General features: G+C 35.7%; 1 protein-coding gene across 1 annotated transcript; it reads left to right on the top strand.

Moving 5' to 3' along the window:
• The first annotated feature begins 743 nt into the window (after nt 1-743).
• Nucleotides 744-63,691, top strand: LOC145673916 (guanine nucleotide-exchange factor SEC12). The gene is made up of 8 exons (XM_081743734.1): nt 744-1,106; nt 33,686-33,911; nt 34,223-34,379; nt 45,631-45,808; nt 52,606-52,724; nt 56,768-57,008; nt 59,177-59,336; nt 61,762-63,691. The coding sequence occupies exons 1-8, from the start codon at nt 966-968 to the stop codon at nt 61,845-61,847; spliced, it is 1,308 nt and encodes a 435-aa protein (XP_081599860.1). The 5' UTR covers nt 744-965; the 3' UTR covers nt 61,848-63,691.
• Nucleotides 63,692-121,896: the final 58,205 nt, after the last annotated feature.

The raw sequence follows: 121,896 nt of genomic DNA, 5'->3' as shown, positions 1-121,896 counted from the left end.
TTGGTGCATGGGGTACTCGGTTCGATCCCACCTCGTGCCAAGTGTGCTTTGTGGTAGACTAGTTTCACTCCGTAGTTTTTCCGACGAATGGAAATTAACACGGTCCTTGATATATTTTTCTTTTTTGTCGAGCATTTAAGGAACCCACCTTGATGTATTTTTAGTCTAAAATGTTGCTTGTCAAAGCATGCATGTGAAGACATAAACAAAAATGTAAGTGTTACATTTGTAAGTGAAATAATTATAATTCCAATAAGTAGAGAATTGGAAAATGTCGAAAAATAAAATTTCAAACATTACAAAGAAGTATGCTACATACCAGGGGCGGATCCAGGGGGCGATCCCCCCCAGAAAAGGAAACTTATTATATATATATATATATATATATATATATATATATATATATATATATATATATATGTATGTATAACCCATCCCAAAGTTTGGAGACCTTAAAAGTAGCAGTATGACGACCCACCGCCCCCCCAGAAGTCGGTCCTGGATTCAGCCCTGCTACATACACATGACTTTCTTCTCTTTTTACTACCCGGAAGGTAAAAAAAAAAAAAAAAAAGCATGGATTTAATTCAAGTTTCGTATAAAGTAGATTCAACCTTTAAACTGCCCATAGAAAAAGAAATATTGGGCCCGTGGCTTTACCATCTGCAAGCCTTCTCTTTCATCCCAGTATATTTCAAAGTGGTTTTCTCAGTTACTGAATTAGAATTTGGTTTGTTGTGGGAAATTTTATGTGAGAAGGGAATTTACAGAACTTTCATCTCCGTTCGTTTGTTGTCAGCAGAAAAAGAACACGAGATACAACGTTGCAAAATATGATGACTGTGCTTGTGCGGAGCTAATGGATGCAGTGGTTAAATTAATTTGTATACTTTTAATTTGAGTTGCGTGTTTATGATAAGTTCGTCAATGTGAAACAGTAAAAAGTTGCATAAAATCAGATTGTAATGGCTCCCACTCGCAGAAAAAAGCACGGGCTTTTGGCCCGAGTGAACTTTCCATTATATACTTTGCAGATGTTGACAAGCAGACATGTTTTAGTTGCCGGTGGTGGTGGTTCTTCTAAAACTGGTGTTGCCAATGGTTTTGTAAGTTCTGTGCTAATTAATTATGATGCTATTTTTTTTACATAGTTATGAACGTAGTATTTATTCCGCTATTGGCAATAAAGTGAAAAGAATATACTCTCATGTAAGAGCCTTGTACTTTACAGAAAAGCCAAGGGTGGCATTTAGTGTCTTCCTCAAATGCATCGATGGCTCCAGAGCCCGTACTGTGATTTATAATGAGCCGTTATAAACAATCTCATTTATGCTTATACTCACCATTATTGACGCGCCTGTTCCCTACAAATGCATTCCCTCGCTAATGCTCCCCCTCCCCCAGCGGCACTTCTGCCCTGAGTGTATTAGATAACATTCGTGATTTTTTAGTGGCCACCTAGTACACGTTGGAGTAAGAGTTTACTTGGGCCGAACAGTGACTGGAACCGCTACCCCATGGTGTAAGTTGTAGTAGGAGTAGCAGTAGTAATGGGTTAGAAGCTCCGCAGGGGTTCGTTGGGTTCTGTTCTCGACATAAAATGGGCAAATTAAATACTGTTTGGAACAAAGTAAACTCTTGCCCAAGTTAGTTCGTTTTATGCACTGTAGTTTTTATGCCATACGTTCACATTGTATTTAACTATATTCATGACTGCATGTCACAAATAACAAACCGTAATCATTACCAAGTAAGCCAGAGTCACTACCAAGTGATTTCGGGGAGAAACTTAATTATCTAAAGACAATATTGTCAAGGTGATAATCATCATTAACACTCGCATTAAACATGCAGATTAACGAGCTGTTGTAACAAGAAAATGAAATAAGTAGAAATGTAGGTGGCGATTCACTGTTCGAATCTAAATTTTCGTAGAATTTACAGAACAGATTTGTAATAATATTTTAATAGACCTGTAATAAGTAATCGAAAGATGTGTTGTTACCTGTGAGATGTGTATCTACGTGGAACTACATTAATCAAAGTAACCTCTTACTCAGGGTTCGTTCATGAGCTAGCCATTAACCACAGTAAGTTATGTAAAATAAAGTGTCAGAAGGCAGTGTGCTAACTCATATGCGCAACCATAAAAATGTCCGAAAGTTAAGGGATCTATATATTTGTAGAATTTACGTACCGGTAAGTAATGTGGCATGTTATTATAGAACACCAATGTGCACACAATTAAAACATATCGGGATAGTACCTGTAACACCTATAATAATGTACAAATACATAATGCAACACGAAAATATTTTTATGTCACATACAGTATTTTGCTCTATTCTTGTTGGTGTGTATACCCACCGTCACTGACATGCCACCCGGACGCACCGCCCCCATTCTGCCGTACGGGGCCCCCTGCTGCGCTCCGGCTCTGACTTGTTAGATAGCATTCGGTCTTTTTATTGACAGTCTATCAGAAGTCAGTTAGTGCTTTCTGCACAATAATTTTTATGGTGCGTACACTGAAGCCCTTTCATGTGAATCTACACCGAAGAATGCAAGTCCATATCCTAACAAATTTGTATGGATCCGTGCAATAAATCTCCAAAATATACTTTTAGAATAGTGGTTGCTTTATTGGCGTCTTTAATCATGTTCAGAATTACAATGAGTGCTGACTGATAATGGTTAGGTTCCGATAAGCCTCGCCGGGCCAAATCTGTCTACTTCTAAGTGAATGAAAGCAAGTCTAACGTAACGTGACCTATTCATAATTAATTATTGTCGTATTGAAAAGCTGGCGATGATTAACGAAATAAATGGTGGTGATAATTGCAACAAAATTGTTGGGTTAAGTTCCACAGGTACTGCCCATAATTACAAAGTTTACGGGGAAATTGAGAGAACTATACGGAATTAAATATCAGACAAATAAAAAAAAAAAAATAATGATTGCCGCCAATGTACGGTGACTAATTACGGAGAAAATTGAAGTGTAATCACATGAAAATGCGTAGTGAGGTCATGAGGGCATTGAGGTATAAGCAAATTGACAATATAACGTAATGCGTCAGTTTTAAACCCATTTTCGAAATAACTAACCAAGAAAGTGTACGATACAATAAGGGAGAGAAAAGGTGCCGGTTGATTCTAGCAACACTCCATAGTGCCCCAAAACCTATCCCACTTTGGACTCCATCGCAGCTAGTTGGTTGTTACTCCAGACGTTGGTTACAATGTGCGGCAAAATCTGCTTCGAACTAGATTTTCAGATGCTTAATAATATCACAAATAGTTATCTATTAAGGCTATTCTAAAAGTGTTCTTTATCCACAAATTAGCTTCTGTGTAGTTACGAAGTATACGTTTTAATATCTAAAAATTTTTACTCTTTTTGTGTGATACATTGTATTTATCCTTATCGTAATAGTAATCGTGTCAAACATGTCACCCTAATTATAATGTAAATTTTTAATCCCGATTTTTATCCTGTTTTGAAAGACATTAAAGTGATTGATGGTGAGCGCCCACTCTCATAGAAGAGAAAACATATATGATAATTTAAGAAAAGATTGTCTGGCAACCCTGATGCAACGCGTGAGGAGTCACGTCTTAGTTTATAGTGGTCTGCTGAAATTTGATATTTTGCAACCCACAGTTAGTCCGGGGCCACGGTGGCTCAGTGGTAGAGCGTTCACCTCTGGTGCTTGGGGTCCCGGGTTCGATCCCAGCCCCCGCCAAGTGAACTTTGTGGTGGACAAACACAGTGTGCGTGGGTTTTCTCGGGGTTCTCCCGTTTCCTCCCACTTCCTTCATTCCACCATTTCATTCATTACTCATCATCACCGTCTCCTTTAGCCTAACCGCCATAACCGTGGGACGTAAAACTCAAAGATTTCATTTTTTTTCCACAGTTAGTCTGTATTTGTCCAGAGTCCCTAACTCTGCCAATTTTTTGTCTGCTATTTTGTTTTTTGTAAGACCTACCCATACCCTTTTTCTTTAGAGGTCAAGTGTTCTTTTATTCTGTTACATGAAGATAGTTGTACGATGTAATATATACTCAACTGCACATCAGTTACTTTCAATTGATTGTCATTGATTAATGGCCAGCTGGAAATAACAATTGACAATTACTCATTTCAATTGTTAATTGTAACTAACAATTAAACTTACCGATTAATCAACTGAAATTTGCCCAACACTGCCATATAGATACGAGGGAGTTCCTTAATTTGAGGGAGGAGGGTAAATTCATCCTTTCATTTGTAGCAGATTTTAACCCCGAGCTGTAGGAATGATCAGAATGTCCTGAAGAAATTACCCAGTGTGTTTTTGTTATGATCGCATATGTTTTGCGTGGTATATATTGGAAAATCGCCTTGGATATGTATAACATGGAGTTATTCATGATTAGTTATAGGAGCCGCGATGATTAGTTATAGGAGCTAGAGCGTTCACTTCTGGTGCGTGGGATCCTTGGTTCGATCCCAGTTTGCGTGAAGTAGCTTTTATGGTACGTAAACACTGTGTGCTTGGGTTTTCTTGGGATTCTCCCATTTCCTCACACTTTCTTCATTCATTTTTCTCATCATCCTTTAGTGAACCCGACATAACCATGGGACGTAAAACTGTAATACTTCATTTGATATCACAACTTCAAGCAATAGTTATTTCGGCAAATTAATGGAAGACACATATCAAGTTTCATTAAAATCGGGTATATTTTATCATAATTATTGTAAAACAGATGGACAGACAGATAAACAAATGAGTTTTAAACTGTGTATCCAAGAGCACAGTTTAGTAATCAAATGATAGAACGTTCGCTACACTCACTTGAATAGCTAGTGATCAAAGCGAACGACCCTCCTCCTCACTAATTTTAGCCCCAAATTATAGGAATAAATGTCTAAATCTTCGACAAAAGACACACAATGATATATCAAAATCGGAGTGTTTTTAATCAGGAAAAATGTTATGTTAAATTGGGAAGTACACACACCCTCATTATTGGATCATTTCAATAGAAAGTAATTGAAACGATTGGAAATTTTCACAAAAATGAGACCGTATTCAACGAAATTATAGTTTTAACGAAAGTTATCATACAATTTGTATTTAAATCTTGGGGGTAGGGAGATAAGTGAGTCTGCATATTTGACTAACTTAAACTGCAAGAATGAAGAGTATGTGGAAACCTCAATAAATACATACATTATATTGTGTTAAAATTGAATAATAATTATGGAAATTATCATAGAAGATATATTTTTTAAAAACCGGAGGGTTGGAGAGTTTCACTGTCTCGTCCTCGATTTATTTTAAATCTAAGTAGAAGAAATGATTTCTATGAGAAATGTATACTAATGTCCAAAATTATTGTCGCATGTCTACAGAGGTTGTTCAGTCTACATTTGGCCAATTTCGACTTACCTAAAAATTTAGAAGAATCCATAGCGCCAGGTCCGTAAGTGCTCGATGTGTTTCCCTTGGTTCCTAACAATAGCCCAACAGCGTAATTTCCACTGTAATAGGCTTCTCTGAAGAACTGGGAGGGGAATCTTGTCCCATTCCGTTTGCACAGCTTTCCAAAGTCCTTCCACAGTTGTCACACGCCGTTTTCCCAAAACCCGCTTCAGCAATCCAAATCCACAACAGTCCATAGGACTTGCATCTGGAGATTTAACAGATACCTCATTGAAAGGTATCACCTGTATACCACTTGCCTCCTCCATCTCCCTGTAGAATGCGAGGGACAATCGTGAGGTATGTGATGAGGCCTTGTCCATGTAAATGCGTACCAGGTTGGCGTCATTTCCGTACATTGTTGGAATCTCATGCTCGTAGATCGGCCGCATGATCTGCTCCTGAAGTACTGCGAATTTATTTTGCAGTTCTTCGCCACCCCACGAATCTTCAGTTTACCTTGGTAACAGTCTGATGTTGCAACCATTCTCCTTGCACTGTTTTCTAATGACAGAATCACTAAAGAGGGTGTCATAAAGAGCCGCAACATAGCCTTCCCAAAACCGTCTTAGTTTGGGCAGCATTTTGGTCACAGAGCGGAAACCCACACACTTGGAAACAAATTTAACACAACACCCACAACAATGGTCCTGTTTTGTGCGTTATTGTCGTCCGCGCGAAAAAACAACTCCGTTCCCATAAAACCACTGCACAATACTGCAGGACGCCACGAGCCAGGTCGGGTGAGGCCATTCTGCCCTGGAGGGGAAAGGAACGAAATCGGCCAAACGTAGGCTGAACAACCTCTGTATAAATATGTTGTTGTAGGAATATAATTTGACAACGAATTCGCCCGGTATTTCTTATAATGTTAGTATGTGTATAATCGGCAAAGACATGTATGTGGCAAGTTTCATGCCAAAAGAGCAGTAAATAAGAACAGAAAACGAAAATAAAACTTTCTTTTCCATTTAGCAACATTTTGTTTTCCTCATTCTAATTTTCGTATTTATAATTCTTTTCTTATGAAATTTACCACAAATATACATTTTCCGACTATACACATAGTATCAGTATTAAAAGTACCTTGCAAAATCATTATCAAATTATATTCTTACAAGAAGAGAGTTATAGATATGCGACAATCATTTTGGACATGAGTGTACATAATACTGTATCAAAACCGGGTGAGTTTTATAAAAGCTTTCGTGAAACTCCAAAAAGAAAAATTGAGTCTTTACTGATTTCAGCTCCATTGAGAGTGGAAGGATTAGGAAAGGAAGCTTTAAGGAAAGTGTACGAAATATCACAGCAAAACCGTACGGATATAACGGAAATTTTCGTGAAATATACATATATTTTTAATCCGGGGCCGGAGTAATCCATCCCACATCCCACTGATTTCAATCTCAAGCACTGAAGATTGCGGAAGAGAGTCAAAACAAAGTGTACGTTATATCGTATTACAACCGAATGTATCGTGAAACTCTAAAAGAATTCGAGTGGTGGGTTTTAGGAGGTAAGTCCACTACTTTATTTTATAATGATTTTAATTCCTAGCAGATTAGTTAAAATTGGGAAGCTTCGAAGAAAATGTACGACATAAATTACGCTAAAATCGAACATTTTTTAAATTGAAAATTATCGTGGAGCATACATTTGAAATTAAGGGAAGGGAATGGATTAATCCAACCCTTTCATTCTTTGTATATTTTAACCTCAAGTTTATGGGGATATTGACAATGCCAAAATAAAATAAACACTAAGTTTTGTCATACTCGAATATTTTTTACGTAGTTTATATTTGAAAATTGCCCTTCATGTTCATGTACAAACTTTCAACATGAGATGGATTTTACCTCGTTTATAATTGGATGGCTTGCATCCCTAAACAAGAAGGTTATTCCGCTTATTGAAGGAAGGTACGTTCCAAATTTCATTAAAATCGGGTAGTTTTACGGGAGTTACTGTGGAACAGACAGACAAATGCCAATCGAGTTGAATGGTAGAAGTTTCACTAACGTTCGCTACAATTAAGGACTTAAACCGAACACCAATGAGGAAAGAAATGAAAGGAAATCGGCCAATCTGTATATTTAACGGAACCATCCCAGCATTCGCCTGACAAACCTGAGGAGAAACCTTAGTCAGGATGGGTAGTCACCAGGTTCAAACCCGATTACTCTTGATTGTGAAGCATGTTACCTTATGCTCAGCATAACGTAACATGGCCCGATGCTTTTGAGCACCTTGTATATTGGCAGGGAAAAGTTTAAAATTTATTTAGAATGTAAGAGAAAATTTTTATTTATAGTAGAGAAAACCGTAGGTCGAGAATTTTGCGTAATTTTAGTAAAACAGATCGTTTCAGTGGATATTATATGAAGATTACATGAGTATTAATTATAGTTTGTATATTTTACGTATTTATCCAAGAATATATCATTATTTTAGACAAATAAGTGTATATTCCAGCTTTTTCAATGATTTTCGGTTTATTTTCATTCATATTTCGGCATAGGGAATCTTCACAAGAAAGCTAAAAATTTTATTTCGTAAAATCTTCTTCAAAATTCCAAATTAAGAAAGTCAGCCATAATTTCTTCTTGGTGCATCTCTTTGTTTCGAAGTAAAATTATCTGATTGGATAATCCGCAATCACAGCTGCGGCTGAGATTTCGGCTTTCTTTGATCTTCGCACAGAAGCCTATCATCCGATAGTTACGTCATGATTATGAAACGTACCTCTCCCTCCTTACAAACAGGAGAAAGAAGAAGCACTATTTATTTAAAAAAAAAAAAAAAACTAATCATAATATCAGAAGGAATAAATCCAGGCTGAATTAAGCCAAGTTATTACGCTTACTTTCCTGCCATAAAATTAAAAAAATAAAAAAACAAAATCCATATCGATAGCTATTTAACCCAGAACGCAATTTCTTTATAAAATAATTATAGGTTCTTTCTAGAATTGTATACCAGCTGTAAGATCTGCAAAGAAATTATTTATCTTATTTTTATAGTTTTGTGTTTGCAGATATATATTAGTTACGTAAGAAAGGGAAAAAATGTATATATGCATTAATGCAAGAACACACTCATTCAATAAATATGTTAATTTGAACAAAATTACTTTTATTGTTCCAAGCCATATCAATGCTACAAATAAAAAAAAATTACAACGAGGACTGATAATAGCTTCAAGAGAACATAATTACGATCGTATTGCCGACCTTAGTCCATATATGTCCATACTTTAATAATAATTCTGAGAATGTTCAAATTTAGAATGTATCACTCAATTGTATTTCAAACTTAATAAATTTTAGAAACATTACAACATTTTGCTTTCATTTCTTTAGCTAGATCATTCATATTGGAGCTTTGTTAGTCATAATATGATAAGTAGCCATCTACGGAATATTACTAAGACTGACTAAACACATTACATATACATGTACGTCATAAAATTGATATGGGCTGATCCGATCCAATAACTTTACAATCATCATAATATGCGTCTCAAAACAATGAGTGAATTCCACCAAACCTAACCACTCGCCAGGTATGCAGGAAGTGTATTAGCGGTACGCATTGCTACAAACTGCTTGCCATATTTATCAACTCATTTCAAAGCAGGAGCAGGAGCATATACATATACTAATCCAGCCATACACTAAAATACACTACAACTACTTCGCGATGATGATTTATGAACTATCTACAAATGACATGCAACTACAAAAAAAAAAATCCAATAGATGAAATATCTGACATCGAGAGAACGCATTTTCAATATTTATCACAAATTGCATTTCACAGTAATAATTATTTATATTCAAATCAGCACCATTAATTGACCTCATCTAAATAATGAGTCAGTCTTAATACATGAAGAGCAGCAACCCAAAGCTGAACTCCCCTTTAAATAAACACATAAGGCCACTATTGATCGAGATTTTTACGTGATGAAAGCTGTTTCCGAGATGTAACGGTAATATTATTCGCAGTGATCATAGCTAATGATAATACGGACAACGAAACAAATTTTGATTGAAGTTGACAGACTACTATTATAATCAAGTATTATAAAATTTCATTCTAGTGGAGAGATGTATAGGAAATGCATAAGATGCGTGACGCAACACTGATTTAACTATACATCGTAATGCAAAACCTTTCCATATTTAATCGAACTGGTTTTATCATAACAGTTAATGTTCATACTAGTGTGTCGCTATGGCGATGTTATGATTGCAGCCCACGAGGCGCCATCTTAAGTTGGCAGCTTCAATCTTGGACGAATAAAGCTATTAAAGTATGTTACCTGAATGGCAGCAAATTCTCTTAAAAACAGTGACTAGGTTTCAGGTACCAAGGGCTTCCACCTCCAAAAGTTCACAAGCTCGGCTGTCGATTCCCTTTATAACTGGATTTCAGCCGCTATATTATTCCTGTTCCACAAAATGGCGGATTACACCAAATCTTTATCGGGTGGCATCCAAAAATGCATTTTACTAAATTTTTATTGATCCTCCTGTTCCACACTAAATCCTATAATATCAAGGTTTGATCTGAAAACTCTTTCGATAAGGTTAAAGTCCAAAAGTGAAAATTTTCTACGTTGACTTTCAAATTACAGGAGGATCCGCCACCGGTAATCTGTTGTTTATATCTTTTTACTTCTTCTTCTTCTACAAAGTACGTCACTAATCTCAAGGACGATAGTACCAACTCACTTCGTCTCGGAACGAATTCATTTTAATTTCAAAATATTGTTTTGAATGTATACTGTTCTTCCCGATTAATAATTTACGTTATTCTAATATTTACTGTAATATAATTGGCTAATGTTCCGTAGTTTCAAGGTAATAATGTTATATGGGAAGTTACAAAAGTGACAAAATTAGCTTGTTTAGCTTTACCCAAACAAAAATAATCTATCAGTTGCATATAAAACAAACATAGTTAAAGGGAAAATTAATGAAGAATCAACCTAACAAAATATCATTATTATAACATTAACTATATCAAAAGTGACAGATTAACTATATGGGTGCTAACAAAACAATAGCACCAACAACAAACTAATCCATGTACTATATCAACACTGCACAGATTAACTATACGAGTGCCACCAATGTTATAGGACAAACAAGAGTGAGTTTAACTATACGGGGGCCACCAGACAATAGAATAGGCAACAAAATAATCAATGTGTCGTTACCGGGAAACCGGTACGTTACATTTTTCCCCGATGGCCAAAAAAAAATAATAATAAGAATTATTATTTTTTTTATTTGAAATCTTTAAGCAATTCTTCTCGCTTCTCTAATGAACAATCAAAAAGTTTTATGTTACATAAATTTTGTGCTGGTACTTCTCTCCCCTTTAGATCCTTTAACCAAACAGAGTTATTGTGTAATTTTGTTACCACATAAGGCCCAGTGTAAACAGGCATATACTTATGTGTAATCTTCTTAAAAGCATCAGAAAGAAAATGTGTTCGGACCATTATCAAATTTCCTTCCTTAATCTCTACCAGACGATTCGAACTCTTTCGTAAATTTCTTTTCCTTTTTGAAAATAGTCGAGGTTCCACCTGGATATAACGCCTCGAATTCTCGACACTATGCAATTCTGGGGGCCAAGGAAATTGTTCGCGAAACCTATCAGCTGCTGAGAAAGAAATAAATAATTCCGCAGGCGTACAGTTAATAGTGCTATTGTACGAATAATCAAGTAAGTCCTGCGCAGGTTTTAACACGGGTTTCCATTTCGTATGGTTATTTTATTATTATTATTATTTACAGAGAAGAATTACCCATAAACGCGATTATTATTTGTTGACTCTACAGTGACTGAAGGATAGGGTGATTTCAATGTGGATGTAACTGAAGTTACAACTGGCATGTTAGGAGAGAAATGCGAACTAACTACTGGTACTGGAGGATATTGCCCAAATGGTTTCAGATTATACATCCCAGATACCAGGTAAGGGATTGGTCCATTCCCATACATCATAGGGAAGTGTTGAGCTTCTATCATAGGTCTGATTCTATTACCTTCATTCACCCCCCAATTAGATTTTTGATTCTTACTTCTTCTCCAATTTCTACGTTGTCTTCCGTTGAAACTTCTAAAATTTTGACTATTTAACATATTCTCCTTCCCAGAACTATCTTTGTTCATAGGGTCTGTTTGAACGGCATTATCAATCCGGGTTTGTTTAGATTGGTCTATAAAAGTTTTTCGTATTTGTGGTTTCCTACTCTGAAACTTCACGCCACTGAAATTTTCCTGATTACTATTAGGGTTGCATTCTAGCTCAGCTATTCTGAGTATTAGGTCCTGGACAGTGCTAACAGATCCTAATTTGAGGATTTTTTGATTCTTCGCTAGAAAGACAATCTAAAACTAAATCTTTCAACTCTTGGTCAGATGGCGATGTAGATATGGAATTGTATGTTTCAACAATATACCGAACAAAATCTAATAAAGAGGCATATTTGTTTTTGTCATATCGTAACGAAGAGAGCCGACGCTTTTGTGCCCTCTCCATGCGTTCCGATAGGTATTGCAGTTTGAACAAGTTCACAAAATCTTGGAAAGTTTTAATCCGACCTATCACACTTATGTACCAAATCTTCGCTGACTTCTCTAAACAACGAGCAATTATATACATACGATCTTGGTCAGTTAATACATACATGTTCATGGTATGTATTAAATCATCAAGGAAAATCTGGGCAACACCTTGAGTCATTTGTCCATCGAATCGCGGAAAATGGTGTAATTCACGCAAATAAGATCCGGCGCACATTTTATGTGATGGACTGTTTTGCCAATTCATATCTTCTTTACTTTGACCTGAGGTTTCTATCCTTACTCTACCATCTACCGTTCCAACCTTTCGACAATGATGGACACCTGTTTCTTGCACGAAGTTCTCTTTTTAACATTGTTACGCGTATGTTTAATCTGAGGGGTGTTCTTTCCTTCATCCGTATCTGACGAAGAAAGGTTCAATTGCACATATTCTCGTTCGCGGCTCGTTTGAGTTTCACCTAATTCAAATGCTTGATTCTCATTACTCTCGTTGAATATATTACATTCAATTCCGTTTGTTTCTACATCATTCCTACAGGATTTTGAATATCGTTACTTGCCTGATTATTTCGTCTATTTCCTACCTGTTCGAACGGTCGCGAGACAAATTTTCGTAGTCAACCTTCTCCTCATCCATTTGCTTTATCAATAGTTGTTTTAAGTTTTCTGTATTCTGTTTGCATTGTTCCCTTCCATGTCTATACGCGTCAATCACGTGTCTTTCCAACACTTTTATTCTGTTTACCGTTTTTTTCGTTCAACTCACGATATTTACTATTCTCTTCAGTTTGCTGCTCTTTTACACATTTTTTTTAATTTTAGATTAGATAAGGCTACCAGAAAAGAAATTTATAAATTAAGTTACATCCTACCCTCTTTCATCACATATAATCCTTTACATCCTACAATAACTATAGAACATCACAAAACGTAACTTAACAAACTATTAAAATTACAAGAGCAAAACAAGAAAAAAAAAAAAATCCGCGTCTACAATTTCACATTTGGGGGAGCTAATACAGGCGGTGAGATTCTAGCCTGTCTAATCCTATGAAGTGCTTCTAGCCACTTCCGGCAGTGTTTTCCAGTTATCATATGTCTTCGACCCTGGCTAGAGCAGTTTCCTATCAACCATATAAACACTTTCAATCTCTTTAAGTTGAAATCTCTAATCGTTATTCGGTTAGGTTTCTCTATCCCTTTTCTCTGGTTTCTAAATTCAATCATACTTCTTTTATCACAATTACAGGAGAAAATCTCAATGTCGTCATTTATTATACGAAATCTTACCGTATCTATTTTACTAAAATTCGCTGCCCTATCATATGGATCTTTTTCATAATAGGCATACATTAAAGAGCTATCGTTTATCATTTGGGGTTCTTTTAACAAATATTTATCAACACCTATTAACTTACATCTACTACTACAAACTAAATCTATCACTACTTCTACATCATTGTAATAATCAGTCTCATCAGTTAAATTATTATCAACAACATTGATATGAGACCTAACCTCAGGCGCTTCTAACGCAGCCATGTCATTTGTTTGCAAATTATCATTTGTTTCATCTAATACACCACAGAAATTTTTGACTGCTTGGGTATCTGTGTATATAATACTATCAGTTAACTGTGACCCCATAGCTCTTATTTCTGTTCCGTTAGTAGCGTGCTCAGTTACAACTTCATTCTTTAGACTGACTTTCATAGAGGAAAACGATTCTTTTAAAAACATAATGTCATTACTCATCCTAGACATATCAGATTTTAAATCACCTATACTTAAAGCCATGTTATTATTAATTTCAGCTCTTAACGAAGACATATCACTCCTAATCTGAGTGCTTAACGAAGACATTTTATTGTCTATTTTTGTTTCTAATCCTGTAATAAGAGATTTTATTGTTTCCAAAAGAGGTCCCCCATCTATCTCAATTCTCGGCACTGATTGTGCTGACCTTGGATTTTTATTACCAATAGCATTTTTATCCACACCGGAACTAACCACATCATCAGCACATTCATCATTACCTAAGTCCTTTTCTCGTGGGATCTGACAATCCGCACAATACCAATCCTTCTCAGTTTGTTTCATAATTTCTAACTCACTAGAGGTTAATCCAATACAATTTACATGAAAACATTTTTGACATTGTTCACAACTAATGAATAATCTGTCTTTTGAATTATCACATTCACCACAATACCCACATTTTTCTAGTTCGTGTTGACTGATTTCCACTTCACTCATCTTTACATATTATTTGAGTCACGCATCTCCAACATCTCCCATAGAAATCTCCACTAGTTCTAACTATAAGATCTTACACCAGTAATACATATTCTAGTTATAAAAGCTTATTAATCCTGAAGCTGAAAGGTCGCCAATTTTGAAACGTACCTCTCCCTCCTTACAAACAGGAGAAAGAAGAAGCACTATTTATTTAAAAAAAAAAAAAAACTAATCATAATATCAGAAGGAATAAATCCAGGCTGAATTAAGCCAAGTTATTACGCTTACTTTCCTGCCATAAAATTAAAAAAATAAAAAAACAAAATCCATATCGATAGCTATTTAACCCAGAACGCAATTTCTTTATAAAATAATTATAGGTTCTTTCTAGAATTGTATACCAGCTGTAAGATCTGCAAAGAAATTATTTATCTTATTTTTATAGTTTTGTGTTTGCAGATATATATTAGTTACGTAAGAAAGGGAAAAAATGTATATATGCATTAATGCAAGAACACACTCATTCAATAAATATGTTAATTTGAACAAAATTACTTTTATTGTTCCAAGCCATATCAATGCTACAAATAAAAAAAAAATTACAACGAGGACTGATAATAGCTTCAAGAGAACATAATTACGATCGTATTGCCGACCTTAGTCCATATATGTCCATACTTTAATAATAATTCTGAGAATGTTCAAATTTAGAATGTATCACTCAATTGTATTTCAAACTTAATAAATTTTAGAAACATTACAACATTTTGCTTTCATTTCTTTAGCTAGATCATTCATATTGGAGCTTTGTTAGTCATAATATGATAAGTAGCCATCTACGGAATATTACTAAGACTGACTAAACACATTACATATACATGTACGTCATAAAATTGATATGGGCTGATCCGATCCAATAACTTTACAATCATCATAATATGCGTCTCAAAACAATGAGTGAATTCCACCAAACCTAACCACTCGCCAGGTATGCAGGAAGTGTATTAGCGGTACGCATTGCTACAAACTGCTTGCCATATTTATCAACTCATTTCAAAGCAGGAGCAGGAGCATATACATATACTAATCCAGCCATACACTAAAATACACTACAACTACTTCGCGATGATGATTTATGAACTATCTACAAATGACATGCAACTACAAAAAAAAAATCCAATAGATGAAATATCTGACATCGAGAGAACGCATTTTCAATATTTATCACAAATTGCATTTCACAGTAATAATTATTTATATTCAAATCAGCACCATTAATTGACCTCATCTAAATAATGAGTCAGTCTTAATACATGAAGAGCAGCAACCCAAAGCTGAACTCCCCTTTAAATAAACACATAAGGCCACTATTGATCGAGATTTTTACGTGATGAAAGCTGTTTCCGAGATGTAACGGTAATATTATTCGCAGTGATCATAGCTAATGATAATACGGACAACGAAACAAATTTTGATTGAAGTTGACAGACTACTATTATAATCAAGTATTATAAAATTTCATTCTAGTGGAGAGATGTATAGGAAATGCATAAGATGCGTGACGCAACACTGATTTAACTATACATCGTAATGCAAAACCTTTCCATATTTAATCGAACTGGTTTTATCATAACAGTTAATGTTCATACTAGTGTGTCGCTATGGCGATGTTATGATTGCAGCCCACGAGGCGCCATCTTAAGTTGGCAGCTTCAATCTTGGACGAATAAAGCTATTAAAGTATGTTACCTGAATGGCAGCAAATTCTCTTAAAAACAGTGACTAGGTTTCAGGTACCAAGGGCTTCCACCTCCAAAAGTTCACAAGCTCGGCTGTCGATTCCCTTTATAACTGGATTTCAGCCGCTATATTATTCCTGTTCCACAAAATGGCGGATTACACCAAATCTTTATCGGGTGGCATCCAAAAATGCATTTTACTAAATTTTTATTGATCCTCCTGTTCCACACTAAATCCTATAATATCAAGGTTTGATCTGAAAACTCTTTCGATAAGGTTAAAGTCCAAAAGTGAAAATTTTCTACGTTGACTTTCAAATTACAGGAGGATCCGCCACCGGTAATCTGTTGTTTATATCTTTTTACTTCTTCTTCTTCTACAAAGTACGTCACTAATCTCAAGGACGATAGCTTCACCCAAACAAAAATAATCTATCAGTTGCATATAAAACAAACATAGTTAAAGGGAAAATTAATGAAGAATCAACCTAACAAAATATCATTATTATAACATTAACTATATCAAAAGTGACAGATTAACTATATGGGTGCTAACAAAACAATAGCACCAACAACAAACTAATCCATGTACTATATCAACACTGCACAGATTAACTATACGAGTGCCACCAATGTTATAGAACAAACAAGAGTGAGTTTAACTATACGGGGGCCACCAGACAATAGAATAGGCAACAAAATAATCAATGTGTCGTTACCGGGAAACCGGTACGTTACAAGACAGACGTGCAGTGTTTAGCGTCTGCAGAAATTGTGGAATAATTTGTGGTTACGTTAAAACTGTGATAAATTCTTCATTTTGGCGAGTAGCAGAAGTTGTCAGCAAAGATAAACGTGCTGTGTTTGGTGTTATAACAAAATTATTAAAACCTATAATATTCAAAATTGTGAAGTGATTTCGTATGGCATAAGGGATACTAGCATGGAAGTTGTCTATCGTTACGGATTGAGCCCATTGGCAAATTTTACGTTCTCGGTCAACGAGAGAACGTAAGAGAAGCTAGAGGAGACGGTGACGGAGAGTGAATATTGAGTCGTTGTGCAGGCATCGAAGAAGAGGAAGTTGAGTGATGTTCAATGGCTTTTAGATCGGTGCTGCAGTAGGTGGTATCAACAAATTATTTTGGGACCACAGTTGAAGAGTCTCCCAGAAGACTCGAGTGGATTTGTTCGTCAGTAAACTTTTTTTTTAATATATCCGTTTAGTCTCTGTTCAAGAGATGAAATCACGTAAGTAGGAACCAGTGCAAGTGAAAACTCACTCCAGGTATTTGGCTTCAAAATTTCCTTGTCTCGACAAACAAACATGTGTGATTATATTTTCTGGTGCATGTGTGAAATTCATATCATGAAGTGTTAAGTGCGTAAAGTTTCCCTCAACGTCGCACACATGCAGATTCGGTCAATGTGACATCGTGATTTCATTCAATGAGGGGGGGGGAAAGAAAGCTAGATTCTCAGCACAGAGCGATTGTCGTAATCACAAGAAAATGTGTGTCTCACACACGCATTTTCCCCCAGTGAGGAAAAGATGTTTAGATTCCCTGAAAATCTTAGAAATTATTCCTTTTCGGTAACACTGCTCGAAATTAAGTTTTGTTTATTTTGGCATGTTTTCTTTGGTTTTGAAACAAAATGATTCCAAACGTTGATTTTTTGTAAATGTCAGATTCACGGCTACAGTTTAAGTACAAGGGTACATGAATTTTGCGTACCGGTAACTGAAAACTTTCAGCAATAGGCTAAACCTTCGTAATATTTTAAAACTGATACCCATCAAGCTTAGAAATTTCAGTTTTTTTTTTAATAATAACCAGTAAATACCTTTTCTTCTTCTTCAAGAAACTTAAAAGATTCAGAGCGACACTAATACAAGTAACCACTGCGTCTTCGGTTTGAATGTGGTAGCGAAACAAATAGAAAATACAAAATAAGGATGGTGCTTCATGAAAAATATGTGTGATTTTTTTTTTATATATATATTCTTGTTTAGGTTAAGTTAGTGTAGTTAGGATAGGGATTTAGGTTTAAGTTATGTCAATATGTAAGTGAATATTTACCTGTGCTAGATTGTTCAGTGGGTCCGAGCTGTAAGAGAGGTAGCGAAGAGCGTAAATCCTCGATGCCGGCCACAATCTCCATGCACAGAGAAGTTTAAGCACCAAAGAAATAAAACAAAGTAAAAATAGCTAACCACAACAGTAGGCAGTGAAGTATCATTTTGTGTAATGTATTTATATTGTGTCTTTTCATTTGTTTTGCGTGTCGATTCAGTGTAAATGTCTTGAAAGCTAAGAATATTAAATGAAGAATATTAAATGAATATTTTGGGAATATATGTACAAAGTAAACAATGTTTTTGGCTCTGAAAGATATAGAAATCGATCGTATTAATTTTCGTAGATGGGTATGTCAGTTTAATGTAAAGATTTTCCTGTTTTCAAATATTTTGTCCAACACTATTTTCATGAATATTTTCGAATAAAAGTTACTAGCCGTGAAAACATCTTTCTTTTCGAATGCAGAATCTAATTATCTCGTAGTTTTAAGAAGTGATAGAAATACGTAGTTGATGTTTTCGGTATGCATGCGAAGCATGATCAAAACAGAGAGCAGTATGTATAGAATAAGTTTACTGGGGAAATGAAATAGCTGTGAAATTCAGGGAAGAGACTTTCCTTAGTGTGACCGAGTTGAAAACAACCGAATCTGTAGAAATTTCTCATTTATCAGTTTCAATCAAAATCTCAGTTTGGACTTTTTTTTTAAGTTACAAAATTCTGTTTCAAGATTTTTTTTTTTAAAAATTCAGATAGGGCTTTCACAGACAACATCAAGATCTTCTTAGTGCTCATTGCCAGCTCCACTCGTAGGTCGGTGTCCTGTGTCTGTAGTCGTGGTTCACAACCTATTTCCGGATGGGATGTGGATGATGAACTGCAGGCCTGGATATCGGACTGTGAGTCGAGATGGAAGAGAGTTTGGAAGCTTTATATTTCGGGCCAGATTTGAGTTCTATTTTCCGTAGATGATTGGCTTGGTGAGTGTATCAGTGACTGTTGATGACGAGCCCATACGGGCCCAGTAGGTTCGGTGTCACTAGTCAGTGATACATTCAACATAGCATGTAATCTCAAGGAAAGGGAACATCATACAAAACACAACAATCAATTTATTCAGTAAATTTATTTAATTATTTATATTATTTTTTTTTAAAGTAAAAATGGCGACCCATTAGCCAGGATTTCTGTTGTTTCAATCCTACGCGAGCGCTAAGGAAAACAAACAATCACAGCAGAGTATTTGTAATGGGGATCATTATGACAATCGCTGCATTGAATGAATCATGGTCACTTCTGGATCTGTATGTGCGTGATGTTGTGGGAAACAAACTTAATGAAAGTGAAAATGTCTGTGGGCAGCAGATCGAGTAACGAATCTCGTCATCCGAGCGAATATATATGCTGTAGTGACGAAATTGCAGGGTTCAGTGTTTATTTTGACAGTTGTTTTAGATGGGTACATGCCCAATGTTATGGTTTGTCAGAGGAACTAGTGCAGGAATTAGACAAGAGTAGTGAGCCGTGGCTATGTAAGCCTTGCCTGGCGAAACAGGTGACACTGTTGCCACTTCCGAAATCATCGGAAACCGAGAGTGAGGAAGGTGAACGTGTAACGCAGGGTAGCCCGAACGATTCTGACAAGGAGGAAGGAAGTCGAGGAAACGTAGCTTCCGGTTCAAGTGTGCAATTAACGGACTTTGCGGCCATGATGGAACGATTTAGTCAAACTTTAACTTTGACGTTAAATGAAAAATTTGAAAAGGTGGACAATAAATTTCAGGCGATGAGTAATCAGGTTGACAGTAAATTCCAGGATATTCATAGTAACTTTCAGGCGATGAGTAATCAGGTTGACCGTAAATTTCAGGATATGAATGAAAAATTCGATAATGTCAAAGTTGAATTGTTGCAAACGATTAATGAGAAAGTGGCTCGTGTAAACGAAGACGTAGAGGCTGTTAGGTCGGAAGTTCGCGATTTATATACCTCTGTTGGGAACTATCAGACTAAAATAGACGCGCGGGTAGATGCCGTTGAGGAAGGTCTCCGGTTATCGGTTGAGGCGCAGAATCGACGATGTGATGACTTGACTAAGGAGTTCTCACATCTCGAACTGAGTACCCAAAGGTCGTGTCAGGCACTTGAAGCCAGGATTCAGACGTTGGAAGAGAAACAAAACCAAAGAAAAGATAAACGGTGTGGACGTAAACGATCGCGAGACTTTGTTGTCGGCGATGGAATCGAGTCTGACGGGACCGAGTCAGACATCCAAGTGGATGTACCGGTCTCTTCAGTTGGGGAGACTCGTACTATTCCCACGGTGACTGTCTCTGTCTGTCAGCCGACCAACATTCACGGCACAAATGTCCTTCCCTTTGAATTATCCTCACATACGTTGAACTTAAACAAGTCACATACGTCCTGTGTTGAGACAAAAGGTTATCAGGCGTCGTCCAGGAGGTCGAATCCATTGTTAGTTCCACCTCAGGTGTCAGGATCTTCCGATACTAGTTGTCGTTTGAACCATGTGGTGTCCTCTAGTAATGCAGCAGACATGACTCCTTCGTGTGCTGGAATTCAGGAGGGAATGTGTGGTCACGCGGTGGTATCAATGCCAGATAACTTAACTTCTGGACAAAATTACCAACACTATTCTATTTTCGGTCAAAATCACTCGGGTGCACAGAGCCCCGTCGTTGGCCACAATTCTCCCGTGAACCCCAGTAAAAGCGAGGAAGGCTTTGGTAAACGAACTCTAAATTTAAGACTTTCTGAACTAAATCACTTACCTACATTTTCTGGTGAATACGGTTTGGCCAGATCATTTTTAGAAAATTTGGAACAAACTTTTAAGGTAATTTCGGCATCAGAACACGAACGTCTAACCTTGGTACCTTGTTGCTTAACAGCTGGGGCCAAGACGTGGTTTCAGACTGTGTGTCAAGACATCAATAGTTATGCAGACTTTGTGCGTCTGTTTCGGGAACACTATTTTTCGGCAAGGATGGAAAGGTTGCAAAAGAAGTTCATTCAGGGAATGAAGTATGATCGAGCGAAGTACAACCGATTGACGGACTTTGCATGGAAAATTGTTGCAGAATATTATGCGGTGGCACAGCACCCGGATGAAACCGAACTTATTGAGATAGTCTTGGATTGTTTACCAGCTGGTGATGCCAAGTTGTTGAGGGCTGTTGAGCCGAAAAACATTCAACACCTTATGGTGAAAATAGCTGAGATAGAGGGACATCCAGAGCCGAGTGAACCGGTCACTGACAAGAAGTTTAGACGCTTTCAGGTGCGTCAGGCGAAAGTCGTCAAAAAGGCCGAAAAGTCAGGGAAACAAACCACCAAAGATACTTCGTCTCAGACGGAGGAAGACGAAGGCAAGAGGAAGGAAGGAAATTCCAATGGCAAAGGAGATGACCGATTTTCCGGAAGCAGGGGTCGAAGAAGGAACTTTCAGTCTCGAAGACCTTGGCCCAATCAAGGAAGACCGAATTGGGTAAGAGATGGTAATGGAAATCGGAATGCTCCGTATGGGTACAACCAACGCTACTATCCAGCAGCGATGAGTTATGGGTATCCGCGGGGTACATCTCAGACATGCGCGCCAAACGCGATGACCTCAGCGGGAGCGCAAGCCTATCCGGGATACGCGCCGAATTTACTTCCTGGAGGGGGGGTGGCGGCTCCCACGTCCACTTCTTCCCCAGGAGTGAACATGGCGATGTCCACTGGATGGCCTCCGCAATATACGACATTCGTACCTACGATGGCTCAGCCACCGGAAACGAACGGGAATAATTTGGGAAATGCATACCGCAGCCCTCATTAGGGGAGAGTGTGGACTGCGATGTGGATTCCTCAACTCCCCAGAAAGAACAAGATCGGTTAGCGAATAGTCAAAATTCCAATTTGGTAACAACCTCGTTCGATTTTGATATCAACCCTCAAAATTCAAAATTCAATGTTTTGGCAGATTCCGAAAATCGGGAAACAAAATTGGGCACGCCTCTGTTCTCGATTCGTTTCGTGATCGACGAGAAGGAGTGTGACTCCAGTGCGGAGAAAGGTATTCTGTTAACTTATCCTTCACCCACGTTAAGTTGTTCAGTTGGGAGTTTAACTTTAGTTTGCATCCTTGATTCTGGAGCGGATACGAATTTGTTGTCTGGAGACGTTTGGAGGAGGATCAAGGAGATTTATCCGTCAGCTAAACTTCGTCCAAAATCCAACATTTCATTACGAGGTTTCGCAGGAGACGAATCTTTTCAAGTCAAGGGTTTTCAGATTCTAAATTTTACGATTCAAGGTTACGTTTTCGAGGTTCCAGTATATGTGATTCAGAAATTAAAAACAGATTGTATTCTAGGTTTCCCCTTTTTCGTTCGGTATCGTGCTCTTCTAAATTGCAAATCGAAAGAAGTCTCTCTTGAGACTGATTCTGGACAGACCATCTCCATCAACTTGGAACAGCAGCATTGTTGTCGAGTCACAGTTGCGGAAGTATCATCGGATAAAGAGGAAGACTCTTTATACCAACCAGCTATTTCGAAAGAAGACATTCAAAATTTTGTTTCTCAGAGAACTGATTTAGATTCAGATTCTAGGAATCGTTTATTTTCTTTGTTAATCAGGTTTCGTTGTCTTTTTACAGAGAATCCCAGAGTCGTGAAGGTTGAGCCGTATAGAATACAGCTTTCAGACGACGTTCCTGTGGTAGGAAAGTTGTATCCTGTACCTGTTCACCTCCAAAAGGAATTCGAGCAAGTGCTGGACAAGTGGTTGAAACTTGGAATCATCATAGAAGGTCCTTCACCTTACAGATGCCCTGTACATATTGTGCGTAAGGCGTCTGGAGAACTAAGGCCTGTAGTTGATTTGCGTGGTATCAATGAGCGTGTGATTGCACCAAAGATTCAAGTCGAACCGATCTCCGATCTAATCGCGCGAGTCAGTGGTGCAACCATTTTCACCTCGTTGGACTGTACGCAATCATATCACAGTGTCCCGATCCATCCAGACTCTTACAAATATGTCAGTTTCATTTACAAAGGTCGTCAATATCAAATGACACGTCTAACCATGGGTTTGAAGTCATCTCCAGCAGTTTTCCAATCAATCATGCATACTTTTTTCGGCTTAGAACCTTTCAAAAATTGTCTTATTGTGTATCTTGATGATGTCCTTTGTTTTTCATCATCTATTGACGAACATTTTCAACATTTGGAAGAGGTCTTTGAAACTCTTCGTTCGGCAAATCTTTCGCTCAATTTTCAAAAGTGCAATTTTCTTCAATCACAAATTCCTTTTCTTGGCCACATTATTTCGGGATCATCAGTCAAAATTAATCCAAAAAGTAACGAGGCCATCCGTCACTTTCCTCTGCCGCGGACTAAGAAAGCTTTACGAAGATTTCTTGGTCTCGTGGGATGGCGAAAGCGACATTTTCCTGACTTTGCGGGGTTAACAGCTCCATTTTATGATCTTCTGAAAAAGGATCGAAAGATTGAATACTCTCCGGAGTTACTGGAAAAATTTGATCAGTTGAGAGAACTTTTAAGTAGTCCTCCCGCACTTGCGCAACCGGACTTCAATCTTGACTTTCATTTGTACAGCGATGCGTCTGCGGAGTCGTTGGCCGGCTATGTGGCGCAATATCCCCCGGGACAGGATGATCCGGAGGTTATTGCGTATGCGAGTCGGCGAATAAAACCGCACGAGGCCTCGTTGTCAGTGTTCCAGTTGGAATTAGCTGCAGTTCTTTTCCTCTGCGAAAAATTTTCATACTTCATATTAGGTCGACGGACTACGGTCCATTGTGACAATGCAGCAGTCACATATGCTTTCAGTTTAAAGAACCTAGATGCTCGAACGACGCGTCTTCTGCTTAAACTGCAACGCTTTGATCTTCAGTTCATTCACATCAAAGGCACGGACAATGAAATCGCAGACCTATTGAGTCGCTATCCTCCAGAAATTCCTCAGGCAGAAGAGGATCATTTTGTAAATTTCTTGACCGCGGAGGACACTGACTTCTTGAATGTCACGGAACTGAAGCGAGAACAGCGGAAAGATCCGTATTGTAGAAAATTACATACCATTTGGAAGGGTTGTCAAAACAATACTAGGGTACGTGTGGAGAATAATTTAGTTTACGTCCGAAATTCTCAAAATTCTGTTTGGTTGCTGGTCATTCCTTCCAGCTCAGTGAAAAATATTGTTTCGGCAATCCACAATAAAGGCCATTTTGGAGTGAAGCGATGTTTGTCGTTCGCTAAGGCCATGTTCCATTGGAGAGGTATGCGTGAGACTTTTACAAAGTATATTCAAGAGTGCCTTCTTTGTGCACGAACCAAGTACTCCTACAGGGTGATTAGAAAGGAGCCCTGCCATGTTGAGGCGTCTTCTTCCTTTGAGAAGCAATGCCTCGACCTGGTCGGCCCTCTTCCTAAGAGCCAGGGATATAAATATATCTTGTCCATCTTGGACGTCTACAGTCGTTTTGTGTGTTTCTTCCCTCTTCGGACGGCACACACAAGAGAGATTGTGGCGGTCCTGGAAAAGAGATATTATTATCAGCTACCATACCCGAAGTATTTGGTGAGTGACCAAGGTCCGCAGTTCTTATCGGGCGTCTGGAAAGAGTTTTGTCAAAAACACCGGATAAAACATATACTTACCACGCCATACCATCCAGCTTCCCATGGCATTATCGAACGCAGACATCGTGACCTTCATCGCATTCTCCGCCTGTATTGCAGTGACAACCAGTCCAAATGGAGTAATTTTCTAAAAGCAGCCCAAGATTTGTGCAATCACTCTTGGTGTGATGCTCTCGGATGTACTCCAGCGGAGCGTTTCTTATCGTATTCAGCATCCAAGAGCTTCAAAGAAAACTTCGTTTGGCCCAAAGAGACGGTGCAAGTAAAGGAAGACAAGAAATTTGTAGTTTCTATTCCGGCAGCAGAACCGAAGAAAGAGAGAAAGCTGCGGAAACAGCAAGACATCGTCACAGAAGGTTCTTTGGTGATGGTGAAAACTCACCATGTGTCGTCGATACCAAAAAGGGTATTCGCTAAGTTTATGCATACCTACGTTGGACCTTACAAAGTGGTATCTCTAACTCGAAATTCAGCGAGATTGCAAACTCTGAAGGGAGAAAACATAGGAGTTCAGAGTTTTGACAATCTAAAATTGTTTCGTTGTTCCGAAGAGAAAAGAAAGGAATTATTAGAAGGATGAAAAAAAAAAAAAACTTAGTTTATAGGTTAAGGTTAGGTTAGAATATTATATAGGGTGTATGTATAGTTATGATTAGAATCGAGAATTTAGAAATGTTTTGTCTTGTATAATCTCCAGAAAATTTTGTAGTAACAAAAAAAAAAAAAAAAACTTAAGAAGAACTCATAAGTTCAGATTTTTTTTTCTCCGAAGCTCCCGGAGGATGTTACCTTATGCTCAGCATAACGTAACATGGCCCGATGCTTTTGAGCACCTTGTATATTGGCAGGGAAAAGTTTAAAATTTATTTAGAATGTAAGAGAAAATTTTTATTTATAGTAGAGAAAACCGTAGGTCGAGAATTTTGCGTAATTTTAGTAAAACAGATCGTTTCAGTGGATATTATATGAAGATTACATGAGTATTAATTATAGTTTGTATATTTTACGTATTTATCCAAGAATATATCATTATTTTAGACAAATAAGTGTATATTCCAGCTTTTTCAATGATTTTCGGTTTATTTTCATTCATATTTCGGCATAGGGAATCTTCACAAGAAAGCTAAAAATTTTATTTCGTAAAATCTTCTTCAAAATTCCAAATTAAGAAAGTCAGCCATAATTTCTTCTTGGTGCATCTCTTTGTTTCGAAGTAAAATTATCTGATTGGATAATCCGCAATCACAGCTGCGGCTGAGATTTCGGCTTTCTTTGATCTTCGCACAGAAGCCTATCATCCGATAGTTACGTCATGATTATCTTCCAATTAGGGATCATCTTCATGTAATTCTTCGTCTTACGGCGTCAGCCATTTCAGGAGACAGACGTGCAGTGTTTAGCGTCTGCAGAAATTGTGGAATAATTTGTGGTTACGTTAAAACTGTGATAAATTCTTCATTTTGGCGAGTAGCAGAAGTTGTCAGCAAAGATAAACGTGCTGTGTTTGGTGTTATAACAAAATTATTAAAACCTATAATATTCAAAATTGTGAAGTGATTTCGTATGGCATAAGGGATACTAGCATGGAAGTTGTCTATCGTTACGGATTGAGCCCATTGGCAAATTTTACGTTCTCGGTCAACGAGAGAACGTAAGAGAAGCTAGAGGAGACGGTGACGGAGAGTGAATATTGAGTCGTTGTGCAGGCATCGAAGAAGAGGAAGTTGAGTGATGTTCAATGGCTTTTAGATCGGTGCTGCAGTAGGTGGTATCAACAAATTATTTTGGGACCACAGTTGAAGAGTCTCCCAGAAGACTCGAGTGGATTTGTTCGTCAGTAAACTTTTTTTTTAATATATCCGTTTAGTCTCTGTTCAAGAGATGAAATCACGTAAGTAGGAACCAGTGCAAGTGAAAACTCACTCCAGGTATTTGGCTTCAAAATTTCCTTGTCTCGACAAACAAACATGTGTGATTATATTTTCTGGTGCATGTGTGAAATTCATATCATGAAGTGTTAAGTGCGTAAAGTTTCCCTCAACGTCGCACACATGCAGATTCGGTCAATGTGACATCGTGATTTCATTCAATGAGGGGGGGGGGGAAAGAAAGCTAGATTCTCAGCACAGAGCGATTGTCGTAATCACAAGAAAATGTGTGTCTCACACACGCATTTTCCCCCAGTGAGGAAAAGATGTTTAGATTCCCTGAAAATCTTAGAAATTATTCCTTTTCGGTAACACTGCTCGAAATTAAGTTTTGTTTATTTTGGCATGTTTTCTTTGGTTTTGAAACAAAATGATTCCAAACGTTGATTTTTTGTAAATGTCAGATTCACGGCTACAGTTTAAGTACAAGGGTACATGAATTTTGCGTACCGGTAACTGAAAACTTTCAGCAATAGGCTAAACCTTCGTAATATTTTAAAACTGATACCCATCAAGCTTAGAAATTTCAGTTTTTTTTTTAATAATAACCAGTAAATACCTTTTCTTCTTCTTCAAGAAACTTAAAAGATTCAGAGCGACACTAATACAAGTAACCACTGCGTCTTCGGTTTGAATGTGGTAGCGAAACAAATAGAAAATACAAAATAAGGATGGTGCTTCATGAAAAATATGTGTGATTTTTTTTTTATATATATATTCTTGTTTAGGTTAAGTTAGTGTAGTTAGGATAGGGATTTAGGTTTAAGTTATGTCAATATGTAAGTGAATATTTACCTGTGCTAGATTGTTCAGTGGGTCCGAGCTGTAAGAGAGGTAGCGAAGAGCGTAAATCCTCGATGCCGGCCACAATCTCCATGCACAGAGAAGTTTAAGCACCAAAGAAATAAAACAAAGTAAAAATAGCTAACCACAACAGTAGGCAGTGAAGTATCATTTTGTGTAATGTATTTATATTGTGTCTTTTCATTTGTTTTGCGTGTCGATTCAGTGTAAATGTCTTGAAAGCTAAGAATATTAAATGAAGAATATTAAATGAATATTTTGGGAATATATGTACAAAGTAAACAATGTTTTTGGCTCTGAAAGATATAGAAATCGATCGTATTAATTTTCGTAGATGGGTATGTCAGTTTAATGTAAAGATTTTCCTGTTTTCAAATATTTTGTCCAACACTATTTTCATGAATATTTTCGAATAAAAGTTACTAGCCGTGAAAACATCTTTCTTTTCGAATGCAGAATCTAATTATCTCGTAGTTTTAAGAAGTGATAGAAATACGTAGTTGATGTTTTCGGTATGCATGCGAAGCATGATCAAAACAGAGAGCAGTATGTATAGAATAAGTTTACTGGGGAAATGAAATAGCTGTGAAATTCAGGGAAGAGACTTTCCTTAGTGTGACCGAGTTGAAAACAACCGAATCTGTAGAAATTTCTCATTTATCAGTTTCAATCAAAATCTCAGTTTGGACTTTTTTTTTTAAGTTACAAAATTCTGTTTCAAGATTTTTTTTTAAAAAAAATTCAGATAGGGCTTTCACAGACAACATCAAGATCTTCTTAGTGCTCATTGCCAGCTCCACTCGTAGGTCGGTGTCCTGTGTCTGTAGTCGTGGTTCACAACCTATTTCCGGATGGGATGTGGATGATGAACTGCAGGCCTGGATATCGGACTGTGAGTCGAGATGGAAGAGAGTTTGGAAGCTTTATATTTCGGGCCAGATTTGAGTTCTATTTTCCGTAGATGATTGGCTTGGTGAGTGTATCAGTGACTGTTGATGACGAGCCCATACGGGCCCAGTAGGTTCGGTGTCACTAGTCAGTGATACATTCAACATAGCATGTAATCTCAAGGAAAGGGAACATCATACAAAACACAAATAGTCAATTAATTCATTTTATTTACTTTATTTATTTAATTACCTTATTTTTTTTTTTAAAGTAAAAAGCAAAAGCACTAACCATTAGCCTCCCCCCGCTCGATTTACACCGTTCGAAACGTGTCTCCCTGAACCTTCTGTATAGGTACCATTCTATCATTTGCTTGTTGGCAGTGAAGATAACCCATGGTTCTGTGTTATCCTGGGATTGAACCTAGGACTTCTCATTAACGAAGCTAGCATAATTAATAATCCAAGACGGAAGTGAACTATCTATCCAATACTGAGATGACGTTGTCTTTAAAAGTAAATAAAATTGAGACTTTGGAATAAAGTACTGCATTTTCAATAAATTATTGAAAATTAAATCTCGTTATCCAAAAGTACGAGTTTTTCAAAGCAAACAGGCAGGCTATATCTCTTAACGCTGACATGAATGTTATCTTATCTGTTATGTTAAGTAGAAACAGAAACTCATCCATCACGGAACGTAATTTTTCTGATATTTAATTAATAAATCTTTAAAATGTATTAAATAATATTGCATAACGACGTGCACTCATATACTGTAAAAAACAGAAGTATAGTTTAGTACAGGGATGCAAATAAGCAACAAAATTTTACTAGCCCAAGAAAAATGCTACTAGCCCACATCCCACAATAGAAATCATTTAGTTATCTTCGGTATTATATTAAATACTCGCCTGCACCGATGAACCACTCACCCCGGGTGAGTGGGCGAGTGGTTATTTGCATCCCTGGTTTAGTACATTGCACATTTAAGTTGCAATTTTGTAATAAATATGCATTAAGATGTGCTGAAAAGTTTCTATTAATCCATGAATTATTTCAAAATCTATATTACGTTTAGGTGTAAATCGAACTACACAAATTAAAATCTTGTAGTATGCAATGAAACAAACACAGCGAATGATAGTAATAAAAAAAAAATCAATTTAAACTTTTCATTTTAAAAAACTGGTTTAAATAAAAATGTTTTTAATACTTAAAATAAATTGCTGTACACTACCCTGTAATCAGCTTGATCGTAATCTTAAAAACTATCGTTAATATATCTACTTTCCATTCTCATTCAGTCATATTGTGCAGTGTGGCTACCACTCAAACTAACAACTGTCCCTCTCTTCTTCATCAGCTAGAGGACCATAAAATAAAATAGCAGCTCTTAGACCATTCACTTGGTCGTTGCTTCACCACTTCCGATAACATATCTTCCTTGAAAGAAGGAGTGTAGTCATCTGCGAAATTTTGCGTAATACCGGTAAATTGCTGGAATGTGTGTGGGGAAGTTCGTCAATGTTTAGAAACAATTACTAGAAGAAATATTTTACTGTAAATGTATAAAGATGGTTTCATAGTTGTTTGCAATAAAGATGACCTGTAAGTTGTAAGAGGCTCTAAAGTAAGAATTAGTCAAATTTTAATATTTTCGTACGTTTATTAGGTTTTTAAGGAGTTTGGTTTACCAAAAATTCTTTATATATTTACCCTGTCCATCTGGGAGACAAAAGATCGTAGAACTACTTGATGTGTCACCACAGGGTATCTATCGGTCACGAAAGTCATGAAAAAGTCACGAAATCAGAAAACCGTCATGAAAGTCAAGAAAAAGTCACGATATTTAGCTTTTGGGTCACGATTTTTTTTTTTTTTTTTTTTTTTTTTTTTTATCATCTGTACAAATATAAGTATAAACTGGAAAATGTTCTATGAAATGTCAAAATTCATCGCCAAAATGTATGTGTTCGGATTTAGTAGAGCAATTTAGCGCTACCAAATTGCAAGCAAAGCACGCTTCTATCGCATGCATGAAAATTCGGCCTAATTCGCTCTTGAAAATGTTACTAAATTTTATGGTTTGGGAAAGGAAAAGTCACGAAATTTCATTTTGGGATTTTAGTAGACACCCTGCACCACCAAATTTAATCAGAATGTGGAGGATCAAAAGTTAGGATCGAAGTGGTAGAAATTAACCATTTTCGGTTTTTACGTTGGTCACTATAGAGCAAAAAACGGTAATGGATAGCGAGAAGTGGTTTTCTTCAGTCGATTAAGTATCCCAAGAATACAATTCATCTTCATCTTTAATTCTATAGTAAAACCGGAAGTGGTAGAAATCAACCACTTCCGATTTCAACGTTAATCGTTATAGATTGAAAAAAAAGCAGTAACAGATAGCGAGAAGTGGTTTTCTGCATTTAATTAAGCGTTCGAAGACCAAATTTCGTCTCTACTCGAATATTTCTATTAAAACCGGTATTAACGGAAATCGTTATGGTGTAACAAGTTGGTTTTATGCCATGGTGCAAGAGCGCAACAAAGGAACCTGAGCGGTAGCGAGGCGTCAGCCTCAGCAATGTGATGCGTCAATGGCGGTGTGTATACACATATCGTTAACGACGGGTTACTATAAATCACAGTACTGGCTCCGGAGTCGTCGATGGATTTGGAGGAGGTACTAATGCCACTCCCAATGCAATATCACTATTAAAACCGGAGGTGACAGAAAATTAATCATTTACGGTATTAAGAATCGTTATGGAGTAAAAATGATAATAGATACAGAGAAGCTGTCTTCTGCAATCAATTAAGCGTCGCAAGAGTATATTCTATTTCGACTCTAATCATTGTTTACCACTCTTAAGATTCAGTATAGAGAAAATATCACTCTACACAAACCAAACTCCTTTACGTGGTACAAATTCGAGAGTACTGCGTATTATTGTTATTGCTTCCGCAATAATTGCTCGGGTTTATATCCGAAGAGTTCTGTTCCCATCAGGATTTTAAATTGCGCGAGAACTTTGCATGAGAAGTTTTAATGCCTTATAAATATGAGGCATTCCAGTAATAGCTTAACATTGGGACAGATAGGGAATATAGTTCATCAATATATAATTCTCGAAGGTACTGACAGTTCTCGATTGGAGAATAGCTATAGGGGACACGATGACTGTGGTAAACAACTCATCTCTGCTCAGTATGGTCTTCTTGATCTTTCATCTCTTTTAGTCTAAAGGTATAACCATGAGACTTAAGTTTAAAAGACACCATTTCATTTGTCATGTAGAGAGTAGCCAGTCATGTGGATCGCTCATAGTCCAACGCAGGTTTGGGTTTGATCTTCGTCGCGACAATGTACTTGCATTTTATGTAGGTACTCCCGTTTTCATATTATCTTATCATTGCCATCAGTTGAGTAGGCGAATAAAAAAACCGTTAAATCCACATTTTAAAATTGTGACAAATCGAGAAAATTTTTAAACACGTCATAATTGTAAAATAACATTATAAATTTTTTTTAGAAAAGAAAGAATAATGTGAATGTTGGTCTGTCGAAAGCTGTATAATCACGCTAGTCTCTGAATTGAGTTATTGAAGAAAATAGTTCGGATTTAACTGGTTTTGCGAATGTAAATGGAAAAACAGCTTTTGCATCTGGATGAGCGCCGTTTTTGTTGATGCTCAGGATACAAAGCCTGTTAAAAGTAAGGAAATCAAGAGTCAGAAATCAGTATTATGCCTACTAAAATATTGGAAAAAAATGTCAATTATTATACATTGGCACAAATGAATATTGATACATGAATGCTACATTAATTTTGTTCTGAATTGACAACAACTGATCTAAATGAACAAAAATTGAGTTATATAAGCTCCTCTTCATCATCTTTTACCAAATGGAAATTCATATTTTCGTCGTCCTCTGGTGCAGCACCATTCCCTCGATTTCGTATTTCTGCAGAAACCTCTTTGTAAAACGTAAACTTTGGGTTACTTTCCCAATTTTCACCAAAATGTAACAACAAAAGCCGCTTAATGTCAAGCAGTTTCTCTTCTTTGACACAATGTACCCTCGGAACTGTGTCGATTAGGACATATCTTATAGTCTTTCCTCGCTTGCTAATTGGTTTCAGAGTGTCTGTTTGGAAGTTTAAAAAGGGTTCTTCTTGGACCAGAACTGTTGTACAGCTTTTTTGTAGAATAATTTTGCGAAATTTTTAGAATTGATTTTTTTTTTTTTTTTTTTTTAATATTTCGTTGGTGGCATGTTTCCATTCCATGATCTTACAGTATTTTCCTTAATGTAGACCAATACTAAAATTTTAAATTATTTCTTCATATTTCGCATCTTTGAATCTTTAAACATGTTGTACCAAGACTCATAGGCTAATTAGTTGTACCAAGACTCATAGGCTAATTAAGGGCTAATTTCAAACCTTAATTGACAAGAACCTTTTTAAAAAAAGAGGTTCTGCTCAAACTAAAAAGTTACCCTGAAAAATAACACAAATGACTTCAAACCATAGGATAATCCACTTAACTTATATTTTTGGCTACATTTCGTGTCCAGTTTTCCAGATGCCGTGCACGTTTTCTAGACATTTTTGGTGTTGTCTGAACAACAAAATTATTATCATCACTGCCTACTGTATTGTTTTCTTTCGATTTTGCGTTCGTTTATCTAGTAATTATTAAAGAAAAGCCAATTAGCACAGAAGCACGTCACGAACAGTTAGGTCAAGACGTTTAGTGCCTCAATTCTCAGGCCAAAAACACAAAAATAATGAAAGTTCAGGCTGCAAGTGTTGAAATAGAAAATTTCGAATGATTTACAAAGAGTTGCAATAAATATTCAGACTACTAAACTAATCTTATACAGTACGAAGACTCAAATTGCTTGAAATATGGAATTAACCGGGTTTGATTCTGCTTTTCTCATGACGTTAATTGCAGAAATGGGATTTAACAGTTTATAAAACTGAATATGGAAGACAGATTTAACTGGTTTTGCATCTGTAGCCATGATGGATTTAACAAGATTTGGAAATTGGTGCATATTTCAATGTCAGTTTTCAACTAATTAAAATGGTCTTTGCTACTGAATACTATTTGGAAATAAAAGCTTTACTATTAAGGTTACCAGAGCGAGCGTACTATATCTAATCATATATTTTCTAATTTAGTTAGTATTACTAAAGCGACCAATCTGAATGTTTTTCTTTTCTTCTGTTTCTGCAGGAAATATTTGAATTGTCTCACGATGGTCGTCGATTTGTTGCCGAAGAGGTGATACGACATGAAACTGGGCCCACCGTTGTGATGAATTGTGCTGCTCACAGCTGTGGCAAATATACCTACTTCGTCGCAGGACAAGAGAGCCATTGCCAATTGTATAAAATCAATATGAAGGTTGTAGATAGTAGAGAAGATGGTGAAACCATTTCTAAAGATAAAAGTGCCGGAGGTAATCTTCTTTCCATGTTTTACTCTTTTCGCTATTCGCTTTCGAAATTTAACTTTAATAATAAGAAAAAATAGGACATTTAGTGCATGATGATATACACAATTTTACTACATCAGTTTTCTTATTATCTGGCATGAGTCCAAAATTTAACTCCTGAAAGTTATGTGTTCTTGTTATTTATTTATTCATACATGCATAATCATTTTAAAACCGCAAAACTCAACTGTTTACCTCTCTAGTCCGATAATGCGATGGTCAGTCTTAATAAGCGTATTCTCATTTAATGTTCCTCAAACATTTCGTATTTTCAGATGCAGACAGCATGAGACACAGGAAGTTATCAAAAGACAAGCAGGATGTTAAGAATGAGACTGAAGAAAATAGTACAAAGATTGATAGGAACAGAAATTCATACCAAAAACTCAAATTTGAAGTTAAACCATTGGACAGCATTCAAACAGATTTCAGGTATTTTTCTTTTTTCGTGCCTTTTTTTTTTTTTTTTTTCGTTGGAATTTATTGTTAGTTTTCCTCGATCTGTTAATGTCTAAGTTAGTAAGATAAACTGACCAACCAAAGTTCAGTAAAGAAATGGTCACGAAATTTCATTGTGGAATTTTAGTAGATATGCTGATATGGCTCCATTGGCTCACAATTATACCTGAAGCGAGGGAACGATTCAACATTAGAACATGTAACCTTGTAGGGAATATAAGACTACTGTATATATATTCAGGAATTTCCTGAACCATAAATGCTTCCTTCTGAATCAATTCAAAAAAATTCCAATTTACTCTCGTATATGACATTCAAATACTTTGATAACATTCAAAATCTACCTGCACTGTACTCCCTCTACTTGTTTCTTGGAAGCTATCATGACTCTAATTCACTCTTTGAAACATCGTATTACTTATAAAATAATATTTTACATTTTTAATGTTATTTTTTCCGTGACTATAATCTTAATTGTTGTTAATAATTTCTTATTTTGACGTATAACTAAAGATTCACTATATATAAAATGTTACAATACCTCTTGTATAAACTTTTAATACTAGTACATACTATTATTCTTCGATTACTGTCACCATTCTGTTCCCTATATCTACCAAAAGGGAGTGATTTCGCGATATCAGACTTACCCACAACAAAGCACTTCGTAGATAAGGTATAAACGCTTTAAAACACTACATCGAGAATCAGAAGATCTACCTACGAATAATACTACATAAGAACAAAAGAGCTTAAATTAAATCAGGATACCAGTACACTTGACAGACAATGAGATTATATTATTAAGCTTAAGATATATATATTTTTTTTTTAATCTAATTACGAAACTATCAATTTGAACTTACAATACTACTTAGTAAATTGTTCGTACTATTTAGAAACTAGACAGTTGTAGGGATTGACAATGATTGAACAGAACGGTGACCAGAATTGAATAATAATAGTGTGACCTGTATTAAATAACAATGGGAACAACATATAGGGGAGGCCGGGATAATAAGAGAGGAAAAAATATTCTTGCACTTGTATTGATTTGTTGAGGAACTAGAAAACAATATATGTGATTGTACTTTAAAAAATAAATAAAACCTGCTGATGTATTAAGACATTTTTTCAGTTGCTTTTTCACAAAAAAAAAAAATGTTAAAGTCAGTGGCTCTTATTACCCCTAAGGGGTAATAAGAGACATGACTCTCAGTACTCATACATATAGAATAGAAAATGAGTAGTTATTTAAGGAAAAATCTTCAGACAATTCTGAACAATTTACTTTTTTCAGATCTGAAATTTGTACATACGTTCTCGAAATATCAAGATTTAAAAAATGAAATTCAGTAGTTCGTTCGGAAAATTTATTTGCCTGAGTATTAAATATCAAAAACCATTGAAACAAAGTATAGTTGCTTTTTACGGAATCTAGATACATCATGGATAAAACTCACACTACCAAATAAAAAAGAATGCTGACAAGAAATTTTCTGGAGAATGTCAAAAATGAACTTAAAAAGTTCCTCAATGAAGAAAAAACACCGCATTTGAAAAATAGTTTTAGCTAACTTACATGGATTGTAAAAGCTATTAAATTGTAATCATACACGAAGAGAGCATTGAAAAATGTAAGCCTATTGTTGTCCAAGTTTTGTGTAAAATGTAACCTATGTAAAACTACATTTTCGAAAAATATGTAAGATGAATATTAAACCTTTTACGATGTGCAGTCGAATGATCATATGAAAAATGTACAAAAGAGTTTGGAAATGTCATGCTAGCCCATGTAAAATCCAAGTTAACATTTAAAAACCTCATAAATGTAATTTACACTTTAATGTAACATAATTATAGTAGATAGGCCTTATTAATTATCTTAGACTGGACCACTTAAACAAACATAGGAAAAATGTATAGGCCAAAAAGAACTGTTGCATATAGGCATGTGTTTAACAAATATTAAGAATAATCCTACAAACACTTAGGCCTACCAAAAGAAGAGGAGCCATATTTAATCTTTCTGTTTTGGTTTCTGAAGTCCTTTTTCACTTTGCTATAAACACAACGAATTTTTTGGAGCTATCCTCTGGAAATCTGGAATGGCCCATTTCCATTTCCATCCAGTTTGATAGATCCATAAAACAAAAATTTGGATGTCACTGTTTGAATGTCATCATAGGCAGGCCAATTGAAACCATTTAGTTCTTTTTCCAAAAATTTAACCTTGTACGGTCCTTCATCTGGGAAAGCAATCCCCAGACTCTTCCAATATACCAGTCAAGATCGTAGTACACGGCGTAATACATTTCTAAGCAAGATTCTGCTCTGGTTGGATCAGTTTCTCCTGGCAAAATTTCACCAGTTGATGATGAAATTAGTTGGTCTAAAGCATATTCTCCACTGTCACTATCTATGCACAGACTCAGACTGACTGAATTGCCAGAGTAGGAATTTTCCTATTTACTTCTTACATACAAAAATTAGCAGGTTACACTCGTCACATGCGCTAAATAAACTTAAAGTTGAACTGGGGTAATAAGAGACACCTGTCTCTTATTACTCCTTCAAAATTTCTCAAAAGAGTAATAAGAGACATGCTCTCAGTTGACCTGAAAAGCAATGCTTCAGCATTTTTCAAAATTTCATATCAATCTTCATAATCTTAGTCACAAAGTTACATAGCAGCAGGGTTGGCTGGTTTAAACCTTCGTTTAAACCAGCTGTTTTTTTGTTTTTTTTTTTTTCCCAAAAAAAAACGAACTGGTTTAAATCAAATAAAAAAAACGAAAAATGCTTTAAATCGTGTGAACTTCATGGTGACGTTTCCACATACCAAACCACCTGCATTAGTTTTATCTCCTTTTCACCTTTTAATCGAGGTGTCCCATGTTCAATTCTCGGTCGAACCATAACCCTTCTTTCATTTGTAAACCAAGTAGCGGTTTGGATGTCACTTTAAAGCGAAAATCTTCTTTATAACCTCGGTATTACATAAAGATGTTAAGCCTAAACATACGAAACGAAGCTAAATTGTATGTTTTTGCTTGCCTGAATGCTTGTTGCTTTATAAAGAAGCAAAGCTTGCCTAAATGTATTGATAGACATTGGCAAAATTTATCGACTGCGTCCGTAGCTTCCAACATTAGCTTGGATTGGACTTCGTTTTAAGTTTATTGAATGATATCTACATACTAAATTTGGAATTTAATACCTCAGTTTTAGCGTACTGATTATGATATGTTGACCTTAGATTTTACATGCAAAGCAATAACAGGATTTGCTTTGCATTTAAAGTAATACAGGATTTTCCCAATGGCTAACGCGGGAGTTTCCCGATTTATATGCAATTCTGTATAATGGTTTCACTTGTGCAACTATTTATGTTTTTGTCCTGAAATGACTCTTGACAATTATATTAACCGTATGTAAAGATCAGTACAACGTATTTTTATCAGGAGTCCTTCGTGAGTGAGTCGGCAGACATTGCATTTGTGGCCAATTAGTCCCGGTTTCGAGTTTAAATGGAGGACAATTTCTTTCGGATGTAAGCCGGGAAGCTGTTTGGATCCCGCTTTAAGCTTATAAGACCCCTTCCAACATAACTCTGTCGTTGCATAATAACAGCAAGGCGAAACAAACTTATTTCTGTCCATATGTAATATAAATACATAGAGCAAATTATTTAAACAAAAAAAAAAAAAAAAGGTTTAAACCATAAAAAAACATTTTTTTCTCAATAAAAACCATGGTTTTTGCCAACCGTGCATAGCAGTCATTTCCACATTTGTAACTCACTTTTCACAACAGTCATGAATTTCTATGGTAAGTTCAAAGTGAAGGTATTTTTTCATAGCGTGTCAACAATATAAGAACTCATATTAGCTCATAAGTGCAAGTGGAGTAGGAAAGTAAAGATATTAACGTTGCCATTACTTATTTTTTTTTAATAATTTTGATTTGATATTTAGGATATTTTTTGACCATGTCTCTTATTACCCCGGCCTCCCGTACAATAAGTATTGTGATTTTTCGTATATTAAACCTTTATTTTCGGGCTAAGAATCAGAAATTATTAGTGATTTAGCAATTTTGTATAGAAACTTCTAGATTACCGTGTCCAGAGGAAGAGATTACAATTGAACACGTTGAAATTATAGGCATAAGAACATAAAATAATACGCATACGATAAAGTAACTGTTTCATATTATTGTATATTTATTTATTTATTTATTTATTCACAAAGTTTCATACAGAACAAGGTCAATTGGCTGAAACCGATCAGCATAATAAAAGATAAAATCATAGAAAAAAAAGATAATAAACACAAAAGAATAAACACAAAAGAGAACAAAAAATTATGAACAAAATAAATACAAAAAAAAAAGAGAAAGAAAGAAAAGAAAAGAAAGAATCTTGTATAGAAACTTCTAGATTACCGTGTCCAGAGGAAGAGGTTACAAATTGAACACGTTCAAAGTATAGGCATAAGAACATAAAATAATACGCATACAATAAAGTAACTGTTTCATATTATTGTATATTTATTTATTTATTCACAAAGTTTCATACAGAACAAGGTCAATTGGCTGAAACCGATCAGCATAATAAAAGATAAAATCATAGAAAAAAAGATAGCAAACACAAAAGAGAACAAAAAATTATGAACAAAATAAATACAAAAAAAAGAGAAAGAAAGAAAGGAAAAGAAAAGAAAAGAAAGAAAGAAAAGGTTCATCTCTCAATATACAATATTCTCTTCAGTTGAGTTCTCAAGTTTTGTTCAGGAGTAAAAATGTTAAGATCTGTTGAAACAGTATCGTAATCGTGCGCAGTCTGTAAAACAAGGAGCACACTTGATAATTAATAACCTAGGTGACTCGTAAGTTAGCAAATTAAGAGAGCGAGTTCGTCGCGGAGGAACCCGAAAGTTAATCTGCGACAGTTAGAAGTCAGAATTAATTTTACCATTGATAATTTTGTATAGATAAAGCAAATGAGCAGCGCGGCGTCGTTTGTCAGGGATACATAGTTTCATTAAAGACATTAATTCCTGTCTCGAGTGATCACGTAAGTCAGGAATTCTAAATCTAACTATGGCAATAAAGAAGTTTAGGACCGAGTCATTGGAGATAGATTACTAGGTACTGCTATATTCCATAAAGGTGAACAATATTCAATGATCGGGGAGATAAAAGCCTTATAAAACATCGTAAGGACAAGGAGACATTGTATTTCAGGCAATCTAAAAAATAAGACCAAGTAGTTTCATACGTAGCTCTGGATGAGGCCGATATGAAATGATTCGCAAAGAAGAGTTTTTCATCAAAGATAACATCTAGATCTTTTTGAGACGAAACACATTTGATGTTTACGTTGTTGACATTATATATCTGCGAAGTATATTTTTTTTTAGAGAGATAGAAAGGATAGAACATATGTTGGGGTTTAAAGACAGATTTCAGGTAGAGCACCAGTTACTTAACATATCTATGTTAGCTTGCAGTGAAGATGCATCACCTATAGAAATATTTGTTTTAGAGGATGAAAAGATGCAGGTAAATCAGCCATGTACGTTAAAACAAGAATGGACCCAACACATTTCCGTGAGGCACCGTATATATATATATATATATATATATATATATATATATATATATATATATATATATATATATATATGCATCTTATATTCCCAGTGCAGAGATTTAAATTGTCTTATTTTTCAGTCAGAAATAAATATATCCAAGTAATATTTTAATGGAATTTTCACTACGTTTTTGTTGAAGCACTGGGGCTGAAGTTGATCCCAGCGGCTGAAAGGATTATAACCCATTGACCCACAATAAAATATATATACCTTCCCAGATAATTCCAAAAGTTAGGACAAAACGGTCGGTGTAAATTAATATCGCAGTATGTAAAAGATTTTTCTTTGAAAACTTAGCTGGTTGCATTTTCTAATATATGCATCGTTGTCATCCGAGAAGTTTTTTAAAGCTGTTTCAGAAAGAGGAGCCACTAATTTATGTACTTCACAGAGAAGTTTGCACCCTTGACAAGAATTCGTTAGATCAGTGAAATTAGTTGGAATTCTGTTGAAGATTAAAAAAAAAAGAAAGTAAGTAGGATCAAAAATAACGAAAGTACTAGAAATGAAATCTGAAATACAATCTGTGTTCATGCATGGAATTAGAAAGCCACAGAACACTTTTTCAAAACTACCGTGACCAATCGTATTCTGGAAAACAGTCACTGTTACTATAACTTGATGTAAAACATTGTCTTCTACATTTACACAATATCTTTAATTCCACCTTTGAATGGAGATTGGTTCCTGATGAGTGGAAGGTACTGCAAAATGAGAAAATCAAAGAACCTTCTTTCTTTCGTTTAGAAGGTCAAAAAATGGTGATGAATCTTCAAATAAAGATATAGCACATGAGTTTACTTACGTGGTTCCTGAAAGAAATGCAACAAGAATTGATAACCTTTGAGCAAACATATGTAGAAAGGATATATATTAGTGATCCTACTCATTCGTACTTTTTGACCAAAAACTTTCACTTTTGAAGAAATGTAATAGGTTATACAATAGTTCGATTATACAGATCTTTTTCTTCGACCGTTTGTTTGAACAAGCATTCTGTTCATGTAATTTCTGTATTATCCAAACTTTAAAAAGAACAAGTGTGAAACAAAACCTTAAAATTAATGGTCAAAATAATGGTAAGACGAAGGGTAACTATTAATTCTTCACGTGATAGGAAAAGACAGATCTACACACAATACATATTTGATTCAATTGTTAGCATGTTTGCTTTTAAAGAATTCGGAGCTTTTTTTAAATAATGCTTATTAACGATAAGAAACATTAATGGTAATCACATTGTTATTATATCTAAAGTCTTTCCAGCCTTAGAACAAAGTAGATGTAAACAAAGCGAAATGTATTACTCCGCGGCTCACACGTGCTTTGGCAGCGAGAGACGTGAACAGCAAGATTCATACGTATTTCCAACATAATTTCCAAAGTGTAAGGCTCTGTTGGTTCGTATATAACTAACGCACTGACACTGACAATTGTTATGTTGGAAATACATATTTTCTTAAATCGTTATATAAACGAGATTGCCTCTGTTCCTGTTCTCTTTTTTGTTTTATAACACGAGAGGAAGGTAAATTATTGTAACACTTTTTCACCATGGCACACTCTGCATTCTGCAATTTCAAATGAGTGGGGTCGGCGCGCGAACGCATACGCATGCGCAGTAAATACTATATGTCCAAGGACAGGTGAGGTTGAAATAAAGCTACATCTGTTGTTAAATATTATATATATTGCGTTTATTATCACAAAATACAGGATAAATTCGGATATTTTCATTTGAAATTATTATTTTAGTAGGGATTATATAGCGGTAGGATATTAGTGCAGTGAGACCAACAACCAATCACTGGTCATCGATCCACTGGTAGTCAGGTGGGTTTGTTTACATCCACTTTTTTCTAAGGCTGGAAAGAGATTAGACTGTGAATCTCGGTTAAAGTTTAGCACACGATACACTTTTTAATATTTGCTAACTTTTGTCTGTGTTGCAAGTGGTGAAACAAACTATCTAGTTCCTTTCTATATGATTTAGGCACTATGTCTCTAACATTCGTTGTTGGCTACAATCTGATCTGTTTGTTGTTTACTGCGGCACTGTCACTACTACATAAGGGCATAAAATATAACACTATAACGTATCTACGCATGTAATGGTTTGTAATAAGCTCGAATTAAATATTATACATTTTAGTCGTTCCATAGATGGTGTTATTAGGAAATGTATATAAATCAGTAAATATTTATTAAACAAATATTATTCAAATATGGAAAGAGACAACTGGATTTAATCACAGGGTTAAAAAGGAGCATGAAGCGTTTGAACCGACGCCACTCTAAATTTGAAATCACAGGTGCTACCAGTTTTTCCACTTCGGCTCGTGATACCATTGTTCACCTCTTGAGCTTATGGAATTGATGCTATGTCGCATCAAGTGGGTATTGTTGTGGAAAAACGCCGTGTGCGTGGGGTTTTTCGGAGTTCTCCACTTCCCTCCCACATTATTCATTCCACCATTTGATTAGTTCTAATCATCACAGTCTCTTGTAGCCTACAGGGCATAACCGTGGAATATAAAACTGAAATATTTCATTTTTATTTTAAGAAAGCTACGTTGACTACATGACTGATAGGAAAGTTTTTCATGTTTAGATAGTAAATATATTGAATTGGATGAAAACACAGAAAATGAGTAGGTTGGTATCCAAAACAAGCCCAAAAATAAGAGCAAAACCAGTGACATCAGCTACGTACAAGCTTACGTCCAGAAAATTTTGTCGGAACGGGGGGAACAGAAGGGAAGAATTCAAACTTTGAGATGGCTGCACTGAAACGCTAGTTCCTAAAAGACATCGTCCACACTAGAGTAAGATGTAATTTATCTTTGCTTCGGGTGGCCGTTGGCCGACTTCCATGGAGCAAAGCTTTCCGCAAATATGCCTGGAAGAAAGACTAGATACCTAGTATATACATTTGTCGAACGATATCTACGTGTCGTATGGTATGGCTGGCTGTAAAAACTTTTGTTTCATGGTACTTAATCTACTTCACTCATTTTCCATTCTCGAATCACATTAAATATCACTAGATAGACACCAGTATACGGTTGGATATTTAGAAAAGATAATTGCAAATGCTCACTAAACAATCTTACTGTTATTACTTCTTATAAGAATAAAAACGACACGTGGTATTGGATTTTAAGTTCTTCGACTTAAAACCAAATATCCTAACCACTGAACCAAACCATCTTTCTGAGCACATGTTTTTTCTATCATGTGAAGAATCAAAAGTAACACTTCATTCAATTACTTTTTGTTTTACCATTACATTTGTGATCATTAATTTTAAGGTTTATTTCATATTTGCTCATTTAATGTTTGGATAATACAGAAGTTACATGAATTCTTGTTGAAGGAAACAGTCGAAGAAAAAGATTTTTATTAATCGAACTATTGTATAACCGAATATATATTTCTTTTTTCTTTCTTCTGTTTTTGGCACTTCCCACTACTTACGTTAAGCTAAGGGAGATAGAAACATATTACATAAATTTTTATATTTTGTTAATGTTATTATGTTTTGTTTCCATTCATGGTATTGATACAAAAATATTTTCAAAATTTCGTGCAAAGGAGGAATTTTAACCAGCATTGTCAACTTCACACATACATTTCACATTTTCAGAACGATTTGACATATATCAAATTGGTATATAAGTGGTATTATGATCCTTATGCCTATGGAAAACTATCTGCGTGATCGGATGTGATACTTATTTAAGCAGTTTTATGAAATAAAATCTTTTGGAAAAAGTCAAATTTCAATTCTTTGTACTTTGTGCGTATTTATTCGATATACGTCATATCATGATCATAGTATTCGACACTGAGGCACTTTATATGTGCATTTCGTTATCGGTCTCATTTGCGTTATTACTGCTGTAGAGGCTTCCAAAGTTCGGATGTTTGAAATACTGTAGCGTTCGTAGTTTTAACACTGAATAAAGAATGTAGTATCGTAAGTACTTTTCGTTTAACATGTAGATTTGAAATGTGTTATAACCTTACGTAATGCCATTTAAAGAAATTCAACCTTACGTTGGGTTGGCAATACTATTACTCCGGTGATATTGCATAGTATGTCAAACGACTTCCTCGTATTAATATTTGCATAGTGCAAAATTGTAGCTTTTTATTAGATCAAAACCTACACGGAGGTTTCAAGATAAGTAGTTCATCCTGTATATAAACTCTTCCGATCATTACTAACATCTTAAAAAATGATTCAAGTACTAAGTCGTAGCTAGTTACCTTCTTTTAAAATAATTTTTAAAAATTGAAATCAATCAAATTACAAAAATTACCACAGGGAGAAGAATCCAAGTTCTGTGGTATTCGAGGCTGTGTGTCAATTCAGAGATAATTACATAGGAATGACGAAGAAGATTATACGATCTAGAATTATTAAAGTGCACGTCAGGGAATCAAACAGTAAGAAAACAGGTATTTCACGATTGGCAAAACATTAATTAGAGAACCAACATGTTGAAATAAGTACAGATCTTATATAATTCGAAAATAGGAATTTAAAGTATTGTTTTAGAAGCGTACTACACCCTAATAAAGAAATCTTATTTGACTCTCTTAGCGAAACAACAGGAACAAGAAGAGCAAGAGGAGGTACTTCTCTCTGAAAAATTATCCATTAAGATTATCGTATATCTAATTATCTATTCTAAAAGACTCCCAGTAAAGTATCATTTCTCCCTTATCTTTATACCCGACTGAAAAAGATAGTTGTGAGTGTTTGCATGTTTCAGGATCCTTTAATTCTTACGTAATTATATTACTATTACATTTAAGTAGCTATTGTTAATGAATATACTCACGAAATGCTTATTCTTAACAATCAAATATTCTTAATAATCAAACTATATTAGTATGTCTGTATATTTATCCAATGATACAGTATCAAGAATTCTACTGTTCCCTTCATCCGTCACGATGTTCAGCGAACTTAAAAAAAAAAGTTCCTTACTGAATTCTCTATGTTTGTATGTATGTATATGTCTGTCTGCTATTTGTGAATTTTTCAATTTTGAGCCGTGCACACGATGGAGCATTAAAAACTATGTGAAAGAAGTAATGGAATTTTTCGCGTCACTCTTACCGTTTCCGAGATATTGGCCAATAAAGTTTCGATTTCGGGAGATTTACGGAGCGGTATCTCGGGAACCGTAAATCAGAGAGATAATATTGGTGTTGATCAATACCAATACCAGTTATTGAGTCAATAATTATTGCATCGTTAGTTATTGACTCAATAATTATTGCGTCATTAGTTAATTTAATCAAATAAATTTAATATACAATTTCATATAAATTTCGAAAAAGAAATTCTTTTAAGTTCGTTCTGACAATGCTCCTCAAGCATTCTAAAACTGGTTTATTTTGTTATTGATAAGTTAATAATATGTCAAACATTTTACTTGTTAAGTCTTAGTTTGTATAGCTGCCATTTATTTTGATTGATGATAAATGCAACTAAGTGTTATCCTACATAAAGAAATTATTGTGGTCATTGAATGTAATTTTCCAATTAACAGTAAAGAAGAACCTCTGCAACGTGTTGTCCGTGTGAGTCGTAGTGGGAAATTGATGGTAACAGGTGGAATGGATGGTCATGTTCGTGTCTGGACGTTTCCTAAAATGGTTTCTGTATGTGATATTGAAGCTCACAGTAAAGAGGTGGATGACGTAGATATCAGCCCAGATGAAACGAAGGTAATCAAGCTCATTTCTTTCGCATAATTCTAATTCCTTAATAACAAATAAATAAATGATGATATGACACATGTTTGGCTGACATTTTCATTATTACAAAGCTTAAACTTATTGTCTTTTAAAAGCATATGATAAATGTAATAAAACGCCGATTGTCGGATGAGGGAGGTGTTTTTCTATCATAAAAAAAATAGACTTTTGCTGAACACCATGACAGAAGAAATACTACTTACGGTAGCGATGCTCAATATTCAGAGGCTTGGTGAACAGCATTCCATATGTCAATCAGCAGATAAGATTTGCAGCTCGAAAAGAACGAAGAATACAATTGCTTTTCAAATAACGTATGGTTTATTTAGTTAAATAATTTTGTTTAACTTCGTGCATGAACATATGCATTTTTTAAATACTTTCCCGTAACGCCCTCATTCATGCATTACATCATGTGCTGTATATTCTATTTATCTTTTTCCTTTAGTTTAACGTTCCACAATTAAGGCACCGAGGCTAAGGGAGACAGTGATGAGATGGATGATGGTGGAATGACGAAAGTGGGAGGAAACGGGAGAACGTATAACTAACTAACTAACTAACTAACTAACTCTATGGCCTATGGAACCCGGAGGTTCAATGCCGCGTTCACAAAAGCTCTCCACTGACTTCTATCCTTAGCTAACTGCATCCAGTTTCTACTTTGTATTCCAATCTCTGCGAGATCCATCTTAATATTGTCCTCCCATCTGCGCCTAGGTCTTCCTAATGGTCGTTGTCCGATTGGTCTTCCAGTCAAGACTTTGAAAGCGTTTCTACTTTCTTCCATTCTAGCTACATGACCCGCCCACCTAAGTCTCCTAGACTTCACGACCCTAACAATGTTGGGTAAACCATATAAGTTATGTAGCTCCTCATTATAAAGTTTCCGCCATTCCCCATTCCCGTTCCTCTTGGGTCCGAATATTCGTCTCAGGATCTTGTTCTCAAATACTTTCAGTCTATGTTCTTCTCTCAGAGTAAGTGACATGTTTCGCAACCATACAGAACAACAGGCATGATTACCATTTTGTATATTTTAAGCTTCAAATTCCTCGACAGAATTCGCGACAACAAGAGATTTTGAACCGAATAGTAACACTAATTCCCTGATTTTAATCGACATTTAATTTCTCCGTGAATATGATTTTCCTCTGTTAATACTGATCCTAGATATTTGAAACTATCCACTTTATCAAAAGTATTATTTAATATTTTAACGCATCCATAATTCGCCGTATTACGGTCCCGACGCACTTCCATGTATTTAGTTTTATCTGCATTTACTTCTAAACCCATGTCCCTGCAAGCGTTTAATAAGATCTCTGCATTTCTTTCTATTGTTCCCCTATCATCACCTATTAAATTTACATCATCAGCATATGCCATAACCTGGTGAATACCGTTCAACTCTAGGCCGTGGTTGCTATCTTCGATTTTCCTTATAGCGTATTCCAGAACGAAGTTAAATAATAAGGGCGACAACGCATCTCCTTGTTTCAGGCCATTTTCGACGTGAAAGCTCGTGGACAAAAATTTTCCTACCCGAACTTTACTTTGGGATTCATTTAAACATATCTTAATTAATCTAATTAGCTTTCTCGGTATTCCAAGTTCTGTAAGAACGTTGTATAATGTTTCTCTCCTAACCGAGTCGTACGCCTTTCTAAAATCAATAAATAGTTGATGTACCGGGCTACTGTATTTCCACTTTTTTCGAGTATTTGGCGAATGGTAAATATTTGGTCGATAGTTGATCGATTCCGTCTAAATCCGCATTGATAATCTCCAATAATTTCATCTGCGTATGGGGTCAGTCTTGCTAATAGAATATTTGAAAGGATTTTATAGGATGTTGACAGAAGAGAAATGCCTCGATAATTATTACAGTCAGTTTTGTCGCCTTTCTTGTAAATTGGAACAATGATTCTTTCCACTCTTGTGGCAATTCTTCCTTGTTCCAGATAGGGAGAATGTGTTTGTGTATCTTGTTCCACAATTTTTCGCCTCCAGCTAAAATTAACTCAGCCGGAATTTCATCTACACCCGGAGATTTGTGTTTCTTTAATTTCTTTATAGCAGTTTCTACTTCTATTCGGCTGGGTTCTGGAATATACGGTTCTGCGGTTTGTATCTGCTTTTCTCCACGCACACTAGTTTTCGGTTGCGTGTTAAGCAAATCGTCAGAGAAATCTTTCCATCTATTTAAGATGCTATCCGTGTCAGTGAGAACTGTACCGTCAGATTTCTTTAATATATAAGCACGAGGTTGGTAGCCTTTCTTAAATTCGTTGATTCCCTTATACATGTCCCGGATGTTTTTATTTTTACTATTATCTTCAAGTTCCTTAATTTTCGGGAGAACGTATAGTACTTTATTTCTTGGGAACTACTGGTTGGATCTGAAATTTGTTCAGCAAGTAGTCCATCGCCTAGAAGCTCCAGATCACTGTATTTGGTGGTTGGGCTCGGCTCGACAGCTGTGTTCCACAGCTTTACACGCCGAGAGCTTCTGGATTTGATTCACTTCGGTTTGTTTTTAAAAATGAATTTATGTACAAGTTTAATCTTCCTAACATGAGAGGCTCGTGACATACTATTTTCGACATAAATTTTAGATCACCTCTTCTTTCAACCTCCCCCTTAGGATATGTATCAAGGAGTTGTAAATAGCCTACGGTCTCTTCCAGAGTATATCTTCTGTACAGAAACTTAGAAGTATACCAAACCAACGATGTGGATTTCTGTACCGGACAAACTTACAAACAAGTAAACATACATACATACATGAAAAAATATTTTTTATATATAAAACTAGCCTTCGGCTAGCTGAATGCTTTGCCTCTCAAACTCTCGCACCTCATATTTCAGCCTTTACTTTGCTTGTTCTCTTGCATTTTATTTTTACAACTGACTTTGTTTCGTCATCTGTGGAAAACAGGATCGAAATAAAAGTTGTAGAAATCCTTACGAGGGCTAAGAAATGCTTTTTCATTTTTTCAGCGTCAATATTAAGGAAGTTGCAATGATCTTTTTAAAATACATGGGATCGAATTGTAAACATAATGATAGGAGCATAACCTTCCTAGATGTCAATATGGACTTTGCTGCAAACTATGAACCTTCTTCTCGCTTCAACACTTGGATGATCTTTTTCGTACATTGTTGTTGTACGTTATCAACTTTTCATCACTCTTGATCAACCACTTCAGAAATGGCTCGAGTTCATTATGTTCCAGTAGAGATTAGCAGATGGAAATTCGATAGAGTAAATCAGATCATATGTCACTTAATTGTCAGTCTTCTTCTTTTATAGTCAGCTTTCTCCAAATGGTTAAACACTGGTGATAGTTTTTTTTTTGTTTTTTTTTTTTTTTAATCCGTGGTGATGTCATGATTTCTTACATGCCGGTCTTGCTTTACATTTGCCAGAATATCATCCATTTTCTCTGTGGTCGGTCGCCCACTGCGAGAAACATATTGGACATCGAAATTTCCAGAACAAAAGCAGCTGAATCATCGTTTGGCTGCTCCTTTTGCCCATAAACAGCATAAATTTCTTCACGCACCTGTGCAGCATCTGCTCCTTTATCGAAATCTTCACGGCACAATACCTTATTTATTTATTTAACAATTACCAGGTACAACTCAGAGGCCATTTCATACTGGGTATCTAACAACAACAACAACAACAATGGAATGGATTTGGGAAGGTATCGGGCAGGGCCTGTTCAGTAGGTACCATCTTGGCATTTGTCTGGTAGGACTGTGGAAACCCTGGAAAACCCCAGTCAGGATGGACGGCAGCGGGAATCGAACCCACGACCCCCTAATGCGAAGCCAACGCTCTATCACTTGAGCTACTTACGTATAATTCTAAGAATTTCAACCCTTTTTGAACATGTACTAACTTCAACTGTCAGCTGTCGATTGACGTTAGACCGGACTCGGCGCGACTACCAAGATATTTGACACTAACGCCATCTCGTGCGCAAAAGTATCACCACTTTTTTGACTACCTGATATTAGAGATCAGCAGATTTTTGTCCGCTTCGTACGGGAAGAATAATATTTATGCATAATATTTGAAAATGAAGCACTGAGTAGAATAAAGAAGAATGATGAACACTTTCCGCATTGCCCTTGTAATTTCCCGTCCATTTGTCATGCACAACGCCTTCAGCGTCTCCCCTTCAGAAAATAAAGAACAGCAGCTTAAATAATGACAAGCGACACTAGTCTCGGGTCGTTTTGAATAGTTTATTTTTCACCCCTTCTCGCCTCTGTTCCATGCCGATAGGACTAAACTTGGATTTAACTCGGCGACCGCAAAAACTATGGCTACGACACTGATGTTGATCGTTTTCGTTTATTGTTACTTGTTACTCCTTGTCCTTATCACCCTCGTAACCTTTTTCCCAGATTGTACGTCATATGCGTATGTCAACTTGTTTTTAAAAATGAGTTTACATACCAAGTTGTATCTTCCTATATCCTGGCCGGCGAACGATGATTTCTGACAGCTCAGCTCGCGAGGACGACTGAGGAGTGCGGTGTTGCCATGTACTTCTCGCGCAAGGGGAGAATCGTCTTCTTCCTCGTTGAGGGTGGGAGGGTGTGTGTGAAAGTTTGGCAATGTGCGGTGGTTACCATGGAGACGCGACAGGTTCTGAGCCTAAGGTTGGTTGGCCTGCTGTCTTCTGCTCGCTCGCCGTGGCCTTGTGCAAAGCTGTCAGAAATCATCGTTCACCGGCCAGGGTATAACATAAGGTACTCACAGGACACTCTTATTTTTAGCATAATTTTAAAACCACGTCTTCTCCATTGAACTCCCTCCTCCCCTTAGATAATTCTAAATAGCCTGCTGTCTCTTCCACATTTCATTCTCTTTGATGCAGTTTCTTAGGAGTATGCCAAGCCAACGATGCACTTGTACAGATGGTGATCAGAAAAATGGAAACACCTGAACGAAATTGCAACTTACCAGATTAATATGGTATCGGGCCACCTTTTCCCTTCAGAACAGCCTTGATGCGACGTGGGATGGAGGCATAGAGTTCGTGAATAGTAGCAAGTGGAATTTTACACCATTCCTCGTGCAGGGCATCGGCCAGTTCTGTGAGAGAGGATGGAGGTGGAAATCGTCGCCGGAGTCGTGTTTCCAAGACGGACCACAGATGTTCAATTATGTTGAGATCTGGGGATTAGGCGGGCCAGGGGAGGTGTTGAACTTCATCCCGATGTTCCTCAAACCACGCTGCAACAACGCCAGCTGTGTGAATGGGTGCATTATCATCCTGGAAGATGGCGTCATTGTCCGGGAACAACATCCGGACCATAGGATGCAAGTGGTCCCCTAAAATTGCGCCATAATCGTTGGCAATGATTCGTCCGCTAAGTGTGACCACAGGACCCAATGAAAACCATGATATGGCGGCCCACAGCATCACCGAGCCGCCGCCAAGTTTCACAGTTGGGCGGAGACACTGCAGATCATAAGCTTTTTTGGGCGTTCTCCACACATAAACACGGCCCGTGGTTGGGAATAGGGTGAAGGATGACTCATCCGACCATATCATACGTTTCCAGTCCTCAACGGTCCAAGTTGCATGGTCGCGGCACCATTTGCGGCGTGGGAAAGCGTTATGGTCCCTGATGAGCGGTTTGGCCCGTGCAACACGACCCCGTAAGTTCATGTCATGTAATTCGCGGCGGACTGTAATTGTCGAAACAGGGTGGGGGAGGCGCTGATTGAGTTCCTCCGTCACTTGCCCCGCAGTGGCACGACGGTTCTGCGTGACAATGCGCTTTAATACCCGGCGTGACCTGTCACTCATGATTTTCTTCCGCCCACTGTTCCGCTTCCCCGATGTGGTTTTTTCGTGTGTTGTGTAGGCCGTCATCACCTTCGACACTGTCCCACGCGACACACCTAACATAGTAGCCACTGCCGTCACACTCACTCCACATAACCGCGCACCAACAATTTGCCCTATTTGAAAATCAGAGGTGTCTCCCATTTTGCACTACCTCCATCTGCTGCAGCCACTGGACACTGCTGTTCCACTGCGCCTGACGTAGTATGGAGAGCGACCTAACACACCACCACCAGCGGTCTGGCGCTGCGGGCGCCACGACACCACTGCCAACCCATACATCTGACGTGTTGCCAACAACAGGTGTTTCCATTTTTCTGATCACCATCTGTATACCAGACAAACAAAGATTGATTTGTATATATAAAATTCACATTTAGCGTAATTGTGAGAAACATAATTCTTTCCTTTAAAAGAAGATTTCCACGTATTGATTATTCAAAGTAACCTAGGTGACCGTTAGCTGTACATTTTGTAAAAATTCAATATTTTTATTTTATGTTCTAGTCCTTTTTACTGAAAGATGAACCCAGGCAATGATGTCATTGAAGAGAAAATATAATGTAGAGAAATAATCTCTTTATTTTTCAAACAAACAAACAAAAATTTGTTACGGTGTGTTATTATCTTTTTCATGTTCATTACACCATGTCTTTTCAGTCGTTATTGGTCTAGAGACTAAACTTACGATATCCATTATCCTAATAATAGAATCACAGGAAGAGAGTAGTAACGTAAATTAAAACTAAAGGAAATATAGAGGTAAACTCCAAATCCACAATGCTATTTTAACATATATATATCTATATGCAAATAACATTAAATTATATTAACATATTTCTTTCCGCTTCTAATTTAATATTATGCTTCTTATACCTTCGTTTATTCTAGGTAGTTAGTATATCAAAGGATGGACTAGGCTTATTATGGGAATCAAGGTCAGGAAAGAAAATAAATGGTTTAAAATGGGAAGCACCTGACGGCCTAAAATATGTGTTTAAGAGATGCAGGTAAGTTTTTTTCGTAGAAGATCTTATTCAAATTAACATATAAGTCATACACGTCATGAACAGCATAACTCAGCTTTATTGTGTCAGAGCATATTAAAATAAATTTTAATGTTAAGAAGTGAAACGTTTCTATGAAACTTCTGCAATTCAAGAGTTCATCCTAAATGTATTTACATTTATTACAGATTTAACCTCTTACTGTCAATGATTTGACCGCATTTAAGGATTAAATAACTTTTTTTTATGTCGTGTAAGAAAGTGGGAAGAAATAGGAGAAAGCCCATGTACACGGTATTTGCCCACCACAAACACTTGGTTTCAGCTAGGATCGAACCAAAAAAATCCACGCACCAGAGGTGATCGTTCTGCCCCTAAGACCCACACCCCACCGCGGCCCCCCAGTATGCCTATAGCTTAGGGTTGAAATCGTTCAAGAATAAGGACGTAAGAGCGAGTTAATTCAATATATATGAAAACATAACAAAACAATTTGGTACGGTAACTTCTGTATGAAATATAGTGCGTACTTTCTTAAGGCTTCGCAATTATCCCTATCATGTGCGGTTAAAATCGACCAAGAATAGCGGGCTGAATTCATCCCATCTTAAAATTCCATAAAGCATAGTGTGCTATCATTGTAACTTTCTAATGAAGCCTGTTGCTGGGCTCATTAGTAAAGAGGAAAATTAATGCCAGCTTTAAGAAAATGTTTGTTTTCGAATTTTCTTGTTTCTCTGAGACTTTAAGAAGTACACCTATTACTTGCAGTTGAAATTGATGAACGGTAAGACGACTCTCATTAGGGGATGAAAAAAGCTTCTATTATGCATAGTTCCGCCAATAGAATGAATTTTAAGAGTAAAATTGGAAATAGCAGCCTTTCTAGCAAATAGGAAAGTGTCCTTTTTCCCGCTGCGCTAATCTGACGGTCAATTACTTTTTCCAACTTTGTCTCATACACATTATGAGTATGTGAAGATACAAATGTACTTTTAAAAGCTATGTTTCTATCTTGAAAATTATTGAGTCTACTTAAGAAAACAATAATCTACTCCATGACGTAAGGAACCTGACGGTTCATCGCAGCGCAGAAAATAAAGGATGCCATTATATCCTACCTCTTGCCAAATCAAACCAGTCGGAATTCACACACTCAGTCTCTCCAAAATCCAATTATCTGGTTTGTATTATCTTCCCGTTTTCGAGATTTGCCCAAAAGCCTCGTACCTAAAACCTCTCCAACCAGAATTTCATACAGCTCACGCGAGTTTCCTATATTGAACGATCGTCTCGCCTACTTTAGGCGTTTGATCAAATAACTTACGTTGTTCAGTGATGCGATTTCCAGTTTCTCGCTTTTATAGACAACTACGGGCAAAACTGCATTCTTAAAGATTTTAAATTAAAAAGTCATTGATATTAGATGATAACTTTGTGGATCGAGTATTAAAATGCATTTTCCGCATCAGTCTGTTTTTATAGTTACTTTACTAAACATATTTTAGTTACAATTGCAACTAGCATTTGAAGTTGTTCACCTCTGCTTTGCTACCACTGATTGCAGTGCTTCCCTAATATCAACTAACATAGTTCTTTCTTATTATTGTGTTCCTTATTTTTTACGCTTACGCCAGGCCGATTTCTTGTTGTTAAGAGAATAGTAGTTTTCTTGTGTGATGTTATGTATCTCCTATCACTGTTCCATTGATCATAATTCTCGTGCTATTTTTATTTTCCCTAATCGCGTACTTTTCTGTAGGAAAAATTGAAGCGCAACGAAGATGAAGAATTCTTTAGTTCTCGACCGTTATTACACATCTACAGATAATATTAGAGCATTGTTAAAAGACAAGAGAGAGGCTACAAAATACCTGAACTTTGCAAAGATATGTTAAATCTTGTTTCATGATTAGAAAGCCATATACATAAGCTTTCTGAAATTTTCGAGGATCATCCACTCTGATATTTAATATATTGGTTCATTAACTTACACTCACTTATGATGTGCTCTGGAAATTTTAAAAGGGTTGTTATATTTCTTATATGTTCTCCGCAATCGACTCTTTTGCGTTCTACTATTAGATAGTAATACTAGTATGTAGCTTTCTCCTGCTTACACTTCACATTTTTTAAAAAAACATTATACGATGTTGGTTCATTATTTCACTACTCACCAGTTATTTCATTTCTCTACTTACATAACTTAGTTTTCGTCGTTTAGGTTTACGTCCTATACGTAAGCACAGAAGGCTAAATAAGACATGCTTGTACCAGAAATAAAACTTGAAACCACTCAAGTCATCCGTTTACTCAAGTCCTATTGGTTTTCCTAGCTTGACCGAATTATTGATACCAATACTGCTTGTCTAATTATTTCTCTTTTTCGGTTGAGATAATCAAAAGATTTTCCTTTATTCTGATTTTGTGATAAATAGCTGATTGTTCAGAACTAGCGTCTATCCTCCGTGTGTTACCGCGGATTATATTTTTGATCTCTTCTCCGTACCTTCCATTCCTCTTCATCGATGTTGAGTGCAAGTGACTAATACAAACAGGCCAAAAACAATTTTAAGGCCTCATCCTCCCTTTAAGGATATACAGTTCCCGAAATTTTGCCGCATTTGCAGCCTAGGATCCTAAAAGAACATTTATTCAAAAAGTATAAGGTTCTATGTAAAATGGTTTCAGATCTCCCCCCCTAAAAAGAATTTAAGTTCTCCCCCCACATTCTCCCTTAGGGTATGCCATTCCCAAAACCTCACCTTATTTTCAGCATAGGATGCAAGAAGAATGTTTATAGAAAATTTCATGTTTCTACTATTAATAATTTCGGAGATACGGCAAATAAAAAAAATAAAAAATCATTCATGCCTCCCCATCTCCCCACCTTTAGAATACGTATTTCGCAAAATCTCGTCTTATCTACAGCTTAGGATGCAAGAGGAGCATTTGTGTGTATATACTGTACATCTAATAGTTTCGGAGAATTAGCTAACGCTAATAGAAAATATTAAGCCCGCTTAGAATATGTATTTCCCGAGACTTCGTATTATTTGAACCTTAGGGTGCAAGGAAAATATGGAAAATTTCAAGGCTCTAAAGCTAGTAGTTTCGGAGATATGGCAAAAAATCATTCAAGCTCATCCCTCCTTAGAATATGTGTTTCGCAAAATCCTGTCTTATCTACAGCTTAGGGTGCAAGAGATCTGACGAACGCCAACAGAAGATATTTAAACTCCTATCTTTGTTTTTTTCTAATACGTCTAATAGTTCCGGAGATCTGGCAAACTCCAACAGAAAATATTTAAGCCACCATACCCACTTGGGATATGCAATTTCCGAAACCTCGCCTTATTTGAAGCCTAGGGTGCAAGGAGACTGAATATTTGTAGAATATTGCAAGACTTTATGTCCAATGCCGGTAGTTTCGCAGATCCAGCGAACAGCAAAGAAATTCATTCCTCCCCTGTCCCCCCTCAGAATATATATTTCGCAAAATCTTGTCTCATCTACTGTCTAGGGTACAAGAGAAACATTTTCACGAATTTTGAAGGTTGTAGGCCTTGAGATTTGTTGATTGAATCAGTGAGTCAGTCAGTATATATATATATATATATATATATATATATATATATATATATGGAGGCACGGTGGCTCAGTGGTAGAGCGTTCATCTCTGGCGCTTGGGGTCTTGATCCCAGTTCTCGCCAATCGGGCTTTGTGGTGGACGAACGCCGTTTTCATGGGTTTTCTATGGATTCTCCTGTTTCCTGCCACTATTCATTCCACCATTGCATTCATTTCTCATCATCACCGTCTCTAATCTAGCCGGCATAATCGTGGGATGTAAAACTGAAAGATTTCATTATTTATTATATATATATATATATATATATATATATATATATATATATATATATATATTCCTTTTATTACAAATAGGGAATTTAAAGGAGAACGAAGGCAAATTTAAAAAAGAACATATTCTTATAAAGAAAAGTGTTTTGTTTATAAATTATTGAAGTTTACATTCTTGGTTGTAGGTTTGGCATTATAGAAAATAACGTAAAGAACTACAATATATACACAATAGCAAATCCAGTGGTAAGGTCTAAGAATCCTTCTTACCTTCAAATGTGGAGCCCATCGGACGGTACAATGAAGAAAAGTGTATCCTTCCGTGAAAGCCTTTCCGCTTTAGCTGTAAGTGACGATGGCCGATTTGTGTCCATAGGAACCATGTTCAGCGGTAGTGTGGATATTTATATCAGCTTTAGTCTGCAGGTAATCATATTTATTGATCTTTCATTTTGTATAGGAAATATATATACGAGAGACGTTCAAGTTACAACCGAAATTACTTTTTTTCTGTTACATAAAGAAGCCAACATGCGAATCAGCTACTGTTTTATTTTTTGTTTTCCAAGGCATTCCCCATGTATACGCACACACTTGTCCCGTTGATGTAAGAATGTCCGTATCCCTGCGGCATAGCATTCTTTGGGACGGTCTGTCACCCATTTCAGCACATACGTTTTGACTTCGTCGTCGGTGTGGAATTTCTGTCCTCCCAAGTGCTCCTTGAAGGAATCAAAAACAGAGGTCGCAAGGCGATAGATCGGGGCTCATACGGAAGATGGTCTAGAATCTCCCAACTAAGTTTGGTGATAGCTATGGCCGTTGTCGTGGCCGCATGCCCGTTGCCATGCAGGATGATGATGCCATCCTTCACCGGCTGTGGCCATTTTCTTCTCAAAACTTCTTTGACTTTGGCTCGGAGGAGGTTACTGTGGTACTCAGCATCACTTTACCAACGGACGCTTGTGCTTTGAATGTTTTTTCGGCGGCAGAGAGTCTAGATGCCTCCACTCCATGCTGGACTGCTTCGACTCTGGAGTGTAATGATGCACCCCAGCTCTCATCGCAGATGATTATCTTTGCAAGGAAGCTCTCGCCTTCTCTCTGAAATCGCTGCAGATGCTCAGACGAGACGTTTCCCCTATACTGTTTCTGGTCGAACGTTAGCATTTTTGGGACATATGTGGCTGTGATCTTCCAGAAGTGCAGGTGTTCTAGGATGGTTTTTACCACATTTCTCACGATGATACTTGATTTTGCATTCAAATCTCTTATCCTGGTGCGTCGATCACTCAATATGATCTGCTTCATCCGACGAGTCTTGGTTTCTCTGAGAGCAGTAGCTCGGCGTGGAGTACAGACTATGTTGAGAACGGATCCTCTTTCTGCTTTGAATTTTGAACACCACTCGTACACTTGCGACTGAGAGAGACTTTCTTCGCCATATGGCGCACTTAATCTTCTGAAGATTTTAGCAGGTTTCACGCCTTCCTTCAGGAGGAACTTACGATGCAGCGCTGCTCCACTGACGCCGGCAGCTCCACATTGCCAGGCTTGTTGCTGTGGTTCATCACCGTTCTCTAAGAGATTATCTCTTCTACTGCCCGTTGTCTCAGAAAAGTGTCAGGACTACCTTATCACAGGATGAGACACGCATGCCAAGCTACGCACAGCAACATCTTACAAAAAGAAACATTCCGGTTGTAATTCGAACGACCCTTGTACATCAGTGTCATTATTATTATTATTATTATTATTATTATTATTATTATTATTATTATTATTATTATTATTATTATTATTATTATTATTATTATTCCTGTATCATTGTAAAATCCTCCCGTGCCTCTTATAAACTTTCTTAAAGGGAGAGATGGGAGAGGTGGTTGCAATATGATTAGTGCAGGATCCTGAAATTGTCATGCAGTATAATGTACTTCCAGCGTTAAACAAGAAAACACGTAATATCAGAAATTGGGATCTCAGGTTTCAATGGCAAAAAGTAGTGAAAGAAAGAAAGAGAAAAAGGAATGATTAAGTATTTTAGTACGTCACCAATTGCTGAAGCAACAGAAGAAAAAATGTAACTTATACATAATAGAGGTTTATAAATGTACTTATGCTTATGATGTTATCGTTACTGTAAATCAACTAGTCCTAGTTGCTATTATAACCATACAGAATTACTGCGAAATCTTTCATTAATTCTTCTTATTATTGTTATCGTATTAAACACATCTTGAAGATCCTTGGTAACATCATAAATCACAATCATTCGTGTTTTCATAATTAGCATGATGCTGTCCTGTTTCTTCAAATTATTCACGTTACATTAAACTAAAGGAAGCAAACCTCTCTGTGAAAGAGTGAGTACTAAAGAAATGTTTGAGAAGTGGTTAAGAAATAATATTATCAATCTCTTTTTACACTTTTACAATATCCCTTATTCTTGCTACGTGTTCCAACTTTGTGAAATTGTTTCCGAAAATTTCAAGAAGTTGGAACACTTATCAGAAAGAATTTAGTATAAACTGAGATTCAAAATTGTGTTTCTTCATCGTTGTTTCAGATAGTAACAATAATTTATATTTCAGAGAGTGCTGCATGTTGAAGGAGCACACAGTATGTTTGTGACAGGTTTAGAGTTCTTGCCAGTAATGACAGAGGATCCTCCCATCACGAGTAGCACAGATGCCGCTGTACTTAGCATATCTGTGGATAATCAAGTCTGCATACATAGTGTCGCAGCTAGGAGTAAGTACTTAACATACAATATTGTTAACATAAAATACATGATATACATATTTAAGAATGCACGTTTTTCCATAGTCCAGTATAATAGAGATCAATATAAATAGATATTTTGCTTTGAAGGAAGTAATGGGTTTCTGAAATAATTTCGAAAATAAATTATCCAGACACAGTACCAGTGAGTATACTATTTATTAAGTAGAAGGTGTGCTAGATACTCCTTGTTACAACGTTGAAAATATTTATAGCCGCCAGAGCGAATGTACATGTAATATTTTGTGTCTCGTTTTTAGTAATGATCTCTTGGTTTAAGAAGGATCGGATGTACTAGTCTTGAGAATAAAATTAGAAATAGCATTAAAAGTCCATCAAAAAAGAAAGAAAACAGAGCTTCTTTGTAGCTAAGCGGTTAGCGTACGCGCCTTTAGAGTGGAATTCCCGGTGGGAACTCTTGTGGTTCGAATCCCACGTTAAGCTGTAGGTCGACGTCTCATAACTTGCTGCTGGAAGGAACGCTAATCTCAAATTAAACCATCAAAAAAGAAAACAAAGAAACGTAATATTTTGAAAGCTAAAGTTACTGAACTTGAAAATAATAATAGAAACGAAAATATTCGGGTCACATATAAAGGCACCAACGAATTTAGGAAAGGCTATCAACCTTGCACTCATATATTAAAGAAAGCGGATGAAACAAAAAAATAAATAATAATAATAATAATAATCGTGGAAAAAGTTAAATGCATATAGCAGAACAGTATATTCCAGAGCCCAACCGAACAGAAATCGAAATTATAAAGCAATTAAGGAAACACAAACCTCCAGGTGTAGACGAAATTTCCTCTGTAGTTTTAGCTAGAGGGGTAAAAAAAAAAAATGTGGAAAAAGATACACAAACTCATCCTCCTCATCTGGAGCAAAGAGGAATTGCCAGGAGTGGAAAGAATCAATCAAGAAAGGCAACAGAACCGATTGTAGTATTAATTAAGGTATCCCTTTTTTTCAACATCCTGTTAAATCTCTCAACCATTCTGTTAGCGAGATTGACCCTATGGACAGATGAAATTATTGGAGATTATCAGTGTGGATTTAGGCAAAATTGATCATCTATCAACCAGATATTTATCATTTGCCAAATACTCGGAAAGAAATGGGAATATAACACACACGTACATCAGTTAAGGCCTACGACTCGGTTAAGAGGAAAACCTTGTACAACAGCCATATCAAATAGATTATAACAAAAAACCAGTAAGGTTAATAAAGATGTGTTTAAATAAAACACAAAGTAAAGTTTGAGTATCCACGAGCTTTCACGTCAAGAATGACCTGAGACAAGGAGATGCAAGTCGCCATTATGATTCAGTTTTGTTCTAGAATTCGCTATAAGGAAAATTAAAGGTAGTAATCATGGCTTAGAATTAAATGCCATCACCAGATTATGGCTTATGGAGTTGATGGCAATAGACGACATGAGAACAATATTTTTAAAAATCCAGTGGTTTTATTAAATACCTGTAGGGATGTGGGTTTAGCAGTAACTGCAGAGAAAACTAAATATGTGGAAATTCGTCGTGACCGTAACGCTGCAAATTATGGATACGTTAAAATATTTAGTAATATTTTCGAGAAAATAGACACTTTCAGATATCTAGAGTAAACATTATCAGATCAAAAACGAAGAAATTAAATTTCGACTGAAAGTAGGGAGTTCGTTTTGTTATTCAGTCTACTCTCTTGTGCCTTCGCGAATTCTGTGAAGAATTTGAAGCTTAAAATATATAAAACGATAATTACGCATTTTGTATCATATGGTTACGAAAGATCTGGAAATAAAATCTTACGGTGAATATTGGGATTCAAGAGAGACGGGAATTGGGGATAGTGGAAACTACAAGGAATTCATAATTTTTACCGTTTAACCAACATAGTTAGGGTCATTAAATGTAGGAGACTATGCAAGAAAGTAGGAATGCTGTCAAATTTTAATTGGAAACCCAACCGGAAAAAGAGCATTAGGACAACGTAGGCGCAGATGGGAGGATAATATTAAGATTGATCTCTCAGGAATAGGAATACGAAGTAGAAACGGAATCTTGTTCGTTAAAGACAGAAGTCAATGGAGAGCTATTGTGAATGCGGTATAGAATCTTCGGGTTCCATAGACGATAGAGTGACTGAGTTAGTTTTAATAAAGATTGTCCATCAAAATTTACAAACCGTATTTATTTAAATGCTTTTTCAAACTTTTGGATTATAAATGTTTATCGGTTGACCCTTGATTGGTTGTGTATTTAAAACATTGTGCTTTGTCCATATGTGTCGTTATGTTTCAGTCATAATTGTGTTTGCATGCTCAGTATTTCAGATGCTTGATAAGATCTATATGTAAATAATATCAATAATGTATCTCTTTTCCTTTTTCCAGGTACTTTACCCATGTGGATAGTAATTGTACTGATAGTGATATCATTGTTTTTCACATTTGTATTGTGTAGTTATTTGGGACTGTGATTTAGGTGAACAGGTATTTCAGAAGTGAAACTTCTTTGCGTTTGTAATATTTGAAGAACAAGAAGATTTAAAAAACAGTGAAAGATCGTGCAGTTCGTCTGCAGTGAGATGTTATTGCAGTCACTTTATGTATATTTTACAGACTTCATATATTTATCACCTGGAGTTTTGTTGAACTTAATACGAAGTTTTATCCTTATTTTTAAACATTACATAGTATATTATATATGCGGAATGTGAGTTTACTTTTTTGTGATAAAATTAGTATGTTAGACTTTTAAGTTACCACTTTCCTGAAAAACAGTGAAAGAATGCAATTCTTACGCTCTTTAAGTTAGTGTGCACTCTGCGAATTTTGCTGCTACCTCAAATTCCGTCATAATGCTGTCTGATATACATAAAATTAAATTTAAGCATCCTCAATTTTTGTGATTGAAAAGCACTTTTTGGAGAGAATATAATATTTTTTTCTTTATTTTTATAAATCTTTTTTTCGTACTATTTATTTAATTTTAATTTCTTAGTTGCACATAAATATATAGATTAAACAGCGGCAATATGAAGTATTCGCAATAAACAAGTATAGCAAACTGATATTCTGTATTATATTGCTATGTTATATCGGTAAAATAAGTTTAGTCTTTGACATTATTTCACTTCTCTTGAGGTGTTCTGTTCCTTTTTTGTAAGTAGTGCGAAACCAAAACAATAGACGAGAAGAAGCAAGTACTTACATTCCAATATTAACCAACATTTGATTGTCCTAATTAATGAATAGGAATATAAATGTGAATTGCAATTTCTTTCAACGTTTCTTCTTCCTTTCTTTTAACATTTAAATATCTTAATAATAGAATCATTTAGAATAAAATTAAGATATAAAACAATTGGTTATTTATTGACATAGCTCTTAAATTGTGTCAGCTTTAAAGAAATGAATTTTCGGCTTGTAGGTTTTGCCAACATTGGTGAATATCGGCACTTTCAGAAAATAAATGGAAAGTTCCACTATAAATCCGTAGTATCTCTTCGGTCACATTAGATGAAACAAGAGCTTTAATTATAATTATAGTTTATTCCTTACTCACGGAGTAAGGATAATCTCAGAAATGAATAAACAAATTAAAAATATCTTCTTAGAGTATTTTGTAGTTACCTCATGACTTCGGTTTTTATTATCAGATATGTTCTCTTAGTTCACGTGAGATGAATGAGTGTAGCTAATGGTTGTTACAAGAAAACGTGAAATATATATATATATATCTAAGTATTCTGTGCCTTAACAATTACGTGCGTTTATTTATGTCTATAACATTAATTTAAATATCTGCACATAGACTTATATTTTGTTCTAAGGAAGGGAAAAAAACAAGATTTGTGAAGGGCAGTGGTTCACTCTGTATTAGGATTAAAGGTTTGTGTAGTGTGGTAAATATCTTGCTTTCATTTTAATTGCTTCAGTGGTATGGAACTTACTTAGGAATAGCTATTGTCGGAAGAGGTTAAAAAAAAAGAAAGAAAAAATAAACAGATAGTTTTAAATGGTATCGACTTCATGATCTATTTATTTTTAATAGTCGACAAGTTTTGGCCAGTTTTAATTTCAGTAGCGTACCCTGTTGTAATTGACTTTATGGGGAAGTTCTCGTAATTGTTTTTGTTGTTGATAAACATTTCGCTTAATATATTTGTTAATTGATGTCAAAAAATGTTCTGACACTATATACGGGAAATTTGTTTTGAGAATATTTGAAATTTATGAATTTATTTTTATTACCTTGCACTTTTTATATATATATGATGCAATTTGTGCTCATGTGTATTAAAAGCTTTATCAATTTTAATTGCCTTTTTCTTTTGTCGTTATTATTTGTTATTTTCTAAGAAGTGAAGAATAATTTTAAAATGACTCGTAATTAAATATATAATTATAACTATTTAAATTTAGAATTAATTAAAAATAATTTTTATTTGTTTCATGGTGAAACCGCAATTCTATTTTTTATATATATAATTTTGTATTCACAAGATGTGAAATAGTTTGTTAATGAGAAAAAAATGTAAATAAATACACATTTCTTTGTAGTTGACAAATGGATTTTCAGAGAATGTTTATCAGGAAGTTAGGATAATATGGTACAGTTTACGTTATATATTGTTAAGTAGGCTACTTTTCATGTCTAATTAGACGTTTAGAGATACTAATAGGAAAAATATAAATTATGATAGGAATAAGTTGAAGTTATTGTGACCATACCCAAAGAATACGTCTTGTTAATTAGGTCTGATAATAGTAGGTATGTCAATCAGTTCGGTGGGTGCACGAAAAAATTAAAAATATGGTACTGAGCCGGAAAAGATTACTTCATTGTCCTTAGAAGTATTCCTTTCAGATGCAGTACAGTTTTGGCGTGTTCATAACTTTATAAGTAGTTTCTCTCCTAAAGTATTGTAGCAAAATGTCTAAAATGGGAGAAACCTTACCCCGTTAGCAATTACTTTAATTTGAGAAATAAGTAATCCTCTCAAGTGAAATCGAATGTGTAGGATGGATAGTTCTAGCAGTGCAATGTGTCCCTGGGCGGCAGTATAACATACTCATTGTTATGCTATAAAAGCGTGCTATACGACTATCATCTACTTTGCTTTATGTATTCTGAAGTGCACAATATATATATGTTTACCTATAATCCGAAAGCATGAACTATTAAGTCATCAAAAGTTACAGTGCAATACTTTTTTGATAACCCGTCAATTAAGAGAATGCATTACCCTTAATAACTGCCGTTAAAAAAATTCGGAATGGATGGATCAATTTGAAACTAATTTTCTGTAATTTAAAGATTATCAGGGAAGCAAGAAAGTTCGTGCGCTTTTATACTATTAAAGAAAACTGTCAATTACAGGATTTTAACGGTTTATTTATTCGGCAAAATAGCCTCCATTTGCTTCTACAACCTTCTCCCAGAGCTCAACAAGCTTGTAAATGTCAGTTTTGTAGAATATTTGTTCCCGAGACTCGAAAAACTCAGCAACTGCATTTTTGACGTCTTGTTCAGTCTTGAACTGCCTGCCACGCATAAAGTTGTCCATGGCCAAGAATAAATGGCAATCCGAAGGGGCAACATCTGGGAAGTAGGGAGGATGAGGTAGAAGCTCCCAACCAAGTTCTGAGATTACCTCCAGCGCCTGTTTTGCGGTCTGAGGGCGCGCGTTGTCCTGGTGACAGAGCACACCTCTTCTGTTCACTAGTGCTGGCTGTTTCTGGGTCAGTTTAGTGGCTACCGTTCTCAGTTGTGATGAATACACATATTTGGTAATTGTCTTACCACGTTCCAAGAATACGTAGTGCACGATACCGTTTATAGTCCACCAAACACACAGCAAAACCTTGCGTTGATGGATGTTCGGTTTTGCAGTCAAAGGCTTCGGATCATTCGATGATAGCCAATGGTATGATCGTTTTTTATTGTCATACATGACCCACTTCTCGTCATAAGTTAATATACGGTCTAAAATTGGACAGATTTTGTGTCTCGCCAACAAAGATGAACGAATATTCAGTCTTAGAACTTGGCTCGTAGCGATCAGCTGGTGAGAGACCCACTGATCCACTTTCCAGGTCTTCTTCAACTGATGCAGACTTACCTGAATGGTTTCCCTGCTTATCTCGAATAGGTAAGCAGGTTCGTCACATGTTTGACTGGAATCATCTTCAATAGCGGCCTTCAGGTGGTCCATATCCACTGATTTAGGCCTCCGAAAGCGAGGCTTATCTTGCAAGGTCTCGTCACCAGTTGAAAAGGTCTGGAACCATTTTTGTGCTGTACGTTTACTTATTACACCCTCTCCGAACGCAACACATATTTTTCTAGCTGCTTCTGCACCATTTGTCCCCAATTTAAACTCGTAAAGCAAACAGGCTCTAAGAACTTCATTTGACACTGACATGATCACGAGCGATTTTTACACACCACTCTGACAAATGCGTTGTTATATTCACCGTGGCTGATGCGTCAATGAATAAGCTTTCCCAAACAGTCAAAACTTTCATGCTACGGTGACAGATGTCGCCGCAGCAGCCAAATGGAAGGGGGAGTGGTTCAAAAGCGCACGAACTTTCTTGCTTCCCTGGTATAATAATTATCTTTCCGAAAGAATACTGTATTCTTATTGATCAACGCATTCAAAAAATGTTAAATTATCGTGTTGCAAAAGGTTTTCATTTCTTTTTAGTTAAATGTATGAGAAAAGATAAGCAACATAATGATGAAAGATTTAAGAGAATATAAGTGATAAATGCCAATACCAACTTTACTTAAGATATTTGTTGGAGGTAAAATTAGTATCTTTATATGGTCTGTAAGATAGAAAATAAATATATATTTATAATGATGAAATTGCACAAGAAAACTTTTTGTCTATATACTAAAAAACAGTTTTATATTTCAATCAAGATCCTGAAAAAAAAAAGTTCTCCCTCACACTATCCTGAAAGCAGCCACCATGCCATTACACGTGTAAATTTACAAACTTAAGAGTTTGTGATGGTGAAACTAACGTTCCATTTGATTTATTTATTTTTCAAAATAACTGTAAAATATCATTTAAAGATAGTAGCTCCATAGAACTTAATAAAAAGAACTAAATGTATTGCCCAGGCCCGTGCTGGGCCACCGGGACACCGGGATGTGTCCCGGTGGGCCCTCCGAAACATCACAGTATAAATAAAGGTACAACTTTTTAGTAATAAATTCTTATATTTTTATTGGCAAAGAACCCGTGAAAGGTGCAGTGTGCCCTTTACATTAGCTTCCCTTGCGAAACCACATCAAAGATGAACGATTGTATTTGTTCTTCTGTATATCACAACTATGTACAATAAATACTTAAAATTACTATTGGTAAAGAACCCGTGAAAGGTACAGTGCGCCCTTTACATAAGGCGCCCTACGAAACATCACATCAAGATAAGTGGTTTTAGTTATCCTGTATACCAGCTTTGAATAGCAAATTCAACTAGTGACTGTTAATAAAGAATCTGTGAAGGATACAAGGCGCCCTTTACATAAGATGCCTTGAGAAATAACACATTATATATATTTTTAAATTTTATTCTTCTGTATTTCAGTTTTGTATTATAAATTCATACAGTTGCTATTGGCAGAGAACAAGTAAAGAGTATAATCACTTACAAAACTATAAAGTTATGTAACTATAAAACGAAATAATGTGGTACATCAATAATAGCTCGGATAGTCAAACGTACGGTGCATTCATGAAATATACATTGACACTAGTCTTTAACTTACGATTTTTACGGCGTCGAAGCTTTCATAGTCTTAATATGCATTAATATTTCCGAGCATATTGATTGGTCCTGTGTGTTTTAAAGCAGTGTTCGGGTAATCAGTACCCATTGTATTTCTAAAATATAGCTATATTAATTTCCGTGAAATGTGATCTTCCTGTCACCACGGCATGGCGCGTCTTCAGGTTGTGGATCGAGGAGAAAGCCTCTAGATATTGAGGTAAGCTGCGAATATACTGAATAAGCAGTCGCGGACAGACGACAAGGGGTGATCCTCCACCTTGGGGATTTGGTGTAAGGCTAATAACCTCATACTGTAAAAACATGGCTTGTTCAGATATATTCGCAGAATCCTTGGATCAGAACTGATTACTTGGCACGAACTCAGCAAAATAAAATCGACATGAGATTTGGAACATGGAATATAAGAAGTCTGTATAGGGCAGGCGCGTTAAAATTTGTAACGAATTAGTTTAGAAATAGAGGATGGACCTAGTGAGATAGTAAGTTAGATGAGAAGGAAATGGAGGAATCAAGTCAAGAAATTTTAAGTTCTTTTACGGAGAACGAATTAAAAATTACCAACTAGGAAAAGGACTTTTCGTTCACAAACGAATATCAGCAATTACATGAGTTAAATTTGTTAATGATAGATTTTCTTTTACTTCTCTTAAGGGTCGGTGGTGTAATATTATTCTTTTAAATGCCCATACCCCAACGGAAAATAAGGATGACAATAAAAAAGACAGTTTTTACGAAAGAATAGAACGAGTATTTGATCACCTCCCGGAATACTATATGAAAATTCTGTTAGGCAATTTCAATGCGAAGGTAGGACGAGAGAGTGTTTTCAAACCGAGTACAGGGAATAAATGTCTGCGTAAGGAAGGTTGTGACAATGGCGTTAGACTCGTGAACTTTGCAACATCCAGAAATCTTACCGTGAAGATTACAAAATTCCCACATCGCGACATAATCATAAATATACTTCGACTTCATCAGATGGAAAAACACATCAAACAAATCACGTTTTAGTAGACAGAAGAAAACAGTCTAGCACAACTGATGTTAGGTCGTTCAGAGGAGGTGATTGTGATATTGATTACCACATGGTAGCAGCGATTGTCGTTGAATAAAGGAAATATTCAATATCTGAAAACGGAGCGGTTTAATTTAAAGATATTACAAGAGAGTCATATGAGAGGGGAACCAGTTTGAAATATGGAATAGATTCTCGGTTTTAGAAGGTTCTGAGTGCACTAGTGTTCAGTATACTTGGTTGAAATTAGAGATAACATTAAAATTTCAGCAAAAGAAATATTGGACCACTCAGAAATACGTAGGAAGAAACCATGGTTCAACCAGGAATGCACTAAAATAGCAGAGAAGAGAAAACAGGAGAAACAGCGTTGGCTACAAAATCCGAACGAAATAACTACATATGTAATATTTCATTGTCATCTGGCGGAAAACTTCCAAAACTTTTAGAACAAAGAAACCCGGTTTTTGAGAACTAAAATTAATTAACTTGAAGATAAGAGTAAAAATAAAAACATTCGGGACATGTATAAATGCATCAACGAACTTAAGAAAGGCTAATCAACCTCGTGCTTACATATTAAAGAAAGTCAACGGAACAGTTCTCACTGATCAGGATAGCATTTTAATTAGACGAAAAGATTTCTTTGACGATTTGCTTAACACAGCCAGAAACTAATGTTTGTGGAGAAAGTGAAATGCATATAGCATAACCGTATATTCCAGAACCTAACCAGACAGAAACAGAAATCACTATTAAAAAGTTAAAGAAACACCCATCTCCGGGTGTAGACGAAATTCTGGCTGATTTAATTTTAGCTGGTAGGGAAAAATTGTAGAGCAAGATGCACAAACTCATTCTCCTTATCTGGAACAAGGAGGAATTACCACAAGAGTGAAAAGAATCAATCATTGTTCCAGTTCAGAAGAAAAGCAACAAAACTGATTGTAATAATTATAGAGGCATTTCTCTTCTGTCGATTTCGAATAAATCCTCTTAAACGTTCTACTAGCAAGATTGACTCCATACGCAGATGAAATTATTAGAGATTATCAGAACGGATTAGGTAAAGTCGATCAACTATCGACCAGATATTTACCATTCTTCTAATATTTGAAAAGAAATGGGAATAAAATATCCTGGCACATCAATTATATACTTTAGACTCGAGTAGGAGGGAAACATTGTACAAAATGCTTACAGAATTTGGAATACCGAAAAAGGTAGATTAAGCTATGTTTAAATGAATCCCAAAGTAAGGTTCGAGTAGAGAAATTCTTGTTCACGAGCTTTCACGTTGAGAATGGCCTGAAACAAGTAGGTGCGTTGTCGCCATTGTTATTTAACTTTGTTCTGGAGAACACTATAAAGAAAATCAAAGACAGCAATCAGGTCCTAGAGCTGATGGCGTATGCTGATGGTATAAATCTGGGGAGATGATAGAACAATAGAAAGGAATGCAGAAACCTTAATTAACACTTGCAGGAATATGAACTTAGAAGTAAATGCAGAGAAAGCTAAATACATGGAAGTTTGTTGGGATTGTAATACTGCATTTTATGGATGCATTAAAATATCAAATAATATTTTCTTTCGACAAAGTGGATACTTTCAAATATCTAGGTTCATTATTAACAGACCAAAACCATAATCACTAAGAAATTTGATGTCAACTGAAAGCAGGGATTTCGTGTTATTATTCAGTAAGAAATCTTTTGTTGTCGCGAATTATGTTGAGGAATTTGTAGCTTAAAATATAAAACGATAACCATGTCTGTTCTGCTGTATGGTTGCGAAACATGGTCACTGACTGGGGGAAAATCGCAGACTGAAAATATTTGAAAACAAGATTCTTGACCAATATTCGGACTCCAAGAGGAACGGGAATGGCGGAAACTTCATAACGAGGAAGTGCATAATTTGTACGTTCACCAAACATTGTTAGGGTCATCAAGTCTAGGAGGCTCAAATAGGCAGGTCATGTAGCCAGAATGGAAGAAATTAGAAATGCTTTCAAAGTTCTAACTGGAAATCCAAACAGGAAAACGACCATTAGGAAGACCGAGGCGTAGATGGGAAGACAATATTAAGATGGTTCTCGCAGAAATTGGAATATAAAGTAGAAACTGGGTCCAGTTGGCTAAGGACAGAAATCAATGAAGAGCTTTTGTATAGTATATATATATATTCCCATTTGTATGGGCGCCCTTTTAGTAGACCTGTCCACCGCCCTCATTAGTATCCCAGCACGGGCCTGGTAATGCCTGTCATAAAATGTTCTGAAATAATGTTTACAAGCTAACATATATGCCACGTATCGTGTTTGTGGGTTTTCTGTATATTCTCCCGTTTCCTTCATTCATTACTATTATCACGTCTTTCTTAGCTTCAGAGCAGAAGCGTTGGATGTTAAACTTTAAAAAAAATTTACACACATACAACGTACGCCATATGCAAAATATGATTCACAACTAGAGATGGGGAAATGTGATTTTAAAAAAATAAAAAGTTGCTTAAGAAAATAGCGGAAATATTAGCTTTTTCATTTTTTTATGTTCTCATATTCAGTTACCACATTTATTTCCCTATTCTACAATTAAGAATGTGCTTTTACACATGCAGTACTTGTGAATCGTATGTTCAAAACCAGGGTTGGCTATCTTGATTGGTTGCCTGTAAAGTAAATTATGCAAAGTAAGGTTGTGGTTGTTACCCTTATCAGTATCGAGAAGTTAATCGTCTTGGTTATTATTATTTTTTTTTTTTTTTTTCAAATTCGAATTGGCAGACAAGGAGATAATAGCATAAACAAACAAAACATATATAAAACTGTGTGTGTTGTTTTATAAAATTACGGTTAAATCACTTTCTCCATTCAAGAAGCATTTTAGTGTGGAAATCAGATGTTTTAATAAAAGAACCTAATATGAGTTTGCAAAATTAAAGCCGTGAACGTCCATTTTGAGTATGGTAAGAGTTTAACGCAGTAGTAAAAGTTCATTATTCACGAAATTTCTTCCTTCTTTACTGTTATATTGTGGTACATACAATGTGATAATTCTACGACGTTGACATAGCTGCAACTGGTTAAATGAAAAGTGAAAACCAGGAAAAATGTAAGTATTGAATATTCAAATGAGAGAAATCGCGATAATTCTACATTTTGTGTTACGCTAATGAAGAGAAAAAAAAGTATAGAGAAAAATCACAGCAATATTTTGTCCGAAAATGTCTGAAACTAGTTTCCAAATTTGATATTTGAGATTGAAGTTAATATCACCAAACTTATGAGTGCAGTCTCTGCTAATTTCAGATCTAAAAATACTAGAAATTTATTTTAATCTAAATTTGTTTTAACCATCTTTGTTCTACATGTGTAGTGAAATTGTTTGATATTTTACACAATGTAATGAACTTTCAGAAATAATATATAATATATAGCTCAGGAATTCAGGAAAAATCGGAAAGTTTTATTAAATGTGAGAGAAAACAGAAAGAGACTGGAATTTCTCTGAAATTTCCGAAGTTGGAAAATCTGTAAGTGTTTTATTACGATGGATAAATACTCCTAATTCAGTATTATCATAACGTGCATATTCAAAATCTCCACTACGGGACTTCTTTTTTGAAACTGTAAAATGTAAAAATTTAGGAAGTCACCGTAGTTGGCCCTCGTCCTTTTTGCAATATTTTTGTACATAAATTTCGATTATGGCACTAGTGGTACTGGCAGGTGCATACAGTTCTCTAGTACTTCAATAAAATCCAGTAAATTGTAGTAGGTACGTCACTTGCGTAATTGGAGAGGAATGACTCCACTTCCCTTAGGTTATAACCATATTTGTAGTAGACTTTTTGTAGTCTATTCTACTCTTGCGTAAAGAACATGAATCCATTCTTTTCCTGATACACATTTCCTTCAACTAACTTCCACTGTATTCTACTTGTTAGTTGCTTTTAACATCGAGTATAACATTTGGTAATTTGATAGTGGAATGTCCTCTTCCACTATCATTATTATTATTATTATTATTATTATTAGTTTGTTTGCTTCTTGTTATAGGCAAGTTTTGATTGCAGTGCATATATTTAATACAGTTTCCGTGTATGAAATTCTTTTAAGGCAAGTTAAACTTTGAAAACCACTTTTCTAGCTTACGTTATTTTTATTACTTACGCCTATTGAGAAACTGAATGTTAAACTAACGAAAGTAATTCAGCAAAGAAGATAGTCTAATAATAATATTTGGGACATGATTATCTCATTATAGGCAACGAAGGCGGTGGCAACTATTAGCAGTGATAGAAGCTTTTCCTTCCTTTTCTTCCATAGAACCGGAAATGAAGGCGTGGACAATGTATGGTTCGTTATTTATGTAGTATATAGATCGCTTTCGAGGAGTCTTATTTTCACTTGATCTTCGAGCCTTTATTGCTACCACTGTCAACTTTTTTAATCCTCCCTTCGAAGGGAAAGAACTATTTCGAATGGCGACGGCGAATATAGGAAGCAATATGCATCTTTAACGAGAACGGGGTACGTTTTCAACATTTTGCAGTGCCGCATGAAGCATTAATAGTGCTTTTGAGAACTTTACCTGCTGTGATTCGATTTGTTTTTTTGTGCTACTTTCACATTACGAGTTTCAGGTAGTAAGTGGGTGGTGTTTTTAATATCAGTATTTAAGATATAGGCTAATCTTCCCTGGTAATGTTATTCTGTCAATCCTTAGTATTAACCTCTCCGGTCAGCTTTCCTCTGCCCTGTGGTAAAGAGAAAGACTAAAACATTACATGAAACACAGATAACATACACATTTTATTTTTCTCCTCTGTGTAAGAGATGTTAATAGTCTGCATTCATATCTTTCATTTTACAGCTCCTATTGGAGTGAAGTACCAGTATTCGATTCCCGGTGGGAGCTCTTGTGATTCGGACATCGCTTTAAGCTGTAGGTCCAGGTCTTGTATAGGCGTGCTGCTGATCGAGACTCTAAATTCCAATTTAACTAAATTTATAGCATCTACATTTTCCCTGCTTATATTACAGAAAATTCCAGATAATATATACATAATAGACATTGGACATTAATACGCAGAATTTATCAGATGTGTACGCACTAAAAACATGGCAAATATGTACTTATTTAAAGAGATAGGGATTAAAATTTAAGTCGATTAATAAAGATAAATATTGAGTGGCATACAAAAACTGAAACTAAATTTTTAAAAAAATGGTGTTAAATAACTTAGGAAGATGCTTGATTGTTGTTTGCAGAGTACATACAGTATTTTGAAGAAATAAGCATAGAATTTTTTACATATATATATAATGGTTAAATTATTTTCATCTCTTTTTCACATCAGTACAAAGGTTTTCAACACTTTATATGAAGTTCGAAGAAAAAAATATTGGTCACTTTCAAGTGAGTAAATATATTTAATTATAAACATGTTGGAAGTCCTTCACAGGGAATTATTAATTGCAATTGCACAGTAACAAGGTATTTTACAAGTTGTCAATTCATATATTATGAGTATAAAATTCGATTTTATCATAATTCAAAACTTGCCCAACTGTCTTTTAATTTGTACAAGTTCGTATTAGCCACAATAACTCTTTTCTCTCAGTGACTTTTTCTTTGTGTATTGTGTGAAACCTGACTTGAACATAAGTTAGGTTTTGTTATTTTTAAATTGCTTTAAACAGATAAAAAAAAATTCTTAAAACAAAAGATCCAAGTAGTTTCTCCAATGAAGTCTTTATTTTGAAGAAAATGCAAAGAATAGATGATATTTGACACTTAAGCAACAGTCCAGACAATATAAAGTGAAATAGGCAAAATAAATCCTGCTTACATTGAAGCTTAGATCCCTTAGATGATTTGTATCATATCTCTAACATTAAGGAATAGACAATTTGCCCAACATCCCGTTTCTAATAGGCTTAAAAGTAATGATAAATCGGTTATTTTGGGAATAAGCATGAAAATGTTTTTTCTTCTTTTTTTTTTTAATTAGATCAATTCAACTTCTCTCAGTTTTAATTTATTATTTTGATTTCTTTTAGTATCAAATTAGATTTTTGAATCCAAAAAACTTCAAATATATCAAAAGACAGTGAAGAAATAAACGGATTAAGAACTTCCGTTCTAAATTCGCTTAACAAAATTTCTTAGCCCGAAATTTGCGAGACTCCAGATTCCTCATAATGATTTTGAAAACGAAACTGAAATTTTTGTATAGTCTTTTATATAAGCTCAAAAGTGGTTGACTTCAGTCATCATTCTGCAGTTGTTACGCTAGTGTCATCTGTGTGGCAGTTCTATCAAATACTTGAATTTTGTGATATATTGTCCTAACACGTATTATTTTTTGGGATTATATATGCTTCTACTGTCTCGATACTTACACTACTTGTTTTATCACTTGGAGTTCCCCACAAGTTAAAATTAACTATACTTATTTATTTCACTAATGTATAGAGAAGGATTTTTCGGTGGTCTTGTGCATAGGCACCGACTACATAGGTGCTCCGGGACTCAAGCATCCACTGGACATTTTTAACCCTTAATACCGCAAGATGTGTCCAGTTCATACATAACATTGGGTTTTTGTACAGTTCTATCTTTATTTTCTAACAATTCTTTTTTGTCTTGTAGGTATGCTTCTAAATATTTACCAGCTTTATAATGACATGTTTCGTCATCGCTGTTTGAAACATGATAGCTATATTTAATATAAGAAATATAACGTTTACTTTCACAATAACGCAACTTTTGTCCAGTGGATACGTATTAAGAGTTCTCGAAAATTTTCTCCATTTCGATCCATCAGTCGATTGATAGTTCATTAATTCATTCCTGCACTGACGCACGCATGCACCCATCCCTCAATTAATTCATTTAATCACTCACATTTATTCTATTTTCTTTTATATGTTGCTAATTTGCAGTTACAAGCATTCATCGTCCCTCAATTCATTCAATCTATTAGTCACAACATTTATTAATTTTTGAAGGGGTATTAATAATTAAGAAGTAGTGAGGGAAGACAAGTACTTAAAGTAATAGAAATACGCAAAGCAAAGCTAACTGGACACTTACTCAGATATAATGCTTTCTCCAAAGTATTTTTGAAGGTAAGATCTTGGAAAAAAAAACGAGATAGCTACCGAGAACATCTTATTTAAAAATGTATGATCAATAAGATGAATTTTCCATACACGGAAATGAAAAGGAGTGCTGAGGATAGGAAGCTGTGGCTGCAAAGACAAGCTTAGCCTTCTGAAGGGTAGAGATAATTCATTGCATGTTAGCACCGCATGCTGTTTTGTTTGTACTTGTTTTTTTTACCTGGGCGGCATAAATCTGCTTCGATGTTAACATTGCAGCGAGTCTTGCAGATCTTTGCTTCGACGACTTTTGCAAAGTCACTTCCGGAAGAGGGAAAATTTGTTCAGCACCATTGAAAATAGAGCTACCGTCTTGATTAGTAGACACCGGGATATCATTTTTATCAACGAAGTCATTTCGTCAAATACATTGCGGTTAGGAGGACATATTCCAATTACTTGAAATATTTTGGCCGCGATAACACCGGCTTGTGCTTTAAATATACATTTCGAAATAGTTTTGTAGTATCGTACTGAGGAACAGACTTTCCTGTACTTCTCATGTGCAACCTTACTTCCTCACTGTAGTAAGTTTTCAATGAATTCATAAATTTTCTGTTTAATGACTGCAATCTATGAGTCAAGTGGGGTGGTAAGCTCAAAATGTTAACATTGTTTTCTAAGTTGATAACATCAATATTTCTGATGTAGGGATAATGTCCATCTAAAACTAATATGTGGGTGAATCCGGTATGAGCTTAGTTTTTCCAAGAGGAATCTAAATCAGTCTGTGAAAATGTTTGTTTGGACCCATCCTGAAGTATGATATGCGACCGTGAACTTTGGTGGTGAATCCCTTATCATTCACATCATGATTTTCCTTGGAAATATCACCATTGCGGGAATAAATGTACCTGCAGTTATTATACACGTAATGACAGTAACCAATGCAGCCCGTTCAACAGACGATATTGACCGAATTTGGCGTTTACCCTTTAGTGCAATTATTAATGAAACTCGTGATTGAGGGATGCTGAGAACAGTCTCGTTCGCATTAAATACTCGATCTGCAGAAAGTTGTGTTTGCAGAATTCTTCGTGTAATACGTTAAAGGAAAGATCGACAACTTCTTTATTAAATCCTGACACTCATGCAAAGTAAGTTTTCGTGGGTTTCCGAACACTTATCATATTTTTATGACGTTTCATAAATAAATTTGGCTAGTTTCGACCTGTTTCTTTCTTTTCCTTTGAAAATGGATTTGGTAGATTGTATGCGGATGCCAACTGATACCGACAGGATTTCATATCCTTTCTTGTTAAACAGTAAAACTATTTTTCCATTACTAGTAGGTAATCCAACAACCGCTTCTCCAGTTCTGTAGGAAACACTGGGACACCTAACCATCTTCAATACAGCAGGTACAGATGGTTGTATGTTCTTCGACGCCAACCGGCAAAAGTGTTGTCTGTGTTAGAATATAAGAGTACGTAGGTACAAAGTGTTTTAAAATGTGACAATAGCCGTTTCTAAGGAAGATAGTTATGAGTATGTACAAATATAGATATTATTGAGATTATAGACATTAGATTTCTTTAAATTGTAATGTTACTTCTGAATACATCGAGAAAATTTCCAAACAATTTTACATTATATTTACTTCCGTAAATGATATCCACCAATAGAGAGGAAAAAAAAATAACTTTTTTTTCTTTCTTTCTTATTAACGATTTGTTGATGATAAGAAGTATAGTTTAAGGATATTGCAATGGAATTGTCAAAGTTGTTATACAAAAAAGTATGCCATATTACATTTAATGAACATTTTTTCACCAGATGTGATCGTACTACAGGAAACATGGGGGAAAATAAGATTTCCACTAAAATTAAATAACTATAATATCATAGAACACCTAAGAGAAGATGGTTACGGAGGATTAGCCACTTGTATTAAAAAGAATATAAATTTTAAACCACTAAATCTCAATATTAATCATAATTACACAGACATACAACTATATGGTTTTGAAATAAATGGCACCAAATTTGTAAATATTTTTATTCCGCCACCTACTGTACCTGATCGCCGGATTTGGTCTCAATTAATCTTGGAAAATGATATAGATTACATTATGGGCGATTGTAATACTCAATCTTCGGCTTGGGGGGCTACATATAATAATAAGGCTGGAAACATACTAAACAATATTTTATTAGGATCATCATATCAAACATTGAATAATGGAACGACCACTAGAATTACCTCAGAAGGCAATAGTGTACCTGTTATTACTCTATGTAAAATTCAATGTCTTATTCAAGCAGACTGGACAGTTTATTTTGACCCATTTGGTAGTGATTACAAACCTATTTTAACACGTTAGCTGCCATGTGGGTCCGATCGGACCTACTGGAGTGGTCTAAGAAAATGTCCTCGTAGGTCCAATCGCACCCACAATTTTTAGTTTGTTGAGTTGTCCTTACAGTACTTGTATTTTAAAGTGCTGCCTCTAGTGTTGATGATCTGTAGTGTTTCTATCACACACAATATAGGAAATATTTATGCTGTAATTTTGTTAGATGTTGCTGATTAACGCCGCTAGAGGCGCTGAATATCAATTAACAAGTATTTGCTGTTTCTGTAGGGCCGATCGGTCCTAAATGTTGCTTTCTGAATGACTTACTCTAATGGGGCGTTTACACTTAGTCGATTTGCGTTCGATTCAGTTGAATTGACGTCACTTTCAACTTAATCGACCGTGTAAACGGGACTTCAACTTAATCGCTTGTTGATCGAAGGCGACTAATCGACTGGCAACTGAATTGAAAGACGTTCTATTTTCTGTGGTTGAAATAATTGAACACATCAATCGATCTAATTCGGCCTAGTTGCTTCGATTTAGTGGCAAATGCAGCGAGTCGATTTAGTCGTGCGACTAAATCGACCAAGTGTAAACGCCCCATAATTTATTTTAACAAGATGCCAGTATTGTGAAGTCCCCGTGAATTTGTTAAATTTTCAGAAAGGTCTAGATCACTATATTGTTATTTCAAATGACAATAAGTTCTGTACATATTTCTTCGTTTTTCATTGCTCAAAGAAACTACTTATTAGCACTAAAAGCAGCAGGAACTCATCAACACTTCTTATACAACATTATATAATAATGAACAAATGACTATCAAACAGAATTGCCAGTTCAACTGTAATTTATCCTCTAGCCCATAAACAAAAAAATACACGAGTAGGTCCGATCGGACCCCAGCTTTCACACGCGCGGATTCAATACATCGCCTTAGGTTATGTTTCAGCATTAACATTATGTTTAAAAAATATGAACAAAACAAAAATAATGTAAGTACGTACGTTTGGCACTCTACCGGTAAACAACTAAATTTACCCCTGGCAGCTAACGTGTTAATTAAAACGCATCCATTTATATCCAATGCTCCTTCAGAACATATATAATTTACAACTGAATTTTCTTCTAAAACTAATAAAATAGCAGGTGAACTTAACTGGCAAAACTACCAACAGGAAATTTCGAAAAACATACAGCTCTTAAGTAATAATCAGTGGAAGATCAATACATTTAATCATATGATTACACAGGCAGCAGCTAAGATCAAAGAAAATAACGTTTAAAATTTCAAAGAAAAAATAAAAGATTTGAAATAAAAAATTTAGTCCAACACAAAATACAAAATACGCAAAAAACAATCTGGTGGAATAAAGAAGCACAAAAAGCAATTAATAAAAGACGTCTAGCATTCCAAATATTTATAAAATCGAAGAGACATCAATTGGACAAAATCCACTTATACTATATTTACGAAGAAACAAATTAATAACATTCCTCAGATACAATTGAGAGATACTCAACTGAAATTTTCGAAACAAGTAAAATATTTAGGATTAATACTAGATTCAAAGCTAAAGTGGAAATCTCATTTATCTTACTTATCCAACGAAGCAGTCAAATATAATAACATCTTAAAAGGTGTTAGTCCTTAAAAAAATGGGGAAAACACCCACATGTCATTAATTTAATAAATCAACAAACACTAATGGCGAAAATCTTATACGGTGCAATGTTCTTTAACACGAATGATACAGCTCTTAAGTAATAATCAGTGATTACAACAAACTACAATCAATCCAATATAATGCAGCTAAAATTATCTTATCGCAACCCGTTTTTTGTCCAAAAAATGCAATCCTAGAAGCTACAAAAAATATTCCATTAAACATAACTATATCTAAATTAACATCGAATTTTTTATTATCCAGAATGGCAAAATCATTATCAGATATAATTAATAAATTAATAAACTTGAATTTTCTGAATCAAAACAAAAAACTACCATATAATAAATATTTACCTTGGATATATATATATATATATATATATATATATATATATATATATATATATATATATATATACAATGAACTTAAGGAACTACAAACAAGAATTACAAAAGCACCTACAATACCGGCTTTTATATTCCAATATGAAGTAAATTTAATAAAAATTCCAACAATCATTCCTAATTACATTCAATATCATAAATCAGAAATTCTACCAAATTTATATAGAAATATTTGGCAATCATACATTGATATGTTACCACAAGAATGTCAATTAATCTTCATAGATGCCTCAAAACAACAGAACAAAAATGTAGGTGCGGCTATATTAATTCCAAATATGAACGTCATACAACAATATAAATTACCTACTGCAATGTCTATTTTTGAAGGTGAAGCATTTGCAATAAGGCAAGCACTATTACACATAAAAAAACTTAACATCAGATGTGCATGTATTTGTTCGGATGCTTTAAGTGTTATAAAATCAGTGAATAATCCGAAGTGGCACATACAAAATTCATGGAACATAATGTTGATTAAAAAGCTATATCTCATTCTAAAAAACAATAATTTTAAAATAACATGAATATACACAAAGGCGCATGTAAACATAAAATGGAATGAAGAAGTTGATAAATTATCCAAGAATGCAGTGAACACAGGAACGAAAACGAACATTAAAATTCCTTTTTACAACTTTAAATATCTGATAAGAAATAAAATGGAAGAAAATATCATTTCATGAGAAAGGAAAATAAGAGAAGGACCTGGCATCCATTATTGGAACCTAACAGACATAACAAAGGAGTATACATGGGATTCTCTCAAAAGTTGGCCTAGATCAAAAATAATTTTATATTATCGTTTAATATTTAATACTGCTTTAACGCCCTTTAAGTTGAATATAATACAAAAAAGAGAAACAAACAAGTGCTGGTGTGGAAAAGAAATAGGAAACATCAACCATCTAATATTCCAATATGAACTGTTACAACAAAAAAGAAATATTTTCAATAAACATCTCCTTAATTATTTCCATACTTTTCCAGTCTCCACAAATATGATTATATACACAAAAAATTTGGAATTAATTAAAAAAAATATTACAATTCATCCAAGACAACAATCTAAATTTATATAAAAAAAAAGTACATTTTCAAGAACTTCAATTAATAAACCACCTTTAAAAAAAGAATAGCTGGGAAATGTCTATTTACACTAAATCAAATTTATTGTATCAATTTAGTGCTATTAACAACTTTATTTAATACAATTTTTCAAATCTACAGAACTTAACCCATTGAATCCCGACAATTCTAAAGTACAAAGGTTCATGTGAAGCACTAATTCGAAAGTTATCATTTTACAGTTATATTTATTACATAATTAGGAAGAAGGCAATTGGATCTAAACGGTCGTGCCTATGAAGAAGGTGTCCAATTGGAGGCCGAAATGAAATGAAATGAAATGAGATTAGATTCTGTTGGTGTAGCAGTTTTTATTCCTCAACTAAAAATCACTAATCAACTGAAACTTCCAGTTTCAACAACCATTTTCGAGGGCGAAGCCTTCGGTATACGGCATGCATTATTACTGATACAACGTCATAATATCCAGCACGCATGTATATGTACGGATTCTTATAGTGTGTTGAAGGCACTTTCTTCTATTCATTGGAATATCAAATCTACTTGGACTTTACTTAACATCAAATCTATTTATCGCAAATTACTATCCATGGGTTATACAATAGAATTCATTCACGTTCTCAGTTATATAAACATAAAATCAAATGAAATCGTTGATAACCTATCTAAAAAAAAGCAAGAGACTCAGGAATTATCGCCAATATCAAACTTCCCCCTTTAAATTTTAAATATTACATTGATCAGATGATTTCTGAACAATCAGACATATGGAAAAACAAAAACCGAACAGGTCCTGGAACTTATTATTGGGAAATTAATCCTGTTCGCTCTAACAAGTGGAAGGACCTGCGTTCTTGGTCTAGATCCAAAATTATTCTATATTATAGACTCAGGTTCAATACAGCAATCATACCTTACCTCTTGTACAAAATTCGTAAGAATACTTCACCTTTATGTTGGTGTAATGAACAAGTAGGCACTTTGGATCATCTTCTCTTTCACTGCTCTCTATTATCTAAACATAGGACAATAGTTATGAAAGTTTTACATCAACGCTATGGCTACGGCCCATTCTCAATTAAACAACTTTTGACAATAAATGATTTAGATATTTTACACTACATCATAATCTTTCTTCAAGATAATGGTCTTGCACTCTGAAAAATTGTAGTATGCTAATCCGGAATCTAATAGTAAATATTATAATTCAACATATAAATGTTTAAGCATCTTTTCTTCCGGTGGAAAAAAAAAAACGCTTAATTACACTGTACAAAGACTTATATTCTTACAAACATAATAGCAGAATTTTATTAACAAAATGAACCGTTACTCAAACTTATTCTCTCAATTTCACCGGAAAAGGCCTAATAACACACCTTGCAACTAACAAGCATAATTTTACATCGCTTTCTATATTAAGGACGTGGGTGAAACAGACTTAAGTCTGCACTCTTCAATTTTTAACACCTACTGTTAGGTGAAGTGGAAGTGGAGATTAGATTCATGGAAGATTTTAACCCTTTCATACCCAAATTTTTATTTAGCGATATAAAAAATATTTTTTTCTGTTTTTATTTAATATTAGGCTACTTTTATCGTAAAAAGTTCATACTTTTGCTTTCAGTGCTCCTATTGGCGAGAAAAATCGTGGGTCCAAATGTACCCACTGGACGCATAAGATATAAAATGTTCTAATATTGTGAAATGTTTAGTCTTACCTAATCTTTAAGTTTGATATATATATTATTACATTCTAGCCGTACAAAATACTATATGGAACTGGTGATAATACAGTAAAATAACATTGCTGAAGAAATAACTGAAACTTCATAAATAAAAATGCTTTTCATGGAGAAACTATCAGTATATTTTACCATAAAATTGGTGATACATAATATTAGGACATCATTATTCTTGTATAAATTTTAACTTTCTTATTAAAAATTAGAATTGCAAAGATAAGCACTTATGCAGGAAAATAAATGTTAAATACTGTTGAAAACGTGAAGTTATTTTCGATGGTACTGAATGAAACAATTTTTGTTTTTTGTCAAGCACAAAGCTACACCACATTTTTGGCACCTCATCCTAGATTTGGCTTTGATGCAGAGTTTGCAACGTTGCTTTTGTTCATCATGAATCGGCCAGTGACCAATAGCATCGAATCTAGTATCTAAACCAGGCGTTGTGCTGACTGTCTTCTTCTTCTTCTTGATCAAAGGTGCTTCCTCAGTTGAAGGTCTTCCACGTTTCCTCGAGATTTCTTTCCCAGCCATTAGAAGAGCATTTGCAATATCTGCGCGGAAATCTAGTAACTTCTTATGTGTGCCATCACCTCTTTGATAGCAATGACGTCTATACAATAACCAGGAATTGACAACACACATATCAATTAAGTGGAACACAATTCTAAGATAAAATCTCTTTGCCCTTATATCAGTTCTGTATAATTCAACGAGCATGTTATGCAAATCTACATCTCCCATCCTTTGGTTATATTCTTTGACAATTGATGGTCGCCTCACTTTTATATGACTCTTCTCAGCCAGAGACCATCTTTTTACTTCATCTACTGGCTCAACACCTACGTAAGATGACGCGATGTGAACAAATTTATTGTCATACCATTTTAACGCAATTATATTTGTTGTCGTTTCTGTTCTATAATCGAAGCTTCCACGCCCAGTTCTCTTGAGATCTTTGTCAGACTTAAAGTTGCAATTTGGCAACCTGTTAGGTCTAACAGTACCAACAGCCAAGAGACCTTGTAATTTCAGCTTAGAAAGAAGGGAATATGATGTAAACCAATTATCAAATGAAACTTTAAAATTCTTGTTCCTCGGTAAATGTTCAACAAGACGCATAACAATATCGCCACTAATACCAAGTTCAGATTCACTTGTTAGAGTTCCTTTTCCTACGTAAATTTCAAAATCGTATACAATTCCACTCATGCCTGCACATGCGAAAACCTTTATACCCCACTTATGAGGTTTATTTCTAATATATTGTTTCAAGCTGCTTCTACCTTTAAAAGGAATCAATATTTCATCAACAGTATTGTACTCTTCTGGTTCTGTTGTCAGAAAGTTCTGTCGCACTTTGTCTATGAATGGCCGAATTTTATACAACTTATCATAGTGTGGGTCACTTTGTGATGGGCACTGTGTATTGTCGTTTGCATGAAAAGTATTTCTAAGTTTTTCAAACCGATTGCGTGGCATAATATCAGCAATAATCGGGAACCGTGTGCTGTTTGCCCAGTAAAGTCTGTAGCTGGGAACTTGTAAAATGCCAGACAATACATGAATTCCAATGAATTGTTCAATTTCGTTTTTATTTGTATTTACAGATGCTCCACACTTCTGTACGGAATACATATTTGTCTGCTGAACAAGTAACTCAATGACATCTTCTGTTATAAATAACTTGAAATAATTAAGGGGAGTTGTGTCGGATGAAGGTGGGTCACTAAACAACACATCACATCTTGTATCAACTTCTTGAATATCACACGCTCTCCAGCAAAGCTTTTCCTTTCTGCGTTCTGGCTTCAGAGGTGTGGACGGAACGGGCTCTGAGTCCTCAGGAATCAAGTCATCATATATGGGATTGGCGGTGTCAGGAATATCAGGAAGGTTCAATTCGATATTATCCGTTACGGATGTGCCTTCTGTCGCTGCAAGAGTGAAAATTTCGTCTATGGCTGCTTCCTCGTCACCAGATTTTTCACCTAGATCATCAAGATCTGACCAGTCCCCCTCTGCGAGCATACGCAGAATCTCTGTCGCATCCAGCGCGTTGTTCATCTGAAAGTATAAGAAAGAAAGAATATGATTGTAATTTTTGCAGCTAATTTCATTTCGAAGTTGTTAGTTTAAGTTAGTATATTTACTAAGATTAGGTTAGGTACAGTATTACCTTCAGAATAAAGAAAAAGGTTAATTTGTTAGATAAAGTCGAACAAACTTTATTATTTTCCAGAAATAAGTATGGCTAGAAGTACAATTTAGTATTTTCGAGAAGTAACTGTGGAAATAGAATACTCTTGGTAATCTTCTTCTAAATAGTTTCAATTTATTTGGAGAAAATAATTTTCACATATTTTATTTAGTATCTTCTATGAATATTTCTAATTTATCATGATTTGGAACATCCTGTATAGAAAGGACGAGGAGGAAGAATGGATACGAAACTGAGAAATAAAATGAAAGGTAATTATGTCAAAAAGTATAAATTTTCGTATGCCTCAATGTTTAGGTAAGTTTCAGAAATACATAACAAAGAAAAATTCATTCCTCATAATAAAATATCAGCCATTCTTATTGCAAAGTTTATTGAAAATTATAAGTTCTTTCTATATAAGTCTTTATCATACTCCTAATGGTTCCAATTGGAACCACACTTCATACAGAGATATTTCTATTAATAGCTTCAGTGTAGCCTGATGGGTCCAATTGGAGTCATGCTTTTTTATCAGTGAATATAATCAAAAAGATTAGAAATTGCAAGCATATAATAACAGAAAACAAAGAAACATACATTCTACCTCATATCTTCAAATTTTAGAAGTGAATAATCGAATACTTACCTTGAAAATATAAAATATTCAAGCCGACTTGTCAGGGATAATTGGAAGCCTTGACGTACATGCGAAACAATTACAAGAAACATTCGAACAACGATTGTCGTGTATAAAACACAGTAGCCAGATCAAAAATAAAAGTGTAGCAAACCTTATGGTAGGTTCACTAATTAAAAATGGTCAAAAAAACTTATGAAAATATATACGTAACGTTAACGGGTCCATTTGGACCCACGAGGTCGCAAAGGGTTAAGGAAGATATTTGGAAGTCAGAGCTAAGAGGTTTTTAAGATATTTGTGGTAAGAGTCTAAAGGGATAAGAATTAGTAAGACGATGATGATCAATATGAGTAGAAGAATGTACGATATAAATGAGTTGTAAAAAAGATAATCAGATAGGTTCTGATAGAGAATAAAACAACTTGAGAAGATTTGCGAAGTAGTGATTTTGAAGTAAGCATTACTGTAGATCAGCGTTTCCCAACCGGTGTGCCGTGAATGGGCCGCTGGTGAGCCGCGAGGAAATCGAAACAAATTATTAATTCTATAGCAATCAAATTGCAAGACAAAGGAAAAATGTATATTTGTATTTCACATTATTAACTGTGAACCTACAACTTTAATTTCATACCGTGTTACTTTTCTGTTCATTTTTAATGTTGAAAAAAGTATTGTTATCATTCTTACGACTATTATTGCTTCTTTATTGCTGCAGACTATTTCGTAACTTGAAATTTTAAAATGTCATTCAATCCTTTCGACAAAGCAAACATGCATACAAATTACCTACATTTGTGTTTTAAAACTAAAAAAGATTTGTTTGTTCGTTCGTTATTTAGTGATCTTTCTTCTTAGTGAAAGGTGGGATACAGTTTTCGAAAAAGAAAGCCTAGTTTTAAAAACCTGAGTCAAATATTTCATTGCAATTGTTTTCTATTTTTAAATTAGAATGAAAAAAAAAGGTTAATGATTTACCATGGGGAAGAACCAGTGATTGAGCTTTCTTCTCTGTGAGAAGATGATCAGTAATCACAGAAAAACATATCACGGTATTATATATATTTACAAATAATAATAACTATGAGTGTGCCGCGAGAATTCAAGTTACACCCATAGTGTGCCGCAAGTTGAAAAAGGTTGGGAAACGCTGCTGTAGAGGCACGATATAGATTACGAGGGTTATTTTAAGAAAAAATACGAGTTTAGAGGGAGAACAACATTGAGTAATCAGAAAATAAAAGAATAGAATCTAGAACCTACGTGAAATAATCCCAACAGTCTGTCAACGCTGTTGAATAAATGTTTCTTATATCCTTTTTTTTTTTTTTTTTTTTTTTTTTTCGAATGGCTTGAACGACCTCCATATTTTTAGAATCCCAGTCTCTCATAATGGTGCTGCAAGACAGAAATATGTACACAATTAGTTTTGTATTAAATAAATCTATTTTGTACTTATCACTGCTACTAAAGATAGATCATGCAATTGTAACGTAATAAGCTCAAGGGTGTCTTTAAAACACTAGTATATTATTTAAAAAGTTATAAAGTTTTGAAAGAGTTTAGACCTGTTGGTTGTGCCCTGGACGACACCCACTCTTCATAAATATAACATGAAATCATTTTTAAATATTTCTCGTTATACAGTTTGAATTTAGTGTTCTTACAACATTAAGAACAGATATATCTAATGATATTGAATGTTACTCGCACAAAATTGAAGACGACATGTCGATCACGCAGTTAATGAGCTGAACGAAAATTAATAAGAACTAGCTGAACCTGCGCTGTCTACTCAGCACGTCATTATGATATCGATATGACTATGGATCTCCTTCCCACTTCCTCACTATATCTGCGCATCAAGGGCGCCGATGCTAGGGGACACAGGCTCCTCAAATGCTTATGTGGGCCCCATGTATTTTTATAAATGTATTTTTAATTGTTAGACGTAGTTTTTATGAATATACAATATTTGGCATAATTTGAATTCAATTTGTCTTTAAAAAATCCTCATGTATGCCTTCCTAGACCCTTGTCTGCAATGAAACACACATCTGAATGCCACCCCCCCCCCTCAAGTTACAGAGAAATCGGCACCCTTGTTGTGCATATATCTTTATACACAGACGTGATGAACAGGACGACTTACGAAGAGAGTGAATTGTTATAGACTAATATACAAACATAGCATTTAATGTATAGATGTTGGAGAGAGTTTGTGGCAGGTTTGTAAAAGTGGCATGATATCAAATGGAAATATGTTTTCTTATAGATCCATATCCATCCGAGTACGTTTCATTGTGCCTCTTGAGGCCTTTGAAGTTCCCAGCATGCAATAAGTTTTGCCAATCAGATTACAGCAAAGCGCCTGCAATGTCCATCAACCTGCTGTATATAACTCTTCCACTGGTTGCCTAACAAGGATAAAAATCTTAACCTTCGCCCTAACTATAATACGGGCTCAAAACGGCCCCTAAAATGTTGAATAGAACAATAACGGCATGATTTTTGAACATTTGAATGAGAACTGGCAAATCTATGCAAAATTTGAAATAAGACCAGTGGAAACAGCACGTTTCTAGAGCTTCTGGTTTCCGAGATCTCATTGTCGAAAGGAATTGGCTACAAGCATATAAACGGAATTGATCATAAGCATACAAACTTTTCTTGACCACAAACATATAAACCTAGCATTTTAATATGTAGATATTTAGTATTGTTTTATTACAAGTTATTCATTCGTTTAAAGTTTTGAATTTCTAAAAATAATTTTTAAAAATATCTCATGACACTCAAGTTGGAAAGTTCTACTCTAAACTTCAACTCTAAATTAATCTATTAGTCATTGAATCATCATTCCTGTCTTTTATAGGTTGCTCCTGTTTTATAATGAAATCTATTTATTGCTTATACAATCTTCTTAATGCAAGGTAAAAGCACACTGAATTGTCAATTATGCTATGTTCTTGCATTGGTAGTTTCCATGCATATGTTGCTATTTACAATACATCACCATTACTGCAAAAGTGGTGAAGCATTCCTACATTCAATAACAACAACTAATATATGGTGTTCTTTATTAAGTGTAAACAGATTAGGTTATTTAAAGCATCTAAGCTGCAACTTTGGGGGTACGGTGACTCAGTGAATAGCGCTTACCTCTGGTGTGTGGGGTCCCTGGTTTGATACTAAGTAAGTTTGTGGTGGACATCATGTTTGTGGGTTTTCTCAGGTACTCCCGCTTCCTCCTACATTCTCATTACACCGATCTTTCCATCATCATTCACTTAACCATCCGTCTCCCTTAGCCTAAAAGGCATAATTATGGGACGTTAAACTGAAAGATTTCATTTCATTTCGGTTTTTTTAATACTACAACTTTAAAAAACAGTTGGATAGACTGCAGCAGTGACACTCTCCTGTCGCATCGCGCTCGCCCAGTAACAGGTATACTACCCGCGTCCCAGCCAAAATTAATATAGCTATCCTGATCAGGCAATACCTGAAACACTGGGAATGGGACCGATGCGCTCACTCAGCGGATCACTTAGTAGTTCGCAGGCCATAGCCACGGGCGTCGTTGTCGAGGTAGACGCGTCCCCCCAGATTTTCATCAAATACATTTAAAGAAACTATTCTACTCTGCACATATAACTTTCCTCGGAAAGAGGATTTTGATTTTGATTTATCCGACCCCCAGATTTTTAAAAGCTAACGACGCCAGTGCCTTAGCCCTTCGTGGATTGTAGTGTCAGATGTTTTAGATTTATCAAATATAAATTCGTAAAATTCAATGGAATGTTATACGATTCATTCATATTATACATTATAATGTTTCCTGTCGTAAAGATGGACATGAAAACGTAATATTTACCTCCCACCCCAATGTCATTGAACAATGCACGCACTACCATATTTCGTAAACAAGCTGAAATATGGGGGACATATGTGTAAGTCGTGCGTTTACTATTATTATTATTATTTCCGTTCCCTCTATTTCCCCACTTGACGCATGAATTCTGAGAAACTGGGAAACGCAAAGGCGGGAGGGATTTACAGCCTTGGAGAACAATCCAATTACTTATATTCCTGTGCTTTGTGGTATCTTTAAGGTTTAATCGTATTGTTTGTTGATTTGATCACTTGTCATTGAACCTAGCACGCACGTACGCAAGCGCATACTAAATGTTCTCATTTCTCCTTCAACGAATTACAAATTAAGGCGACAGTGGCGCCAAGCATTGGCAGACAGTGGAGGGAGACGGTCATTTTTACCACAAATTGTATTTGAAACACAGTGATCTACATTCACAGATAAAGGTGAAAAAGGTTTTCCGGCATTTTAATTTTAGAATAGGGTTTCGAGATATCCCATATTTATATCATCTGCCCCCAAAAGTTGTTTAAAACTCCAAATGCCCCGAATTTTATGGTGGGCACGGTAGCTCAGTGGTAGAGCGCTTACCTCTGGTGCGTGAGGTTTCTGGTTCTCTCCTCTGCCAAATAATTTCGAGGTGGACAACATCGTATCCTGAATTTTCTCGGGATACTTCCCTTTCCTCCCACATTCTCATTCCACCAATTCTTTCATCGTTATTCACTTTCCTTAATCATCTCCCTTAGCCTAAAGGACTTAATCGTAGGAAATAAATTTTTCATTTAATTCTTTCCTATTTTTTCTCCAAAACAAGTTAATATCGTTCGTGCAATATTTATAAAATATCGCTTTTAATAGCCACTTTTGGTGAATCAGTGTTGCCATATTATTTAACTAATTACGATATTTTAGCAAAAAAAAAAAGAGAGAGAGAGAGAGGTGCATAACTGTGACTATACTATAAAATTTTATGGATATCCCTTTTAGTATAAATTTTCATAGCTTTTTTTTTTTCTAAAAATCAGGGAGCCCAAGTTGTTTAGAAGGGTCATTCAAGTGCCTGGATACGTCAGCAGATAAACTGATCTTGTCGATATTGATTTATTTCTTAGCATTGATGCATATCGTCTACTTGTAATATAAGCTTCAACATCGTGTTTAATCAGTAACGACACCTGAGAGGGAAAATGAGCGTGCGCTCCCCCGGTGGCTACGCCTGCCCCCGAATATATTGATGTAGATCAAGAAATATACACAAAATAGTTGCCCCTCTGCTTGCTTTTCCCAGTCCATGTACTTAAAGTTGGTGTCGTCACTGATATTTAACACTTTGAAAGCCGACGTGTTTGTTTTAAAAAATACTCAGAAAACCAGCCATTTTTGGTGTTTTTCAATAAAGAATTAAAAAATATTCTACAGGTTAATATGTGTGTTTATTACACCACATGAAAGGTCAGTGCTTCCTCTACATTCACAAACAAACATTACAAGCATACATGCGTCATAAGGCGAGCTATAATGGTTTATCTTGGATATGATTTTCGATATAGGAAAAAAGTCTGTACTTTGAGTTCTTAAAGTGTACCTAGCCTTGGTATGATAAACACGGAAATATTCTGGCATGCAGAGACCCACATCACAATCCGGACACATCCACGTTGTGTTTTTTCGCTTCCGTTTGCCATCATATACCTTTCCTACATCAGAACAGACCTTACAATATCTAGTAGATCTCTCTTTTTTTGCCGTAGCGGGAACCTTCTTTGCAAAACGTCTCCCGGTCAATCTGTTGGTTCCACTTGAGGTTTGAGGAACTTGTTGAGCTTCGACACATGCTTTTTCACTCAAAGCTTCCGCCACTTTCTGCAGAAAGTCTGCTAAATGCACATTGTTCTTCTCTTGTCTACTTCTAGTTTTCTTGTGTAGTATCAGTAGTACTGGGGTCACCCTATCGCACTCTTGATTATCCAATTTGGGGCCTCATGGACCATAACGTTAATGCGAATGAATCAGGGATGCTTTGGCCCGGGATTGCGTCACCTATTGAAATTTTGCTTATGCTTACTCAGGGGCCTTGCACGCTGGTGCGAATGAGTCAGAGGTACCTTGGCCCGGCTATGACGTCATTGAATTGGGATTTTTGGATTAGAGGTTATGATGATTTTTTAAAAAATTATTAAAAATATATTCTTGATGATTTATTACGTTATGAATTAGTACAGGTTTATGAATGCTTTTTATTTTTCGTTCCCTTTTATGGCATAAATTTGGAGATTGTATCCCTTTGATGAGATGGACTAACACTGGTGCAAATGAAATATTTAGTTTTACGTCCCACGATTATGCCGGTTAGGCTAAAGGAGACGGTGACGATGAAAAATGAATGAATTGGTGGAATGAAAGTATGGGAGAAAATTGGAGTATCCCGAGCATAATGTTGCCCACCACAAAACTACTTTCGCGGGGTTTGAACCAGGAACCCCATACAGCAGAGGTGAACGCTCTACCACTGAGCCACTGCGCTCTCTACTAGTGCGAATGAATTAGAGGTATTTGGTTTGAGCTAATGTGTTTCTTTGACGTTGGGGTGACCCTATTTCACTCTTGATTATACAATTTGGGGCCCCACATGAACCATAGCGTTAATGTGAATGAGTTAGAGATGCTTTGGACGGGATTGCATTACATATTGAAATTTTGCTTATGTTTACTCAGGGGCCAGGGAATGCATAGGATCATTTAGGACACATATGATGGCACATATATTTTGTGGCATGCAACACAATAATACACAGTAGAAAAAACGGACGTTAATGACGTGATGATGTCATAATGAGAATTGATACACATTAAATTGATTGGAATTTTGTCTTCGCCACCAGGTCCTTCATACAGAATATCTTCTCCGGAAAAGCTGGTGTATACGGTAAGTTTATAATTTGTCAAGTATCGTTGCAATTGTCGCAATTCTTCTACGGATCCCCCATGCTCTAAATTCACTGAGGATCTGAACAAAATTTCATGTACGTCAGGGAGAACAATACACTTTCTTTGGCCTTGATATTGTCTGTACAGTTTGTTGTTCGTATCTTTATATTTTTTTAGGCCAATAGCAATCACAATCGCATACGCTAAACGTTTCTTGTCGGTGTTTTTTTATTCGGAAAATGCCATTCTTGCGTTTTAGTAACTCATCGTTTGATAAAAGACCTCGACGCATTCTTCCAAATCCACGGGGCACATCCACATGATGAAAATGTACAATCAACGGTTCGTTCATGAGAAAACTATCGTTACTTTGAAGGATACGATCAAAGGAAGCCCATAAAGTTTCCAGTGTCAGATTACTTGCACGCCGAAAAGATAAATAAAACGGTTTGTTCTTCTCATCATGAGATAAAATCGATAATCCAACCATCGATGATTCGTCGACATTTTCCAATAAATAATCCAACATATGTTGAAAGGAGGTCTGAACCCATTCAACAATATCGGTGTCACTGGTCGGAGCATTAATTTGAATTTCCAGCATTCGTCCTTCAAGATTAAAACGCCGATAATGTCTATTGATTTCTCACAAGACAGTAAACCCAGAAGTTGCCATATTCAAATAGGAAAAGGCAGTGGCGTATTTACGATTTTGTTTCGGGAGGGACTTTTCTAACTTTCGGGGGGAGCTTTGCCTGAAAATGTGAAAATTCTGCAAGATATTTCATTTACTTTACTATACTAACGAAGATTTCGGGGGGGCTTAAGCCCGGAAGCCACCCCCCTAAATACGCCACTGGGAAAAGGTAAGGTAAAACAAAAAGGAATAGGCAAAGAAACAAATATCTAAAACGAGAGAGAAAAAAAAGCACGAATTAAAATTGAATTACCAAATCAGAGATCGCTAAACACGTTTAACGGTATCAAAATAACTACACGATCAATCCTAAAAGGATTATCATATCTCAAATAGTTCTATTGTTAAAACTTTTTATTGTCGTCATACTGGAACATTATAGTTCATTTGCAAGCCTTCCGTGAAAATTTTAGGGGGGCACTAAAAAGTTTAGGGTGCCGGTCCCCCGTGGATACGGACCGATATTATCCACCTTAAAATTCACACCGATTGGTGTTGAATCAGCGACCCTTGCATTAGGACTCTCCTGGAAGGCCAAAGGGGTCCTCCTCCTGAAGTTTGCTTGGATCTACGTATTTGTATTAGAATCCTCATTGATGTTTTGTTAGATAGACAAATTTCAATGGACCCACCCCTACTCTGACTCCCCTGAATGCATGAAGTGGAACCCCTACCCTGACCCGCCCATTCCTCGGACTTGAACATAATTGAACATTTGTGATCCGTTTTGGAAAAGCAAATCCGGCGTATAGATTTCCGTCTTCATCCTCTCATGGAACTGAATGATGTAATATGATGTACGCAGAATGGTGTAATATTCCACTTGCTACCATTCAAGACCTTTATGACTGCATTCCATTTTACACTAGAACTATTCTGAGCAGTGGCGGATCTAGGCCTAGCCCGGGGGTGTCTAGGGCCTAGGATCCCTAATTTTATTAGTGACAAAAATAATTTAAGCTATTATTTAAATACTTTTGAAAGTTTATAGTAAACCTAATATATATATATATATATATATATATATATATATATATATATATATATATATATATATATATATATATATATATATATATATATATATATATATATATATATATATCATAGCTGGTATTCTAACTGCCCCCCACTTTTTACCTTCTAGATCCGCCTTTGATTCTGAGGACGAAAGGAGGTCCAACGCCATATTAATCTGGTAAGTTGCACTTTTTCCCGAGTGTTTTCATTAAATTGATTGGGATCTGTATATATTCATTATGGACAAATAATAGAGTAAATGTTAAAAGAAAAACAAATAGTTAAGGCCTTCATTGATTTCAACATACTATTGCCTTCAAATTTAAATAACTTGGAATGAACTGTTATTGATTTCATTTAAAGAAACGGCCTACTTTACGCAATGACAGAAAAGGCTATCACGCAATTTTGTGACCATTGATTCTTTATATGATTCAACAGAGGGTTGGGTACAAGAAAGTTAAACTGTTTTACACAAGTTAACAAGGACAAAGGTAAAGTTTTATATTAATGACCTCAATGTCAGGTAAGATAACATATTTTGCAGAAGTTTGGACATGTTATACATCGTTGCATGATCAAACACTGGGAAATATGACAATCAAAATATACCTCAAATTACTAAACAACATTAATTCAATAGAAAATAGGACATTACTAACCGAAATTTTGCGATTTCATTATTTTCATCGGGTACTACAGGAATTATTGAACATTTTTTGTAATAATTAGTTAATTATCAAAATTTTTGAAATTTATTATTATTATTATTAGTAAGGACCTTCCTTGGCAACAACTCATTACTTTAGTAAATCCGCAGCGAAATATGGACCAACGGTTCCCAAATTGAGGTTGCATCGCTAATATTTGTTTTGTTTTTATACATCTTATTATATAAAAGCGACTCTAATTTTCTGTCTAGTAGCATCATGTAATAACTTCTGAACCAATTGAAATGCCATTTGACATGACTATTAATATCAGATTATTAAAATATATTGCATGTCCTAAGGTGGGAAAAGTGGATCATAATTTATGCGAAACATTGAATCATCCAATGTCTACCGAACTAATTAAAATGATACTTAGCATGAATATTAATATTAGGTTTCCAAATGACCTCATGATATTAAATTGATTACAATGCATATCCCAAGGAGAAAACGGGAGCGTCATAATTTATGCAAAAAAGTAAGTGGTGACAACAATCGAAAAATACCTACATATATTAGTGTCCCAATCCATAGTTTTCGGGGTTGCTGAAATGAATAATGACATTCCCCGATGCCGTTTACGTCCAAATTCATTTCCCATTGAAATGAGGGATATGGGTGAGGTGAAAAGAGCGTAATATTACGAAGTTTTTTATTTACACTTTCACTGTAAGGTATATCCTACGAGGTAAAGGAGTTCAATGAGTGGATGAGGAATGGAGGTGGGATGGGGATGGAAGAGTTTCAAGGGGGTGAGGAATGGAGTGGAAAGATGACGACAAGTAACAATAATCGAAAACGACGGATATTACACAGTAAAAAATGGTTGTGTTAATTCGACTCAATTTTAACACAGGGCATTGGTTCCAGCGTCACTACCACTATGCGGTGTTAATTCAACACAGACCCCGCTGTGTTGGCATTTAACACAGGGATGTGTTACGTTTTTAACACACAACCAGTGTTGAGCGGTATTAAATTCAGATGTGTTGATTAATGTTAATATTTTCGGTGTTGATTCGACACCATGTCAGAGTCGGTAGTGTGGAGAAAACTCTTGGGTGTTACTGTAGGAGGTGTGGCACCAACACGAAGAAAGTAACAGTCTGTAATGTGTTAATTATTTCGTGTTAATATTACACCATCTCAAGTATCAATATAACACAGTCCCTGTGTTATTTCAATACCATTTTCTTATTATTTCAACACATCTGTGTCGTAATTCAAGGTCAAGGCCATATAAGTAACACCGTTTTGGTGTTAATTCAACAAGTTTAGACCACCAAATTAACACCGGTTTTGGTGTTAGTTCGACTCCACTTCTGTGTTACTACGACATCTATTTTGGTGTTGATGTAACCCTTTTTCTGTATTGGAAAAGTTTCCGTTGTGCATGCTTACGGTTACGGTGGTTCGCCGTCTTTGAATAGGCCTACTCAGTGTTCGAAGTGGGAAAAAAGCAGAGGCGGTATGTTTCATTACGATTTTGACTCTACATACCGGTTATCTAAACGCTGAAATACAGTGAGGGTATGTTGCCTAAAAGATTGCATTTCTATTTATATAATGACTGAAAACCAATGGACAGCTTCTCTTTAGTTACGGGAGGGGGGACACGAAGAGACTAATCCATCGCCAATAACTTCCTGAAAAAAATAAATAATATTATCTTATGTAGTATAGAGAATTATACACGAAAATGCTCAAAAACCGAATTTTAATATTAACAATTTACTGAGGGAAATCTCCCGGACCCCACTCGAATGGAGGGGGAATTTCAAACAACAGTAAGATCCGCTCAAAAATCAGACAACCCCTAAATCCGCCCATGCTCAAAACACGACGTTTATATGCATTAAGACAAGAAGACACACACACGAAAGAAACAATTCAATATAGGACATCAAAATATAAACTAGATTAACTTTTTTGAAGGCACCTCATTTTTAAAAGAAAAGGTAGAAAAAAGATAAAAATGTCGATGTTGATAACTTAGAAATTATTTCTACAAAAGAAATAAAATCTTTTTACGTGCAAAGCTATCCGTCAATTACTTTGTATAAAAATAGATTTATTAAAGATATTTAGCATCTATTCTCCCATGACGGTATGTGTTGACCACTGAAAAACCAGAGGCGGTATGGCATACCACCGCATACCGTCTCACTTCGACCACTGGGCCTACTAGCTAGTAAAGATGACAACCAATTCATCGCGTTCGCAAATAACGTAAGAAACGAATTTAACGAAAAGAACTGCAACAGATTAATTCCTGAACATTGTCAATTTCATCAAGTGTTTCCGAATGCGACCTTTACTGAAATGCCCTGTTAAAATGTTAACAGGACGAGGAAGGAAACAAATTCTAATTTTAAAATAAGAATAGTAAACTACAGAACACTTCATTTAGAAAATCTTCACAAAAAAAATTTGTCGTCCTCCCCATCATTCATTGTGATGGTTTTCTTGAATATGTGAAACACAATCTTCACCAATATCTTGTTCAAGAATGATAGGAAATTCTGACCTGTATCCTTATAATATGATTGCTACTTGTTTTCCGCCATTTTTGAAACACAGCCCCCGGTGATTACTGGTTAGCTCTGTAGGAGTGACACAGTAATACGGTGTTGTTTCTCGCTGTTCACATATTTCTTCAGAAACATTAGGCCCTATATAAAACCATTGAGAACACATCGCGCGGTTTGCATATTGAAATTTTGTGAACATCAGGACTTGTTTAAGTATTTCTTTTTACTGTGTTTGTCTGTAGCTTAAGTACATAAGTCTTTATAATTTGATGTCCAACATATTTGGTAATCATGCAGAAAACAACACCGAAAATTCTACACTTGTGTTAATTCAACACACAGGCTGTGTGTTATTTCAACTACCGACATTTGACACACAACTCCAAATGGATAGTGAGTTGTTCTAACCACCTGTTTGTGTTATATTTTAACACATGTCGTTGAAATAACACAATGATTTTTTTTTTTACAGTGTAGTAGTGTCGAATCTATTGTTTTCACTGTTGCAAAGCTGATTGGGGACAGTCCAGATGACATGTAAGACAAAGTTTAGGCAACAAGAGGCAAATCAACAGGGCTTGGGAATTGATAGTGGCAGCACCAAAGGCGTCACTCTTCATTATTTATCTCTCATTTCCTTACTGTCAAATTGCATAAACATTACTCTTTCCGTGAATGTCATCTGGCCCGGGAACCGACACGAACATCAACAGCGATGCTCTTCATTGTTTCAGTGGTTCCTTTACTTTCACATATTTTGTATAAACCTTATTTAACTACATTTAACTGAGTGATTCTTTTCTTGTTGTATACTTCAACATATTGTACGGCGAAACTAAGTAATTATATTTTGCATCATAACTATGCGATTTATCCAAACCTAACGTGAAGTATGTGTCTCTGTATTCAACGTATGGAAAAAAATAAAATAAACTTCAAAGTTCAGAGGAACACTCTCCTTTAACGATTAAAAAAAAAAAAAATCTCCATGTTTTCTCTTTACTGAGTTCATTTTTATTGAATGAAGAAAGACGGCATTGATAAATCGATAAGAAACTCGAGGTTGGAAGGAACAACGTTGACTGATTCTCGTTCTTTAATGTAGTGCATTGATGTGTGCCAAACATGCAATCCACTTCCTCATCTATTGAAAGTTACGAAATGTTATATATCGTTGGCGAATTACCAATCTTGCACGCCGATTGAGTTCCGCATTACGACTCCAAGAGGTCTCATAGAAACTGCTACGAAGTGAAACTATCAATATAATTAATTAACGCTTTGGCCTATGGAACCCGAAAGCTCAACGTCGTATTTATTGTGCCCTTAGCCAACTGGATCCAATTTCTATATTAGATTTCTATTTCTGTGAAATCCATCTTAATATTGTCCTCCAATTAGCATCTAGCTCTTACTAATGGTCTTTTTCCGATCGGGTTTCTATGCTCTGATCAAAATAAGAAACAAATTGACATTTGGGGGAGCACGTGTTGCCCTGCTGGCACGTCATATTCCTCTGAAAGATCTGCTGTGTTCCTTCCACTTCCGTTGATAACATTTCTGAACATGTGTTACAAATTGGCAACATTGTAATGCTGCTGTCCCTTTCTAGAGAAACCTTCCACTATAACTAGAGAAACCCTCCACCCCGTTCCACTTGGCGGAAGCTGCGATCGAACCAAGAATCCTATGTACCAGAAGTGAGCACTCTACCACTGAGCCACTTTGGGCCCAATCTGCCTTCTTGTCACTATAATATCTGAGCACAAAGTCGCCTTCCCAAAAACAGGCATTTCTTCACATATGGGGAAATCGAGTTTGTGCCCATTTATGTCTTAATATAATCTTAATATATATACAGTAAGCCGTCGATTTATTGGACTTGAAACCACAGACATCGGATTTAATGAACAGAATTTCATTACTGTAGTAACTGCAGTTGGGAGATAAGAAATAGTTGAGGCAAAAACTTCGAACATATTTTTAAAAGACACAACTACGGATGTGATTGTAATATGGCAGTGGTTCGTAATTATTAAGTGCGGTATGGCAGAGATTTAAAAAAAAAAAAAAAAAAAAACTACAACAGGTAAGCAACCAATGCTTGAGACTTTTCTCCACCTTTCTAGTATACAATTGTAGGGAATTTTATCTTATTAATATGATATGTACAGCCTTGTTTAACACTTTGACTGACTATGGTCATTTTGAGGATGGACCACGGCGCCAACGTATGTTTGCCTTATGGTCACCACCAGGCCTCGAAGCGATATTCCAATAATACGTACCTAGAGACAGGCCCGTAGCCAGCTCCAAAACGTAGGGTGAAGCCGGATCCAACCATATTATAGTTTATTTGCAAGCCTACCGTGAAAATTTTAGGGGGCTAGCAAAATTTAGGGAGCGGCCCCCTAGACCCCCCTTGGATACGGACCTGCCTAGAAGCCTCAACATTCAATAGATCCAAGTTTTTTTTTTTTTTTTTTTAACCAGACCTGGATTTAGCGGGGAAAAAATACGTGAGCCACATATCGCTCACGGGTAGGGTTACCAAATCATCAACTAGGAAAAACGGGACAACTTTTTACTTTTGGATAGGTTGCTCCCCTAAATATATATTTTTGCCTCTCCGTTCTCTTTCTCTCTCCCTCTCTCTATCTCTATCTCTCACAAAAAAGAGTAAATTTACACTTTTTCGTTTTAAAATCTATTGAAAAGGTTGTGGAATTAATTAAATAACAAGTAACTATCAGCAACTAACAAAAAATGAAATTTTGAAAACATTAGCTCTCCCAAGCGAGAGAAAAGTTTTAAAATATCCATGTTCCCTACCAACCTACAATAAGATACAACAAGGTGAACAAGAAGACTAAAAATATATGAAACATTCATCAATAGCTATCTGTAACCGGCAGAATTTATTACGAACTACTGTCAACATCGGATTCCAACTCCCTTTATTTTCTTTTTCTTACTTCCTAAACATTAATTCACTTACAACTAGTTTTTTTTTTTTTTTTTTTTTTTTAACTTTCAGTTTTATAGTTCTATACTTTGTTCCCCTACTGTACTGTACTGATGACAGCGCCTCAGTCTTCCATCGCCCGAAAGAGAGAGTAAAAACAGTTTGTTTTTCATAAGACTTTCAGCCCCTTGCACTGTCGTCTACGGAGGGAGAGCCCTAGTAGGGAAAACAACGCAGTCACCACATCCAATATCGCAAACGTCGTAATGACGTTGCTCAGTAATTAGACATATTCAAATATAATCACATAGCTTAGAAAAGAATAATATAAATTAGGAAATTTTAGATTGAAAAGTTTTTTGTACCCAATGTACGTAAATACGGGACATTTTGGCGTCCCGGGAATTTTTTTCGGGACACCGAGAATGGTAGTGAAAATCGGGACAATCCCGTTTTTACGGGACGGTTGGTCCCCTACTCACGGGGCCTCAGAAGAACATATTTACGTCTAGGCCCTGTGAGCCATATGTGGCTCACATGTAAACAAGGAAATTAACACCTTTTTATTAATACATGTCGCATACCATTAAAATTGTTAAAGAAATATATTTTAATGGTATGCAACAATGTATTATTAATTTAAAAAGTGTCATTTTCCTTGTTTTTCATGTGAGCCACATAGTTCACAGGGCCTAGACGTAGAATAAATTTGTTCTTCTGAGGCCCTGTGAGCCCTATGTGGCTTACGCATTTTTTTGCCGCCAGGAGCCAGATCTGGTTAAGAAAAAAAACTTGAAATATTGAATATTGAGGTCTCCAGGTACGTATTATTGAATATGCTAAATTCGAAAATGCGAAGTACCACAGCTGAATAAAAGCCCAAACAAGTTGCATTTTCGCATTTTCAGCAAGTTAACATTTTCACATATTTTCCGTGGATATGGATGTATAATTCGAAAAGCTAAAGGGCATGCAATATAGTCACACACTTGACCCAAAACATCGTATTGTAAAAGAAAACATAATCCTTTTCGTAGGGCCGCAGATAAGTGCCAAACAAAATTCAACGCGTGAACTATATATGGCTCACGGGGTCTCACGGAGTAGTTTGGTGTGAGCCACATAGTTATGGCTCACATGGCGGTCAATGTGTTTTTAAAAAATGGCCACCACAGCCTTTTTTTTTAATGGCCACCCACCTCCCTTGAAAATTCCTGCACCCTTATCTACACTTAGAATTGAGTCAAACAAATGTCTGATTTGTTTGACCAATTAAGATTTTTATGTAAAGCCAAAGTATTAGAATTTCCTACACATAGTTATCATAATTTCGCCTCTTAGTGGCCATTTTTTTTAAAAAAACAAAACTATAAAGTAAATATTTTACATTTACATTATACAGCATAATTTCAAGAGTAATATCCTATTTTAAATATTGATCATAAAACAATTCACGATTTAACGGACTTATGATTTTACGACACACTTTCGTCCCAATTAGTCCGTTAAAAGGAGGACTGTACTTTGTATCATTAGCCCTTGTTCACACATTTATCGCTTTAGTTCAGCTTCTAGTTTCTTGTTTTTCATATATTCACGAAATCAGAGGAGAGCAGAATTGGCCGTTCCACCTCTAGCCCCGTCTACCTACCTTAGATTCATAGACCAAAGTTAAAGAACATTTTGAAAATTTTAGAAATTTTCAGATAATTATATCACAAAAACCTTGTGATAAAAGGTGTGTTTACAAGTAGCATGTGCATCGTTGTTAGGAATATATGTGTCACAGTTAAGAGAACACAAATAGTAGGGCCTAGTAGTTAAAATTTACTACTTAACAGTGAGTTGTTTTACATACACAGTATATATAATAAATACATCAATAATACGTTCTGCCAGAATAAAAAATATCTGTTATTACTAATAAACGACATACTTTTAAACACCACAATAGTGATTCCTTTTTCTTGATTTTCTCGAAAACTACGCATCAAAATTTTGTCACGTACATCTCATCTTGTTCAGTTTAATGTGACTTATTGATTGATGAGTATCTTATGTTTAATTATGCTTGTTATGCTGTATGGTTGTGAAACATGGTCGCTTATTTAGGGGAAGAAAGTATTTGAGACTGAAACTGAAAGTATTTGAAAATATAATCCTGAGTCGGATATTTGGACTCAAAAAACACGAGAATGAAGAATGGTTGAAACTTCATAACGAGGAGCTGTATAATTTATACAATTTACCTAACATTGTTAGGATCACTAAGTCTAGGAGGCTTAGGTGAGCAGGTCACGTAGCCAGAATGAGTTTTAACTGGAAACCCAATAGGAAAAAAAAAGTATTGAGAAGACCTAAAAGTGCAGATGAAAGTTCAATATCACACATATGACACATCTGACAGAAATATGAATACAGAGTAAAACTGGATCAAGTTGGCTATGGAAGCAGTCAATGGAGCTTCGTCCATAGATCATAGATTTAATTACTTATGCCTTACTTTAGACAATATTATAGTTAATATAACTTAAATTTTAAAGTAATCATAATTTTAATCTACATCTTACTAAACGTTGTACTGTTATCTTGTTAGTACAAGAATAAGTTATAAATCTTGCAATATTCTGGCATTGGCGTAACTAGGGTCTTTTCCTAGGGAGGGCCACGACCTCTTAGTTCTGAAAATTGGAAGAATTTTTTAGAAGACCTTCTTATAATGTTTTATATTCAGCGTGGGCCGGAAGTGGGCGTACCTCTAATTGGTGTTTTCTGGACATTCTTACCTGGAGATGCTTAATGAGTGGTTGGTGCCTCAATTGGAAGAAAATGATATCAAAGACACTATTGTGATACAGCGGGATGGAGCACCAGCGCACTTCGCGATTCACGTGGCAATTACTTGAATCCTGGCCGCTGGATTGGAAGAGGTTGTGCATCTTCACCAGCTCCCTTTGCCTGACCTCCAAGAAGTCTCGATCTGACGACACCAGACAATGCTTTCTCTGGGATTTCATAAAGCAACAAGTAAGAAACACTCGATATCACACAACGCAGGAATTACGAGCAGCTGTGGAACACGCCTTCACCGTCGTGACTCCGGAGTGTCTCTGCAAAACATCTGCGAGAACTTGGTGCAGAACTCGCTGTATTACGACATGGATGGTGATCATACCGATGTTTATTACTCTTAAGACTTTAAGGTAACTGTGTACAGACATTCTACCATAACTAACACTATACTGGTGAAATTAAAGGAAGGTATTCCCGCTTCCGGACGACCGTTTCCTTCTGAGTCCCTCTGACCCCGCATTATCATCTCTTCAAGTTAGTTAGTTCTAACACGACACTGACATGTAACATTTCAGTGAAAATCTATTACATCAATAATAATAATAATAATAATAATAATAATAATAATAATAATAATAATAATAATAATAATAATAATAATAATAATAATAAGGAAAAGCAACAAACGATATTGAATAGTGACTTTTGAATGGGTATTACATTCATGTACAGTATGTAGAAGGCAACAATCACTTGAGTTTAGCAGTTCAAGAATTCACCTTCTTCTTTCCTTCCTTTCTGTTTCCCCCCTTTTTTTAGTGTACCTTAATAATTTGCTGTGAGAATCTTTGCTATAAACAAAATAATAACAATGGCTTATCATATATATGTATATATATATATATATATATATATATATATATATATATATATATATATATATATATATATATATATATATATATGAACAAGAAACACTTACTTCGTCAATAATGTTAATTACTTGAAACAATACAAAAATACTTTACATTAATAAAGCTATCAAATAAAGAAAAAAACTCGTATAGCGCAAGTTGAGAGGTCGCTATACTGCCCACTATCACATTGGTCCATGCATTTTATTACATCCAAACACCAGACCATTTTTTTTTTTTAATCGATGGGCGGACGAGTATAGATACTATTAAATATGTCGAATGCAAGCGTCAGTAAAATTGTTATGCGTAAATTGAGGTAAATTAATAGGATTATTTTCGTCCAGTAGAAAAATTCTGGCGAGTGCCAACTTGGCTTCTAGGGGGGACTGGCCCCCTGGCCCCCCTCTAGTTCCGCCTATGTATTCTGGTGCACAACATATCTGTATTTATTACAGTAGAATGGAGGTAGGTTAACATTTAAAGTATAGCCCCTCGTCTTGGACTGTTTACAGCCACCTTCCACCCAGTTCCTCGATTCCACGTCGATACTACGTGTTATCCTTATAGACCAAAAAAAAAAAGTAACTGCTGTTTCTACCTCGCTGATTGGTGGAGCATAGTGATTTCAGAAAGTACGCCATGGAACAAAACAAGTAGTAATCCCAAGGAACTAAGTCAGGATTATATGCCGGGTATGTCATCAGTTCAATGACATCAAGTTTGCATTTTTGTTGCGTTTTTCGAACCGATTGTGGTTTTGCGTTATCCTGTTGTAGCTGGGTGCCTTTTGTGTTCGCCAATGCAGGATATTTTTGGCGTAGTGCAGTATACATCCGCTCCAACTGTTCGGAATAAAGATCGACATTGATGGTACGACTATTAGGAACGGGCTCGAAATACATTACCATCTCGTAGCTCTACTGCACACAGAGCATGACTTTATACTAGAAATGTTCTGTTTGACTACCAGTTCTTGAAGTTGAAAATCCATCAAACTAATAAAGTCTGTTGGATAGATTTTCCTCATTGCGTGTCGTACACAGTAGGCGGTAAATAACTCCCTATTTTTAATATTTTCCCTCCTAAAATATTGTAGGTATTAACTTTTTTTTCACACATGTAGTTTATTATATATCATTATCTTTCCAACTCTACGTGTACTGCATTATTTTCTTGTTATTGTCTTAAACGAACAGATACGTTTGCTACGATCTTCCTCAAGACCTCAGAAGGAACATCACTTATGACCTCACGGATCTTATCTTCAAGTTCGCCAAGAGCTTGTGGTTTGCTACGATAAATTTCTTCTTTAGCCCACCCCATAAAAAGAAGCCGAATAGGATGAGGACTGGACCTCCCTCTAGCCATTCTGTGGAGCCTCGGCGACCATCCTGTGAAGTGTTCATCAAGCCATTGTCTTATTGATAAGGCATAATGTAACTCTTTGTGAAGAATTGCACGCACAGAATAGCGTGTAATGTCACTCTCTCTTGCAGCCTGTCTTGTTGATTTTGAAGAGCTTCGCTCAAATATCTCTTTCACTGTGGCCACCTTTTCCTCTGATACTGAATGAACGACACTTCCGGTAGTTATTAATTTTTTGTAGTAATTTTTAATGGTTTTTGTATCGAGAGCGGCTCGCCTCCCATGTTGACCCCTCCACCACCGTTAGGCCTCAAATTATGGACTGCCACACTTCAAATCTTGCTGTAATTTTGGCTCTTTCCTCAATGCTTAATCGTCCTATTGTGCTGCCAAAATGACTTGAGCCGTGGCAAAAATGCGAACTAAAGCTCACACCCCGACACACCCACGCGTTGAGCCAATAGGGTTCAGCAGCTGCTAAGCGAGAGAGCCTTAGCGAAAGAGAGTGGAATTCCTTAAGCCGATAGCAGCGCCTGAAACGGAAGACTGGGTGTCAAGTCAATGTGGCATGTTTATAGTATCTCTGTAGCTTCAAAGGAACAACGAAACCTTCCAGAATCTGGAAAAATAGACAAAATGGGCATACTTTAGTCTATAAAACAAAATAACTTTCATTGCTATCTACATAAAACGTCAATAGAAATTAACAATTCAAAATAGGGAGTTACTTCCCACCCATCCAGTACAACCTTAGAATCTGTTATTCCGAGGCGACCGGACCTTAACTAATGCTCGACAATCTGCATGAAATTTCAGGAACCAACGAGCTCCTGTGTTGTGGTTCACTGCACCTCCTCTCGTATAACAAATATTTTGGCTTATTGCCGCAGCGTTATGTTCGACTTCAAACTCATAAAGTTAACAGTTTATGGTCAGACATTGTTGAGCACTCATTGTCATAGCCATTAAGGCCTCTCGCAGACTATACGACTTCGTGTGTCGAAAACGCGCGACAGTTTTTTTTCTGCCGCAGGCTTGTTGCGGGGGTAATTAATTCCCATTTGTTCCAATGGATGTGACGTGGGACCTTCACAAGCGTGACACTGTCGCGACATGTCGCAGGCTTGTCGCAGGAACCCGCCACCTGACGCAAGCTAAGACCTTCGCAGGCTATGCGACTTCGTGTGTCGAACACGCGCGACAGCGTCACAATTTGTCTTTTCAGCAAGCAGATACTCATTCTGAAAGATGAGCTCAGCGGAAGCTTTCGACACAGCCGCTTTCATTGCAGAAATTCAGGCACAACCTAATATACGGAACTCCAGCAGTGGTTCCTGTAGCAACAGAATTGAAAAGACGAAAGCATGGGAAAAAGTGTGTTGTACATTCTGCAGTGGATTCATGGATATGCCATCCAAAGAGAAGAATTGTACTGGTAAGTACACTGAACGTTGCTATTTTGTTCTTTCTTACATTTTCCAAAATTCGGTGCCAAGCCAATGAACTGTTTGGTGGAAATTGCAACATAAAACTACATTGTTTATCGCTTCACTTTACTATTTCAAAGTAGACTTTTAAAAATAGCGTAAATGACAAGATATTCTCAAATATATTTTACACATTCACAAACGGCGATCCCCCAGACCAATGTAATTTTATAACATTTCGTTATTTTTTTTATATATTCTGTGTATTTAATATATATATATATATATATATATATATATATATATATATATAATATGAAAAATAATGTTTTACAAGCACTTAGGTATAACACTGATGCCTCGTGGCACTCCGTAATGAAATTTATGAGGCCGCGAGGCATGAAGATAGTACCTCAGTAGTTGTGGGAAAACTACTCGCCCAAATGAATATTCATGAGTGTTTACTTTTTTGACATTTTAGCAGCTCCTAATGCACGTTTGAAAAAATGGATACACCCTTTTACGCATACTAATGACACATAATGTATGCAGGTGCGGCCGGAGGTTGTATAAAGAACATGACACATAATAAATGTTTCCGGTTAAAAGAAATGTTAATTGGATAAGCAAAATACAGGAAAGACCTTTCGGAAATAAAATATGCAGATCACACACGTAGAACAAGGTAATTCATTAATATGCAGCACATGTAACGCGGCAGCTGCTGGAGAATATTCTAGAAATTTGGATCGTTGGTATGAGTGAAAGAAAGCAGTGGAAACTTCCAGATCTTTTTTTAAATTTATTATTGTTGGAATAGGGGAAAGAACACACTCGAAACTTCTAGAAAGATTGAAGGGCATATAAATACTGATGCATTTGCATGATGTGTACATTTAGAAAGAAGAGGGCACCAAGAACAAGTGTTAACTTTGCGAAGAAGATATTTTATTACTAGGAGAGATTGGAAGATTGGTAAGTACTAACGTTGTAGTTTTCTTGTAGTATACTTGTTCATTTTTATATGGGAAAGGGACATATTGTAATTGTTGGAAGTATAAGGGGACGGAAGTGTTTGGTTTTATCGGGAATTGATTGCGGATTTTCCGGCATTGAAAAATGATATGACTCGGTGTACTTTTATGGAATTATAACTTGACTAAGATATAGTATAATGTAATATGTAGGGAATCAACATTAATGATTGCACCGGGAATCGAATGAGTATTCTCCCACGTGAAAAGCCGTACGATAAACATTTTGCTTAGCAGATATTGTTACTTATATGTAGCTATGAATTGTGTAAGACGTATAACTGGTATTTAGAAAGTATATGGGAAGTTTTATTGAGCAGGGAGCCATGATACTGCCGGAACTCGAACCAAGACTGTCCCACGTGGAGAACCGTACGCTTGCTTGTACTGTAGACCTTTCTCAGTTATAAATGGTATATTTTACAAACTTATATTGGATAGGTAGTTAACAGAATCTGCACCGCGAATCGAACCATGGCTCTCTTACATGCAAAGCCAATATGGTTGAGCGTTAGTGTTACGTTGAATATCATATTTTGTAATTTGAAAAGTCGTAATACGGTAACTAATTGCATTTTTTTTTCTTTTCTGTTTTAGGTGCTGAAGCATATAAGTGATAGAATCGAGAAAAAAGCAGAGAGCGACGTGGATTTCAATTGGATTATCACTTAAACAGAGATAAATTAATATTCGGTAAGTATTATTATTATTATTATTATTATTATTGTTATTATTATTATTATTATTATTATTATTATTTTCAAAATTTTGTTTGTTTTCAGGTTTTTTAGTCATTGTATACATATATTGATTGCACTTTTTTTGTCTTGTATTTTACAGAAAAAAATGGAGTTTTACTTTGAGGAATTTAACGTGATTGATGAAACCATTTTCCAGGGAAGACTGAGAGGCTTGGATACTGCTGAACGTGTTTTACATACGTGGCAACAAGTAGTGGACCTGCAAGCAGCAGGGTATGTTGGATCGTCTGAAATTGTAAGTGATCTACTATCGCTTTTATACCTATATTATAAAAATAATCAATATATCATACTGAATAATGTTCGCTCAGCAGCGGACATTATAGAGCTTTTTGACAACTGATTTTTCCGTGAAGATCGACTGTATGATGCGGCATTTATGTCATATTTAAATTATATGGCCTCTGAGAAGGGGCAGTTAGAGCGAGTGAGTGACAAAAGTGTATCCGCGTTCTTTTCATTTACGGGAAATCGAGAAAATGTTCAATCAGAACATAATGATGATGATGATGATGATGACTTATTACATATTGATTGGGCACTATTAAATGAAATTAATTTGGATGAACCAGTAGAAATTCAAAATTCCGAAACTGACTTTACAGAGATGTTGTGGCAAAAATTACAAGAAATTGAGGAAGAAAATGCGCGTGTTGATCGTCTGAATAATGCACATTATTCAGAAGATATGCGGCCCACAACTTCTCAGCACCCTCCATTGCGAGGGTATGGAGGAAATGAAAGAGAGTGTAATATGTTTGAAATTGTGGGGAGAAATGTGAGAGAGTACCCGCGTTTCAATATGAAAGGGGTGGAAATTATTGTAAAACCAACTGTACAACATATAATTACAAATCCCATGGATTATATTACGTCCATGATGGATTATGCGCTTTCTACCGTTCTGAGGGATACACGTCCCCACGATTTTGTCGGTTTAAGAATAAATTCCGACAGAAATCTCCTGAATAAAGAAGTGTTTGTTCCATGGCGAAAACGTCAAAATTTGAATACCGATGTGGTTCTTAGAACGGTGGAAAACGTACTAAATAGCAATGAATCATTTCTTTTAGGGAATCAATTAGAATTCCGGTTTGATATCGTTGATGGATTACACGGGCAGGGTATATCTAAACGCGCAGCGGTAAGAAAATATGCAGAAATGAGTATTTTTCTCAAGGATCATGTGGTGGCCACAAAGGCTAGCGATTTTCTTTGTCTGCCAAAATCCATAGTATATTGGATTACAAAGCATGAACAGAGTAAGGATGCACTATACAATATGACCTTGCCTACGAAGAAAACATGGGGAAATAAAGCACAAAAATTGTGTAACGATGCGAAAATGTATGTTGAACGGAAACAGGGATTTGATTTAGAAGATGTAGTTGCATTTGAAAATTATTTAGTGAAAAAGAATTATAAATTGTAGTATATGAATTACCGGAAAATTCCAGAACACCTGTGGTACGCTACCCAGGAATAAATGCTGAGAAAAAGATATTTATTCTGTATCAGAGAGGGGATACTGTGGGCCATTTCCAGCCCATTAAGAATATTACTTCGTTTATGGGTAAGAAGAAGTTTTGCTTTTCGTGCTTGGAAGAATTTAGATCAGATCGTAGTGCTCACCAATGTCAGATGAGATGTTCGTACTGTGAACATTTTCATAGTAAAGAAACTAACGCGAAATTGGTACATTGTACACAATGTAATAGAAACTTTTCTGAAGGCATTTGCTTTAATAACCATTTAACACTAAATAAAGTAAAGAAATCCACATGTGATTACGTAAAATTGTGTAACGCATGTGGTGTAATTTATGATGTGAGAAAAAGAAAATCAGCTCATGTATGCGGCGACTACTATTGTAGTCTTTGAAAGTGCACGTAACTGTTGGCCATCGATGTTTCGTTCAAAAGTGTAAGCTAAAACGCACTGAACGGTTTTTGTATATTATATTTGATGTGGAAACCATGCTATTAGCACCAAATGAGAAAGGTGAACGGGAGCATGCTGTAAATTTATGTTGTTGTTTGAATGTATGTTTTCACTGCATAAATACAGGAGTAGATAGTTTGTGTTTCAAGTGCGGAGATAAAATATCCGGGAACCGTATGTTTTCTTTCACAACCATGGAGGCGTTTATTGAACATGTGCTTATGGAAAGACCAGAGTATCAGATCATTGTGGCACTTGCTCACAATAATTCGCGATATGATGGTCTATTTTTTGTTCGCACACTTATTGAGAAACAAAAAATAACTCCACATGTTCTTATGCACGGTCAAAAGATATTTCAAATTAGTATTAGTAATCGTTTTTATTTTCGGGACACTTTCTTTATCTTGGTGTAAAATTATCCAAATTACCGAAAACCTTAGGATTGAATGTTGAATTGAAAAAAGGAGATTTTCCATATCTCTTTAATACAGAGGAACATCAAAATTATGTTGGAGAATGGCCGGCATTGCATTATTATGACCCAGACTCACGTAGTACGGCAGACCGGGCAGAACTTATGCTGTGGCATGAAGAGCGAGTACGGAATGGTGATATTTTTGATTTTCAGAAAGAATTGTTGGAGTACTGCCGGAACGATGTGCGTATATTGGCAGAGGCAGTAATTAAATTTACCTCCATGATTGAAGAGAAAACAAATGGTATTCAATGTTTTATTTCCAGCACAACAATCGCTAGTCTAGCAATGTTGACGTACCGGTGTCATCACCTGATTGAAAACACAATTCCAGTTATTCCTCCAAACGGGTTCCAACTTACCCAACAACAGAGTATTAAAGCATTAAAATGGTTGAAGTATATGGAACATGTAACAAAGAGATCTATTGTTACTTCGAATAATGCGTTGGAGGAACGGTTTGGCAGATATAAAGTCGATGGTTTTGACGCTAAAACAAACACTATATATCAGTTCATGGGATGTTACTGGCATTCCTGTAAAAGCTGTTATAAAGATAATAGAAATAGCATTTTATGCAAAGAAAATGGCGCGTACAACACTTTTGAAAAGAGATACGAACAAACAGTGCACTGCCGCAACTATTTGAAAAAATTAGGTTATAATTTAATAGAAATTTGGGAATGTGAATGGGATGCAATGGTAAAACGTGATAAACATATACAGAAGATCCTCGAACAACGGTGCAAACATATTCGTGATCCTCTCATTCCGAAATCTGCCTATCAAGGAGGTAGAACAGAAAATTTTAAGTTATATGTAGACTGTGCAGAGGACGAATACGTAGTTTACGTAGATGTCACCTCGCTTTATCCCGCAACAATGTGTAAACGAGGCATGCCTGTGAATGTACCTAAAGTACACAATGGCCCCAATTTCCCCAATGTGCGAAACATTCATGGACTTGTAAAATGCAGTATTCTTCCACCCTCCGATTTATATTTTCCAATCCTCCCTTATGTTACGGGAGGAAGATTAATCTTTGGATTGTGTAAATCGTGCATGGATGAACAAAATGATGATGAATGTACGCACATAGATCTTGAACGTATCATTACCGGTACGTTTTGTACCCCCGAACTGCACAAAGCATTAGACAATGGGTATGAGCTAATTGAAATTCATGAAATATGGGAGTTTGATTTATTAGTCCCGGAAAAAGATGTTTGTGAAGGATTATTTGGGTCATATGTGAAATCCTTTTTACAAATGAAACAAGAAGCTTCAGGCTTTCCTGCAGAATGCACTACAAAAGAAGAGCAGGAAAAGTACATTCAAGAATATTTCAGGCATGAGGGAATACAGTTAAATTATGAGAACATAGAATATAATCCAGGCCTGCGCAGTACAGCGAAACTGTTTTTGAATTCGCTGTACGGGAAATGGGGACAAAGAACAGACCTTTCACAGTGCACAATGGTTGATACAGCAGAGGATTTTTTAAAAATTTTAACAGATCCTAAATATGAAATTCAAGCTGTAACACCAGTTGGTGAAACTCATTTAATTGTTCAATATAAAGACTGTGAGAGTGAAAATATCCCATTAGCATTTTCAAATGTTGTGCTGGCAGCATTTATAACCTCATGGGCACGACTGTGGTTGTATGATCTACTAACAAGTGTTGGAGAACAGAATGTAATATATTGCGATACGGACAGTATCATGTTTATACAAAGAAAAGATGAGCAACTCCCATTAAAATAAGTTCGTATTTGGGTGGGTTAACAAATGAAGTTCCCGAAGGTTGGGAAATACGTAAAGTAATAGCATTAGGTGCAAAGAATTACGCCTACGCTTTACGCAATGCTAGTGGGGAAATGAAATATGTCTATAAAATACATGGAATAACATTAAATCACAGAACAAGTGATAAAATTAATTTTGATAGTTTTTATGATTTAGTGACGGGGAATCGCGAGGCAACTGTAATCGAAATGCCATCCAAAATTGTTCGGAAACCAGATTTGCGCATCTTTTCTCGAAGAGAACTAAAGACACATCGAATGGTGACCAGTAAACGCAGACGAATAGACGCTGACATTGTGACTGACGTGCCAAGAAGTGTTACTGTTCCGTATGGCTATAGATCTCATAAATGATTGGCCAGAGACTCGTTTTTTGGGGATAAAAAGCAGAGTTTCTATCACATTGTGTCATTTGCAACGAAGATGTTACGTTTTACACATCCGTGCACTATTCTCATAGCTGGTCCTTCTCGTGCTGGTAAAACTCACTTTGTGAATCGATTAATCAAAGAAAGAAATGATATGTTTAATGTTTCCTTTAAAGAAATTGTATGGTGTTATGGCGCAGTTATACCAAACTTGGACGTTGATGCAAAAATACGTTTTCTGGAAGGAATCCCCGATATAAATACTTTTGATATAAGTGAAAATTCATTACTCATATTAGATGATTTATTGTCAGAAACAAATGACGATGTGGCCAAATTATTTACCAAGTACGCTCACCACAAGAAATTAACCGTAATATTTATTGTTCAAAATTTATTTCCAAAAAACCGGCATGCTCGAGATATTAGTTTAAATGCACATTATATAGTGGTATTTAAGAATCCACGTGATAAGTTACAAATTGAATATTTAGCAAGACAAATTATGCCTCGTGAAAGCAAACAACTCGTAAATATCTTTGAGGAAATTACACAAAAACCACACACGTATTTATTGTTTGATCTTACACAACAAACACATGATGCCCTACGACTGAGAACAAATATATTTCCCGGAGAAATAATGCATGTGTACAGTAGTGTTAAAAACGCTGCCACACCGTTTTATGTTTAGTTAGCATCAAGATGTTGAAGGTAAAACATCATTATAATACGCTCTGCACGCTTGCGAAATGCAAGCCATCCGATCGGAAAGTTATTCTTCAAAACGCACCGGGTGATTTGATTCGTACCATATCACAAGTAGCAAAAAATACTATAAAAGGAAATATCCCCATATCATTAATTCAGAAGCAAAGGCTCCGTAGACATAAGAAGATCTTACGTGCTCTCTCCTCAAAACTTTCTCTTAAAAAGAAAAAGAAATTATTACTACAGAAAGGTGGTGCATTACTTCCATTAATTCTCGGGCCACTCATTGGTGCCTTAGCCTCAACAATTTTTGGAAGATAACATGATGTTACGGGAGGAAGATAACATGTCGGAATTACGTAAAATGCTATTAGTTCCAGAAAATGCACTTCATAGAATACAATCTAATTTAAAGACGCATGAAGCATATCAATCAAGACTAGATAAAGATATGAGCGAAATCTTACATCGTACAGATTTGAGTAGAGAACAAAAATGGAAATTGTATCAGCAAGTATTACATCAATATTTACATTATAAATCGGGTCCCACACCGGAAAATCCTATTGTCCTACCCATTGTTGACTCAGAAAATGCAAGTAGTCGTACAGATAGTGGTATTTTAACTCTTGTACCCGACATATTACAATCAGTACCAAAAACACTTCGAAGGAAAACGGATTTATTACTTAAACAACTCATTAATTCACAGAAAATCTCGTGGGATCAAACAGGTACAGTAGCTATCGATGGAAATATCATTCCCGGTTCCAATATTATCGATTTAGTAAATGATGTCGTTCGTACACGGAAATATTCAACACAACCAGTAGGATTACAGTCATTTAAAACGTTATTGGATGATATTAATGTTCCTCGGGAATTTATTAGTTCACGTACACCAGGACCGCCTTCACCTGCTTTTACAACCCCGAAAGTGACTGGCAGTAAAATTCGAAAACGGCATTCTTCTTCGACTGCAGTATCTCCCGCAATTGCAGCTAACGTATTTCGGTATTGGAAAGAATATAAAATGTAAAATAAGAAATGACAAAATTATCAAAAATCTATTACAAGTATTCAGATCCTGCATCTTTATCCAGTGTTAGTACATTAGAACGTAAAACAAAATTATCCCGAGAGAAAATTAAAAAATGGTTAGCATCACAAGATGCATATACAATGCACGCTCCAATACGAAAAACATTTCCACGGAAACAATATTATGTTAGTGGTCCTAATGAAACATTACAATGCAATTTGGCGGACATGCAAAATATTGCAAAGTATAATGACGGATATCGCTATATTTTATGTGCAATTGACATTTTTTCACGGTACTTGTATTGCATTCCTGTGAAAACAAAGAAAGGGCCTGAAATGGCTAATGCAATAACTTCAATTTTAAACCAAGTGCCATTACTGGTTCACGTTCAAACTGATTTAGGGTCAGAATTTTATAATCGCCATGTAAAGAAAGTGTTTAAAGATTTTGGGATTAATCATTATAGTGTACATTCGGAAATGAAATGTGCGTTAGTAGAAAGAGTAATTCGTACCATTAAAAGTAAAATATATCGTTATTGTACTGCAGAAAATACGTATCGGTACATTGATGTGTTGGATCAAATTGTACACAATTATAATCATAGTTATCATTCAACTATTAAAATGGCACCCGCAGAAGTAAATGATTCAAATATCAATCAAGTGTGGAATACGCTGTACGGAAAGACTGTACATAAGAAGAAATTAACTTGTAAATTTCAAGCAGGAGATTATGTTCGTATTACTAAATATAAACATAAGCTTGAAAAAGGATATTTGCCAAATTGGTCTCGAGAAATATTTCTCGTTGATAAATGTATAAAATCAAATCCTGTAACTTATAAATTAAAAGACTGGAATGGTGATGAAATTAAAGGAATATTTTATGCTGAAGAATTACAAAAAATATTTCTAAGCTCAAACAAAACCTATTTAATTGAAAAAGTTCTTCAACGTAAGAAGGGGTGGGTTTTCGTAAAATGGTTAGGCTACCCAGAAAGTATGAATTCGTGGATTCGAGTATCTAGTATTCAGTCTGCATAATGAATTCGTCATTGAAACACGGTTTTTACGTGACGTTACCTTCCAATGCAAGTAGTACACTTTTTGATAATACAACATCCTCATTTCGAGTAAAACTTGCAAGGGCCATAGATTTAACGGACGGAGAGTGGGTTGTGGGCTTAACACAAATTAATATACCGTGGAGTTTTTATAATGTTGGTCCGGGTGAACAAATTACAATCGATACATTTATTGATGGTGAATATATTCGATATCCTGTTAAAGTAACGGAGGGATATTATGCATCCATTAAAGCCATCTTAAATCTAATTCCCGAGAAAGTACGTATAATAAAATATAATTATTTTAAGAATCAAGTGTATATTCAACATTCCTTCCGGTCACGTGATCGGTGTATTCTAGACATAACAAAAGGTTTACAACATATACTCGGTTTTATGAATGAAAATTCAAATTTTTATAATTCAGTGGTGTATATAAAAGATCAACATAGGGAACAATTTCTGGCTCCTCAGGGAAAATATCCCTGTAACCTTGATTATAATATTCCAACAGAAGTTAACGTATGTGTGGATATTGTAAAACAACAAGAAGAAATTGGACCTTTACTTCGTAAAATTAGTATATTTTACGAGCGGTATGGACGAATCAAAAATATTTTATTTCATAACCCGCAGTACGTGAAAGTTGAAAAGAAATATTTTGATACGATAGAAGTAAACTTAAAAGATGAACTCGGTATAAACTTACCATTTCGTTTTGGAACTTCGAACTTGACACTTCACTTTAAACGAAAATGATTTCTGAAAGCATCGAAGACAGTTTCTACATTACACTGGTTTCAAATGCAAGTACAGACGTTTATCCTAAAAATAGTCCAACCCATTTCATTAATAATTTGAAAAATACTGTACGTTTAACAGATACGGATTGATGTGTCGGATTAAGTGAAATACATATTCCTTTAACGTGTCATAATGTCACCGAAGATGAAAATATCGTTTGGTACAAATTAGAAGGTCATGAAATTATGAAAAGTAAAATTACTCCTGGATATTATGCAAACATTGAACACATACTGGAAGAATTAAATAAAGTTTCAGAATTTATACGATTTAACGCTTCCAATATTATTCATGTTACTTCTGAACCAAACGTTGAATTTATAACACTTTCACCTACTTTGGCTATACAACTAGGTTTTCATGAAAAAAATGATCTCATTATTCAAAAACAGGGATTTAAACAACCATACTTAGATATTGGATATCCTTTTCAAATTTTTGTGTATACTGATCTTATTGAATATCAATTGGTGGGAGATACGCAAGCTCCCTTACTACGTATTGCAACTGTTGGCAATATGACTTATGGAAAAGTTCAAACGTTACGATATCAAGATATTCACTATATACCACTCTCTAAATTTTGCTTTAACAGTGTTGAAATACTACTAAAGGACCACGCAGGACGAAATTTACCATTTCGTTCCGGGACATTGACAGTGACACTTCATTTTAAACGTTCTCCTGGAAAATGAAAAAGCAACATACGTATTATCAGCGGGGACGTGGCCTTCCCTTCTTTTCAGGTCCAGTTTATCAACGGGGTCATGGGATTGGTAGTTTCTTTAAAGGTTTATTTCGTTTTGCATTGCCTTTATTAAAACAAGGTGCCAAAGCTGTAGGCCGGCAAGCGTTACAAACAGGAATACAAGTTGCAGGTGATGTACTAGAAGACCGTCCATTTAAAGAATCCGTTCGTGCTCGCGTAGAAGAAGCTGGAGAAACATTAAAAACTAAAGCTGCAAATAAACTTAGTCAGTTGTTAACCGGTAGTGGTAAGAGACGTCCACGAAAACGTAAGGCTCCTGCTATTGTACAATTCGGTCCTCCGGTCAAACGTAATCGAAAATATTCCGGTGATATATTTAGTTAATCATGGCTTTACTCAGTAGAAGTAGTCCTGAATGTTGTACAAGTGAACTTGATTTGTTTACTATTCCAATGACTCAAACTGCTATTGAGTCATCTTCCACTGTTGAATATCGTCCGGTTTCTACTTTATCGTCAGAAGGACCAATTGAATTTGTTGTACCTGGTGAAACTGGTGATTTTATTCACACTGCATACTTGTATCTCTATGTAAAATGTAAAATTACAAAAAACGATAATACAAATTTAGTTGCGGCGGATATTGTTGCACCTGTAAATAATTTTCTTCATTCGTTATTTAGTCAAGTTGATGTTTTATTAAACGATAAATTAATTAGTTCATCATCTGGTTCATATGCGTACCGGGCTTATATCGAAACATTATTAAATTATGGTAGTGATGCCGCTCGAACCCATTTAACTGGGTGATTATGGTATAAAGATACTGCAAACCAATTTAATGTATTAGGTAATGCAAATACTGGATTTACAAATCGTGCCCAGTATGTTAGAAATAGTGCATCATTCGATATGTATGGCCGTATCCATGCTGATATTGCCGGTGTGGGATGTATGCTTCCTAATAAAGTAAGCTTACGTGTAAAATTACATCGTACAAAAGATACGTTTTGTTTAATGTCTGCTGAAAATACAGCATATAAAGTCAAACTTGAAGACGTAACACTTCACGTGCGGCGTCTAGATATTGCTGCCGACTTAGCTATGCAAATCAATGCTGGCATGGAACACATTCCGGCCAGCATACCTCTTACTCGTGTTGAAACTCGTACCTATACCATTCCCGCAGAAGTAAGTTCATATAATCTCGATAATTTATTTTTGGGTAAAGTACCAAAAGGTGTTGTTATAGGTTTTGTATCAAACGCTGCATTTAATGGTCAACCACATGTAAATCCTTTTGAATTTCAACATTTTAACGTTAACAAACTGCAATTACAAGTTGGTTCAAAATCATTTCCACCGACACCCCTCACTCCTAATTTTGAAAATGGATTATATGTTCAAACATATTCCACTCTGTTTTCCGGTACCGGTATATATTATCAAGATCATTCACATACAATTTCCCGCGAAGAATTTCGACATGGATACACTTTGTACCCGTTCATTCTATCTCCAACAGGAACATTAGATGATTCTACGTGGGATGTCATACGTGATTCCCCTGTCAATTTAAAATTATCATTTTCTCAACCTCTACAAAATTCCATTACATGTATTGTGTACGCTCAATTTGACTCTCTCATTCAAATCGATAAAGACAGGAATGTATATACTGATCATACAATGTAAAATTTCGTCATTTGAGTGCCATAAGGGTTATTGTTCACTTCTCCGCGTTCAACGATAATGATGATCATATTATTATTAAGGAACTTGCAATTGTAAATCCTGATATCCCCTTTGTACAAAGCTGGATTTTTAAACCACCATATCCATTACATGAATTACGTGTGCCGCTCATACTTTCGAATAAACATCTAGTACAACATGATTATGGTATTGACTGGTACAATGGCGATGTAGATTACTCATTGTTACCTACTATATTGAAACAATATTGAGCTAATACCTGTACCTTGTATACTTATGGTAAAACACGTCAGGACTATCTGCAGCAACTATTGGAACGGACTGTTGTGAATTTAGAAGATTTACAGTGCCCAAAAGCGTCTTCCTTGGGATTTCATGTTTACTCTTGTGCTTATTTAAAACATAGATTTGGACAATTTAAGTGTTGTGTGCGTGAAGCTTTATTATATGCCGAATACTTAAAAGTCTATGGTTATGTTTTATACGTAAATCCAAATAGTGCAACGTATGTTCCATCCAAAATAAAACAAGAGGAGGAAAGTAAGGATGAAATAGACTAATAAACATGTATAGTGATCAATTATTACAAGTGTTACTAAAGGACTGTATTACCGGTGCAAATGTGACTGGAATTTATCCCATTGATCGTTTACCTATACTTGTTCAACACCCTGTAGGACTGATTATTAATTTGCACAAGTCTGATTTACCTGGTAGCCATTGGGTAGCGATCTATATCAATAACAATAAACATGGATACTATTTTGATTCTCTGGCACAGGGTGTGCCTAAACTAATTCAACAGTTCCTACAAAGGAATTGTAAACTCTATTTTGTAAATACTGTACAAGTTCAAGATAATCATTCTATCATGTGTGGATATTTTGTATTATATTTTCTGTATTATATGATACGTGGTGTTTCATTTGACAAATGTATTGCAATGTTTAATCATAAAAAATTAAAAAATAATGATAAGCTTGTCAAAAAACATGTAGAAAACATAATGAAAAAGAAAAAAAGTAGATGTTTGTAGATTTTTAGAAATAAATAAATACCAATTTTTTAAACTTTTATATTTTTATTTCTCCATAAAATATATCTTCCTTACAATAATTTTAAGATTACAATGAAAACATTAAACTTGCTATGCCCTTAGTAAGGGTTGTGGATCGCTCATTTTTCCACCAATAATTCAATTGTTGTGCATTTCGATATGCACATGCCGATTTTGATTCTACTTGCTTATGAAATGAACAAATTTCATTACAAACGGTACCTTGTAATTCTGTTAATGGTGGACAACCTTTTCTTTCCAGATCCACAACGTTTGCTAACGCAAAGATTTTCTTTATCCAAATGGATTTTTCCCCACCTTTACAAAGGAAAGTTGCATCTGGTGCACAAAAATCATACATAATATTCCGAATATGTGATATGAGATAGCCAGTCTTACTAGACCATGACAAGCCATGCAAGTGGTTTGTAAGCCAATCGATTTGTTTTTGGCAACCTATTGGTAAATCGTTAAATTCACATAGTACTTTTACTAAACAATGAAAATTTAAAGTATCATCACACGCAGTAAGACAAAATTCACGTATCACAAATTCATTCGGGAAATCTTAAATCCCTGTATGTCTACAATATACATTTTATGGCAAACTGAAATTTCACACGAACGTTCCATGACAACTGGAATAAGTTGTCCAATAAATTCAGTATTTTTTAAACATTCACCAGTTTTTAACATAAAGTTTGTGATTGAAATTTCACGATGCCGTTCATGAAAAATTTCAAAGAGTTCTACTAAAGTCTTATCATTCAACAAGTGCTTTTCAAGAAAAGTTCCAGGATTATGCTGCATACCACTTATTCCATTTGAGCGTAAGTATACAGTTATCGTTTCTAACACACAATTTTCACTAATGTTTTGTCCACAATTCTCACTATCACAATACATGATTACTAATAAAAGGAAATCAAACAATACACAATTTACCATATGTCCACGTATTTCCCATAATCTTTTTCCAGTAAAATTTTTAATAGAATGGGTCTGTATTCAAAGTCCCACACAAGATCTCGGAAACGTTCAATGAAATTCCATATCATCGCAAAAGGCTGTCCATGCTTTTTTCTGTAAATTGATAATAATTCTTCACGAACTTCAAATTTCGTTACAGCTTCTATAGCTTTCCGTTCAAGAGATTCCGTATCCAACACCAAACAATCGTGTGTCCATTGACTGCCGTCTCCGAACCCGCAAGCAAAACAAATACATATATCGTCTGGTTTCCAGTATATTATACAGTCTTTTATACAATCCAATGATGTACGTTCCACAGTACACTCACATGGCAAATTCAAAAATTCTTCCAACTCCCAATTCTCCACCGGGGAATTACTCACTGTTGGTGAAGGTGTAGGGGGATATTCTTCTATTTCATGATCCACATCAAGTAACGGGAAAACTTCTGTTTCCAGTGGCGGAGGTTGCGGGCTTACCACCGGTTGGGATGTCCCCGATAAAGACGTCAATACACCCGAGTTGGCCGGGGTAACTTCTGTTTCCAGTGGCGGAGATTGCGGGCTCACCACCGGTTGGGATGAAAATTCTGTTCCCGGTAATACATCCAAGTTGGCCGGAGTAACTTCTGTTTCCAATGGCGGAAAATGCGGGCTCACCACCGGTTGGGATAAAACCTCTGCCCCCGGCAAAGATGACGATTCTGCGAGATCACTTTCACCTCTTGTACTAAAATTCAAAGGTTTCGGTAAATCCATGCTTTAAAACC

This window comes from Thermobia domestica, chromosome 2, assembly GCF_964235325.1.
Source record: "Thermobia domestica chromosome 2, izTheDome1.hap1.1, whole genome shotgun sequence".
NCBI lineage: Eukaryota > Metazoa > Arthropoda > Insecta > Zygentoma > Lepismatidae > Thermobia > Thermobia domestica.
This window is presented reverse-complemented; position numbering and strand designations above follow the sequence as displayed.

Coding starts and splice junctions, on each gene's coding strand:
- LOC145673916 (XM_081743734.1), top strand. CDS start 966: ATGGCTCCCACTCGCAGAAAAAAGCACGGGCTTTTGGCCCGAGTGAAC. Junction 33,912..34,222: donor TAAAGATAAAAGTGCCGGAG/GTAATCTTCTTT, acceptor TCGTATTTTCAG/ATGCAGACAGCATGAGACAC. Junction 57,009..59,176: donor ATATCAGCTTTAGTCTGCAG/GTAATCATATTT, acceptor TTTATATTTCAG/AGAGTGCTGCATGTTGAAGG.